Source organism: Ranitomeya variabilis, chromosome 5, assembly GCF_051348905.1.
Source record: "Ranitomeya variabilis isolate aRanVar5 chromosome 5, aRanVar5.hap1, whole genome shotgun sequence".
NCBI lineage: Eukaryota > Metazoa > Chordata > Amphibia > Anura > Dendrobatidae > Ranitomeya > Ranitomeya variabilis.
The window spans coordinates 34,528,333-34,672,511 of NC_135236.1; the positions used below are offsets into that span (position 1 = coordinate 34,528,333).

Here is a 144,179-nt window from a genome sequence, read left to right on the forward strand (position 1 = left end):
ACAATTAAAAACAGATGTGGGTACACACACTCCATAGTCCTGAGAATATAAATAAAGGGAAAACAGCACATTGCAAGATATGTGACACCATATAATGCAATATATAAAGTGTCATATGCTTACTGTCATATAATATTTGGTACATTCAGGGTTAAGCAATGTCATATAACATATACTAAATGAGAAAACAATAAATGAAAAAGGAACAGTTCCCCAATGTAACCCTCATAAATCAATAAGGCATCATGAAATCAACAGCAACCAAGCTGCAGAGAAAAAAAATGGTTATTGAGGGACCCTCATAAGCATGATGTCCAGCATGTAGGTAATGGTGTGCAAACCCAAAACATGGTGGAAAGGAAAGGCAATCACTCACGATAGACAGTTGAAAACACAACTGTTGGTGCAATAATGCCAGTCACCAAAAAAAACAGTAACCTGAGGGAAACTCACACTGGTGTGGATTGGTCCTATATGGGAGCAAATCCTAGTTAACCAGGACTAGGGTGGATGGCCCAGAAGCGGCGCCACACGTATCGCCACAACTTGTACGGCTTTGTGAGGGGAAGTGCACTATAACTTACTGCTTTACTATACATTGCTATATGGTCCTCTATTGGGTTACTCTGCTTTTTATCAGTTTGTTGTTGCATATTTATTAGATTTAATTTAATAAAAGATTCAGTTTTATGAGACTTTAGTGCATTATTTTGGGGTTTTTTTTGTCTGTAGAATATTTGGGTGCTTATAAGTCACAATATTTTATTACATGCTCAGGTCCTTGTTGATCCTAAGGATTCAGAAAAGTTTCTAGTGGAAAAACAAAAAAAATTGCAAAAAAAAGTGCATGTCATTTCTATCAGAACTTCAAAGTCTGCTTCAAACCAGGCAATATACTGTGCATCAAAAGGCTGTCAAAAATGTTTCAGGATAAAAAAAAAACTCTAGAAATGTTTAGGGAAATGAAAAAAATCCCAAAGATGGAGCATTTCATGAAATTATTTCCTCTTGAAGTGCCCACTGCATTTGAACTTCAAAAATTCTGCCAACTCAGAGCCTTAAAGATGCTCACTTTTCCACTCAAGGACTGCAACAGAAGTGAGTTGTGCTGGATAGCTGAACAGAGGAGGGTTATGTGCTGCCATTTCCTGCCCTTTATAGCTGATTTTTAAAAGCTGCTTACCTGTGGATATCTGAAGGTCCCTAAAACATGAGCCAAGATGATTGAATTGGCGGAAACTGTGGACCCAATGACAGCAGGGAACATTGGTCGAGAATTACACTGGTTGTTGGCGATAGTTGTACTAGAGTCAGTCAGGAACTGTAAAGCCCCTTGTAATTCATAGTGAGGTATATCACATGTGTCATACATCTGAAATCCTACTGTCACATTTGGCAGAATATTTGGGTCTCGGTTGAGTTCCTCAACGGTGAACAAGAATGTCTGAAACCGGTGATAATATTCCAAACTGAATCTTCAACAAAGCAGAAGAAAATCACTCAAATGTTAAATTCATCTAGAGGGCAAAATAATATTGCAGGATAAGTTATAAAGACTTTTAGTCCTTTCTAGGCTTAGCTATGATTAATGATTATATCAGAGGAGTGGCAGAAAATTACCAAAGTGGAACGTACTACCGTACAAGACTACCATTGATGCTCCACTCTACCGGATGGAAAATTCTCTAGGTAATTTGGAATATTTTTTCATGGACAGATAATTTATCCACAAATAAAGCTCCATTATGTCTAACAGGACTCTAATAATCCTTAAAAATACTGTATATTGCTAGATATCACACAAATAGTCTGTTGGTTGCTAGAAATGTTCCTCAAGCTGAACTGGTTTAGTAATTTGTTACCACAGAACCTACAAAGTATAATGAATAGCAATTACACAGAAGTACAATTGCAATGAGATCTAGACAGAAAACTAATAAGCAAACATAAACCCCACCTGATGAAGCTGCAGAAGCACGTGTCGGGGTGCGTACCAACAGACCAATCATGGCTACAGGTAGTTATATCCAATGATCTATCTAAATATGACTATGTGCCTTGACCAATGACTAGATATTATCGAATATTCTACTGTGCTATTTTTTACTCTTCCTGACTGACCCTTTATTACAATTCTAGCTACCATGACTTATTTGAATGCTTTTCTATAATCTGGTGGCATTTTTTCAAGGCTGCGTTTGACACTATGACTGTATCTTCTATTTCATACCCGTGCCTGAGTAATGTTGACAATTAGATATTTGAACTTTAGAAGGACATAACTGATGTATATATCTCCTTCATATATGATTGATACCAGCAAGTGATATGCCCCAGTCATTCATTAGGGGTTTATGTCTGCTTTTTAGCTTTCTGTCTATGTCCCATTGCTATTGTACTTCAATGCTAACATGTACCGCAGTACACAAACCCGACAGACAAGAGAACAAAGACAAGGGTAAAAGAAAATTCCACTCACACAAATATACTTTCACAAAAAGCAGAGGTATTCACCAGGGTGTGAAGGACGGGGGAAGAAAATAAGGCAGGTAAGGATGAGGAATTTCCAAGCGTACAAATGAAGCAACAGTCACACAAAAAACTCCTCCAGCTCTCCAGACACCAGCTTCTCACTCTCCAGGACTATCTAGCAAGTGCTATCTCAGACAAGGATCTGGCCAGCAGGCCTAGCTTTTATAGGAAAGAGGAGTGGTTAATGGAGCACAGCTGAAAGCAGGGCTTTCCACATGCCTGATTAACCCCTGTCCTGCTGAAAGAAAACAATAACATTTAATACCCTGGAGTAGTGCTTCTTCTCAGCGGCCAAACAGGAGCCATCAGACGCTGTGGTCTTCTGGTACTCCTCTGTTGTGGTAACTCCGTGGCAAATCCCCAGGACTCTCGCTCCCAGCCAAAAACCTCTGGAATTGAAGAGACCTGGGTTTCTGCACAAGTGCACAAGAGGCCACCACATCATGACATCACAAAGCGGAGGTTGAGATTTTTGTCACATAGACAGAACCCCCGTGACCACCATCAGAGCCAAGAGTCCTGGCCTAGCATGAGAGACCTGAGGATATCAGCACAAGCAATGGGAATCAGATGCAATCTGGACCAAACCGTTAATATTGAACTGATACAGTAAGAGGAGTAAAAGGATTTTTTTTAACCTTTTGTTGGCCCTTTGTGGTTCAAAAATGCTGAATTCCTGAATCCACAATGAAATCCACATTTTGACGAATGCGTATTTTGGAAAATTTCAGTGGAATTTAAATCCACTCCAAATTTATTCACTCATATGTATTGAAAACATTGAAAAGGAAACACCAGTGCCAATTGGGGAACCTTCTCCACCAGATAATTTTATATAAGAATTCCAAAGCATTTCCTATAAATTAACCTATACTGATACTTCTTGGTTCTGACATTGAGCTGGCTTGTTAATATATTTTTATTTAGACTTTAATCTATGAACACTAATTTAAAAAAAAATCTTAAAGGTCACAACGTATAGACCATCTCTATGAGAGGTCATCAATATTTGATAGGTTGGGGTCTGATATTCAACACCCCAATGATCAGCTGGTATTTGCTTCGGCCGTTGTCGGTGCAGGTGCTGAGCTTTGAACCTCGACCCATCTTATTTTGTTGAGACCTTTGTAGAGTTCATCAATATATTCTGTAGCCACACAAACCCTTTAAATGCTATTTAATTATATCTTTAGAAAAGGAAAGCAAGATTGATATTTTTTAGATATAAATATATTATGTTAATAATAATTAACAGCTTAAGCCTTACTTACAATCTACATGTAGTCTTAGTTGGCCGGACATCGAATGTCAGTTTTTGGAAGATCTTTTCAGAGTTAAGCGGTAGTAAGACTCCTAACATAATATCTCCAGGTTGACTTATCCCCTCTTGGTCTGACATAACAGGTAATCTACACATCTGACTCATGGAGTAGATAACTGACATATGGTGGAACAGAAGAGTCTCCATAACTAATATGCACATTTGAGCCATATTTCGGTAGCTTTCGATTCACAGCTGCGGAAAAATAATATCAACTACACAATATACCCTATATCAATTTGTCATACACATATTCAGCATATTAAGAGACATTGTTAACAGACTTATGGGCCAGAATGAGAATTTAGTTAGAGGAATATCATTTTAAAAAGAGATACAATTTTATTTTTTGCTTTAATTTATTTTATTGTATCCAAAATTGTTATCCTGACAAGAATTGTAATTATATGACAGTATTTTAATTCTATCCAAATTTAAAATTTTGATAAATACAAATATTTTCTTTAAATATATTGTATTTGATCATTTAAAATTACACCTTAGTCACACCTAAAAATTCTGAAAAGAGAAAAAATAACAAAAGTAACAAAATACATAGGACGTTTTTATAGATTTTTATAGAGTGTTTTTATCTCTTACCGTAAGTTTCAAAAATTTTTTAAATTATCCAAAATTGTGCGCATTATAGTTTGTCAGAAGAAAAAGCTGTCGAGTCTCTACTTCTTAATTCTGATATTTAACAAAATATATATGTTTGTAAAATTTTTTTATAATTGTATTTCATTATAACAAAACAGAAGTATAAAAGTGATTTAGGAATTATTAACTATTTGTTCATCTTTTTATCTATTAATTTTGTATAATTTTTATAAACATTTACAGTAATATGAAATTTTAAGAAAAAATGTGAAGCTTGTAAAATACTATTTTGTATTAATATGATAAAGAAATGGGAATACTTTATGAAATTGATTTAAATGTTATTCCAGTTATGAAAAATAAAATAAAAACTTTAATTTTGAAATGGATTACATTTTGTGAATTGATAAAAATAATATTTTGAACTAATTATGAAAATGTTAGGTCAGTTTCTGTTAATGTCTATGATATAAGTGGTGAGTAGTGACAGTAGAACTTCTTGTATGATTACAGAATTACAGTATGTTTAAAAAAAAGTTGTATCGCAGTCGCACTAAGAATATATCTTTACTTACAATTCCCACGATCTTCTAGTTCACATTTGTATTAAGATATAAAATATTTTATAGACAGAATGTCTTATATAGAGGAAGACACGTATTTCACAGTAGTCCCGTGAGGGCAAAACAAGTAATTTATTGTGTTCATGATATTATGACTATAATAGTCATTGAGACCTGGATTTCTCAAAGGGTTATTTCTTACTTGAGGCATAGGAAGATAATTATGTGATAGTTATGCAGATGCCATCTCTGTGTTGTAGCATTTTTGTATACACTAAAAGTTGTAAAATCAGAAGATGACTGATGCTTCAAAAAATGTAATAAAAATAGAAAAAAAATCAACATGGTAGATGATCATGAGAGATCAGGTGATCAAAGCCTAAAAAACAGTTATTTTTTGCTGAAGAAAATCTGTAGTAGTTGCTCTGCACAGTTGTTGCATAGTAAAAAAATAAAAAAAAATTCTGTTGCTAAACATGATACAGCCTGATATATCCCACCTTTTTTATTTTGTGGTGTTGAAATTGTTCTGTTGACAATGAGATACAGCACGCCGTATACCACCTTGTCATTTAGTGGCGGTGAAATTCAACTGTCTGCAGAGCTTATCCAAACTAAATAAACAAACAATTTTTTCTTTTACAAATTTGATACAGCAGGCTCGATCTGTGTTTGAAGTTGTTTTGAGCATATATTCGAGTGTATACAGGCCTCATCCGCAGTAAAAAAAAATACTTTCTTCTGTTAGTAATGTTATACAGCAGGCTACATATCAGTTTAAATTTTTTGGGTGCTGATATTGTTCTCCATACAGTGGTACACATGATAAAATAAAAATTGTTTTTCTTACTATTGTGCTACCTAAAGCAGGCTACATTTCATCTTTTCATTCTTTGGAGCAGATATTGTTCTCCATACAAGGGTAAACATGATAAATAATCTAAAATTGTTCTGTTAATACTGTTGTCACATCTGAGGTTGTAATTCTTTTGTGCTCAGATTCTGCTGTATACAAGGCTCATCCACAGTAAAATAAAATTCTGTTACTTCCATGCTACATAATGCAAGTCACATTTTATGTTTGAATTATTTTGGACAGGTATTGTGCTCCAGCCAAGAGTCCACATTTCACAATTTAAATTAATTGTGCTAATAGCATGGTCCATAAACCATGCCATATTTAAGCAATGGACAGGTCTTGGAGCATTATTTCTTGCTTAACGTTTGATCAGTAACTGGTGGATGAGTGATAGGTAGTGATGAGCGAACACTAAAATGCTCAGGTGCTCGTTGCTAGGGTCAAACAGATTGGAATACTAGGGTACTCGACCCGAGCAACGAGCCCAATGTAAGTCTATGGGAGACCCGAGTATTTTTACCGCGATCCCCCCGGGGGTCCTTTTAAGGTCTAAAAACGTCTGAAATTGATGGAAACACTGCTCAAGTGATAGAGGAACATCATGGATGATGATGGAAGCATTCCTGACTCCTAGTTCACAGCTTTAAACTATTTTTTCTGAGATTCATGCCATTTTTCCCGGTGCCACAAAAAACACACTAGAACAAAACCAAAACAGATTTTGCTGGGAAATATGTTAAGGCACATCCTTTACAGGTTAATGACTTGCCTGTAAGGCCAAATAATTAACCTCAGACCAAAAATTTCCTCCCCCACTTAGGCTTAGGCTGGTTTCACACTTGCGTTTTTATCTGCATGGATTTTTTTAAAAAACGCATGTGTGAAAAAACGCTTGTAAACGCGGTAAAACGCATGCGTTTTTTAGACGCATGCGTTTTTATAGAAAAACACAAGAAAACAAGAAAAAACAAAAAAACCCTAACCCTACCCCTAACCCTACCCCTAACCCTAACCATACCCCTAACCCTACCCCTAACCCTACCCCTAACCCTAACCCTAACCTGAAATGCGTGGCACTGAAATACATTTATATACGTATATACGTATATACGTATATAAGTGCCACGTATTTAAGTGCCACGTAAGTGCCACGTATATAAGTGCCACGTATATAAGTGCCACGTATATAAGTACCACGTATATAAGTGCCATGTATTTAAGTGCCACGTATATAAGTGCCACGTATTTAAGTGCCACGTATTTCACGTAAATGCCATGATATTTCAGTGCCACACATTTAACCCTACACTTAACCCTACCCTAAATACGTGGCACTGAAATACGTGGCACTGAAATATCGTGACACTTAAATACGTGGCACTGAAATACGTGGCACTGAAATATCGTGGCACTGAAATACGTGGCACTGAAATATCGTGGCACTTAAATACGTGGCACTGAAATACGTGGCACTGAAATATCGTGGCACTGAAATATCGTGGCACTGAAATACGTGGCACTGAAATACGTGGCACTGAAATATCGTGGCACTGAAATACGTGGCACTGAAATACGTGGCACTGAAATACGTGGCACTATGACTGTCAGAAAATGTTCATTAAATGGTTAGGGGTGAGGTTAGGGGTAGGGTTAGGGTTAGGGTTTGGATCCCTTTATCACCTTGATGGTGGTGGGTGACTTTTCAGTGTGTTTTCTGTTTTTTTCCAATAAAAACGCATGCATTTTTAACGCAAACAAATGCATGTGCTTAAAAACGCATGCGTTTACATAGACAGCAATGCATTTTTTTGCCGCGAAAAAACGCATGCGTTTTTTCGCGGCAAAAAAACGCGCAGGAAAATACTGCAGGTAGCATTTCTGAAAATGAACGCATGCAGAAAAAAACGCATGCGTTTGAAAACGCGACCAAACGCGTACAAAAAAATGCATGCGTTTTCAATGTTAAATATAGGGAAAAAACGCATGCGTTTTTTTGTGCAAAAAACGCTGCAGACAAAAACGCAAGTGTGAAACCACCCTTAGTGCAGCATTTTTGAAGCGTTTTTCAACTTTAACCCCTTCATGACCCAGCCTATTTTGGCCTTAATGACCTTGCCGTTTTTTGAAATTCTGACCAGTGTCCCTTTATGAGGTAATAACTCAGGAACGCTTCAACGGATCCTAGCGATTCTGAGATTGTTTTTTCGTGACATATTGGGCTTCATGTTAGTGGTAAATTTAGGTCGATAATTTCTGAGTTTATTTGTGAAAAAAACGGAAATTTGGCAAAAAAATTGAAAATTTTGCAATTTTCACATTTTGAATTTTTATTCTGTTAAACCAGAGAGTTATGTGACACAAAATAGTTAATAAATAACGTTTCCCACATGTCTACTTTACATCAGCACAATTTTGGAAACAATTTTTTTTTTTGCTAGGAAGTTATAAGGGTTAAAATTTGACCAGTGATTTCTCATTTTTACAACAAAATTTACAAAACCATTTTTTTTAGGGACCACCTCACATTTGAAGTCATTTTGAGGGTTCTATATGGCTGAAAATACCCAAAAGTGACACCATTCTAAAAACTGCACCCCTCAAGGTGCTCAAAACCACATTCAAGAAGTTTATTAACCCTTCAGGTGTTTCACAGCAGCAGAAGCAACATGGAAGTAAAAAATGAACATTTAACTTTTTAGTCACAAAAATGATTTTTTAGCAACAATTTTTTTATTTTCCCAGCGGTAAAAGGAGAAACTGGACCATGAACGTTGTTGTCCAATTTGTCCTGAGTACGCTGATACCTCATATGTGGGGGTAAACCACTGTTTGGGCGCACGGCAGGGCTCGGAAGGGAAGGAGCGCCATTTGACTTTTTGAATGAAAAATTGGCTCCAATCTTTAGCGGACACCATGTCACGTTTGGAGAGCCCCCGTGTGCCTAAACATTGGAGCTCCCCCACAAGTGACCCCATTTTGGAAACTAGACCCCTCAAGGAACTTATCTAGAAGCATAGTGAGCACTTTAAACCCCCAGGTGCTTCACAAATTGATCCGTAAAAATGAAAAAGTACTTTTTTTTCACAAAAAAATTATTTTAGCCTCAATTTTTTCATTTTCACATGGGCAACAGGATAAAATGGATCCTAAATTTTGTTGGGCAATTTCTCCTGAGTACACCAATACCTCACATGTGGGGGTAAACCACTGTTTGGGCACATGGTAAGGCTCGGAAGGGAAGGAGCGCCATTTGACTTTTTGAATGAAAAATTATCTCCATCGTTAGCGGACACCATGTCGCGTTTGGAAAGCCCCTGTGTGCCTAAACATTGGAGCTCCTCCACAAGTGACCCCATTTTGGAAACTAGACCCCCCAAGGAACTCATCTAGAGGCATAGTGAGCACTTTAAACCCCCAGGTGCTTCACAAATTGATCCGCAAAAATGAAAAAGTACTTTTTTTTCACACAAAATTTCTTTTAGCCTCAATTCTTTCATTTTCACATGGGCAACAGGATAAAATGAATCCTAAAATTTGTTGGGCAATTTCTCCTGAGTATGCCGATACCTCATATGTGGGGGTAAACCACTGTTTGGGTGCACGGCAAGGCTCGGAAGGGGAGGCGTCCCATTTGACTTTTTGAATGGAAAATTAGCTCCAATCGTTAGCGGACACCATGTCGCGTTTGGAGAGCCCCTGTGTGCCTAAACATTGGAGCTCCCCTACAAGTGACCCCATTTTGGAAACTAGACCCCCCAAGGAACTTATCTAGATGCATAGTGAGCACTTATAACCCCCAGGTGCTTCACAGAAGTTTATAACGCAGAGCCGTGAAAATAAAAAAATAAATTTTCTTTCCTCAAAAATGATTTTTAGCCCAGAATTTTTTATTTTCCCAAGGGTAATAGGAGAAATTGGACCCCAAATTTTGTTGTCCAGTTTGTCCTGAGTACGGTGATACCCCATATGTGGGGGTAAACCACTGTTTGGGCGCACGGCAGGGCTCGGAAGGGAAGGCACGCCATTTGGCTTTTTGAATGGAAAATTAGCTCCAATCATTAGCGGACACCATGTCGCGTTTGGAGAGCCCCTGTGTGCCTAAACATTGGAGCTCCCGCACAAGTGACCCCATTTTGGAAACTAGACCTCCCAAGGAACTAATCTAGATGTGTGGTGAGCACTTTGAACCCCCAAGTGCTTCACAGAAGTTTATAACGCAGAGCCGTGAAAATAAAAAATGTGTTTCCTTTCCTCAAAAATATTTTTTAGCCCAGAATTTTTTTATTTTTGCAAGAGTAACAGGAGAAATTGGACCCCAAAAGTTGTTGACCAGTTTCTCCTGAGTACGCTGATACCCCATATGTGGGGGTAAACCACTGTTTTGGCACACGTCGGGGTTCGGAAGGGAAGTAGTGACGTTTTGAAATGCAGACTTTGATGGAATGCTCTGCGGGCATCAGGTTGCGTTTGCAGAGCCCCTGATGTGCCTAAACAGTAGGAACTCCCCACAAGTGACTCCATTTTGGAAACTAGACCCCCAAGGGAACTTATCTAGATGTGTGGTGAGCACTTTGAACCCCCAAATGCTTCACAGAAGTTTATAACGCAGAGCCGTGAAAATAATAAATGTGTTTCCTTTCCTCAAAAATATTTTTTTAGCCCAGAATTTTTTATTTTTGCAAGAGTAACAGGAGAAATTGGACCCCAAAAGTTGTTGTCCAGTTTCTCCTGAGTACGCTGATACCCCATATGTGGGGGTAAACCACTGTTTGGGCACATGCCGGGGCTCGGAAGGGAAGTAGTGACGTTTTGGAATGCAGACTTTGATGGAATGGTCTGCGGGCATCATGTTACGTTTGCAGAGCCCCTGATATGCCTAAACAGTAGAAACCCCCCACAAGTGACCCCATTTTGGAAACTAGACCCCCCAAGGAACTTATCTAGATGTGTGGTGAGCACGTTCAACCCCCAAGTGCTTCACAGAAGTTTACAACGCAGAGCCGTGAAAATAAAAAATCATTTTTCTTTCCTCAAAAAAGATGTTTAGCAAGCAATTTTTTATTTTCACAAGGGTAACAGGAGAATTTGGACCCCAATATTTGTTGCCCAGTTTGTTGTGAGTATGCTGATACCCCATATGTGGGGGTAAACCACTGTTTGGGCGCACGTCAGGGCTCGGAAGGGAAGTAGTGACATTTGAAATGCAGACTTTGATGGAATGGTCTGCGGGCGTCACATTGCATTTGCAGAGTCCCTGATGTGCCTAAACAGTAGAAACACCCCACAAGTGACCCCATTTTGGAAACTAGACCCCCCAAGGAACTTATCTAGATGTGTGGTGAGCACGTTCAACCCCCAAGTGCTTCACAGAAGTTTACAACGCAGAGCCGTGAAAATAAAAAATCATTTTTCTTTCCTCAAAAAAGATGTTTTAGCAAGCAATTTTTTATTTTCACAAGGGTAACAGGAGAATTTGGACCCCAATATTTGTTGCCCAGTTTGTTGTGAGTATGCTGATACCCCATATGTGGGGGTAAACCACTGTTTGGGCGCACGTCAGGGCTCGGAAGGGAAGTAGTGACATTTGAAATGCAGACTTTGATGGAATGGTCTGCGGGCGTCACATTGCATTTGCAGAGTCCCTGATGTGCCTAAACAGTAGAAACACCCCACAAGTGACCCCATTTTGGAAACTAGACCCCCGAAGGAACTTACCTAGATGTGTGGTGAGCACTTTCAACCCCCAAGTGCTTCACAGAAGTTTATAACGCAGAGCCGTGAAAATAAAAAATAATTGTTCTTTCCTCAAAAATTATGTTTTAGCAAGTAATTTTTTATTTTTGCAAGGGTAACAGGATAAATTGGACCCCAACAGTTGTTGCCCAGTTTGTCCTGAGTACGCTGGTACCCCAAATGTGGGGGTAAACCACTGTTTGGGCGCACGTCGGGGCTTGGAAGGGAGGGAGCACCATTTGACTTTTTGAATGCAAGATTGGCTGGAATCAATGGTGGCGCCATGTTGCGTTTGGAGACCCCTGATGTGCCTAAACAGTGGAAACCCCTCAATTCTAACTTCAACACTAACCCCAACACACCCCTAATCCTAATCCCAACTGTAGCCATAACCCTAATCACAAACCTAACCCCAACACACCCCTAACCACAACCCTAACCGCAACACACCCGTAACCCTAATTCCAACCCTAATCCTAACCCTAATCCCAACCGTAGCCCTAATCCCAACCCTAACCACAACTGTAACCCCAACACACCCCTAACCCTATCCGTAACCCTAACCACAAGCCTAATCTTAACCCTATTTCAAACCCTAGCCCTAATTCCAACCCTAACTCTAATTCCAACCCTAACCCTAAGGCTATGTGCCCACGTTGCGAATTCGTGTGAGATTTTTCCGCACGATTTTTGAAAAATCTGCAGGTAAAAGGCACTGCGTTTTACCTGCGGATTTACAGCAGATTTCCAGTGTTTTTTTGTGCGGATTTCACCTGCGGATTCCTATTGAGGAACAGGTGTAAAACGCTGCGGAATCCGCACAAAGAATTGACATGCTGCGGAAAATACAACGCAGCGTTTCTGCACGGAATTTTCCGCACCATGGGCACAGCGGATTTGGTTTTCCTTAGGTGTACATGGTACTGTAAACCTGATGGAAAACTGCTTCGAATTCGCAGCGGCCAATCCGCTGCGGATCCGCGGCCAATCCGCTGCGGATCCGCGGCCAATCCGCTGCGGATCCGCGGCCAATCCGCTGCGGATCCGCGGCCAATCCGCTGCGGATCCGCGGCCAATCCCCTGCGGATCCGCTGTCAATCCGCTGCGGATCCGCGGCCGATCCGCTGCGGATCCGCGGCCGATACGCTGCGGATCCGCTGCCAATCCGCTGCGGATCCGCTGCGGATCCCCTGCCGATCCGCTGCGGATCCGCTGCCGATCCGCGGCCCATCCGCTGCGGATCCGCTGCCAATTCGCTGCGGATCCGCGGCCGATCCGCTCTGTGTGCACATGCCATAACCCTACCCCTAACCCTACCCGTAACCCTAACCCTACCCCTAACCCTACCCCTAGTTCTAACCCTAGTTCTAATCCTAACCCTAGTGGAAAAAAAAAAAAAAAAATTCTTTATTTTATTATTGTCCCTATGGGGGTGATAAAGGGGGGGGGGGGTGTTATTTATTATTTTTTTATTTTGATCGCTGTGATAGAACCTACCACAGCGATCAAAATGTACCTGTAAGGAATCTGCCGACTGGCAGATTCGGCGGGCGTACTGAGCATGCGCCCGCCATTTTCCAACATGGCGGCGCCCAGCGAGGAGACGGCCGGACACCGGGAGGATCGGTAAGTATGAAGGGGTGGTGGGGGGGTGGATCGGAGCACGGGGGGGGGGGAACGGAGCACAGGGGGGGTGGGTCTGGGCAAGGAGGGAGCGGACAGGAGATCGGGGGAGCCGGCAGGCGGACGGAGGGGACCGGACCCCATAACGGAGGACGGGGGGGGCGATCGGTGGGCGTGGGGGGGGGCACTTCAGGTTTTCCAGCCATGGCCGATGATATTGCAGCATCGGCCATGGCTGGATTGTAATATTTCACCAGTTTTTTAGGTGAAATATTACAAATCGCTCTGATTGGCAGTTTCACTTTCAACAGCCAATCAGAGCGATCGTAGCCACGGGGGGTGAAGCCACCCCCCCTGGGCTGAAGTACCACTCCCCCTCTCCCTGCAGATCGGGTAAAATAGGAGTTAACCCCTTCACCCGATCTGCAGGGACGCGATCATTCCATGACGCCACATAGGCGTCATGGGTCGGATTGGCACGGGTTTTCATGACGCCTACGTGGCGTCATGGGTCGGGAAGGGGTTAACATTGCTTTCAATCACTACAAATGTATTCACTGGGAAATGTCATTGTAACATTTAACAACCCTAGCTGGCCATGTGGTGTGTGTCACATAGGCAGACCCATCTTGTTTCATTTATGAAGGAGGGACTCTTAAAGTCACAGAGCCTATTATTACTGGTGCATTAGGCGGCATTAATCTTCTTAAAGGGCCATTATTAAACAGTGGGTCTGTTGTTGCCTATGCTGTGAGTGGATGGGCTGCCAAGAATTACAATGCACCACAATACCCCTTTCATAAGATGTCCAGGAGGGCCTTCTGAAAAAATGTTGCATTGAATGCAAAGCCTGCCCTGCTACCAATTCATATGTACCCCATTACGCCTTGGAACCCACATACTGGATGGGCCCATGATAATCCACTTCACAATATTCATTTTGTACACACGTACTCCTTTGTTTTACACATTGGCAGCAAGGCCAGCCCTGCTGCATAGTCATATGCACCCCATTACGCCTTTGATACCACATATTGGATGGGCCCATGAAAATCCACTTGTATTTTTTAATAGTATGATGGTTCCCTCTTTGCAGAATTATTTACAGGAGAATTTGGCAATTTTATTTGACATGTTTTTAACATTAAGGTTAAGATATTGCTTTAAAAAAGGCTAATACTTGCAATACAATGCAATTTTATTGCAAAGTACAAAATTCAAGGAATAGTATGATTGAATAGTATTATAGTACTATACAGTATTTTAATCTGGATTCCAAATCGCTATGTGTATATTCGCCATTTGTTCATTTGATGCAGCCAAAGTTATGGCTCTCAAGGAGAGAAACTAAAAGAATGGACAAAGAAATATTTGTATTGAACTAGTGAGACAAAGTAACAGCATTGCTTTATCAAATTTACATGAAGTGTATTGTCTCAAATGTGAGCAACCAGGCAACACAAAAAGGATCTTTTCAAACGAGCTCTTTAAGGTACACAAATGTTATGAAGTCTTTGCCAACAAGGATGTGGTTTCACCAATGGGGGTACCTTTTTTAAAAATATACTATTTCCATCACAGCCCCCCTTGTTCAAAATTCTGTGGCCTATAACAGTACAGAACACGTTTACCCAGGTCATGTCGTCGGAGATAAGGAAGAGACATTGCAGGAAACAGAGTTAAGAAGTAGGCCCAATGTAGGGGTGCAGGTTTCTGAGACTTGTAATGGAGGGCATGAGCTTGCATACAATTCCCCAATGGGGGGATCCTTTTTTAAATAAGTAAAATAGTGCCATCACAGCCACCTTGACCAAATTTCACCAGCCTATAACGGTACAGAGCACGTTTATCTTGGTCATCTAGTGGTTCTGGATGATGAGGATGAGGATAAGGAGGAGGATAACAGCAAACAGATGAAATCTGGAAGCATACACCCATGTGTTGTTGTGAAGAGGTGCATGAGAATACACCTCCCAAAAGAGAGAATGTATTTGAGGTTATGTTTTGTTGTTTTCACTTGGTGGTGAACAGAAGTCTTTCCCAATCCAGCCCTTGTTCATTTTTATAAGAGTCAGCCTGTCAGCATTTTCAGTTGACAGGCGGATGCGCTTATTTGTTATAATTCCTTCAGCGGCACTAAAAACCTGCTCTGACAGAATGCTAGCAGCAGCAGGACCTCCAAGGCATAGAGAGCCAGTTGATGCCACGTGTCCAGCTTGGATACCCAATAATTAAAAGGCACAGAGGAATCAGGGAGGACATTTGTACGATCTGCAAGGTACTCCCTCACCATCCTCCCAAACATTGAATTTCTTATGACAGCACCCCTTGCCCCTGTGCCGTCAAGATGGGAAGGTCTGAGAAAACTGTCCCAGAACTTTGCCATTGTTCCCCTGCCTGAGCTGGACGGTACTTCTGTCTCTCTCAATTGGACTCCTTGGTTGTAAAACAAAATCTGACATCTGCTGCCAGCGTTCTCACATGGGAATTTTCTAGGTAATTCCGCTACAAGGGCCCTCTGGTACTGAAACATTTTAGTACACCTTTCTACCTCTGGCATAAGAGATTGAAAGTTCTCTTTGTAGCATGGGTCTAGAAGTGTCACCAACAAGTAATGAGTGTCACCCAAAATTGTAATAATGTGAGGGTCACGTGAAACCCGGCGCAACATAAAGTCAGCAATGCGTGCCAATCTGCTAACAGGCAAGACTTCCGTGTCCTCACCAACAGGACAGCTGACCATGCTGTCCTCCTCCTCCTCATCCTCCCTGTACTGAGGCCATCCCAGCTGAACAGACGGTATGACAGCTGTGCTTGTAGTACAGTCTATAGCACATGAAAGTAGCTCCTGTTTTTCCTCCTCCTCCTCATTGCTTACCAATCCACATTGAGAAGACATGAGGCTGGGCTGAGTGTAATCCCCTGTATAGTTCCTTGCTCCATGTCCTCGTGTTCTGCCTGCAATGCATCCTCTTTAATTGTGAGCAGAGAGGTTTTCAGAATGCTGAGAAGCGGGATGGTGATGCTAATTATGGCGTCATCGCCGTTCACCATCTTGGTGTAGTCCTCAAAGTTTTGGAGGATGGTACATATGTCTGACATCCATGTCCACTCCAGACATCTTATGTGTGGAGTCTGAACTGAATATTGACAACCTTGTTGATGTTGGTAGTCAACAACTGCCCTCTTCTGCTCACAATTCCTTTCCAACATATGCAGCATAGAGTTCCAGAGCGTGGGGACATCACACACCAGTCGGTGAGCTGGAAGCTGCAAACGCTGCTGAAGCATGGCAAGTGCGGCTGAAGCCGTAGCTGACTTTTTAAAATGGGCAGACAGATGGCGTACTTTCACTAGCAGATCCAGAAGCTCCGGGTAGCTTTTCAGAAAACCCAAAATGAAGAGCAGACTCACCAAAGCCTTGTCAAATGACAAATGCACTCGCAGGGTGCAGCAGGCCCCCGATAATAAATGCTAAAGCAGCACAGGTGCAAGTTACTGATGAGAGCAACCACCCACTCGCACAAACATTAGAGGGGTTGCCTGCCTAGTAACAAAAATGCACACAGGTAAGGCTTTCATAAGACACTATTCACACAGATAAATGTGATGCACAGTGTCTGGACAACCTATTAATCATGCCCATAGTATTAGCAGGCGGGCCTTCCAGCACTATATATATACATGCAACACACAAGGAACAGCATAAAGGGGCCCTGCCGCACCCTGCAAAAAGATGATAAAAAGTGCAAGAAAGATGAAAAATTAAATAATGTATATAATACATTAGATGAGGTATTAGTTACAATTTTGGCCAAAATGGATAAGCTTGCAACCCAACGTCAAGGGTCCTCATCAACTTGCAAGTCCTACTCTAATATCAAAAATAGCTAACATAGGAAAACTCAAAAAAACACAACATGAAGAGCAGACTCACCAAAGCCTTGTCAAATGACAAATGCACTCACAGGGTGCAGCAGGCCCCGATAATAAATGCTAAAACACCACAGGTGCAAGCTACTGATGAGAGCAACCCCCCACTCGCCCAAACATTAGAGGGGTTGGCTGCCTAGTAGCAAAAAATGTTGGTAGTCAACAACTGCCCTCTTCTGCTCACAAATCCTTTCCAACATATGTGGCGTAGAGTTCCAGAGTGTGGAGACATCACACACCAGTCAGTGAGCTGGAAGCGGCAAACGCTGCTGAAGCACGGCAAGGGTGGCTGAAGCCGTAGCTGACTTTCTAAAATGGGCAGACAGATGGCATACTTTCACTAGCAGATCCAGAAGCTCTGGGTAGCTTTTCAGAAAACGTTGAACCACAATGTTAAGCACATGGGCCAAGCAATGTACATGTGTTAGCTCACCTTGCCTCAGAGTGCCCACCAGGTTCCAGCCATTTGTCACACACGACCATGCCTGGCTGTAGGTTCAGCGGTGTCATCCAAGCATCTGACTGCTCTTTCAGTGCTGTCCACAACTCTTCTGCATTGTGCGGTTTATCATCTATGCAGATTAGCTTCAGCACAGCCTTTTGCCGCTTGGCTGAGGCAGTGCTGCAGTGCTTCCAGCTTATGACTGATGTGTTGATTTCAGAGATGGAGGATGAAGAGGAGGAGGAGATGCAGGAGCTGTAGAATGTGGGGGCAACCCTGATTGATGTAGGGCCAGCAATCCTCAGCATGGGGAGGATGTATTCCATCCCAAGGTCCGACTGTGTCCCAGCTTCCACCATGTTAACCCAGTGTGCCATCAGTGAGATGTACCATCCATGCCCACGTGTCCATGGTTAGGTGGACTTTCCCTGTAACAGCATTGCTGAGTGCATGGGTAATGTTGTGGGACACATGCTGATGTAATGCCGGCATGGCACACCAGGAAAAATAGTGGCAACTGGGGACCGAGTACCTTGGGACGGCCACCACCATCAAGTTGTGGAAAGCTTCCGTCTCAACGAGCCTAAAAGGCAACATTTCTAGTGCAAGCAGAAGAGAAATATTAGCATTTAGGACTGTGGCCTGTGGGACGTTGTCTGGGTATTTCTGCTTGCATTCCAAAGACTGGGGTATAGACAACTGAAGTCTGTGCTGGGACAAGGGCGTGGACAGGCTTGATGATGGTGCTGCTTGACTGTGGGCAAGAACAGTTGCAGGGCGAGAGGCATCTTCACATGCACGGTGGACTGGGGATTGGCTTCTACGCAAAACAGTGGAAGAAGCAGTGGTGTCAACTGCAGACAGTGTTCCTGGATCCTGGGGGTAGGCCCACAAAGTCAGGTGCTTTGCTGCCATGTGCCTGATCATGCTGGTGGTGGTCAGGCTGGTTGTTTTGCTACCCCTGCTGATGCGGGCATGGCAAGTGCTGCAAATGGACTGTTTGGGGTTATCGGCAAAGTCTTTAAAAAATAACCATACTCAGGAAGATCTAACAGTTGAAATGGCAACTTCCCTCATGTTGGTATTATGGGGAACGGATGCACGCCTTCTGTCTGGGCCACCACACTGCTTCTTTCTGCCTGTTTGGGTGGATATGCCTCCTTTCCCATGTGTGCTGCTACCCTCGCTCTCCATGTCCTCCTGCCAGGTTGGGTCAGTCACTATGTCATCCACCACCTTGTCTTTAACATCCGCACCCTGCTCCTCCTCCTGACTTTCTGGCAATTGTGTCTCATCATCATCCACCTCTTGTAACACTTTCCCACCATCGCCGTCGTGTGACCGGTGCTGGTCAAAGCTTTGGGCATCGCTACATGTTATCTCATCTGGCCTGACTTCAAGTTGACTGGCCAAGAGTGCAGAATCTTGATATGAAAAACTGAACAGCTCTTGAGAGAGTCCAAGTGTAGGATCAGTTGGTTCAGGGCACTTGGCATGGTGGGAGGAAGGAGGATCAGGGTGAAGAATATCCGGGCCACACTCACGACTACTCAGACTAAATTTGAACATCTACTTTGTGTTAGGCGCCAGGATTCTCCCTCTGCACAGGAGGGATCCCAAGCGTTGTGTTCTCCTGCAGTTTCCCATTCAGTCTCAACAACAGTGATTGCTGCTGAGCAAAGATATTGATCTCAGCATCTTGCTCAGAGCTGGGCTGTACGCTTGGTTACTGCTGCCTCTCCAGGTTCAGCGATAGTAACTGGCTATTCTCAGCAGCATGTAGTCACTCCTGAGACTAAGTCCTGGTTTCACTCTACAGAGCATGCTCGTGGATTGACATCTCAATGGTGGTCGCCTGTCACATGCTCAGGTCCTGGTCTGGCTCCACATTGGCCAGTGAGCAAGGTTCTGTCTGATTGACAAACTATAGAAGGATCTTTGGTGCGCTCCTTGGTGAGCTAATATCATTTCTGTTTGGTGTGTTTCTAGAACCTTTCGGTAGTGTTAACTCTGCTACATGTGGTAGAGCAGGCTCAGTGCCTTTAGAATTCCATCTTAACTGGCGAGGATCTTGTGTATTTGTATTCAGGGCAGGCACTAAAGCCTTTAGAATACCGGCCCCTGCTGAGTCCTCTATTGGTTCCCTTGCTGCAGAGTAAACAAACTCCTGTGAAGTCAACAGGGTTTGTGTTAGTGTCTATACACTCTGCTGCTGTGTGCCAATAACACAGCTGTGCTGCAGAGCTTTTTCCGTTGCTGTGTGCGATTGGCACAGCCATGTGCTACTCTATTGAGTGACGTTAGCTCAGTGCGAATCTCTTACGCTCGCTGCAAGCCTCACCAATTTGTACGTTTAGTTGCAGTGTACCATCTCTGCACAGTGGACCCCGGGTGGCGAACGCACTTCATTATTATAATTTATTTAGTGTGTTCCACCCACCCCAACACTTTGTCACTCCCACCTCATTGCAGATTGTAAGCTTTTATGGGCAGGGTTGTCATTATCTTTGCATTAATTATTGTATTATCCCTAACCTTGCTATGACTGTTGTATATAAACTGTTGAATTGTAAAGTGCTGCCAAATTTGTTGGCACTATATAAAGATTATTGTTGTTCGATGCAGAGGATTCTCCCGCAAGCCCTGGGGATTCCATAACTTTGTTTCTAGTGCTTTATTTCTCCATCGCTTGGTGTGTAGTAGTTTAGTTCTCCAACCCAAGCTGTTTAGTAGTTTAGTTCTCCAGCCTCCGTTGTCTAGTAGTTTAGTTCTCCATCGTATAGTGTGCAGTGCTTTAGTTAGCAAAATTTAGGTATTTAGTAGTTTGATTCACCAAACCCTATTTTCTAGTAGTTTAGTTCTCCTTATGGGGTGTAGTAGCTTAGTTCTCCATCCCCAAGCACCCTGCAAGCCTTGATGATTCCAAGACTTGTCAAAATAGACCTTCCCTTACTTCGCCCACAGCCACTAGAGTCATCCAGTGACCAGTCAGCAAGATGTAACTCTCCTGTCCCGGCTTGCTCGTCCTGGTGTTATTGTTGAAATGCACACTGGTAGACATGGGAGAAACACTGGGAAAACCCGAGCAACGAGTACACTCGCTCATCACTACTGTCGAAGTAACCTCCTTGTGTTCTTCCTCCTACACTCACTAAGCTACTCAACTGCATGCCTCAGGGTTTACACCAAGTGTGATCTACCACCTCATCCTGTGTTTTTACACTCCTCGCCCTGAGAGTCACCCTCCTCCTATACCTGTCTTGACAACACAGTACAGTCTGCGGTCGACTCAAATATCTGAGTCTCTTCACAAATGGATCACCTTCACCCAATGGGGTTAACATGGGTTTGGTTTACGTTCAGACAAATCTTTGCCGGGCCATGAATCAAAGTGAGAAAATTTGGCCACCGGTGCAGATAATTTCCCCGTCTTGACTGTGAATCTTTAGAGTACACTTCCTATGTCCATGGCATACAATGTATGAAGAGATCTGTAGATATCTGTGGTTCCCAACAGTCAGTTAGGCACTTGAAGAGTTGTGATGTGTGGTGCCACCACTGAGAACTGTACTGTGTGTGATGTTAAGTTGGAGGAAGAGAAGCAGAGGCCACTGAAAAGGCGCATCCACAAGATGCACCAAATCTGACACATAGCTTCGCTCTTCCCACTTACCCTAATGAGGTGGCAGGTGGGCTGCCACCTTTGTATTGTCAGGTGACCTCAAGTCCAGGGGTTCGTAATGGAATGGAGTCTATAAGACGCCCCCATTTCTAACCCCATAGTCAAATAGTTTAAAAAAATAACACCAAAAATAAAGTCCTTTATTTGAACAAATGACACAGACTCCTTTGACTCTATAACTACCAAAATATAGTATACTCACCTTACGCCCAATCCATTGAAGCCCATGTCTCTTGTTAAAAAAATAAATAAAGCAATATCATCCGTGCCTGTCACAGACATGACGATTATAATCAATTTGTTCCTCGTTGCATCTTTTTCTGCTACATTTAGATGACAGGCTGCATTGTTGCACAATGCGGTAATACAGCCTGCCATCCAGCAGAGACACTGAGCTGCATGTTCTTGCACAGTTCAGTGACTCCTGGTGAAATGATAAAGCTGAGTGGAGGTCACATCCAAAGAACTCCTTTTGAGATACCATGACATGTATCCGAAATGCATCTGCCACACCTATATAATCTTTCAGGTGGTGGGTTAGGTTCTTCCATGAATTTTATGTGCCTAAATACATTTTGGAATTTGTATCCACCTGCTCCTGGAATTTACTTCTTTCAATTATACAGCATATGTGACTGACTACTTAATATCTATTCTATTCTGTCGGGCCATGCTGTGATTTTACTGTACGAAGCAGAAGAAATGTCAGGTATTCAAGGACATGGGTGTGTAAAAATCTGACGTTTGACGGCACTGAAATGGTCCGAGTGCCCTGCGATTTTTTTTTTTTTAAATTTAATCATACGCATTGACTTGCATTGGCGAGTCTCATTTGAGATACGAGGACAATCACAGCTTGCTGCGCTTTTTTTCTCAGTTCAATTTCAGCTAAGAAAAAAATCTCTGGTGAGCAGAGAATCATAGATTAACATTGGTCCGAGTGCAATCCAATTTTCTCGCAGATGAGTATGAGGCCTTATGGCTATTTTCCACTTGGTATAGGTGTAGGGTGTTATCTTATCATGGCTTAAATAATGCATTTGTTTTTAATTATCTTCTTTATCTGGTGTCTTAGCTCTTAATAATAAAAATGCATTCCTTTTTTGTTAGCTGCACTTTATTTTGAATTATTTTTTGCCTTTACTATTCAGGTTGTCTAAAGAATGTTCTACCACTCTGAATGCAATACAGTATATTAACAAGATTTGCTGCTGACACCTACTGCAAAATCATTGACCATTGATGTCCTAGATATGCTTGATGGAAGACAAGTCCAGAGCCACTGCAGGATATGGTAACACATTTGGGACAAGTACGCTGCTCACAGTAAAATGAGAAACACGTGATCTCAAGCTGTTGAGTTGAGAAATGGCCATAACACTTGTTCCATGACTAGGGATGAGCATACCGGACACCTCATTTTCCGTTACTGAACACGGACTTCTTACTGTATGTCCAGATTACTGTTCATGTTCAGATGCCTAATAAAGTTTGTTGAAAGCCAATCAACAAGCTTTAAAGCTGTTCACACTAGTGATGAGTGAGTGTACTCGTTGCTCTGGTTTTTCCGAGCACGCTCGGGTGGTCTCCGAGTATTTGTTAGTGTTCGGAGATTTAGTTTATGTTGATGCAGCTGAATGATTTACAGCTGCTAGCCAGCCTGAGTACATGTGGGGGTTGCCTGGTTACTAGGAAATCCCCACATGTAATCAAGCTGGCTACTAGCTGTAAATCATTCAACTGTGGTGATGAATAGTGTTGAGCGATACCTTCCGATACTCAAAGGTATCGGTATCGGATGGTATCGGCCGATATCCAAAAAATATCGGATATCGCCGATACCGATACCCAATACCAATGCAAGTCAATGGGACACAAGTATCGGAAGGTATCCTGGATGGTTCCCAGGGTCTGAAGGAGAGGAAACTCTCCTTCAGGCCCTGGGATCCATGTTCATGTAAAAAATAAAGAATTAAAATAAAAAATATGGATATACTCACCCGTCCGGCGGCCCCTGGACCTTACCGATGTAACCGGCAGCCTCCGTTCCTAAGAATGAGGAGTTTAGGACCTTCGATGATGTTGCGGCTTGTGATTGGTCGCGTGACCGCTCATGTGACCACTCACGCAACCAATCACAAGCCGCGACGTCATCGCAGGTCCTAAACTCCTCATTCTTAGGAACGGAGGCTGCCGGTTACATCGGTAAGGTCCAGGGGCCACCGGACGGGTGAGTATATCCATATTTTTTATTTTAATTCTTTATTTTTTACATGAATATGGATCCCAGGGCCTGAAGGAAAGTCTCCTCTCCTCCAGACCCTGGGAACCATACACTGGGAACTTCCGATTCCGATTTCCGATATCACAAAAATATCAGAACTCGGTATCGGAATTCCGATACAGCAAATATCGACCGATACCCGATACTTGCGGTATCGGAATGCTCAACACTAGTAATGAACACTAAATCTCCGAACGTTAACAAATACTCGGCGACCACCCGAGCAACGAGTATACTCCCTCATCACTAGTGGGCACATCTGGAGGGCTACCACTAGAGCTCAATATTGGGAAAATATTTGATTCCCCTTGGGACTACCCCCAAGCTCCACCCATTGAACCTTCCAGTCCTGTTGCCGACTCTTGGAAAAACTCCACTTCTGCACCACATCCTCACCAATCACACATTAACCTTTTTCCCTGAAGGTGGCTTGCACATTAATGATCACGGTGATTCTGACAGTGTTTTTTCGGGACATACTGTACTTCAAGATAGTGGTAAAACTTGCATTTATTTGTGAATGAAAATGGAAATTTGTGAAAAATTTAGCAACTTTCCAACATTTCATGCTCTTACAACACAGAGATATGTCACACAAAATACTTAATAAGGCGAGTTTCACATGTCCTGATTAGTGATGAGTAGGGTTGAGCGACTTTTATTTTTATAGGATCGGGTCGGGTTTCAGGAAACCCGACTTTCTCAAAAGTCGGGTCAAACGAAATCGGCCGATCCTATAAAAAAGTTGGGGTCGGGGTCGGCCGAAACACGAAACCCAATGCAGTGCAATGGGATACTATGGTTCCCAGGGTCTGAAGGAGAGGAAACTCTCCTTCAGGCCCTGGGATCCATATTAATGTGTAAAATAAAGAATTAAAATAAAAAATATTGATATACTCACCCGTCCGGAGGCCCCTGGACATCACCGCTGGTAACCGGCAGCCTTCTTTGCTTAAAATGAGCGCGTTCAGGGCCTTCCATGACGTCACGGCTTGTGATTGGTCGCGTGGCGGTCACATGGGCGGCCGCGACCAATCACAAGCCGTGACGTCATCTAAGGCCCTGAACGCGCTCATTCTTAGGAAGGAAGGCTGCCGGAAAGAAGCCGAGGGTGAGTATATTCCTATTAGGTATATACTCACCCTCGGACGCGCCCTGCTTCTTTCCGGCAGCCTTCCTTCTTAAGAATGAGCGCGTGAAAGGCCTTATATGACGTCACGGCTTGTGATTGGTCGCGGCCGCCCATGTGACCGCTCACACGACCAATCACAAGCCGTGACATAATTCTCAGGTCCTAAATTCCTAGAACGAGGAATTTAGGACCTGAGAATGACGTCACGGCTTGTGATTGGTCGCGTGGCGGTCACATGAGCGGCACGCGACCAATCAGAAGCCGTGACGTCATGGAAGGCCGTAAATGCGCTCATTTTAAGCAAAGAAGGCTGCCGGTTACCAGCGGCGACGTCCAGGGGCCTCCGGAGAGGTGAGTATATCAATATTTTTTATTTTAATTCTTTATTTTACACTTAAATGTGGATTCCGATACCGATTTCTGATATCGCAAACATATCAGAACTCGGTATCGGAATTCCGATACCAGATTCAGAAGATCGCCGACCTCATGGCCGACCCCACACAGGGGTCGGGTCAGGTTTCATGAAACCCGACTTTGCCAAAAGTCGGCGACTTCTGAAAATGACCGACCCGTTTCGCTCAACCCTAGTGATGAGCAAGTATACTCATTGCTTGGGTGGTCTCCGAATATTTGTGACTGCTTGCAGATTTAGTTTTTGTTGACTCATGATTAACAGCTGTTAGCCAGCCTGAGTACATGTGGGGGTTTCCTGGTTGCTAGAGAATCCCCACATGTAATCAAACTGTCTAACAGTAGCAAATCATGCAGCTGCTGGGAGGAAAGCAAAATCTCCGAGCAGTCACAAATACTCAGAGACCACCCGAGCGTGCTCGGGAAAACCCGAGCAATGAGTATATTCGCTCATCACTAGTCCTGATGTTCCTGGTACCGGAAAAAACAGTACCGGAGATATCAGTGTCGGTGAGTGTACTAAGTGTGGCAACCGTGTGCCGCCCGAGTGTCGCATCAGTACCACACGGAAGGCCACTGGGGAAGTAGCACTACTGTAAGCGCTGTTCCCCTGCGTGTGGTGCTGAAGCTGGCTGTCATCTATTCTCCATTACTCTGCCGATGAGGAGCATGAGCAGGGGAAAATGAATGATACGCAGAGGGCACAAGCTCAGCAACTAGCGCTGACATCACTGAGTCTGTGCTCGCTGCCGGCATGAACTCCTTTGACCTCAGGACCATGAGAGAATGCAAGTGATGAGGTCACTGCAGTTCAAGATCTTTCACAATGACCTCATCACTTGCATTCTCCCACAGTCCTGAGGTCACATGGGTTTATGCCTGCAGCAAGCACAGACTTAATGACATCACCGCTAGTTACTGAGCCTGTGCCCACTGCATATCATTCATTCCGCAGTAGTTTACAGCCATGCCGGTTGCATTAGCACCCCTCCCAGTTGTAAACTGTATATACCCCAGATATTGATTACGGCATGGGACTGATTGTACACCGGACAGATATGGGTATATTGTTGTTATTTTTTTTTTTACAGGAGATGGAGGGCGTTGCTTGGATTACCATTATAATAAAGATGTCAAAACTGTGTGTTGTATGATTTCATTAAAAGTCTTTATTCTTACTGTGTGGTGTTTATTTAACCCTTTACCTATGATAGGAATATTAATGGAGAGGTGACACCTCTCCACTACTAAGCCGGGCTTAATGTCACCTTACAATAGGAAGTTGACATTAACCCCCATTACCCCACTTGCCACTCCTACGGGGCAAGTGGGAAGAACCCGGCAAAGCTCCAGAGTTGGCGCATCTAATAGATGCACCTTTTCTGGGCAGCTGCGGGATGTTGTTTTTCGGCTGGGGGGACCCATATCCATGGGCCCTTACCAGCCTTAGAATAGCAGCCTGAACCTCTTAGTTTTACCAGGTTGGTTTAAAAACATAGGGGGACCCGACATCAGGTTTTTAATTCATTCATTTTATCCTGCTCCCGCTGCTGCCGGCAGAGTAGGAGAGAATAATGACAGTCACGTTCAGCACCAGCACTGTTCTCCGTGTGCATGTGTGTGGCAAGTTTTGCTGCCTGTGTGTCCAGGTGAAAACAGACATGTCTGCGTGTTTTGCACACCGACACACGGTCCGTCAAAACATGCTGACATCTGCATAGATCCATTCATTTGAATGGGTCTACATGCAGGGCCATATTTGCCACTAGCCACTTGAGGGCACGTGCCTAGGGTGGGACGATGCGGGGGGCAACACCTGAGCAAGGTTTTTTTTTTTTAAGTCATGTGTCACCTCCCGACTGACCGCCCCCCCGCCCACCGTGCCCCCCCGTGCCCCCCCGGCTGTTCCCCTGCCACCCATCCTCCTTGAAGTAGGTACTCACCCTGCTCCAGCGATGCCTGGTCTCAGAGTCTGCAGCTCGTCCTGAATGAGCGGTCACATGGTACCACTCATTATGGTCATGAATATGCGCATATTCATGACCTTAATGAGCGGTACCACATGACCGCTCCCTCAGGAAGAAGGTGCTGTGCCGGGAGGGGGAATTATGAGCCATGCATACAGGAGGGGAATATGAGTCATGCATACAGGAGGGGGGTGGTAGAATATGAGCCATGCATACAGGAGGTGGGGGAATTATAAGCCATGCATACAGGGGGGATTATGAGCCATGCATACAGGAGGGCGGATATGAGCCATGCATACAGGAGGTGGGGGGAATTATGAGCCATGCATACAGGAGGGGGGAATTATGAGCCATGCATACAGGAGGGGGAAATATGAGCCATGCATACAGGAGGGGGGAATATGAGCCATGCATATGGGATGGGAGGGAGATGAGCTATGCATACAGGATGGGGGATACGAGCCATGCATACAGGATGGTGGGGAGATATGCCATGCATACAAGATGGGAGGGGTCATTATACAGTATTGAGCATCATGTGGGGTCATTATACAGTATGGAGCATCATGTGTGGCCATTATGCAGTATGGAGCATCATGTGTGGCCATTATACAGTATGGAGCATCATGTGTGGTTATTATACAGTATGGAACTTCATGTGTGGCCATTATACAGTATGGAGCATCATGTGTGGCCATTATACAGTATTGAGCATCATGTGGGGCCATTATACAGTATTGAACATCATGTGGGGTCATTATACAGTATGGAGCATCATGTGTGGCCATTATACAGTATTGAGCATCATGTGTGGCCAATGGCCATTATACAGTATTGAGCATCATGTGTGGCCATTATACAGTATGGAGCATCATGTGTGGCCATTATACAGTATTTAGCATCATGTGTGACCATTATACAGTATGGAGCATCATGTGTGGTCATTATACAGTATGGAACTTCATGTGTGGCCATTATACAGTATGGAGCATCATGTGTGGCCATTATACAGTATTGAGCATCATGTGGGGCCATTATACAGTATTGAGCATCATGTGGGGTCATTATACAGTATGGAGCATCATGTGTGGCCATTATACTGTATTAAGCATCATGTGTGGCCAATGGCCATTATACAGTATTGAGCATCATATGTGACCATTATACAGTATGGAGCATCACGTGTGGCCATTATACAGTATTTAGCATCATGTGTGACCATTATACAGTATGGAGCATCATGTGTGGCCATTATACAGTATGGAGCATCATGTGGGGTAATTATACAGTATGGAGCATCATGTGTGGCCATTATACAGTATTGAGCATCATGTGTGGCCATTATACAGTATGGAGCATCATGTGTGTCCATTATACAGTATGGAGCATCATGTGTGGCCATTATACAGTATGGAGCATCATGTGTGGCCATTATACAGTATGGAGCACTGTGTGGACATATTTATTTTTGTTTATAATTATTGTATATGAAACAGTGTGATCAGCAAGGCTAAATGGGTGTGGTTGGGACGTGGATATGGGTGTGACTAGTTGTGTAAATGGGTGTGGTCAGAAGCATGGCCTAAAATTTGTCGTGGCGCACTACGCATGATGCAAATTTTATACCTCCTTCCCTTCTTCAAAAGTTGGGAGGTATAGTACCGCATTTGCCAGATCACGGCAAGTGCCACAAATCCCATGTGGAATGAATGAGGCTGAATGCAGTGTTGCCGTAAATGATCCGTTACACGGCAGATGCAGAAAAACTGCCAGATCTGCTGCAAAAGGCTGCTTTCACATCAGTGATTCTTGCCAAAGTCACTGCCGATAGTGTCATACTCACCAAAGGGGGAGGCAGCACTAAGAGTGCCTAGGGCAGCAGAAACTCTAAATATGGCCCTGTCTACATGGGTCAGTGTCTCCGGTACATAAGAAAACTGTTATAACACGTACCGGAGACACTGACATGTGAATCCAGCCTCAGTAACATTTCTCACATGTCTACTTTATATCAGCACAATTTTTGAACCCCAATTTTTTTGTTAGGAAGTTATAAGGGTTAAAAGTTGACCAGCTATTTCTCATTTTTACAAAAAAAATTACAAAACCTTTGTTTTTTAAGGACCACATCACATTTGAAGTCCAAAAAAGCTGAAAAGTGACATCATACTAAAATCTACACCCCTCAAGGTGCTCAAAACCACATTCAAGAAGTCTATTAACCCTTCAAGTGCTTCGCAGGAATGTTTGGAATGTGGAAAAAAAATGAACATTTAACTTTTTTTTCGCAAAAAAATTAATTCTGATCCAATTTTTGGCTATTTTGACAAGGGTATCATGAAGAAATGGACATCAAAATTTGTTGTGTAATTTCTCCTGAGCACACAAATACCCCATATGAGTGAGAAAACCACTGTTTGGGCGCACGGCAGAGCTCGGAAGGGAAGGAGCGCCATTTGACTTTTTGAATGCAAAATTTGCTGGAACAATTGGATGACGCCATGTCAAATTTGGAGAGCCCCTGATGTGCCTAACTCACAAAGAAACACCATAATTGACACCATTTTGGAAACTAGACCCCTCAGGAAACTAATCTAGATGTGTTATGAGCACATTGAACCCTCAGGTGCTTCACAGAAGTTTAGAACATTGAGCCGTAAAAATGAAAAAAAAAAAAAACTTTTCCCCACAAATATATTTTTAGCACAAAATATTACATTTTCATATTACAGTTTGTAGTGCAAATTCTCCTGAGTACGTTGATACCCCATATGTAGGGAAATCTTCTTTTGAGGCACACTGCAAAGCTCAGAAGGGAAGAGGCGCCATATTGGAGTTCAGATTTTGCTGGAATGTTTTGAGGGTGCCATGTCACATTGGCAGAGCCCCTGAGGTGCCATAATAGTAGAAACCCCACACATGTGAACTCATTTTAGAAACTACACTCCCCAATTAATTCATCTAGGGGTGCAGTGATCATATTGACACCACATGTGCCTCACAGAGCTTTATACCACTGAGCGGTGAAGAAAGAATAAATTACATTTTTACCACTAAAATGTTGTTTTAGCCCAAGTTTTTAATTTTTTGAAGGGGTAATAGGATTTTTTTTTACAACAAACAGAGGTCCGTATTTTACTGAGTGCAGCAATAGTCCTCATGTAATCGGGAAATATTTTTCAGGCACAGTGCAAAGCTCAGAAGGCAAGGAGCCAGATTTTACTGTTATGGTTTGCAGGTGTATGACCCACTGGGAGAGACCATGAGATGCCAGAACAGCAGAATTCCCCCCATAACTGACCTAGTTTTATAAACTACACTGCTCAATTAATTCATCTAGGGGTGCAGTGAATATATTGACACCACGGGTGTGTCACAGAACTGTTCGCGGACTCCATATAAAGGGCCCCTTTTGGGGAATTTATCAACAGGTATAGTGATGATTTGACTTCAAGGGTGTTTTCCAGAAACAAATTATAAGGAATGTTCTGCAAGAAGTTTCGTCTGAATCACGTATTTCAGAAAAACTGGAAACATCAGTGCAAGCGCTCAGGACAGAGCACAGGATAAATGTGCCCTGAGCCTCACTGTGATCTTTAGGAGGCAGAAGGGAAAAATCAGCAGCAGGTAAATAATTTTTTTATTTATTTTTTACACCGTTCCTCATACGGTATAAGTGATTATGTGACTTTATTATTTGAGTCGGTATGATTACAGATTTATATCAGGTTTTTATGTTTGGTTGCTGTCACAGACTAAAAGACGCTTTTTATTGCAAAAAATAGTTTTGCATTATCATATTTTGAGAGCTATAATTTTTCCATATTTTGGCCCATGGCATCATGTGAGGGCTTGTTTTTCCAGGCACATGACATATTTTTTGATGGCCTTCTATTCAGATTTTTGAGAGGCAGAATAAACAAAAGCCAGCAATTCAGGATTTTCTGTGGGGGGGGGGGGGGTGTTTATGACATTCTGTGGTTGGTAAAATTGATAAGGCAATTTTATTCTTTGGGTGACCGATACCTCATTTATATCTTTTTTTATGTTTTGGCACTCTTACACAATAAAAACTTGGCCCTGCCCCACAATTGGAATAGACTCAGTGCACTGATGTCCAACTACTTGTTAGGTTGGAGGATGAGTACGTGGGAGGGCTAGTCTGTTGTGAATTTGCTTTTTGGCTCCCTCTAGTGGTTACTAGTGATTTGACTCTGGGTATGTCAGTCATCCCTTGTATGCTCACCTGGGCCGTTAGTTCAGGGGTGTTGCTATATAAGCTCCCTGGACCTTCAGTTCAATGCCTGGCAACGTTGTAATCAGAGCTAATCTGTTGTGCTCTTGTCTACTGATCCTGGTTCCTGCTAGATTAAGCTAAGTCTGCTTTCTTGCTTTTTGCTATTTGTTTTTGTTTGCATTTTTGTCCAGCTTGTACTTAATCTGTATCCTGTCCTTGCTGGAAGCTCTAGGGAGCTGGTGTTCTCCCCCAGGGCCGTTAGACGGTTCGGGGGTTCTTGAATTTCCAGCGTGGATGTTTGATAGGGTTTTTGTTGACCATATAAGTTATCTTACTACATTCTGCTATTAGTAAGCGGGCCTCTCTTTGCTAAACCTAGTTCATTTCTATGTTTGTCATTTCCTCTTACCTCACCGTTATTATTTGTGGGGGGCTTGTATCCTACTTTTGGGGTCCTTTCTCTGGAGGCAAGAGAGGTCTTTGTTTTCCTCTTCTAGGGGTAGTTAGTTCTCCGGCTGGCGCGAGACATCTAGCGACCAACGTAGGCATGTTCCCCGGCTACTTCTAGTGTTGGCGTTAGGAGTAGATATATGGTCAACCCAGTTACCACTGCCCTATGAGCTGGATTTTTGTACTTCGCAGACTTACCTATTTCTCTGAGACCCTCGCCATTGGGGTCATAACACTAGTCCACACGAAAGGTGGACCATTGCAGCACATTTCAGAGTATGATGAAATGCATTTGCCAACTGCTGCAGCTTTCTGCAATGTGTAGACTTGCAAGGAGGGCAGGGCTGAGGAGTGGGTGAACGATGATGCTGGGTATGATGAGGTCCTAGACTCCACATGGTGTAAAGGCCATCCTAGTGTCTTACTGCCTCTTCCTTCCTCTCAATATGAACAGGGCCACCTGACTCCCCTCAAAGAAAGGTCGTGACCGCAACACCACCACTAGTGTCACCAAGCATCTCCACTCCGTTTCATGGTAGTGTTCAGCTATCTTTCCCTCAAACCATCGAGATAAAAAGGAGGTACCCACAAACGAGCCATTGTCCTGAATGACCATATTTGAAAATTAAATGGCCTTTGATATGCTGCCATTCCACTTGGTGAAGACAGCCAATTTTAAAGAACTGATGGCTGTGGCTGTCCCACAATATGTTGTTCCCAGCTGCCACTACTTTTCTAGGTGTGCCATCAGTGCACACATGTTGCAGACTAAATTCAATGTGCACTACGCAATGCCATCAGTGGCAAAGTCCATATAACCACTGATGCATGGACCAGTAAGCACGGCCAGGGACGTTACATCTCCCTTACTGCCCTTTGGGTAAATATAGTGGTGGTTGAGACTGAGGCGGAAGGCGGTCTAGTCCAAGTCCTCTTACCATCAAAAATTGATGGACGGTTCTCTGTCCAGGTTGCCTCATACGCCTACTCCACTATCTCCCTCGGTCACAGTAAAGCCCTTTTCACACTGCCATTTTTGGTATACATATGCAGTCCATTTTTTAAGGGCTGCAAATACGAACACATGCATATCCATTGTATTCAATGGCGGTGTGCACATGTCATGTGAGAGTGAGCTAAGTACCAGATTTGGCGCATCTTATCGAAGTAACATTCCTGGGATGGCTGAGGTCTGATGTTGGTAGCCTGGGGTGGGCAATATCTCTTAAACATCCCCAGGCTGCAAATGTTAACCCACTGCTGTCTGTTTAGCCTTTGCTGGTTTGAATTTATTATTGGACCCTACAACAATTTTTTTTCTGGGGTTCCCCATAAATTCACCAGCATATGCTATACAAACAGATGTGAGATGTTCTCAATAACCTGGGAACCTTTCAGAATGCTGCCCACTTTCCTAGATTATTAGCATCAGTCCACAGCCACGGGCTTTCCCTCTGCTGGTTATGAAAATGTAGCTGGAGCACACAGATTTTTTTTTTATCCTTTATTTTACATAGTAAGGTCACAGCAGGTGCTGAATATAACTGCCATTGTCACCTGGCTGCCAGACATTGGCCTACAAAGGTATATTTTACTATGAAACACTGTGGCATTTCAGAGAAAACAGTTTTAAAACCAGGGACAGTAGGGAGAAACCTGACCAGTACTTTGACATCCCCAGCTGTGTTCTTTCGGCTCCTTTCAGACAGTACATAGGAAGAAAAGTATCAATGAAATGGAGCAGGGCAGAGAGAAACCAGCTGGGAATGTCAATGCTTTAAAGTTTTACCCTATAGTCCTCTGTCAACTTTGTAATCTACACTTTGAATTTGTGTAACCTATAAAAATGGACACGACATTTAGAATAGAAGATGTAAATCATTTATTAAATAGCTTATCCCCTTTCTGACATACAGTATCTTATAATAATCTGTCCATGTGCCCTGGGCCTATCTGACCAGAGATGGATAATTACGTCATCGCGATCGCCCGCGCACACAGTTGATGCGTGGGCGGTTGTCGCTGGGTTTTAGCTCATTCCAACAGCTGACACCAGGCACTAAGTGCCAGGAGCGGTGATGTACCGCTACCGGCAAGTTAACCCCTAAATCTGCGATCAAACATGATTGCAGCTTTCTGGGATCAAGCAAAAAGATGACAGCCCCTCTGCCTTTGAATAGGAGACCCTGAGGCGTGGTGTGGGGTCTTGATTATTGCCATTGTGACCTGATGTCATCATGTCGACATCCGGGTCACCAGAGCTAGGAAAGTTGCTTGATCATGCGCAGTTTATGATCAGTAACTTTCTCTGCAGAGCTAGCAGTTTGCACAACATGGGGATGCTGCTGCATCCCCATGCTTTACAAGCGATCAGCCTGCAAAAAATGATAGCCCATAATGGGACAAAGTAAAAAAAAGTTAATATTTTTTTTTAAATAACTGTAAAAGCATTTTTTTAATCTAAAATAATTAAAAAATCAAAAGATATTATATCTATAAATATTTGCATGAAAAAAAAATATAAACAATAAAAGTACACATTTGGTATCACCACGTCCGCAACAACTTGACCTGTAAAACTTTCTTACTAGTTAACCTCTTTAAAGAAAACACCATAAAACAAGGCAAAAACCAATGCTTTATCATCATACCGCTGAAAAAAATGGAATAAAGCATGATCAAAAATTTATATAAATAAACATTGGAGCGCTAAAAATATCATCTTGTCCCACAAATAAAACAGCTGCCATACAGATCTATCAGTGGAAAAATAAAAAATATAGCTCTCAGAGTAAAGCGGTGCAAAAATATTTTTTCTATAAAATCGTTTTTATTCTGTAAAAGCTCCAAAATATAAAAATAATATAAATGATGTACCACTGTAATCATACTGATCCAAAGAATAAAACTAACTAATCAATTTTACAAGCAGAACGGCACACCCCCCCCCCCCCCCCCCCCGAAAACAAGTTCCTGAATTGCTGTTTTTTGTTCATTCTACTTCACAAAAATTGGAATGGAAATCGATTAAAAAATGTCATGTCCCCAAAAATTATATCAATAAAAACGTCAACTCTTCCCGCCAAAAAATGGGCTAAAATATGGAAAAATTATAGCTCTCAAAATGTGGTGATGCAAAACCTATTTTTTTTTGCAATAAAAAGTGTCTTTTAATGTGTGACATCAGCCAAACATAAAAACCAATATAAATCTGGTATCGCTGTAATCGCACTGACCTAAAGAAAAAAAATAAATAAAACCAGCTTTTCATCTGCTGTTGATTTTTTTTCATACTGCCTCCCAAAGATCGCAGTAAGGCTCAGCACATATTTATCCTGCACTCTGCACTGAGCACTTGAATCAGGGTTTCCGTGTAAATCTCTGAAAAACATGATTCAGACGGAACCTCTGGCAGAAGATTCCTTGTAATGAGGCAGATGGAGGCACTGTGGATGCCATATGACCTGTGATCAGCTAGGATCCGTCTTTTTAGAATTTCATAAAAGTGCCATCAGCCACAGTTTTGTACACTTCTGAAAAGAAGGAAATAGCTGAACAGAGGCCAGACAGATTCCAGAGTAACTCTGCTGCCTCTTTATAGTGAATGGATCCCTCAGGGGTTTCATCTGAATTATGTCACTCAGAGATTTAGATGGAAACCCCAAAATAAGTGCTCAGTATAGAGCGCCGGATAAATGTGATCCCAAACATTATGTAAAATGTTCCCAATAAAAGTTTCAACTCAATCCACAAAAAGGAAAGACCCCACTCAGGTCCATCATCTGTCAACAGAAACATAGGGGGCTTCCATGATACTGGTAGTACAAAGGCTCTGGAAAAGCAAAATGGCTGCTCACCTGCCAAAAGAAATTGGGCAAATTCATAGCTCCCAAATCCAAATTCATCCTCCGTTCTGAGCCCAGCAGTGTACCTAAACCACATATCGTGTCCATGTTTGCCATTTCTGAAGTGATGAGAGCCCACCTAACTTATGGGTGCATGCCTCCAGAAGCACGGGCTGGGTATAACATGCTGGTGACTGCTACGTACTGGTCATTATAGCATACTGGTCACTACCATGGCAGTTTCCAATTTTCACTCTGCAACATTCATTACTGCTTGTTTCTGGAAAATACCCATGGAGTCAAAAGAGTCACTACAACTGTAGATAATTTCCCCAAAATTGGGTAACTTATGGAGGGGATTCTGCTCTTCTAGCAATTAGGGGCTCTCTATATGGAGTCCACAAACTGTTCTAGGAACATCTATGCTCCAAGAGGCAACTAGCACTCCATTCCTTCCGAGTCTGTCCGTATGGCTATTTAGTACTGTACAGCCACATATGGGGTATTGCCATGTTCAGGAGAAATTGTGGGACAAATTTTGGTGCCATTTTTACCCACTTTTTGTGTGAAAATGTAAAATCTGGGGCTAAAACAAAATTTTGGTTGGTAGAATGTTATTTTTTTCCATACTGCAAAATGGTATAAAATTCTGTGACACACTGGTGTTGTTAATATGGTCACTGCACCCCTAGATGAATTCATTGAGAGGTGTAGTTTGTAAAATGGGATTCTGCTGTTCTGGAACCTCAGGGGCTCTCCCAGTAGGTCATGGCACCTGCAAATCATAACAGTTATAACTACCGCTACACATACACACAACTTCCTTCTTCTTCTTCATTATAATCCATACTATTATGGTGAGGCTGGGAAGGAATTCTAAATTTCACAGGATATGCAAAATATAACAAAACTGAAACTGTTCCCCAAAAAGGGACAGGTTACAAAACCCATTGCTTTTTCACATTGCAAACTGTCCTTACATTCTTTCATACATTACCTAGCTTACCTGCAAAGTGTAAATACTGTATATTAATTACACACTGTGGAGAAACAAGGGTCAGTGGGGGTTCACATTCGTTGGCCTGGCTGTCTCTAGACAATGAATGCCTGAGCTCCTTTTCCTGTGGGAAGAATACTACTCATAAAACAAAGGATGAGGGTAAAACAATGTGGCAATACTTTATCGAACCACCACCAGACAATAACATATGGTACAGTCCCAGCAAATACACAAGATGGTACAAATTACAGAGTCATCTTTCCGCTGACTCTCTGGAATTAGAACAGCTGCGACTTAGGGGCTTCCAAGGCCGACTACCCCATCCAATGGCACTCTGATTTTTGGTGGGCATCCACAAAGAGGATATAATGACAAGCTTAGGAAGCTGATAATCCATCGAGACATTGAGGGTTCCAACCTGGCTTCTCTAAATATCTCCATGGGGCCAGGTGATGGGAAAGTCCAAACCTGTCTTCCCCAAATGTCTCCATGGGTTCAGTGATGGTCAGTGGAACAGATCTGTATTTTTTCAGCTAAGGCTGTGATCCCTTAAGCTGGCATCCTGTAGAGGTTAGTTGATAGATTAACCTGTGCACCGAAGGTTAATTCTCAAACAGAATCAGGACAGTATGAACCTTGGAGAAGCAGTGCCTTCTTTTAGCTAGTGATTCTGTCCATGTTTGGGCTCCTCCCAAGTACCATCAGATTTCTACCTCTTACTTCTAACTCCATTGATGGCTATGATCAGTGCATAGTGACTCTGGCTTGACTCAAAGAGTTGCAGCTCCTAGGCAGGTAAGCAAGAGTTAAATATTTACTGGGCTAAAGTTACTAATCTCCTGTGGTCACTTGCTGTGGGAGAACCAGTCATGTCTGCTGGACTTCTATACATGCTTTACTATGCAGGTAATGCCAGCTGTAGTTAGTCTATCCTGGTCTGGAGAGGTGGACACATGGCAACACTGAAGAAGATAAGACTTAGAGCAAGACCAACAATATTATAAACAGTGGCCAGGGTTGGTACAAGAATAGAACATCATTTGCAGCAACAGCCAACATTATTGTCTACAATTTATAAATGCAACTACTCAAACAGTTGCAAAACCTTAACTGTTTTGTGTAGTTATTTATTTTTTTAAATTTATCTATGTTGCCTTTCATATAAAATTGCATTGTAGGTTTTGTAACACTAACATGCTATGTTTCGAAGTATCTAGATGACCAGAAATAAACATGTAGCAACAGCCTGCAGCATGGTCATGGTATATACGGTTGATAAATTGGATAACTAACAGGTATTCAAATCTAAATTGTGACGTGCCGTTGTATTTAGGTAGTGTGTACATGGGTATCATCTTGCAAGGGAAAAGAGAAGGTGGCACTCAGGGTTGGATGGTGCTTACTGAACAGGACTTAGTCCACCTTGACAGTAGGAAAAACAGCTGCACTCATAACAAAAATTGATGATTCAGAAGATAGCTGTAAGCAAGCAATGTTTCGATCCAATCCTGAGTCTTTTTCAAGCATTGCTATGTGGTAGGCATCCAGAGGTAAAGTGCTGGGGGAATTCCTTCAAGGAATATGGATCGGTAGGCTCATTGCCAAGGCCTGGGTAGAAGCTCCCCATGGTGTGACACCAGGATTGGATCCAAACGTTGCTTGCTTACGGCTATCTTCTGAATCATCAATTTTTGTTACATTACTAGGGTGGCGACTATTGTAAATAAAACTTTCCACATTTTGCATTCACTTATGAGTGCGGCTGTTTTTCATACTGTGGGCATCATATCGGACCGACCGCAATGGCAAAATATTGTCCATCTGCTATTGCATCACCAAGGGATGGATAGGTGCAAGAGGCAGCGTGCCCCGTACCACATGCTTAACGAACTGCTGTGAGAGATTGACAGCGGCATTTACGTGGTAAACAGCAGCAGAACGAGCGCCTCTCCACTTGAGGCAGATACTGGTAGACGCTGTACCATGGTCATCACCTGCTGGATGTGATGTAATAATAATAATTATAATAATAATTTTTATTTATATAGCACCAACATATTCCGCAGCACTTTACAATTAAGCGGGGGCATGTACAGACAATAAATTCAATACAAGTCAATGTAATCTCACCTTCTGAGCTTGGATCATACACAGAAACGTGACATACATTGGGAAGGGGGTTATAACTAGAGATGGGTGAATATTTCAATATGTGTGTCAATTCGTCGCAATGGTTCGTTAATGTTAGTCTATGGACAAAAAACGCATCCTGCAAGCACTTTTGCAGGATGCGTTTTTTTTACCAAAACGAAGCATTGCGACGGAGGACAAAAAACGCCAGTGTGAAAGTAGCCTTATACTGACAGCAGGACTAGTTGCAGTGGCAGCAGCAGTGCAGTAAAGAACATGATTGACAGGCAGGAGATGCTCTGCTGTGAAGGAGCAGCAGCAGAGCATTGTAGACTATGATAGACAGGCAGGTAGATACTTTGGCTGATCTAATGGTTTGTTGAGTGGTGGCATGATGCATCCACTCATCAGTCCGGCACTCATGCTAAACCCGTGAGAACCGGAGGCTGTTATCTGAGGTGACTTCAGTAAGGTCACTGCAATTCATTGACTATAAACTGCAATAACCTTAGTGACATCATCGCTTGTTGCAGCAGCCAGATTCACACTACTATTAGTGTATTCCAGCTGCTCTTTCTGAGCAGTCACATTTATTATTATTATTATTATAATACATTTTTATAGCGCCATTTATTCCATGGCGCTTTACATGTGAAAAGGTGGGCAAATATAAACAAATACAATTACATGAGCAAAAAACAAGGCATACAGGTACATGAGGAGGGAGGACCCTGTCCGTGAGGGCTCACAGTCTCCAGTGGATGGGTGAAGATACACTAGGAGAGGGTAGAGCTGGTTGTGTGGTGGTTCAGTAGGTTGAGGATCACTGCAGGCTGTAGGCTTGTCGGAAGAGGTGGGTCTTCAGGTTCTTTTTTAAGTTTTCTATGGTAGGCGAGAGTCTGATGTGTTGTGGTAGAGAGTTCAAGAGTATGGGGGAAGCACGGGAGAAGTCTTGGATGCGGTTGTGGGAAGAAGAGATGAGAGGGGAGTAGAGAAGGAGATCTTGAGAGGATAGGAGGTTGCGTGTAGGTAAGTACCGGGAGACACGGTCAAGTTGTATGGAGGAGACAGGTTGTGGATGGCTTTTTATGTCATTGTGAGGGTTTTGAACTGGAGTCTCTGGGTGAGAGGAAGCCAGTGAAGGGCTTGGCGTAGGGGAGAGGCTGGGGAATAGCAGGGAAACAGGTACAAATGTCACCTTTTAGCATTGCATTTGGATGGAGCAGAATCGGGGATTGTTGTGGGATCTCATCGTTATATGTTAACGGCAGACAGGTGAGGACTTTTCTGTGTGTTTGTCTGTGTCTATCTTACTTTTGACTATGGGGTTAGTAATGAGAGTGTCTGATAGATTAATCTGATTATTACACCTCTCCATTACTAACCCATGGGTTTGATGTTAGAAAGCATACAAAAGCTGACATCAACCCCAAAAGCATTACCCTGCTTGCCACTGCACCAGGACTAGCAGGAAGAGCTGAGGCTAAGTGCCAGAATTGACTACAACAAATGAGAAGAAATGGAGGGCACCCTGAAGAAGCCAGGCTTTCTGGCAACATGTGATGGGCATGCTTGTGCCCTCGCCTCCCCTGTCCACCTCACTCTTTTTACCATCCATATCCAGGCAGGATCTATGCATGTGGGTTGGACTTCTCACAGGTCCAGGTAGTATTAGCTCTACCGGCCCTGTTTTATTCTGGGCAATCTGTATGTGGTATATTGGCTGTCATTGATTTCTCTTTTTCCTCGATCCCTGTCAGGTATCATTATCAGATTTTGATCTGCTTTGGGTAACCAAACCGCTGGCTTTGCAGGTTGATACGTTGCATGTACCTGAGTCTTGTACAGATTGTTTTTGAACAATATTTTTGCACAATACTATTCATACAGTGTTGCTGGGCATATTACATCGGTCATATATATTTTTGTGTTGTGCAATTTCTGTGTCAGATATGGCTGAGTAGTGCATGGGATGAGATGTTTGTGACATAGCCAATGAGGATCACGACCTTTAAGGGGTCTGGCGAGGGCATAGCCCTGTTATGGGCTTCAGTGTATCTTTTTTGCTGTTATGCAATTTTAAATGCTTTTAATGTTGCAGTGTATTGTGTTGTGACTTTAATAAAAGACTTTGTTATTCAATTCGGTGATCCCTGTATATTGCATGCTACCTTTTCTTCTTCTTTTGCCATAAGTGCCAGAATTGGCGCATATAAAGGATGTGCCATTTCTGGGGTGGCTGAGGGCTCGTTTTATTGGACTGGAAGGGGGCCAATATCTATGGACCTTTCCCAACCTATTCATATCAGCCTACAGCTGTCTGCATAGCCTTTGCTGGTTATTAAATATTGGGGGCACCCTACATCATTAGCCCAATCAGTGATGCTTCTGCAGTGGGATTAATGGTGCAGGACAAGTTTTCTTTTTTTTGTTTTTGACAAACTAAGAACCTGTTAGGGCTAGCGGAATGCACCGAGTAAATAGAGATGTTTTTATTGATATTGGTGCGTTCGCAGCCCGGGGTCCACCGTGCAGGAGTACCTGCTGCTAGCAAACGGCGGCACTATATGGCGGTATGGACTAACTCAGTTAATTCACCGAGTAGCCGTGAAAGCAAAGCACTGTGCCCTGTTAGACTACACAGAGGCACAGGCTAACTGCCCACACAGAGAGCAGTCAGTGGTCACACATGCACACAAAACTCCTCGCCGGAGGTGCCAGCATTCTAGGGGCTTATTTCAGCCGGGTCCCTGAACACACTCTCACGTGACCACACTGGCGCAAAGCACATAACAAAGAACAATACTAGCGCATGGTCGTGCGGCCATGCGAACCTTAAATAGTTGCAGCACGTACAGAACCTTCCTAAAAGGACCAATGAGAGGCTGCCACAGAGCGTGAGCACCTACAGGACCTTCCTGAAGGAGCCAATGACCTTAGCTGCAGTATCTGATCATGTGACCCTCGATCTCCACTGAGAGATCCTACTCTGGGCATGCTCAGAACGAGAAAAGCAGGACTTAGTCCCAGAAGCATTTGCTCGCTAATGCCCAGCACTGACTTCAATGGCAGAAGCAGGAAAGGCAGCAGTAACTCTTTGTACAGAGTCAGACTGAGCGAGTCGCTGGGACCGACATCTCTGCTGAGCAGGCTCCACTGCGGCAGGAGAAGAATGGGAGACCGCAGCGGAGATGGCCTGAGATTCCCCCCGTTCAGAGGCAGGAACTCAACCCTTAACAGAACCAAATCTCGAAATATGTGAAACTATACATTTCAGGAAAATCGACTCAAACTCAGTTCTCCATGGATAAATATGCTTATGTCTATTGTTTAATTAAGTATGAAGACACATTTTTAATGCATGCAAATATTTACATGAATATGTATTATGTGGCGTTATTATTTACATAGTTTATGCTTTTACATTCCATTTTTTAATACCTATATTGAAAAAATGTACAAAAATTATATGCCTTTTCAGAGACTTAACATATTTAAGAGAAAAAAAACAACATCTGTAAACTAAACTTTTTAGAATTAATTCATTTTTTTCATTTATTATTATTCACTCATTTTGTGAGAAGTCGAATGATTCAATTAACACAAATCCATCAGATTGGAAACTTATTGGAATCCATTTCAATGGATACTTCCTAGGGTGAGGAAAGATTTTAAAATAATAAAATATTTTACTTTCCAACCATCAACCTGTCCTGCCGACAGCAGCTCTGTGAACTTACTGCTCCCTACATGACGAGTTGTAGTCTGCAGCAGAAGACCTGAAGATTACAGAGTCCAGAAGATCAGAAATATGCACCAAAGACACAGTTGAAAAGCTGCAGTGGCAGAATAGGGAAGTAAGGTCTTATATTATTTTTCAATCATTTCCATTCCCCAAATTATTATAATTTGGGGACTTCTCATGGGGGCACTGTTGATTTGTGTCAAGACAGAGTCTTGTCTGAGTCAAAATTTTCAGCCAATTTAAACAAATTGAACTCGAAAATAATTTTTGAACATATAAAGTAGATATAACAATGAAAAACTATCAAAATTACAGAATATGATGCCCCAGAGCATGAAAAACATGAGCTTAAAGAGAATTTTTTACCCCCTAAGACGTATATGATCTATTAATATGGGCATACAGGTTATAGAAATACTACACTTGTCCTACCTGTATGCCTCATGTTAGCAGTCTAGTTGGTGACAAATGTTATATTCTGTCTTTATGTTAATGATTTCTTCCAGGCTCCGTGGCATGGAAGAAATCCCGGCCTACTGTCTTCATTGTAATACTACCAACGTCCTATCAGTGTCAGGTCGGGCGCTGGAAATCTGTGACAGTTTGTCAGACAAGTGGTGAGGAGAAGATTTATTTTTTAGCCATTTTGCTCACTACATTTCAGCAAAATGACCATGTGTCTGAATTTTAGCCGTGTGGAAAAAATGAAAATAAAATGAAAATTCTATAGAAATTGTTTTTGTATTATTTAAGGTGAATTTTATTTGCCTCTAACAGATTCTCTGATCTCTAAAATAATATATAGTTTATTTTATACTTGCATTAATATAAATAAGATAATTATTTTTCAGTCATATGATCTTTCTCTCCTCATGAGATAATTCCTAGAGTTCATATCTGGTCTGAATATTATGATGAAACATTTAGGAAGAAACATACAGATAACCAAAGCCCAACTAGATGCCAAGATAGCAAAAATCTCCATAGCTACAACATATATACCCTGGGCACTGAGTGAGGCTGGGATAAAAGATATCCAGACACTGAGAAAGGCCAACATGCTGAATGTGATAAACTGGGCTTCATTAAAGCTGTCGGGAAGTCTTCGAGCAAGGAAGGCCACTATGAAACTGATGGTCGCCAGAAGAAACAAATAACCCAACATGATCCACAAGGTGTAGGATGAACCCTCATTACATTCTACAATGATGACTCCAGGTTTACTTTGAGTGTTATATTGTGGGAAAGGTGGAAAGGTAGACAGACAAGCGACACACAATATCAGCTGTAAGAGCAAGCATACAAGAATGATGAAGAAGGGCACATGAGGGCTTGTCCATTTTTTTAAATTGCTACCAGGTCTGGTGGCACGGAAAGCAAACACCACCATGATAGTCTTCGATAAGACACTAGAAACACAAAGAGTGAATGCCATGCTGAAAGCGGCTTGACGAAAAATACATTTCTCCAGTTGTGGATATCCAATGAAGACTATGGAGCACAGGAAGCAGAAGGTTAAGGACAGCAGAAGAAGACAACTTACAGAAAAATTGTTGGCCTTAACTATAGGACTTTGTTTGTAGTAAAAGAAAAGTCTCAATATAAAAAGAGGAACAGATGAGGACATGATACTGGTAGCTGCCAAGATCTTTCCTAGATCATCTTCAAATGAAAAGAACTCAATTGACTTTGCACGACATCTGGATTGTTCATCATTTGGCCATTGATCCCAAGGACATTTTAAGCATTGGATTGATCCTGAAAATCAAACAATAAGGTTACTAATTATAGATTAGAGAACCCATGGATGTTCAGGTTTGACGAGCATAGAATAAAACCAAATAGAAGTCAATGTGGACCTGAACTTTGGTGCCTTAAAATGGTTGTAAAATGGTCAGAGTCAGGGTTAGGGGGCTGTAAAAGGAAACTTAATGGGGGTAAGAGCAGAATAATTGCCCTGAAACAAATGTGAATAGGGAAATGACTTAAATGGGTTCCATCACCATAGCAAAGTATAACAAACAAATTTTAACAGTGCCCTCACAGAGAAAGAGGCTGGCTAATTCCAGTCCTCTTAAAATTTCACCCCCAGAGCATCGGGCAGAATACCTCTTCAGAAGCAGCTTACAAATTTTATTCACAGAGTATGGGGAACAGTACCCCTACATTAGCAGCTTACAAATGTCACTTACAAAGCATGAGGCACAGTACCTTCACATTAGCAGCCTAAAAAGTTCACCAACAGAGCATTAAGCAGAGTATACCTACATTATCATTTAGAAATGTTACCCACAGCGCATGTGGCACAGTTCCCCTACATTAGCAGCTTGCAAAATTCACCCAAAGAGCATGGGGCACAGTACCCTCACATTATCAGCGTACAAATTTCACCCACAGAGCCAAAATTTTATCTTCAGTAGCGTACAGTAGAGCAGTCATAGATTAAAACCTTGTACTTTGACTCTGTATGCATATAGCTGTTCACCGTGAAGCTTGCTACCTCCAGACTCGGAAAGCCCCGGGAGTGACTGCCAGAGAGAACATGGTACTGTACACTACGTGACTGTGAGTACCGAACACGCGCTGCACAAGAGAGACCACACACGTGACTGACACTTGAGCTCTGACGTGGGCAGAGGATACTTGTCATGACCCTTGTTACCTAACTTCCCAAGCTAAGATACTTAAGGAGCCACGTTGGACTCGCAAAGGACTGTGGCCAGTGCTTTTGTTAGCCATATCAGTATATGGACAAGGAGCAGTGGGAGGTCCAGGAGACCGACCACTGCCACCAGAAGACGGACGAATGACTACAGTACCATCCTGAGAAAAGCCCTTTGCCCCCTGTTGCCAGCGTTATTGAGTTCGCAGCAGGAGCTGCAGTGTTAGGACTTCCTGATCCGCTTCCTACCAAAGTCTCATTATTTGTTCCGTTGTACTTCACTTTGTCATTCATACTGTTTAACCCTTTACCTCCCTCCGTGGAGTATTCCCCTGTAATTAAACCTGTTAACCCTTGCTCTGCCTCCCACCCATCATTGCATCCCGCATTCTGGCGTTTTCTACAAGCTTAAGGCCTTGCCCCAAAGGTAGAGTAAAATTATTTTTTAGGTGCACTACTCATACAGAGTACCCATAGGCTCTTGGGAACCGCACCCCCACAGAAGCTGCATGGTGTCCCATTCTCCCTCCATGAAGGGATGCCAGCTTACTTACCACCTGGCCCCGCAGAGTGGTTGCTCTGTGTGCTCCTGTTTCCTCCTGCCCTGGTGATGCGGGCGCTCTCCTGCTCTTAAAGAGGCAGCATGTGCATATTGTAAATGCCTGCAGCCAAGAGGCATTTAGCATAATGTTTTCACCTGCAAGATGGCTCCCAGCCAATTGCTGGGAGTCATCCTGTATAAAAGACTTCCTCTCCCTTAAGAAGTCGCCATGCATTGAGTTAGGTCATTAGGTAGTTGGTGTTCTACCAGTGCAGTTGTGAGATCCTCTGGTCCTAGTGTCCTGAACCCAAATCACTGGTCCCGGTGTGGCCAGTGTCCTGAACGTTATCCCATGGTCCCGGTATGGCCAGTTTCAAGAATCTTCTCACCTGGCCTAAGTGTAGCCAGTGCCTTAACTTTATCCCCTGGTCCCGGTGCTGCCAGTTCCTGAAACTTGTCCCCTGGTCTAAGTGCGGCCAGAGCCAGAACGATGTACCCTGGTCCCAGTGGGGCTTGTAGTGTTCATGAAATCCCCTGCTCCCAGAGTGGCCAGAGCCTGAACATTGACCCCCGGCCCCAGTGCAGCCAATCCCTTATCCAGTATCCTATACTAGAGTGTCTGGACACAGCCCTTATCAGTGTCAGTGAACCTGATCCCTGGGGCAGCTGCAGTACTTAGATTTGCCTAGGATAGGTATCTGGTACCAGTCTATCTTCGCCATCAGGAATTCCAGAGAACTCCAGGTAGACGATTAGCTATGCCCCTTCCTGGGCATGCCCAACCCTGTGGCACAGTGGATCCACAAATCCATGTGAACCACAGTTGGATGCAACAGAAGCTGATTACAAATTTCACCAACAGAGCAAAGGGCACATTACCCCCACAGCTCCAAAATGCCTGCTCCAGTACTGTATTTTCCAAATGCCTCCGATGAAAAGATTGTAATATAATGTTGGATCGAGCTGGCGGTCCGCAGCAAAGCTTGCTACTTCCACAGACATGGTTGCCTAAGAATATGAAAATAAGTTTACACACAAATCACTTCCACCGACTCAGTTGAAGATTATAAAAATGTTCGGTTATGCATGGAATTATCGCAGACACGGATGCAGAGTACACATAGTGTTTTTGTAAAACTGTGCACACGCAAAACCTAATTGTCACAAGTGTGTCACGTCCTCCTTTGAGATCTGTGGTTAGAAGATCACTATGTATTGCGAATCACAGACCTTCCATTTAGCCTGTGTGTTTGTGTCTCATAATAAATGTATTTTGGTTTCCTTTTGTGCTGAAGAGGTTATGGACCCTTTTATATTCTGGTAAGAAACTTGCACCTCCATTTCAGTTGCTTCTGATCTGTTCATTACCTCTTCCTACAAAACCTGATGACACCTTATCTTCATTGCCAGTGACAGCTTTGCTTCCTTTCTCCTTGGAGACACAGTGCTGAATTGTAGATCGATGTTAAAACTGGAGATTGTTGAGTGCTGTTTTGGGGTGTATGGTTTCCTCATTGGCCTATTCCCATTTAGTTGGTACATTTCTCTCCTTCCCTGTATACCTTTCTACCTTTGAGAGTTTGCATGTTTGTTGCTTTCTGTAATCCCATTGTTTCTTTGTTTCCAATTTGTAGACCTAGAAATTAAATGAGGCAAACCTCAATCTATTATTACGTGGAGAAGTGTGGACACCTACACTTCCACCATTTTGTTGTAATGCTGTCTCCTGCTAATATGGACCATATCAAATGGTGGTGCCGGATGTTTTGGTGTGCTCCTAAGTTTTGCCACATTTTCGCCATGCTAACCCTGCCTCCTGAGGTGCTGGTAGTGCCCCAGATGCATTGATAACTTCCTCCTCTGCCTCTTCCTTGTTGTTCCAGTGAGCTCCTGCTATCAGGTAGGAAAGCCATTAGTAGTTTTTCTACCAGCATGTGCTTGTATTCACGCATTTTGCAATCCCTATTCAGTAACGGAAGTTATGATGGTATGTTGTCTTTGGAGCGGAGATCCAACAGTGTGGCCACTTAGTAATCTGCACTGGTAACAATACAGGAAACTCTGTGGTCATTCTGCAGCATGTATTGGCTCATATGTGCCAGGCTGCCCAGAGACAACGACAAGCTGTCTTCATTGGGAGATATATCATCTGGGTACTCTGTATCCCTCAAGCCACACTCCATTGATGCCCGTCATGCTGATCTGAGTGCATCTCTGGTGTGAACATGGTTGTTCCTAGGGTTGAGCGAAACTGGTCATCCATTTTCAGAAGTCGCCGACTTTTGGCAAAGTCGGGTTTCATGAAACCCGACCCGACCCCTGTGTGGGGTCGGCCATGAGGTTGGCGATCTTCTGAATCTGGTATCGGAATTCCGATACCGAGTTCCGATATGTTTGCGATATCGGAAATCGGTATCGGAATCCACATTTAAGTGTAAAATAAAGAATTAAAATAAAAAATATTGATATACTCACCTCTCCGACGCAGCCTGGACATCGCCGCTGGTAACCGGCATCTTCCGTTCCTTAGAATGGCGCTTGAAAGACCTTTTGATGACGTCACGGCTTGTGATTGGTCGCGGCGGCCCACATGACCGCTCAGCGACCAATCACAAGCCGTGACGTAATTCTCTCATGTCCTAAATTCCTCATTCTAGGAATTTAGGCCATGAGAATTACGTCACGGCTTGTGATTGGTCGCTGAGCAGTCACGTGGGCCGCCGCGACCAATCAAAAGCCGTGACGTCATCGAAAGGTCCTTCACGCGCTCATTCTTAAGAAGGAAGGCTACCGGAAAGAAGCAGGGCGTGTCCGAGGGTGAGTATATACCTAATAGGAATATACTCACCCTCGGCTTCTTTCCGGCAGCCTTCCTTCTTAAGAATGAGCGCGTGAAGGACCTTTCGATGACGTCACGGCTTTTGATTGGTTGCGGCGGCCCACGTGACCGCTCAGCGACCAATCACAAGCCGTGACGTAATTCTCATGGCCTAAATTCCTAGAATGAGGAATTTAGGACCTGAGAGAATTACGTCACGGCTTGTGATTGGTCGCTGAGCGGTCACGTGGGCCGCCGCGACCAATCACAAGCCGTGATGTCATCGAAAGGTCTTTCAAGCGCCATTCTTAGGAACGGAAGATGCCAATTACTACCAGGGCGCGTCAGAGGGTGAGTATATCAATATTTTTTATTTTAATTCTTTATTTTACACCTAAATATGGATCCCAGGGCCTGAAGGAGAGTTTCCTCTCCTTCAGACCCTGGGAACCATAGTATCCCATTGCACTGCATTGGGTTTCGTGTTTCGGCCGACCCCGACCCGGACTTTTTTATAGGATCGGCCGATTTCACTCGACCTGACTTTTGAGAAAGTCGGGTTTCGTGAAACCCGACCCGATCCTATAAAAATAAAAGTCGCTCAACCCTAGTTGTTCCTCCTCCTTCTCATCCTCTCTAACTGTCTTCTGGTTGTGCAGTTGAGTATGTGGCTGATGTTTGGACTGTAAAACATCCACCAAGCCATATGTGGAAGACAGTCCTGATAATAGTGTGAACTTACTCTGCTCCCCCTCCTGCCCCTCTTCTTCCTGTGCCACAACCTCATCCATCGTGGACTGAAATTTTTTTCCAACAGGCATATAAGTGGTATAGTGATGCTGAGGATGGCATTATCAGCGCTAGCAATATTGGTGGAAAATTCAAAGCAGCGCAACATAGCACACACATTTTGCATGGAAGCCAAGTCATTAGTGGTGAAGTGGTGGTTTTCTGCATTGAGACTCTGCCATGCATACTGCAGCTGAAACTCCACTATTGCCTGCTGCTGCTTGCACAGTCTCTCCAACATATGCAAGGTGGAATACAACCTTGTTGGTACATCGCATATCAGCCAGGCACAGGGAAGGCAGAAGAGATGTCTGCACCACCAAGTTTAGCACATGATCCTGGCAAGAGATGTGCATCCAACCGGCTAGGCTCAGAGCTGCGATGAGATTTCACTCATTCTCATGCACCACCAGGCTGGGCTTGAGGTTTAACAGCACCAACTTCTCAAAATAAGATAAAAAAGGGTCCAGCCTATCATTAAAGAGCTTGAGGAAGGTAAGATTCATTGCTCCTTCCACTTGGTGTTGATGCTGTTTGGCTTCCATTATTGATGTGGTTTTGTGCTTGGGGGGCGGTGTGGTCTGGAGTCATGGGGACTCAGTCTTGCAGCATGGGACATGGCGTGCTGTGAGGCACCAGGCCATCCACACTGCTAGTGCATTATCGCTGTGATGGTGGTTTACTCATGACGCCGCTCCTTTGAAGCAATAAAAGTTAGGACCCTTTGAGAGGTTCACCATGAAGAGGCAGTGAGCTTCATAAAGTCTGATCAGAATGTTAAACTAAGAACCTGATGTTCAGTAATATATATTTTTGCCTGGCGGCATTAGATCAATGTATGATTTTTTGAAGGTGCGGTCCATGCTCCTTTTTCAGCGTAACACCAGCACGGCCAACACTTAGCATAGCTGTGATGGCTCTGTAAGTGCCCACAGTCTACTATCTTGTTGACTGGCTATGCTGCAGCCTTTCAACAGGCTTTATTAGACTGGCGAATCCGATCACGAAACCAAACATATAATAAAAAGTCAGTGTTAGGTCCCTTACCAGCATGAGAATATCAGCCCCCAGCTGTGAGCTTTAGCAAGGCTGGTTGTCACAAATGGAGCGGACCCCAAGCCATTTTTTTAATAAATTATTTATTTAAATAAGTAAAACAACAGTGTGGGGACCCCTCTATTCTTGATAACCAACTTTGCTGAAGCTGACAGCTGAGGGTTGCAGCCCCCAGCTGTGAGTTTTGCCTGGCTGGTTATCAAAAATAGGGGGGAACCCACATCCAGTTTTTCATTCATTTATTTAGTTATATCTCAGGCAGCGGCTGAGGAATACCCCGATCATCTGCTCCTGATGTCATTGTTATTAGCGACACCAGGTGGCGGATGATGGGAGTAATAATCCCAAAAGCCCCCACCTGCTGTCCTCATTATGACATTAGTATAACTCTCATCTTTCTCTTTTGTTTGCGCCGATCACTGGCAAAGCAGGGGAGAATGATGAGAGCGGTCTTCAGCACCCAACAGCGCTTACTGTAGCGTTTCTTCCCTGGCGGCTGTCCATGCGGTACTGATGCGGCACACGGACGGCATCCATGTGCGGTTCGTGTTTATACAGACCCATTAACTAGTATGTGATCTGTGCAGCTGCACAGAAACGGACATGTAGGTCACTAGGACAAACACGGTCCATGAAAAAAACACAGATATGTGCACAGACTCAATCATTTGAATGGATCTACACGTGTCAGTGTCTCTGGTACGTGTGAAAACTGTCACAACGCGTACTGAAGATACTGACATGTGAAAGAGGCCTTAGATGCCTTATGGGTGATGTATTTATGCCGTTGCAGCTAGGATTGGTGTCTTGAACTTTTCTATGAAAGACGGCATCATTTGGACTCTTGGCCTGATTTTTTGCAGGGTCTCTGTGGTGCTTCAGTCAAGGCACCTTCCAATAGGAATGAAAACATTGTTGATCTTGATGAACATGTTTTTTCTCAACTACTCCAAAGACTGTATCCTGTGTGCAACCACATAATGCCTATGTGAGTCTCAGTTGGCCCATTGTTGGAGCAGAGGATCCTTACTAAATCCAGGTATATGACCTATGAGTGCAGTGATTAAAATGGAAATGAACATTTTTATACTGTAGCTCACAAACTTTACATGGACATGAATTTTGACAGCTAAGATTCGTATGTTTGAAAAAGTAGTTGGATTTTAACCAGAACCATTGCATTGACTCCCATTTATTCTATAAAAAGGAAAATGAAACAATCGACACTATTTGCTGAGTATTTGCTTGTTCATTTTCTTTCTTTTTTTTAACACAAAATGCATATTAACACCTTCACGACCAGAGGTATTTTTGTTTTTGCATTTTCTTTTTTTTTTGCTCTTCTTCTTCCCAGAGCCCTAACTTTTTATGTTTTTTGGTCGAGTTGTACTTTTGAACGACATCATTGGTTTTAACATATCACACACTGGAAAGCGGGAAAACAAAATCCAAATGAGATGAATTTGCAAAAGAAGTACAATCCCGGTGTTTTTTTTTTCTTTTACCATGTCTCTCTCTCTCCCTGGAAAACGAACTCCATCCCCAGGTTTTAAAATAAAAACGGATCCAGCAAAAAAACAGATCAGTTTTTCACAGTTTGTGACGGTTCTTTTTTTTTAAAAAAACTCACTGAATCCTTCTTGATGGCAAAAAACTGATGTGTGAAAGTAGCCTAATTGCTAAAACTGACCTGCCATTATGATTCTGCAGGTCATTACGAATTCGTAGACCGCAAACATGTCTAGGCTCTTTTTTATTTATGTGGTGAAAAAAAAATCCTGTAGCGTCTCCATTTTTCATGATCTAGGGTTGGGTGAGGGCTTCTTATTTTTTGCACACTGATCTGATGATTTTATTGATATCATTTCGATGTAGATACAATCTTTTGATCTCCCGTTACTGCATTTTATTGCAATGTAGCAGCGACTAAAAAAAGGTGATTCTGACATTTTGAATTTTTTTCTCATTTCACCATTTAGTGATCAGGTTAATTCTTTTTTATATTGATAGATTGGATGATTCTGAATGCAATGATACCAAATATGTGTATGTTTGATTTTTTTTTCCTTAATGGGGAAAGGGGGTGATTTATATTTTTTTACTTTTTTAATATTTTTAAAAATATTTTTTTTTTACTTTTTGCGTGTTTCACTATTCTCTGTAGGAGACTAGAAGCTGCAGCACTTCGACCGTCTCTGCTACACACAGGCGATGATCAGATCACCTGGGTGTAGCAGAAATTCTCACTTGCTATGAGTGCTGACCACGGGGGTGGGGTCATAGCAATCTGGCAAAGACAACCAAAGAGGTCTGCTTCAGGTTGTCATGCTGAACCATTGATGACCCGTGATCTTGTAACGGGGTCACCTATGAGGTGGATTTACGATACACTTCCGGTAAGCGAGAGTGTCATTATCCATTTTTGGATTTGTGGCACCTCTGGTTCCACTCAGTTTAAAACATTTTTCCTTTTGGACCATCGGGGATTAATGTCAGTTCTTTCCCTCATTGGCAATCTGATGTTACTGCAGTACTACTGGGTCAGCTGATGCAGGTGGTTACCCCTCCTACCATCCTTTAAAAGGTCACCTCTTTCATCAGCTGATGGTTGGAGATTCAGTTCCTTTCTGGAGACCAGCCAAGAAGGAGCAGTGCTCTGGTGTCGGCCACGTCTGGTGTTTGGACTCCAGTTGCTGTTGTTATCTGCAGAGTGGAGCTTAGCAGCAGTGTTGATAAGCTAAATGTGGTGTTTTTGTTACCTTGTCCCTTTGGTGTTTGTATCTTCCCCCTGTGTGTATTATCTGCATAGGTGAGGCTAGTGTTCCTTGCCGGCCAGTGTACTTGCCAGGGCAGTATTAGGTGATTACTAGGTACGAGGTATTGTGACAGCGGCGGGGGGAAGGGCCCGCATAGGGCATTAGGGGAGTGCAGGGTCAGGCTTAGGTTTGAGCTCAGGTGGTGACCTTTCCCAATTCCCCATGGGTAGGGCCTTCATCTCTCCTATACCATCCCTGTTGTATGTGTATTGTGCCATTAGCTGACCAACCATCCTTTGTGTCGAGTCACACCGTGACAGCGAGTTAAATGCCACTGTCAAAAATTGATGGCAGCATTTAACTAGTAAATAGCTTTGGGCGGATCGCGATTCCACCTGCAGCTTGTGCGGGCACATGTCAGCTGTGTAGATCAGTTGTAATGTGCCCGGAATGGTGCGGGCTCTGACATAGATGCACTATTATGCCCGATGTCGGAAAGGGGTTAAAACCAAATAGAAAAAAAATCTTTTTAACACTCTATAAAGTACTGAACATTACATCTCGCTTAAATAGACACAGTATATAATACTTGCCTGTCTGGTTGGATATTTCTCCTTGCAGACATTGGACACATTCAAAGCAGCAGGCCGGTTGTCCTTGTAGAACGGCCTTCCTGAACCCGAGAGGACAATTCTCACTACAGACCGAACGAGGGACCTGGTGATTACAAATATTATTTAACAATCAAATTAATTAATATTTTTAATACGTCTTACCATTACTTTCCTCTTCCTATATCAGGCAAAAGAGACAAACAAAACACTGTCAAGGATTCATACTGCCAATGTACATTTTCTCTGACTATATGATTTTTTACATTTCCAGATCTACTCAAAATCCAGTATTATCACCAACCTGCCTATAATTATTACTCTCTTGCCACCAGCATCTAATGCTAGCTGAAGCCAGGGCAGTCATAAGGGAATTAATTGCCCAACTTCTACACTACACCAGATGAAGAAATAAAGCAACAGTGTCATCCTGTACAGTAACAGGACCCCCACACACACACTGAAAACAGTATCCTCAAAAATAAAATACATCACAGCAGAAATAATATCCTTTAATTAGCCCTAACAGTCATTTCCTAGCTGAAGCTACCGAAGACAGAAGACCTACATTGAAATATGCATAAGTGTAAATCTTGTAAATTATTTAAGCTTGTCCATGGTATGTTCTATTTTATTATTGTGTTTTTTCTGATGAAGAAGCCGGTTCGACCTCGAAATGCAGTGAGAATAAACAGCTTTGTCTAAAGTTAGTGATTTAAGAAGAACAATCACTTAAGAGTAGTTTTTCGTGAAGTGATGTAATAAATAGCAAAGTTGAAGAATCTTTGGAGGGCTTTAAGACCAACAGTTTGTGGCCAATCCAAAATAGCATAAACTTTTCTGGATCACTGTATAGAGTTCCAGATATTGTATCCGAGCTCAAAGAAACATTTCTCCAACTTTAAACTAGGATCATTATTTTACAGTCTCATCCGGCAGAGCAAACATGAAGTCAGTGATAATGTAAGTCTCTAGAGAATATTTTGATGTCATCCAGATCGATTTGGACATATTGATACTGAATATTATGAAATATCTCATTCACAAACCCAGGGAACACAGCTGGTGCTTTACTTTATCTGAAAGGATTCCTTGCGACCATCATGGCTGTTTTCCATTCATTGCCATCTTTGGTTCAGACTAGATTTAAGATCTACACGGGTTGAATTTGATGAATATGGTGGCACCTTTAACCTTGTCAATTAATTCAGAGATGAGAGGCAATGAATAATGGTATTTCAGATTGATTATTCTTCATACCATAATAGTCTATGCACGGTCTCAGAGACCATTCTTTCTTTTTTCATAAAGAAGCAGGCAGATGAAAGCAGAGGACATTTTCAGAAAAGGGGGTTGAAGTAGGGCTTTAAATGTAGAGAGAAATACAAGACAGAAGCATGAAGCCTTAGCTGCCAAAGACAGAAAAGCATTGGGGCATCATAACGGCACCAGATTTAAAAGGTAATGTGAGCATACGTTTGTTTTTATTTCACATCTTATCTTAGTTATACTCTGTGGTCACTTGACATTGAATTTGAAAATAATTTCTCTGCAAATTAATTTTCCAGGAAAAATCTACATGAACAGTGAAATTTGAATTTGCCTGGTCCACTCATTTCTACTCTGAGCACAATTGATATATTTTTAAGGCAAACAGAGCATTTTCCTAATTTGATCACATTTATTTGGAATCGATTCGGAATAGTGCAAATTTCAAGAAGTTACATCCCCTCTATGTAACGCTAATGCTGGTGCCCCTGCATGGTTCCCCTTCCTTCTCAATGCAGGAATGCCGATATACTTACCACCCCAGCCATTTGGCATGTCCTTCAGCATGCTTCCTGCTTCCTGGCTCTCTGTGTCCTTGGTCGCACGTCTAGTGGCTGGGAGGCATCTTGTATAAAAGGCACCCTCTCCAATTGGGAGGGTCCAAAGCAATATTGTATTATTAGTGTGTAGGTGTTCTAGTGAGTTGTTAGGTCCCCTGCTCCTGGTGTGGCCAACCTTCTAAACCTGAACCCCTCATCCATGTGTGGCTAGTGTCCTGAACCCACAGACCCTGCTCCATGTGTGGCCAGTCCTGAATCTGTAGTCCCTGGATCTTGTGTGGCAAATTTTGAACCCTGAATGGTACCTGAATCTGTGTCCAAGACTCATTTATCTGAATGTGTGCCTATGTGAGTATTCTATATATTCGGACTGCTAAATTCAGTGTCCGAATCAGCCCTGTCTGAGACTTTGTGTCAGTATACATTCTGCAGAGGTTCCAGAACCTAGTAATCTGAACCGAGTCTATGTCTGTGAGTCGCCCACCAGGGCAGGGGGTTACTCGGTACCGGGTCCGGTTGCAGTTAAAGGAGTGGTGATGTGGCCCTGAGTGTTGTGAATTCCGTTCTCGAACTCCCTCCTGTGGTCATGAATGGTACTTTGGTGAGTTCTGTCCGTGGACTCCCTCTGGTGGCTGTGAGTGGAGCTGCTGGTTCTGAGATTCCTTCTCCAGCTGCCCTCGTTTGGGGCTAGGCTGATTCTCTATTTAACTCCACTCAGATCGTTACTCCATGCCAGCTGTCAATGTTCTAGTACTGGTTCAGATCTCTCCTGGATCTTTCTGAGGACCTGTCTACTCCAGCACAAGCTAAGTTCCTGCTTGTTCATTTGTTACATATGGTTTTTCTTGCTAAGTTCTAGTCCAGCTTGCTATCATGAAACTACCTGGCTAGCTGGAAGCTCTGGGGGTGCAGAGCGGGCACCACCGCATCGTGAGTCGGTGCGGGGGTATTTTTTGCACACTCTGCGTGGTTTTTGTAGCTTTTTGTGTTGACCGCAAAGATCCCTTTTCTATCCTCAATCTGTTTAGTTAGACTGGCCTCTCTTTGCTAAAACCTATTTCATCCTGTGTTTGTGATTTCCTCTTATCTCACAGTCAATACTTGTGGGGGGGCTGCTTTTACCTTTGGGGAAATTTCTCTGAGGCAAGTAAGGCTTTGTTTCCTTTCTTTAGGGGTAGTTAGCTCTTAGGCTGTGAAGAGGCATCAAGGCAGAGTCAGGCACGCTCCACGGCTGTTTCTAGTTGTGTTGATAGGAGTAGGGTTTGCGGTCAGCAGAGTTACTGTTGTGAATTCCGTTCTCGAACTCCCTCCTGTGGTCATGAATGGTACTTTGGTGAGTTCTGTCCATGGACTCCCTCTGGTGGCTGTGAGGGGAGCTGCTGGTTCTGAGATTCCTTCTCCAGCTGCCCTCGTTTGGGGCTAGGCTGATTCTCTTTTTAACTCCACTCAGATCGTTACTTCATGCCGGCTGTCAATGTTCTAGTACTGGTTCAGATCTCTCCTGGATCTTTCTGAAGCCCTTAAGGATGTTATGGTGGGGTTCCCCACGCCTGCTGGTTTGAATGAATCAATGTCCTTGGCCATACAGATCGATCGGCACTTACGTGAGCGCAAAACTGTGCACCATTTGGCGGTATCCTCTGAGCAGAGGCCTGAGCCTATGCAATGTGATAGGACTTTGACTAGAGCTGAACGGCAAGAACATAGATGTCAGAAGGGGCTGTGTTTTTACTGTGGTGACTCCACTCATGCTATCTCTGATTGTCCTAAGCACACTAAGCGGTTCGCTAGGTCCATCACCATTGGTACTGTACAGCCTAAATTTCTTCTGTCCGTTACTCTGATTTGCTCTTTGTCATCCTATTCTGTTATGGCATTTGTGGATTCAGGCGCTGCCCTGAATTTGATGGACTTGGAGTTTGCCATGGCTGCAGGTCCATAATCCAGTATTGGACTGAAATCAATGTCGGTGTCCAGTTGGGGGTGTCAAGGGGTACATGGGGATGTTTCATTATTGTCAATTTCTTCCTCCACTCCTTCTGAAGTCCCTGAGTTTTTGTCGGATTACCGGGATGTATTTGATGAGCCCAAGTCTAGTACCCTACCTCCTCATAGGGATTGTGATTGTGCTATTAATTTGATTCCTGGTAGCAAGTTCCCTAAGGGACGACTTTTCAATTTGTCTGTGCCAGAACACGCCGCTATGCAGAGTTATATAAAGGAGTCCTTGGAGAAAGGGCATATTCGCCCGTCGTTGTCACCATTGGGAGCAGGGTTCTTTTTTGTGGCCAAGAAGGATGGTTCTCTGAGACCTTGTATAGATTACCGCCTTAATAAAATCACGGTCAAATTTCAGCACCCTTTGCCTCTACTGTCTGATTTATTTGCTCGGATTAAGGGGGCTAGTTGGTTCACCAAGATAGACCTTCGAGGGGCGTATAATCTCATGCGTATTAAACAGGGCGATGAATGGAAAACAGCATTTAATATGCCCAAGGGCTATTTTGAATACCTGGTGATGCCATTCGGCCTTTCTAATGCTCCCTCTGTGTTTCAGTCCTTTATGCATGACATCTTCCGAAAGTATCTAGATAGATTCATGATCGTATATTTGGATGATATTTTGGTCTTTTCGGATGATTGGGAGTCCCATGTGAAGCAGGTCAGAATGGTGTTCCAGGTCCTTCGTGCTAATTCCTTGTTTGTAAAGGGATCTAAGTGTCTCTTTGGAGTTCAGAAGGTTTCCTTTTTGGGCTTCATTTTTTCCCCTTCTACTATCGAGATGGATCCTGTTAAAGTCCAAGCTATTTATGATTGGACTCGGCCTACATCTGTGAAGAGCCTTCAGAAATTTCTGGGCTTTGCCAATTTTTACCGTCGCTTCATCGCTAATTTTTCTAGTGTTGTTAAACCATTGACTGATTTGACCAAGAAGGATGCTGATGTGGTGAATTGGTCCTCTGCGGCCGTTCAGGCTTTTCAGGAGTTGAAACGTCGTTTCTCTTCGGCTCCTGTGTTGTGTCAGCCAGATGTTTCGCTCCCTTTTCAGGTCGAGGTTGATGCTTCTGAAATTGGAGCAGGGGCTGTTTTGTCTCAGAGAAGTTCTGATCGCTCTGTAATGAAGCCATGCGCTTTCTTTTCGAGAAAGTTTTCGACTGCTGAGCGTAATTATGATGTTGGCAATCGGGAGTTGTTGGCTATGAAGTGGGCTTTCGAGGAGTGGTGACATTGGCTTGAAGGAGCCAAGCATCGCGTGGTGGTCTTGACAGATCACAAGAATCTGACTTATCTCGAGTCTGCCAAGCGGTTGAATCCTAGACAGGCTCGTTGGTCGCTGTTTTTCTCCCATTTCAATTTTGTGGTTTCGTACCTTCCGGGTTCTAAGAATGTGAAGGCGGATGCCCTTTCAAGGAGTTTTGTGCCTGATTCTCCTGGGGTTCCTGAGCCGGCTGGTATTCTCAGAGAGGGGGTAGTTCTGTCTGCCATCTCCCCTGATTTGCGGCGGGTGCTGCAGGAGTTCCAGGCTGATAGACCTGACCGTTTTCAAGCGGAGAAACTGTTTGTCCCTGATAGATGGACTAATAGAGTTATCTCTGTGGTTCATTGTTCGGTGTTGGCGGGTCATCCTGGGATTTTTGGTACCAGAGATTTGGTCGCTAGGTCCTTTTGGTGGCCTTCCTTGTCGCGGGATGTGCGTTCTTTTGTGCAGTCTTGTGGGACTTGTGCTCGGGCTAAGCCCTGCTGTTCTCGTGCCAGTGGGTTACTTTTGCCCTTGCCGGTCCCGAAAAGGCCTTGGACGCATGTTTCCATGGATTTTATTTCAGATCTTCCTGTTTCTCAAAGGATGTCGGTCATCTGGGTGGTTTGTGATCGCTTCTCTAAAATGGTCCATTTGGTACCCTTGCCTAAATTGCCTTCTTCCTCTGATTTGGTTCCATTATTTTTCCAACATGTGGTTCATTTGCATGGCATTCCGGAGAACATCGTGTCTGACAGAGGTTCCCAGTTTGTTTCAAAGTTTTGGCGGTCCTTTTGTGCTTAAATGGGCATTGATTTGTCTTTTTCTTCGGCTTTCCATCCTCAGACAAATGGCCAAACCGAACGAACCAATCAGACTTTGGAAACTTATCTGAGATGCTTTGTTTCTGCGGATCAGGATGATTGGGTGACCTTCTTGCCATTAGCTGAGTTCGCCCTTAATAATCGGGCCAGTTCGGCTACTTTGGTTTCTCCTTTTTTTTGTAATTTTGGTTTTCATCCTCGTTTTTCTTCAGGGCAGGTTGAGCCTTCGGACTGTCCTGGTGTGGATTCTGTGGTGGACAGGTTGCAACAAATTTGGACTCATGTGGTGGACAATTTGACCTTGTCCCAAGAGAAGGCTCAACGTTTCGCTAACCCGCCGTCGCCGTGTTGGTCCCCGACTTCGTGTTGGGGATTTGGTTTGGTTATCATCTCGTTATGTTCCTATGAAGGTTTCTTCTCCTAAGTTTAAGCCTCGTTTCATTGGTCCTTATAAGATTTCTGAAATTCTTAATCCTGTATCATTTCGTTTGGCCCTTCCTGCTTCTTTTGCCATCCATAATGTGTTCCGTAGGTCGTTGCTGCAGAGATATGTGGCGCCTCTGGTTCCCTCCGTTGATCCTCCTGCTCCAGTGTTGGTCGAGGGGGAGTTGGAGTATGTGGTGGAGAAGATTTTGGATTCTCGTATTTCGAGACGAAAACTTCAGTACTTGGTCAAATGGAAGGGCTATGGTCAGGAGGATAATTTCTGGGTTGTTGCCTCTGATGTCCATTCTGCCGATTTAGTTCGTGCCTTTCATTTGGCTCGTCCTGATCGGCCTGGGGGCTCTGGTGAGGGTTTGGTGACCCCTCCTCAAGGGGGGGGGGTACTGTTGTGAATTCCGTTCTCGAACTCCCTCCTGTGGTCATGAATGGTACTTTGGTGAGTTCTGTCCGTGGACTCCCTCTGGTGGCTGTGAGTGGAGCTGCTGGTTCTGAGATTCCTTCTCCAGCTGCCCTCGTTTGGGGCTAGGCTGATTCTCTATTTAACTCCACTCAGATCGTTACTCCATGCCAGCTGTCAATGTTCTAGTACTGGTTCAGATCTCTCCTGGATCTTTCTGAGGACCTGTCTACTCCAGCACAAGCTAAGTTCCTGCTTGTTCATTTGTTACATATGGTTTTTCTTGCTAAGTTCTAGTCCAGCTTGCTATCATGAAACTACCTGGCTAGCTGGAAGCTCTGGGGGTGCAGAGCGGGCACCACCGCATCGTGAGTCGGTGCGGGGGTATTTTTTGCACACTCTGCGTGGTTTTTGTAGCTTTTTGTGTTGACCGCAAAGATCCCTTTTCTATCCTCAATCTGTTTAGTTAGACTGGCCTCTCTTTGCTAAAACCTATTTCATCCTGTGTTTGTGATTTCCTCTTATCTCACAGTCAATACTTGTGGGGGGGCTGCTTTTACCTTTGGGGAAATTTCTCTGAGGCAAGTAAGGCTTTGTTTCCTTTCTTTAGGGGTAGTTAGCTCTTAGGCTGTGAAGAGGCATCAAGGCAGAGTCAGGCACGCTCCACGGCTGTTTCTAGTTGTGTTGATAGGAGTAGGGTTTGCGGTCAGCAGAGTTACTGTTGTGAATTCCGTTCTCGAACTCCCTCCTGTGGTCATGAATGGTACTTTGGTGAGTTCTGTCCATGGACTCCCTCTGGTGGCTGTGAGGGGAGCTGCTGGTTCTGAGATTCCTTCTCCAGCTGCCCTCGTTTGGGGCTAGGCTGATTCTCTTTTTAACTCCACTCAGATCGTTACTTCATGCCGGCTGTCAATGTTCTAGTACTGGTTCAGATCTCTCCTGGATCTTTCTGAAGCCCTTAAGGATGTTATGGTGGGGTTCCCCACGCCTGCTGGTTTGAATGAATCAATGTCCTTGGCCATACAGATCGATCGGCACTTACGTGAGCGCAAAACTGTGCACCATTTGGCGGTATCCTCTGAGCAGAGGCCTGAGCCTATGCAATGTGATAGGACTTTGACTAGAGCTGAACGGCAAGAACATAGATGTCAGAAGGGGCTGTGTTTTTACTGTGGTGACTCCACTCATGCTATCTCTGATTGTCCTAAGCACACTAAGCGGTTCGCTAGGTCCATCACCATTGGTACTGTACAGCCTAAATTTCTTCTGTCCGTTACTCTGATTTGCTCTTTGTCATCCTATTCTGTTATGGCATTTGTGGATTCAGGCGCTGCCCTGAATTTGATGGACTTGGAGTTTGCCATGGCTGCAGGTCCATAATCCAGTATTGGATTGGAAATCAATGTCGGTGTCCAGTTGGGGGTGTCAAGGGGTACATGGGGATGTTTCATTATTGTCAATTTCTTCCTCCACTCCTTCTGAAGTCCCTGAGTTTTTGTCGGATTACCGGGATGTATTTGATGAGCCCAAGTCTAGTACCCTACCTCCTCATAGGGATTGTGATTGTGCTATTAATTTGATTCCTGGTAGCAAGTTCCCTAAGGGACGACTTTTCAATTTGTCTGTGCCAGAACACGCCGCTATGCAGAGTTATATAAAGGAGTCCTTGGAGAAAGGGCATATTCGCCCGTCGTTGTCACCATTGGGAGCAGGGTTCTTTTTTGTGGCCAAGAAGGATGGTTCTCTGAGACCTTGTATAGATTACCGCCTTAATAAAATCACGGTCAAATTTCAGCACCCTTTGCCTCTACTGTCTGATTTATTTGCTCGGATTAAGGGGGCTAGTTGGTTCACCAAGATAGACCTTCGAGGGGCGTATAATCTCATGCGTATTAAACAGGGCGATGAATGGAAAACAGCATTTAATATGCCCAAGGGCTATTTTGAATACCTGGTGATGCCATTCGGCCTTTCTAATGCTCCCTCTGTGTTTCAGTCCTTTATGCATGACATCTTCCGAAAGTATCTAGATAGATTCATGATCGTATATTTGGATGATATTTTGGTCTTTTCGGATGATTGGGAGTCCCATGTGAAGCAGGTCAGAATGGTGTTCCAGGTCCTTCGTGCTAATTCCTTGTTTGTAAAGGGATCTAAGTGTCTCTTTGGAGTTCAGAAGGTTTCCTTTTTGGGCTTCATTTTTTCCCCTTCTACTATCGAGATGGATCCTGTTAAAGTCCAAGCTATTTATGATTGGACTCGGCCTACATCTGTGAAGAGCCTTCAGAAATTTCTGGGCTTTGCCAATTTTTACCGTCGCTTCATCGCTAATTTTTCTAGTGTTGTTAAACCATTGACTGATTTGACCAAGAAGGATGCTGATGTGGTGAATTGGTCCTCTGCGGCCGTTCAGGCTTTTCAGGAGTTGAAACGTCGTTTCTCTTCGGCTCCTGTGTTGTGTCAGCCAGATGTTTCGCTCCCTTTTCAGGTCGAGGTTGATGCTTCTGAAATTGGAGCAGGGGCTGTTTTGTCTCAGAGAAGTTCTGATCGCTCTGTAATGAAGCCATGCGCTTTCTTTTCGAGAAAGTTTTCGACTGCTGAGCGTAATTATGATGTTGGCAATCGGGAGTTGTTGGCTATGAAGTGGGCTTTCGAGGAGTGGCGACATTGGCTTGAAGGAGCCAAGCATCGCGTGGTGGTCTTGACAGATCACAAGAATCTGACTTATCTCGAGTCTGCCAAGCGGTTGAATCCTAGACAGGCTCGTTGGTCGCTGTTTTTCTCCCATTTCAATTTTGTGGTTTCGTACCTTCCGGGTTCTAAGAATGTGAAGGCGGATGCCCTTTCAAGGAGTTTTGTGCCTGATTCTCCTGGGGTTCCTGAGCCGGCTGGTATTCTCAGAGAGGGGGTAGTTCTGTCTGCCATCTCCCCTGATTTGCGGCGGGTGCTGCAGGAGTTCCAGGCTGATAGACCTGACCGTTTTCAAGCGGAGAAACTGTTTGTCCCTGATAGATGGACTAATAGAGTTATCTCTGTGGTTCATTGTTCGGTGTTGGCGGGTCATCCTGGGATTTTTGGTACCAGAGATTTGGTCGCTAGGTCCTTTTGGTGGCCTTCCTTGTCGCGGGATGTGCGTTCTTTTGTGCAGTCTTGTGGGACTTGTGCTCGGGCTAAGCCCTGCTGTTCTCGTGCCAGTGGGTTACTTTTGCCCTTGCCGGTCCCGAAAAGGCCTTGGACGCATGTTTCCATGGATTTTATTTCAGATCTTCCTGTTTCTCAAAGGATGTCGGTCATCTGGGTGGTTTGTGATCGCTTCTCTAAAATGGTCCATTTGGTACCCTTGCCTAAATTGCCTTCTTCCTCTGATTTGGTTCCATTATTTTTCCAACATGTGGTTCATTTGCATGGCATTCCGGAGAACATCGTGTCTGACAGAGGTTCCCAGTTTGTTTCAAAGTTTTGGCGGTCCTTTTGTGCTTAAATGGGCATTGATTTGTCTTTTTCTTCGGCTTTCCATCCTCAGACAAATGGCCAAACCGAACGAACCAATCAGACTTTGGAAACTTATCTGAGATGCTTTGTTTCTGTGGATCAGGATGATTGGGTGACCTTCTTGCCATTAGCTGAGTTCGCCCTTAATAATCGGGCCAGTTCGGCTACTTTGGTTTCTCCTTTTTTTTGTAATTTTGGTTTTCATCCTCGTTTTTCTTCAGGGCAGGTTGAGCCTTCGGACTGTCCTGGTGTGGATTCTGTGGTGGACAGGTTGCAACAAATTTGGACTCATGTGGTGGACAATTTGACCTTGTCCCAAGAGAAGGCTCAACGTTTCGCTAACCCGCCGTCGCCGTGTTGGTCCCCGACTTCGTGTTGGGGATTTGGTTTGGTTATCATCTCGTTATGTTCCTATGAAGGTTTCTTCTCCTAAGTTTAAGCCTCGTTTCATTGGTCCTTATAAGATTTCTGAAATTCTTAATCCTGTATCATTTCGTTTGGCCCTTCCTGCTTCTTTTGCCATCCATAATGTGTTCCATAGGTCGTTGCTGCAGAGATATGTGGCGCCTCTGGTTCCCTCCGTTGATCCTCCTGCTCCAGTGTTGGTCGAGGGGGAGTTGGAGTATGTGGTGGAGAAGATTTTGGATTCTCGTATTTCGAGACGAAAACTTCAGTACTTGGTCAAATGGAAGGGCTATGGTCAGGAGGATAATTTCTGGGTTGTTGCCTCTGATGTCCATGCTGCCGATTTAGTTCGTGCCTTTCATTTGGCTCGTCCTGATCGGCCTGGGGGCTCTGGTGAGGGTTTGGTGACCCCTCCTCAAGGGGGGGGGTACTGTTGTGAATTCCGTTCTCGAACTCCCTCCTGTGGTCATGAATGGTACTTTGGTGAGTTCTGTCCGTGGACTCCCTCTGGTGGCTGTGAGTGGAGCTGCTGGTTCTGAGATTCCTTCTCCAGCTGCCCTCGTTTGGGGCTAGGCTGATTCTCTATTTAACTCCACTCAGATCGTTACTCCATGCCAGCTGTCAATGTTCTAGTACTGGTTCAGATCTCTCCTGGATCTTTCTGAGGACCTGTCTACTCCAGCACAAGCTAAGTTCCTGCTTGTTCATTTGTTACATATTTTTTTTCTTGCTAAGTTCTAGTCCAGCTTGCTATCATGAAACTACCTGGCTAGCTGGAAGCTCTGGGGGTGCAGAGCGGGCACCACCGCATCGTGAGTCGGTGCGGGGGTATTTTTTGCACACTCTGCGTGGTTTTTGTAGCTTTTTGTGTTGACCGCAAAGATCCCTTTTCTATCCTCAATCTGTTTAGTTAGACTGGCCTCTCTTTGCTAAAACCTATTTCATCCTGTGTTTGTGATTTCCTCTTATCTCACAGTCAATACTTGTGGGGGGGCTGCTTTTACCTTTGGGGAAATTTCTCTGAGGCAAGTAAGGCTTTGTTTCCTTTCTTTAGGGGTAGTTAGCTCTTAGGCTGTGAAGAGGCGTCTAGCCAGAGTCAGGCACGCTCCACGGCTGTTTCTAGTTGTGTTGATAGGAGTAGGGTTTGCGGTCAGCAGAGTTCCCATTTCCCCAGAGCTCATCCTGATTCTGTGTTTAACTATCAGGTCATTCCTGGTACACCTAACCACCAGGTCCATAACACCTGAGCACTCAAGAAGGGATTTAATAGAGTTTGCATTCATGACGCCACCTGTAGTTCTCTGTCAGAGGGGACCGTTGCTGCTTCAAGGGGTCCTCTGGGATGATGTTACTGCAGCAAGATGGTGATGCTTCCCACAGGTGAAGTGGGGTCCCAGGGCTCCCGATGTGCTGGGCAGTGCTGGGCAGGGATGGTGTATGCCGGCAAATAAAGGGAGGACACAGGGTTGTGGTCTTTACTTGGTTTACTGAAGTGATAGTCAGCCTCAAACCAGGGTACCGGCAACAGGTGTTGATGGAGTCCAGGTAGCCTGATGACAAGAGGAAATCCCTTTGCCAGGTCAGTTTGGGAACCTTCCTGTTAGCGCGAACTTCCGATCCCTTGTTACCTGTGGTTGTCTGACAAGGTACCTTTTCTCTCCTGTCTTGGGACAGTACCTGCAGGGTAGGCAACTTGAGCCATTCTCTTGGGGTCTCTGACCCGATGACTCCAGGCTCTAGAATGCTGCTGTAACTCAGATGTGGTGTGGGCAATTTACGTATAGTCCTATGCCCTACGGTTCTACTGTGGGACTTGCAGTTTCACACAGCCTCGGGCTCCCGGTGCCCGATTTCTATGCTTTAGCTTTAAGGAGGCTCAATCGCAGCCTCCTCTTAGCTCTTAATCACTCCTCTGCTCCTTCCTTGTCACTATTCTGCACCAGACTGACTAACTCCTCCTTCAGACCAGGATGTATATTGAGGGAAGCTCCCCTAAAACTGGGTTTAGAGCTCCCCCTTCTGGCCTGGAGTCAGAATGTGTTGAATGTGAGATTACATGCCAAAAGGTTCCCTCTTGTTTCCAGGCATGACATTACCCCCCCTAGAGGAAGGCAGCGCCACTGTGGTACCTGAACTCCTGGGGTGCCACATCTGCGTACTTGACCCTTGGGGTTGACAGCTGCAGTATCGGGAATTGCTTAGGAGTGGTACCTGGCGGCTACCTGGTGCTCAAGCCTGACTTCACCATCAGGAGCTAGAGTGAACACTGGGTAGCCACTTAGTTACACCCTTCCTATGCAAGACCGGCACAGTGGCACAGTGGGTCCATGCACCACGTGTGCCATCTGCATGTGTATAAGTTTCCCATGGGCTCCACTGATCTCCAGGCCTCTATACACTCGGAGCTGCATTGGGAGTTAAGCTACCAGCAAAAGAGCCAGGAAATTTTTTTTTTATCTGCAGATACTAGATGCCGGATAGGAAGCCATTAAGACTGTTTTGTCATCCCAAGTCACAGACCTTTTGGCTTTGCCTATTCAATCTGAAACTTATGCTTCTGGAGTGGAGTGGAACCCATCCTGTCTGATCCACCTCATTACTATGATGGTGTGAAGCAGTTCCATGAATTCCTAGAGCAGTGCATGTGACAATACGAAGTTTTGCATCATCAGTTTTCTTCTTATTGGGTCAAGCTGGGATTCCTGATGCCCTACCTAGCAGAAGATGCCCTAGCCTTTCCTTTAACCCCTATGGGAGAGAGGGAATCCTGTCACCTTGGACCTGAAGGCTTTCCTGTCAGCCTTCCGAGAAGTCTTCGATGAGCTGATTCTAGAATTTTCTGCAACAAATTCCCTTCCCAGCTTACAGGAGCAGACCAGATAGGTGAGGAAACCATAACATCTGGCTCTGTCCTTCCAGAGACTTTCTGTTCTCCAGGTTGTACAGGCAGCTACCCTTATGGATTCCAGGAAGGTCAACAGTAATTGGCTAGCTAAGCGGCAGCTGGAACTCAGTCGTGAGAAGGGGTTATGGTATCGATGCCTTTGTGTGGAACATCATGATGGTCTTTGTTCTGAGAGTTTAAAAAACTACAAAGCCATGGGCCATTTGGAGGGGCTATCCTTGGCAGACATATTCCCTCTCCACCTATGACTGTGACTGTTTCTGTGGCAAAAGGAGGCTTCGGTTTGGCGGGAAAGTTGTTGCTTAATGCTGTGCAGAGAGTCAAAGTCAAATTCCCATCCGCTAACTCCAAAATCTGGCGAGGGTATTGTTAAGAGAACAATGAGCCCTACCAGAAAATAGTCAAGTCATATCTGAACAACTTGTGCTCCAGATATGAGCATTACATACAGAGAAGATTGCCTTCCATGTACTGTCTGGGTTTTTTTCATCCACTTTCTTTAGGTCATCCGGAGCTGAGAACTCAATTGTCCATTCTAGTCTGAAGATCCCGAGAAGTGTTTACTTGAGGACAGTAACATAGTTTTTAAGGTTGAAGGAAGACTTTAAGTCCATCTAGTTCAACCCATATCCTAACCTAACATGCCCTAACATGTTGATCCAGAGGAAAAAAACATGTGGCGAACAGTAAACTCCATATTGGGGAACAAAATTCCTTCCCGATTCCACATACGGCAATCAGACTAGTTCCCTGGATCAATGCCCTATCAAGGAATCTAGTATATATAACCTGTAACATTATACTTTCCAAGAAAGGCCTCCAGTCCCCTCTTCAATTTTAGTGATGAATCACTCATTACAACATCATACGGCAGAAAGTTCCATAGTCTCACTGCTCTTACAGTAAAGAATCTGCCTCTGTTATTATGCTTAAACCTTCTTTCCTCCAGACGTAGAGGATGCCCCCTTGTCCCTGTCTCAGGTCTATGATTAAAAAGATCATCAGAAAGGTCTTTGTACTGCCCCCTCATATATTTATACATTGTAATAAGATCACCCCTTAGCCTTCATTTTTCCAAACTAAATAATCCCAAGTATAACAACCTATCTTGGTATTTCAGACCCCCCAGTCCTCTAATAACCTTCTCTGCACCCGCTCCAGTTCAGCTATGTCTTTTTTATACACCAGAGGTCACTAATAAATATGTTAAAAAGAAGTGAGTCTAATACTGACCCCTGAGGTACCCCACAGCTAACTGTGACCCAGTCCGAGCATGTTCCATTAATAACCACCCTTTGTTTCCTGTCCCTGAGCCAGCTATTAACCCACTTACACATATTTTCCCCTATCCCCATTGTTCTCATTTTTTGTATCAACCTTTTGTGTGGCACCTTATCAAAAGCTTTTAAAAAGTCCACATTCACTGCATGTCCTTGATCCAGTCTGGAACTTACCTCTTCGTAGAATCTTATCAGATTAGTCTGACAGGAACAGTCCCTAGTAAACCCGTGCTGATATTGGGTCATGAGGTTATTCCTCCTCAGATACTCCAGTATAGCATCCCTTAGAATGCCCTCCAGGATTTTACCCACAGTAGAGGTTAAGCTTACTGGCCTATAATTTCCTAGTTCAGCTTTTGTCCCTTTTTTAATGTTGGCACCACATTTGCTATACGCCAGTCCTGTGGTACAGACCCTGTTATTATGGAGTCTTTAAAGATTAAAAATAATGGTCTATCAATGACTGTACTTAATTCCTGCAGTACTCGGGGGTGGATCCCATCCAGGCCCGGAGATTTGTCAAATTTAGTGATTTTTAGACGCCGACGTACTTCCTGCTGGGTTAAGCAGGTGACAATTAATGGGGAATTTTTGTTATCACTGGTCATGTTGTTTGTCATGGGATTTTCTTGTGTAAATACTGTTGAAAAAAAAGTCTTCGCATATTAGCTTTTTCCTCATCCTCATCCACCATTTCACCAAGACTATTTTTAAGGGGGCCAACACTATCATTTTTTACTTTCTTACAATCTATGTAGTAGAGTCACAAGAATTGTGTCATCCCTAAATGTTCAGTTCACCCATCAGTAGTGTTGAGCGATACTTTCCGATATCGGAAAGTATCGGTATCGGAAAGTATCGGCCGATACCGTCACAGTATCGGAATCCAATCCGATACCGATACCCGATCCCAATGCAAGTCAATGGGACGAAAATATCGGAATTAAAATAAACCCTTTATACACTTGTAGGTTCATTCTACATGAAGGAAAACAACTAAGAATATTGTAGGATGTATTGGGGGACGTGGCGGAGATATTAAAGGGACAGAGGTTTAGCCCAATGTAATAGAATAGCAGGATTTTTTATTTTTTTTTATGAAGTTCGGCGTTAGAAAGAATTTGACTATGTTTTTTTTTTTTTTTTTATGTCAGATATTGATGTTTCACTACTTCCACGCCCTTCACCTTCTTTTTTACTTCTCCCACGCTTTCTTCTTAATTATCCTCATCATCAGCTTCTTTGACATCAACTTCTTCACCTTATTCATCTTCTTCTTCATCTTCTACCTATTATTTTTTGGGTTACATTGTTCATATTCTTTTTATTTTACTATTATCTTCATCATATTCAACTTCTTCATCATATTCTTATTTGTGACAGGCATTCCCGTAGTTGTTATCTATAAAAGTTTGAAGATTACACCTTCCGTTCTGCCTGTCACAAAACAGTTACATTTGTCCGCGTTCAGTTTGGCCTGCAGCATCAGGCTTTATCCAGGGGCACCACGAGGAGGAACGGACTCACCCCCATACACTGCTTAGTCTTCTTCTGCTTATAATTTAGATAATATTTTTTGCTCTGATATTTAGTGTTATGCTTAATGTTCTTCTGCTCTTTGTTCTGCAGCCTCTTGTTCTTCTGCTTCTCGGTCTTCCAGGTCGTCGTCGTCTCCAGGGTCGTCGTCTCCGGGGTCGTCGTCATCGGGGTGGTCTTCAGGGTCGTCGTCTCCGGGGTCGTCGTCATCGGGGTGGTCTTCGGGGTCATCGTCTCCAGGGTCGTCGTCATCACGGTGGTTGTCGTCTCTGGTGTCGTCGTCATCTTAGGGGTGGTCTTCTGGGTCATTGTGTTTAGTCTCTTGAACTTGGAAATGTAGCAGAAGGTACAAGAAGGCTGAGAAAATGCCGAGAACCAGCTGATGGAACTGGAACTCGGATGGCTACCCGAAGGTCCAAGAGCCAATGGAACTACCGAGGACCAGCTGACGTTACTGGAACCCGGTTACTAAGCAGGAGGTACCTGTGCTGAAAGCACTACCAAGGACCACCTGACGTTGGTGGAACTCGGATACCCAGAGGGAGGCACCTAAGCCAAAGGCTCTGCCCGGAATCAGCTGACGGTACTGGAACCAGGATGGGGAGCAGAAGGTACAAGAGCAAAAGACACTGCCGAGAACCAGCTGACGGTGCTGGAACCCGGATGGGTAGCCGAAGGTCCAAGAGCCAATGGAACTACCGAGGACCAGCTGACGTTACTGGAACCCGGTTACTAAGCAGGAGGTACCCGTGCCTGAAAGCACTACCAAGGACCACCTGACGTTGGTGGAACTCGGATACCAAAGGGAGGCACCTAAGCCAAAGGCTCTGCCCGGAACCAGCTGACGGTACTGGAACCAGGATGGGGAGCAGAAGGTACAAGAGCAAGTGTCTGCGTGGCTTTTGCAGGACACGATGCCGGCTGCACAGCAGTGCAGGACCCCAATGTGTCAGTGGGGTCCAGCACCGCCAGCTGTTCCCCTGCTGTGTAGCCGGCAACGTGTCCTGCAAAAGCCACGCAGACACAACAGACACAGGCTGGCTGCGCCTGTGCGGGTGCGCTGTCCGAGATTCAGCCTCGCGGTGTCGTCTAATGTAATCCCACCGCGGGCCTGGGATCCGTGTCCATGCGCAGTGCATATCCTCGCCTCTCACTCCCCTCCCTACGGCTTCTAAAGACTGTGCGGTGTCACGGCCGTGGCATGCTATTAGGGACCAGCTGACACCGAACAGTCTTTAGAAGCCGTAGGGAGGGGAGTGAGAGGCGAGGATATGCACTGCGCATGGACACGGATCCCAGGCCCGCGGTGGGATTACATTAGACGACACCGCGAGGCTGAATCTCGGACAGCGCACCCGCACAGGCGCAGCCAGCCTGACAGCAAATGATGTCAGAAGACGGGCAGCGCAAAATGTGTGCATGGCCAAGGGGTAACCTAACAGCGCAGGCTCCGGGACAGATTCAAACAACGCTGAGGAGGCGTCGCACGGCGACAAGGGGGTAAAAATGACGGCTGTGCTGCGTCACATGACAAAGGAAAGTTCCACCGACCGGACGGTTGAACGCTGTGAGGGGACACATTTCATAAGTGTTAGGTTCAGCATATGCAAGGAGCACCACGAAAAGAGGCACTTTTTCCCTTTGCATCATTACTGCTGCACAAGGTGGCTCCTTCAGTAACAAACGCATGGGGGGGGGGGGACAGGTTCCCTTAAATTTAACTTGTTGTGCCTGCGTGGTGGTCGCAGTACACGTTGCCGTATACACAGCAGGGGAACAGCTGGCGGTGCTGAACCCCACTAACACATAGGCGAGGTGTTTGGCTCTGTGCGTACAGCACTTCTGGACGGCAACTGGCGGTGTTGGAGCCCAGGGACAGGTGGAGGAGGAGGAGGTTGGAGGAGGTAGGAGGGATTGCCACACACACAGCAGGGGAACAGCTGACGTTACTGAACCCCAATAACAGAGGAGGGACTGTTGACTGTGCGTACAGCACTTCTGGACGGCAACTGGCGGTGTTGGAGCCCAGGGACAGGTGGAGGAGGAGGAGGTTGGAGGAGGTTGGAGGAGGTAGGAGGGATTGCCACACACACAGCAGGGGAACAGCTGACGTTACTGAACCCCAATAACAGAGGAGGGACTGTTGACTGTGCGTACAGCACTTCTGGACGGCAACTGGCAGTGTTGGAGCCCAGGGACAGGTGGAGGAGGAGGAGGTTGGAGGAGGTAGGAGGGATTGCCACACACACAGCAGGGGAACAGCTGACGTTACTGAACCCCAATAACAGAGGAGGGACTGTTGACTGTGCGTACAGCACTTCTGGACGGCAACTGGCGGTGTTGGAGCCCAGGGACAGGTGGAGGAGGAGGAGGTTGGAGGAGGTTGGAGGAGGTAGGAGGGATTGCCACACACACAGCAGGGGAACAGCTGACGTTACTGAACCCCAATAACAGAGGAGGGACTGTTGACTGTGCGTACAGCACTTCTGGACGGCAACTGGCGGTGTTGGAGCCCAGGGACAGGTGGAGGAGGAGGAGGTTGGAGGAGGTAGGAGGGATTGCCACACACACAGCAGGGGAACAGCTGACGTTACTGAACCCCAATAACAGAGGAGGGACTGTTGACTGTGCGTACAGCACTTCTGGACGGCAACTGGCAGTGTTGGAGCCCAGGGACAGGTGGAGGAGGAGGAGGTTGGAGGAGGTAGGAGGGATTGCCACACACACAGCAGGGGAACAGCTGACGTTACTGAACCCCAATAAAAGAGGAGGGACTGTTGACTGTGCGTACAGCACTTCTGGACGGCAACTGGCGGTGTTGGAGCCCAGGGACAGGTGGAGGAGGAGGAGGTTGGAGGAGGTTGGAGGAGGTAGGAGGGATTGCCACACACACAGCAGGGGAACAGCTGACGTTACTGAACCCCAATAACAGAGGAGGGACTGTTGACTGTGCGTACAGCACTTCTGGACGGCAACTGGCAGTGTTGGAGCCCAGGGACAGGTGGAGGAGGAGGAGGTTGGAGGAGGTAGGAGGGATTGCCACACACACAGCAGGGGAACAGCTGACGTTACTGAACCCCAATAACAGAGGAGGGACTGTTGACTGTGCGTACAGCACTTCTGGACGGCAACTGGCGGTGTTGGAGCCCAGGGACAGGTGGAGGAGGAGGAGGTTGGAGGAGGTTGGAGGAGGTAGGAGGGATTGCCACACACACAGCAGGGGAACAGCTGACGTTACTGAACCCCAATAACAGAGGAGGGACTGTTGACTGTGCGTACAGCACTTCTGGACGGCAACTGGCGGTGTTGGAGCCCAGGGACAGGTGGAGGAGGAGGAGGTTGGAGGAGGTAGGAGGGATTGCCACACACACAGCAGGGGAACAGCTGACGTTACTGAACCCCAATAACAGAGGAGGGACTGTTGACTGTGCGTACAGCACTTCTGGACGGCAACTGGCGGTGTTGGAGCCCAGGGACAGGTGGAGGAGGAGGAGGTTGGAGGAGGTTGGAGGAGGTAGGAGGGATTGCCACACACACAGCAGGGGAACAGCTGACGTTACTGAACCCCAATAACAGAGGAGGGACTGTTGACTGTGCGTACAGCACTTCTGGACGGCAACTGGCGGTGTTGGAGCCCAGGGACAGGTGGAGGAGGAGGAGGTTGGAGGAGGTTGGAGGAGGTAGGAGGGATTGCCACACACACAGCAGGGGAACAGCTGACGTTACTGAACCCCAATAACAGAGGAGGGACTGTTGACTGTGCGTACAGCACTTCTGGACGGCAACTGGCGGTGTTGGAGCCCAGGGACAGGTGGAGGAGGAGGAGGTTGGAGGAGGTTGGAGGAGGTAGGAGGGATTGCCACACACACAGCAGGGGAACAGCTGACGTTACTGAACCCCAATAACAGAGGAGGGACTGTTGACTGTGCGTACAGCACTTCTGGACGGCAACTGGCGGTGTTGGAGCCCAGGGACAGGTGGAGGAGGAGGAGGTTGGAGGAGGTAGGAGGGATTGCCACACACACAGCAGGGGAACAGCTGACGTTACTGAACCCCAATAACAGAGGAGCGACTGTTGACTGTGCGTACAGCACTTCTGGACGGCAACTAGCGGTGTTGGAGCCCAGGGGCAGGTGGAAAAGCAGAGGAACACAATGTAGGCCGAAGCCTGAGAAAGTCGAAAGGGAACCTTTAACCCCCCCCCCAAGGCGTTTGTAGCTGAAAGAGCCAGCTTGTGCAGCACAAAAGATGCAAAAGGAAAAGGTGGCTCTTTTCATCATGCTCCTTGCAAACACAGAACTAAACACTTATAAAATGTGTCCCCTGAAGCCGTGAAACCGTCCCGGAGGTGGGACTTTCCTTCGTAATATGACGCAGCACAGCCATCATTACTACCCCCCCGCCGCCGTGCCCCGGCTCCTCAGCGTTGTTTGATTCCGTCCCGGAGCCTGCGCTGTTATGTTATCCCGTGGCCAGGCACACTTAGCGCTGCCCATCTTCTGACATCATTTGGTGTCAGGCTGGCTGCGCCTGTGCGGCCGCGCTGGCCGAGAGCCCGCCTCGCAGTGTCTTCTGATGTAATCCCACTGGGGGCCTGGGATCCATGGCCATGCGCAGTGCATATCCTCGCCTCTCACTCCCCTCCCTACGGCTTCTTTTTCAGACTGTGCGGTGTCACGGCCGTGGCATGCTATTAGGGACCAGCTGACACCGAACAGTCTGAAGAAGCCATAGGGAGATGAGTGAGAGGTGGAGGTTCAGATATGCACTGCGCATGTCCATAGATCCCAGGCCCCCAGTGGGATTAAATCAGAAGACACTGCGAGGCGGGCTCTCGGCCAGCGTGGCCGCACAGGCGCAGCCAGCCTGACACCAAATGATGCCAGAAGACGGGCAGCGCTAAGTGTGCCTGGCCACGGGATAACATAACAGCGCAGGCTCCGGGACGGAATCAAACAACGCTGAGGAGCCGGGGCGCGGCGCCGGGGGGGTAGGAATGACGGCTGTGCTGCGTCATATTACGAAGGAAAGTCCCACCTCCGGGACGGTTTTACGGTATCAGTGGACACATTTTATAAGTGTTAAGTTTTGCGTGTGCAAGGAGCAAAACCAAAATAGCTACCTTTTTCCTTGTGCAGCATTACTGCTGCACAAGGTGGCTCTTTCAGTAACAAATGCCTTGGGGGGGGGGGGACAGATTCCCTTACATTTCAGTTGTTGTGTCAGCGTGGCGGTCGCATGACACATTGCCGGCTACACAGCTGGGGATCAGCTGACGTTACTGAAACCCAATAACACTGGGTCGTATGTTTTGACTGTGCAGACGGCACGTCTGAGCCTCAACTGGCGGTGTTGGAGCCCAGGAATTTAAGTTCAGGTGGTAGAAAGATGAACACAACAGGAGACCTGGATAACGTATACAGTGACCTAATTATTTAATCAGGAGGAGGAGTGGCAAATTCCTGCGAGATCCAGGCCTTGTTCATTTTCAGAAAAGTAAGCCGGTCAACGTTATCGGGGGATAGTCGCATGCGACGGTCAGTTAGTACACCACCTGCAGCACTAAAGACACGTTCCGATAATACACTGGCCGCAGGGCAAGACAGCACCTCCAATGCATACTGGCTTAGCTCTGGCCATGTATCCAGCTTTGAGACCCAAAACTTGAAAGGGGAAGAGCCGTCTGGGAGTACAGCAAGAGGGCAAGACATGTAGTCTGTCACCATCTGACGGAACCGTTGCCTCCTGCTGACTGGAGCCGTCTGTGATGGTGTAGACTTTTGTGGGGGGCACACAAAACTGTGCCACAGTTGGGCCATACTGGTCTTGCCTTGGGCAGAGGCACTGCTTCTGCTCCCTCTTTGTGCAGAGCCTCCACCACTGCCTGGACGCACTGAGCTGCTTTGGAATGCAGTAGCAGCACTTCTCTCAGTTGGAATGGAGAAGATGATGGAACTGACCAGTGTGTCTTGGTACTCCCGCATTTTTCGCTCCCGGTTCAACGGTGTGATGAGGCTTTCTACGTTGTCCCGGTAGCGAGGATCGAGGAGGGTGAACACCCAATAATCAGACATGTTGAGAATGTGGTCGATGCGGCGGTCGTTTCTCAGGCACTGCAGCATGTAATCCACCATGTGCTGCAGACTGCCAACTGCCCAAGAAACGCTGTCCCCAGCTGGAGGCGTGATCTCTGCCCGCTCGTCATCACCCCACCCTCGCTGTACACACTGAGTACTGGACAATTGTGTAACTCCCTCCTCTGGACGGATGTCTTCCTCCTCCATTGACTCCTCCTCATCCTCCTCACAAACTGTCCCCTGCCTACGCGTTTGTGAGGAACCACGTGGCGCTGACTGTCCAGAAGATGATGGAAGTGGTGAATCCTCATCCTCCACCTCTTCCACAACATCATCCCTTAGCGCTTGCAGTGATTTTTCAAGCAGGCAGATAAGGGGGACAGTCATGCTGACTAGTGCATCATCTGCACTCGCCATCCGCGTGGAATAATCAAAGGGACGCAAAACCTGGCAGACATCCTTCATAGTGGCCCACTCTGTGGTTGTGAAGTCTGTACGGCGCTGACTGCGACTTTTTTGCGCCTGATACAGCTGGTACTCCATTACAGCTTGCTGCTGCTCACACAACCGCTCCAACATATGTAACGTGGAATTCCACCTGGTAGGTAGGTCACATATGATGCGATGTTCCGGCAGGCGGTGTCGGCGCTGCAGAGCCGCAATGCGCGCTTTTGCCGTGCTGGAACGCCGCAAGTGAGCACACTCTAGGCGGACCTTGTGCAGCAGTGCATCAAGATCCGGATAGTCCCTCAAAAAACTCTGCACGACCAAATTGAGCACATGTGCCAGACATGGGATGTGAGTGAGGTTGCCGAGGCCCAGGGCTGCCACCAGATTTCGGCCATTATCACACACTACCATGCCTGGCTGGAGATTCGCTGGCTCAAACCACACATCGCTCTCCTGCTTGATGGCATTCCAGAGCTCCTGCGCTGTGTGGCTACGATTCCCCAAAAAAATTAATTTCAAGACGGCCTGTTGACGTTTGGCCACGGCTGTGCTCATGTCGGTCGTAACAGGTACACGTTCATCACGGGTCCATGTGGAGGTGGACTGTGACGGCTCCTGCAGCGATGATTCTGAGGAACTGGTGTAAGAGGAGGAGTCAATGCGTACAGAATGGATTCCTGCAATCCTTGGAGTGGGCAGGACACGTCCTGCGCCACTCGCACGGTCTGTACCCGGCTCAACTACATTAACCCAATGGGCAGTGAGGGAAAGGTATCGCCCCTGTCCATGTTGACTGGTCCACGCATCGGTGGTGAGGTGGACCTTGCTACTGACGGCGTTCAGTAGCGCGTGTTTTATGTGTCCCTCCACATGCTTGTGCAGGGCAGGGACGGCTTGCCTGCTGAAGTAAAAGCGGCTGGGCACATTGTACTGTGGGACTGCCAATGACATCAAGTCACGGAAGCTGTCAGTCTCCACCAGCCTGAATGACAGCATTTCCAGTGACAGAAGTTTGGCAATGCCTGCAGTCAGAGCCTGTGCTCGTGGGTGGTTTGACGAGAAAGGCCGCCTTTTCTCCCATGCCTGTACTACCGATGGCTGTAGACTGGGCTGGGAGTGTGTGGATGACTGGGAAAGTGGTGCTGCGGGTGGAATGACAGCGGGTCTCTGGACAACAGGGCCAGAGGTTCTTCCACGGCGATCCTGGGAGGAAGCCGAACCAGCTGCGTGTGAGCTAGAGGAAGAGGCAACACGAGCTGAAGAGGTGGTAGCTGCCGCTGTTGGTTGGCCTAGCTCTTCAGTGTGTTTGTCTAACTCCGCCGGGTGCCTGTTGCGCACATGTTTCCACATGTTGGAGGTATTGAGGTTGGCGACTTTTTGACCTCTTTTGATTTTTTGATGACACACCTTGCATCTGACATAGCAAATGTCATCTGCAACTGGGTCAAAAAAGGACCAGGCACTGCAAGTCTTGGGAGCCCCCCTTTTGACTTTTGGAAGAGACATGCTCCTTACGGGTGCCAAAGCGGAGGCTGCAGGATCCGCAGTCTTCCCCCTCCCTCTCCCTCTTTGGGCCGTACGGGGAATCTCTTCCTCAGAGCTGCTCCCACCACCTTCCTGTCCCTGACGCCAAGATGGGTCAAGGACCTCATCATCTACACTACCCTCTGCCCCCAACTGCTCCTCCTGGGTAGTCTCAGCAGCAGAGCACGCACCAGTAAGTGGCACCTGAGTGTCATCATCAGCTGATGCGGCCTGCGAGGTGGTGACCGGAGCCACTGGCCCACCCGCCTCTTCAGAGGAAGACAGAAAAAGCGGTTGGGCATCACTGCACCCTGCCTCTTCTTCCATTTCTCCAATGCTGCTTGGCTGGCCCCCTGTTTCCAAGCCAAGAGATGATTCAGAGAACAGAAGTAGAGACTGCTCCTGTCCTGGGATCTCTGTCTGCCTGGGCAATTTTGCAGGTGGTGAAGAGACAGATGGCTGCTCTCCAGTGCTCTGTGTCTGAGAGGATGTGGCACTAATGGAAGTTGATGCATTAGCTGCCATCCATCCCACAACGGCTTCAATTTGGTCTTCACGCAGCAGCGGTGTACGGCGCTCGGCGACAAAGCTGCGCATGAACGACTGTTCCCTTGTGAAAGTGGGTGCTGATGACTCACCGGTGCCCGCAGCAGGCACAGAATCCCCACGTCCCCTCCCTGCTCCGCGCCCACGCCCACGCCCACGTGCCTTACTCACTGCCTTCTTCATCTTGGTTGACTGATAAAGATAAGCAGAAAAGTACTAACGGCTTTGTGTGCTTATTCCTGAGCAACTCCTCCTAACAGGTATAAGACACACTAATTTTCTAAAGTGTGGACTAGACTTGAATATGAGCTAATGTGGCCTACACAAATGTAAAGTGGTGTGTAACTGGTGTGTTTGGTGAACTTTATTATTTATTTATTTTTTTGGGGCTGAACTGACAACGGATAGAGCTGCAATCACACGGAGACCGTGCAGACAGCCGTAAACGGCGCTGCAAGGCCCAAAAACCCTCCTCTACTTTATCCTATGTAGTGTTTTTCCACAAATTAGCTGGAGACGGGTGGAAAGACACTAATAGGATTTTTTAAAATAAATTAGCAGCAGACTACACTACTTTGAAAAAAAAGAAAATTGATTTGGCGGTATGACGCAGTGAAAAACCCTGAGCTGCAGACAACCAGGCTACGGCTGCTCACAGACTACAGGGCGAGCTGCAGTCACACGGAGACCGTGCAGACAGCCGTAAACGGCGCTGCAAGGCCCAAAAACCCTCCTCTACTTTATCCTATGTAGTGTTTTTCCACAAATTAGCTGGAGACGGGTGGAAAGACACTAATAGGATTTTTTAAAATAAATTAGCAGCAGACTACACTACTTTGAAAAAAAAGAAAATTGATTTGGCGGTATGACGCAGTGAAAAACCCTGAGCTGCAGACAACCAGGCTACGGCTGCTCACAGACTACAGGGCGAGCTGCAGTCACACGGAGACCGTGCAGACAGCCGTAAACGGCGCTGCAAGGCCCAAAAACCCTCCTCTACTTTATCCTATGTAGTGTTTTTCCACAAATTAGCTGGAGACGGGTGGAAAGACACTAATAGGATTTTTTAAAATAAATTAGCAGCAGACTACACTACTTTGAAAAAAAAGAAAATTGATTTGGCGGTATGACGCAGTGAAAAACCCTGAGCTGGAGACAACCAGGCTATAGCTGCTCACAGATTACAGGGCGAGCTGCAGTCACACGGAGACCGTGCAGACAGCCGTATACGGCGCTGCAAGGCCCAAAAACCCTCCTCTACTTTATCCTATGTAGTGTTTTTCCACAAATTAGCTGGAGACGGGTGGAAAGACACTAATAGGAATTTTTGGAAAAAATGTGCAGCAGCCTGCACTACTTCAAAAAAAAAAAAAAAAAGGACAGTATGAGGCAATGAACCACCCTCCCTGAACTGAATACAACCAGCTATGGATGGCCTATGTGGCTGCACTCAGACTAGAGAGTGGGCTGCACTCACACACACACACACACAGAGAGACCTTGCAGATCGCTGTGAAAACAGCGCTACAAGGCAAAAGGAAGGTGAATAGTAGGTGAACACAGCGGTTGCTAAATTAGCCTTTGGAAAGCACAAAGAAGCAAATCGCTATCTCTAAACTGTCCCTCAGTCAGCAAACAGCGTCCTGTCACTAACTGAATTCACAGCAGAGTGATCGCAAAATGGCGCCAGCGACTTTTAAACTGCATCATGACATCATTTCAGCAGCCAATCACAGCCTTGCCAGTAGTTTCATGCCCTCCATGCTAAACAGGATGTGCCCACACTTGGAATCATTCTCATTGGCTGAATTTCTGCATTTTGAATCTGGGAACTTCCGATTCCGGTATCCGATACGCGGCAAGTATCGGAATCCCGGTATCGGAATTCCGATACCGCTAGTATCGGCCGATACCCGATACTTGCGGTATCGGAATGCTCAACACTACCCATCAGTGTTGCTATCTAATCCACCAGGTCTGCTAGTTGCCAACTTGCTGTTTGCTGTCATCTCTGAAGGAAGGGAAGCAAAGGTTAAGTTGCCACACAGTCCTGACAATTGTTTCAATGATATGACCTCCCAGCCTTGAGGACATGTCATTTTGAAGACCAGGCTGAAGATGGACCACGAGCAAGTATCTTCAGTTTCTATGTGTTCTGATTGAAGAGAACGTCAAGGCGGTAGTGTCTTCCAAGTCTCTGTGATCCACCAATCAGGCAGTAGAACACCTGTTAGTCTTTAAATCCTCCAGGGTGGTAGCTGGTCTCACTGGATTTCACAACGCAAAGTTCCTGGTACTACGCCCACTGCGTCCTACACTGAAGATGGCTTGATTGAGAGAAGCATCTGATGGTGAGAGTTGTAACCTTTATTCTACTGGACAGGAGAAGTCATTTTCCTGAAGAGAAGTCATGGAAGTTTGTGAAGGTTTGTCGGCCTTCAACTTTTTTACAGAGTGTCCTCACAGGCTTGAAAAGATGGCTTAAGGGGGATACTGTAACAATAATGCCAGCACCCCTGCATTTTTCCCCTTCCTCCTCTATGCCTGGACACCTACATGCTCGCTGCCCCAGTAGCGTGGCTTGTCCCTCAACATGCTCCCTACTTCCTGGTTTTCTGCAGAATCGGGGACTGCCTAAGAGTGGTATCTGGTGGCTACCTGCAGCTCAAATCTGATTCCACCATCAGGAGCTCCAATGAACACCAGGCAGCTGCTTAGCTATGCCCCTCCTTGGCAAGCTCGGCCCTGTTGCAAAGTGGGTCCACAAACCACGTGAGCCACCTGCGTGCATAACATTCTAGTCACATGCAAACACAGGAAATGCTGTCCAGTATCAAGCAAATCTGAACATCAGCGTACCAGTGATCAAAAACCATCATAGTATTTTTAAAACTAATTATTTTATGGACATTCATGTATAATTTAGTTTCAATGCAAAGAGTTTTGGCATGAGTTCTGCATGAGCAGAACAGACGCATCCAAGTATGTGTTATCAAGAACTAAATCCATGTGAATTTCTTGTGGATAAATGGATAGTTTAAAAAAAAAACACTTGAACCATCAATAGTGCCTCTTTATAAGATTTATTTTTACATCTGATAGTTTGGTCAGCTGTTTTAGGAAAAGAAAAAAGGATGATATGCGCTATATGCACCAACAGTATGAGTAGGCTGGTGCAAGCTATATGAGTAATTTAGTGTCATGGGAGCCAATGGGAAAACAGGAGATAAGGAACATGGGCCCCTGAACTGCCCCTCAGACTAGAGGGAGCTCTGTCTTTCCTTAACTCGGAGGTACCCTTGATGGTAGGGAGGCTCGAGTCACCGACCTGTCCCTATCTCATGTCCAGCCCTGAGCTAAACCCCAACCCCCACCCCAGGAGGTGAACAGTAATGGAAACCACAGATAAAAAAGGACAGTGAAAAAAGTAAACTGCACCACAAAGCAAACTATCAGAATTACGCAATATGTGTGTGAGAGGAACACAATACCAATAGCGTAATGTGAAATGAACAAAGTATATTTCACCAAACTCCTAAATAAAGACTTGAGTATAAACAGGACAGGTATGCAAGAGACACGTAAATGCCATAGTCAGCCTCCAGGATTGATCTGAGACATAATAAAAGAGAGAAGGCGTTCCCAGCAGCCTCGGCCACTAATCAAAAAGTTAACTCCTGCCAAGCTGAACATCAGTAAACAAACCACCTCCAACGCCCAAACTCAGGCTGAGCAAAAAAGTCCGAAGCCGGCATGACATGTTGTGGAGAGCAGATAATTTCTGGGTGCATACCTGGGCATATGAGTCGTCCCTATATGAGTAGCGTGGAAGGTTTCCTATAGTGGATGGTAATCCGTTCAATGTAAACAATGTTAGTCCAGCAGATCTTCCATCTTGGATCCATGCATGTCAGGTTAGAAAGCTGCAACCACTGTTTTTCAGAACAGCATGGATCCAAGGTGAAAGATTTAGTGGACTAACATTGATACATTGAACAGAACGCCATCAGCTATAGGAGATTTCTTACCCACGTAGTGATGACTCATATCCAGGCCCGGCTCCAGGTTTTTGAGGGCCCCGGGCGAAAGAGTCTCAGTGGGCCCCCCTCTTTAACACATACCACAATTCATGAAGCAGAGATACAGCAGAGAAATATAGCACAGGCCATGTAGCGTATAGCACAGCCCACGTAGTATATAACACAGCCCCATAGTATATAGCACAGCCCACGTAGTACTGTATATAGCACAGACACGTAGTATATTGCCCAGCCACGTAGTATATTGCCCAGCCACGTAGTATATAGCTCAGACGCGTAGTATATAGCACAGCCGCATAGTATATAGCACAGCCGCGTAGTATATAGCACAGCCGCGTAGTATATAGCACAGCCGCATAGTATATAGCACAGCCGCGTAGTATATAGCACAGCCGCGTAGTATATAGCACAGCCGCGTAGTATATAGCACAGCCGCATAGTATATAGCACAGATGCGTAGTATATAGCACAGACGCGTAGTATATTGCCCAGCCATGTAATATATTGCACAGCCACATAGTATATTGCACAGGCACATAATATATTGCACAGCCACTTAATATATTGCCCAGCCACATAGTATATAGCACAGCCACGTAGTATATAACACAGGCAGCCCAGGCACGTACGTAGTATATAATACAGGCAGCCCACGCAGTATATAACACAGCCTGAGCCCACGCAGTATATAACACACACAGCCCACGCAGATGCAGTATATAGCACAGCCTACGCAGTATGTAGCACAGACTGCCAGATCCATCATTACAAACAGGCAGGTCAGGCCGCACAGATGAGGCATCTAGTCATGGCCGCCCACCTCTTTACAGTGTGTTTTTCTCTCTTTGCAGTTGCATGGCCAGTGCTATGTTAATAGCGCCCCCTCTGACATCAGGGTCACAGCAATGCTGGAACTTGGATCTCCCCTGGAGATGATTCAGCTCCTGCAAACCCCCTGGGAGGAGAGATTTAAAGTGAAGGCAAACAATAGTGATTGTTCCAGTGGCCATGCATGGAAGGTGATAGTACCCATCCAAACAGGGGGGACTGCATGCAGCACATTGCACCTCTGCCCAATGCAATCTGCCTCCAGCTGTGCAATAGTTAATAAGGCAAGGAAAAGGGATTACCATAGAGGTCTGTGCTAACAGCCTGCAATGTCCCCTGTGCAGGACACAGGTGCTGGGGCTGCTATTTACGATTCACAGCTCAGATCTGTGTTTGTGTAAGTGGCCTGTAAACAGGTCAGAGGTCATGGGAAAGCCATTATACTGTAAGATGCAGAGGGCAGAAAAGGAATTTTTATGGCACCACATTCCTCCTATTAACTTATGACACCTGACTGCTGCTCCTGCTCCGCTCGTCTTTCTGCTTGCCGCTGTCCCTGTGTCTGCGCTGCCGCTGGACGCCTGGACCTGTCCTGGATGCGTGGATGACAGCAGCTGGATCTCTTCTCTGAGCTCTTAGGAATCTGACGAGCTCTCACATCCGGAAGTGACAGGAGAGAGCGACCGCCGGCCCGGATTCATGGTGATGGCGGCGCCAGTGGTGACTGGTGAGTATTGCAGGCGCAGCTGTGTGAAACTCAGTCCCAGCAGCAGGCCCGGCCTGGAAGTGACTCTGGCTGCGTCGTATCCATGGTGACGGACGGCCCGACTCCCGGAGGTGAGTATTCTGGCTGCAGCTGCGCACCGTAAATGGGCCCCCCCGTCTCGCCAGGGCCCCGGCACTTGCCCGGGTACGCCGGGTGCTGACACCGGCCCTGCTCATATCCCCAGGTAGGTTGTCCATTAACTATTATCTGTTATCCCCTACATTACTCCTATAGCTCGCACCAGTCTACTCATACTGTACCTGCAGTGCAGTGAGCACATATCATCTTTTTCCTTTTCTCATTTGCCACCACAAGTTATGCATATGAGCAGATAAGCTGCATATACTGACTCACTTAAGCACCAAGATCAAATGTCAGCTCTGGTACATACATATTGTTTTAGGGAAAGGATCTTATTTTGTTAGGATAACTACATATGAGTAAGACACATATTAAAGCCTACAAAATGTCACCTGCTGATCTCCCATAGCCCAGTGCAACAGGCTTGAGTTAATGGATAAAGCTGAACCAGAAGGAGCTCCCCCATTATAGCTTCCAACCTTGACCTGTGTTGTGGATCCTTGTAGGTTCTTCTGCCAGTTCACAATGCTGTACAATGCTGGTGGTTCTCCATTAACATCAAAGTAGTTTTCGTTGCCATTGCTTAGAGTAAGACGAACCTTCTTCATGTAGTGTATGAGCTGCAAAAATATTAAAATCAAGAAAAATTGAGTCATAAATGGCTTATACTTTCCATCTAGGTTTTTCACCTATAAATGGTGAAGGGTTCCAAGTTATTCTCTTAGTATGTTCTTGCATTCAGAGGGATAAAGTTATCATTCCTAGGGTTGAGCGAAACGGATCGGACAAATTCAAAAATCGCCGACTTTCGGCAAAGTCGGGTTTCGTGAAACCCGACCCGATCCCACTGTAGGATCGGCCATGCGGTCGGCAATCTTCGCGCCAAAGTCACGTTTCGTATGACGCTTTCAGCACCATTTTTCAGCCAATGAAGGAGGACGCAGAGTGTGGGCAGTGTGAAGACATAGGTCTCGGTCCCCACAATCTTAGAGAAGGGCATGACAGTGATTGGCTTGCTCTCTGCAGCGTCATAGGGGCTATAAAGGGGCGTGCACGCCGACTGCCATCTTACTTCTGCCGATGTTAGCATAAGGAGAGGTTGCTGCAGCTTCATCACAAGAAGGGCTATAGTTAGGGAGGGAAGATTAACCCCGAAACTGCTTGTGCTGTAGCGATTTCCACTGTCCAACACCAACTTTGTTTTGCAGAGACAGTGGAGGCTATATCTTTGTGCATCAGCTCTGTAGCTTATTAGGCTGCCTTATAAGGCTCCTGTAACAACTCTGCTGGCATCACGGCATGGCCTCGGATCTCTCACACTATCTTACCCACTGCTCCAGGTCATGATGTGGTTTCTGTTTCATGCCAGCTCCATGTTCTGTGTCTCTGCTCTCTGCATGCTTCATGGCTGCGTGTATAGGGGGACGGCGCCTGAACTCTCTGATTCTTATAGGAATCAGGTGCATCTGTCTAATCTGTTCCTGACCAAATGCCAGGAGGCCTCCAGTATTTAGTGCAGCTCCACCCAGTGGTCTGGGCCTGTGCAATGTGTTAGCTCAGTTAAGGTACCGTCACATTAAGCGACGCTGCAGCGATAACGACAACGATGCCGATCGCTGCAGCGTCGCTGTTTGATCGCTGGAGAGCTGTCACACAGACCGCTCTCCAGCGATCAACGATGCCGAGGTCCCCTGGTAACCAGGGTAAACATCGGGTAACTAAGCGCAGGGCCGCGCTTAGTAACCCGATGTTTACCCTGGTTACCAGCGTAAAATGTAAAAAAAACAAACAGCACATACTTACATTCACGTCCCCCTGCGTCCACTTCCTGACTGACTGAGCGCCGTACAGTGAGAGCAGAGCGGTGACGTCACCGCTGTGCTGCTTTCACTTTCACTTTGCGGCGCTGAGTCAGAGGAGGAAGCAGACTGCAGGGGACGCAATGTGAGTATGTGCTGTTTGTTTTTTTTACATTTTACGCTGGTAACCAGGGTAAACATCGGGTTACTAAGCGCGGCCCCGCGCTTAGTTACCCGATGTTTACCCTGGTTACCAGTGTAAAATATCGCTGGTATCGTTGCATTTGGTGTCAAACACAACGATACACAGCGATCAAACGACCAAATAAAGTTCTGGACTTTATTCAGCGACCAGCGACATCACAGCAGGATCCTGATCGCTGCTGCGTGTCAAACTAAACGATATCGCTAGCGAGGACGCTGCAACGTCACGGATCGCTAGCGATATCGTTATAAAGTCGTTTAGTGTGACGGTACCTTTAGTGTTTAGCTTCTGAGTTTGCCAGGCCTTGCTCTATGTTACTCCCTCTCTGGAGGCTTTACTTTGTATTCTTGCCTTGATCTTGTTGTCCGCCCTCCAGGAGGCAGAATTTCCTGGCCCCTGTGTCCTTGTCCTTGTTTCTTGTCTTGTTCCATTTCCTTGTCTGAACTTAGTCTTATCTTGGTCTCCTTGTCTGTGGCTTCCTTCCCTGCTGTGTCTTTCCTCGTGTTCTCAGTTTGCTTACACTCCGCACTCTTGCGGCTCTGCCTGCTCTGTACCTTTGTGGCTTTACCTCTGCTCCGCACTCCTACGGTCCTGCTCCTTTCTACTCTGCTTAGCTTCTGTAGCTGCCATAATCCCTTGCAGCAGCTCCTCTCCACATTCCTTGTGGGTCCGCTCTGCTTTGCTGCAGAAACCTCTCGCTGCAGCTCCTCTCCATATTCCTTGCGGTTCTGCTCTGCTTAGCTTTAGTTGCTACACTTTCTCTTGCTGTTCAACCATTCCTATCCGCAGCCTTGCAGTTCTCTTCCTGTGTGAACAGGTCCCAACCTGTTCCTTCATTCTCCTTTCCTTCTGGCTTGTTTCCGTACCTACATCTCCTGTGTGAACAGGCCCCAACCTGTTCCTTCATACCTCATTCCTTTCTGCTTGTTTCCTTTCCTGCACCTCTGGTGTGAACAGGTCCCTACCTGTTCCTTCATAAACCACATCAACCAGTCCTGTGTTCTCTGCCGTGCCTTCCAATCAAGTGTTCCTGCCAGTCCTGCCATTCCTGCCATGCCTTCCAGTCCTGTGTTCCTGCCTTCCTAGCCAGTCCTGTGTTTCCTGTTATGACCCCAATGGCAGAGGGTCTCAGAGGTTATTACCAAGTCTGCACACACAAAAAACCAGCTCATAGGGCAGTGGTAACTAGGCTGACCGTATAACTGATCCTAGCACAACAAATAGCAGTAGCCGGGGAACGTACCTACGTTGGTTCTAGACATCTCGCGCCAGCCGGAGAACTAACTAACCCTAGAAGGGAAACAATAGACCTTTCTTGCCTCCAGAGAAAAGACCCCAAAAGTTGGATACAAGCCCCCAACAAATAATAACGGTGAGGTAAGAAGAAAAGACAAACGTAAGAATGAACTAGGTTTTAGCAAAGAGAGGCCCACTGACTAATAGCAGAATATAGGAAGATGACTTATACGGTCAGCAAAAACCCTATCAAAATTTCCACTCTGAATATTCAAGAACCCCCGAACCGTCTAATGGCACGGGGGGAGAATATCAGCCCCCTAGAGCTTCCAACAATATCATGAATCACATTTAGTACAAGCTGGACAAAAATAAGAGCAATGCAAATAACCAAAAAATAAGGAAGCAGGACTTAGCTTATTTTGCAAAGAACCAGGACAAGCAGACAGGAGCAAACAGAAAGGAACTGATTACAACGATGCCAGGCACCAGACTGAGAATCCAGGGAGTTTAAATAGCAACACCCCTGGACTAACGAACCAGGTGGGTACCAAGCTGGGGAAAGAAAATCAAAGTGTCATGTCGCTAGTGACCACAAGAGGGAGCCAAAAAGTTCAATTCACAACAGTTTCCTGCCAGTCCTGCCAGTCCTGTGTTCCTGCCAGCCCTGTGTTCTCTGCCGTGTCTCTGCCAGCCCTGTGTTCTCTGCCGTGTCTCTGCCAGCCCTGTGTCTCAGCCGTGCCAGCCTACTTGTCTGAGTTTCAGCCGTGCTCTTCTGCCAGTCCTGCCTGATGCCTGCACCAATCCTGGTGTTCCTGTCTCCCAAGTGGGATCAGCAGCCACAGCCAGACACCACCCTGGAGTGGCACCTGGCAGCTGCCTGCTGCACAAGCCTGACCTCACCATCAGAGGCTCCAGTGAAAACCCAGACAGCTGTCATAGTCACGCCCCTTCTAGGGTAGTCTGGTTTGTGGCACAGTGGGGCCACAAACCCTCAGAGCTCACGCCCACCAGTCAGGGCGTGAGCGTGACAGCTCCCTGATAGCTGCATTGCTGTTTGCACCGCTGCTGTGCAAACCAACTGCTTTTTTAAAAGCAAAAATCCTGTTGCTCTTTTCTGCAGTTATCTTGTTTATTTGTCCACACTTTTGTGTGCAGCAGTCCTTTTTATTGCTGCCATACTTGTCCTGAAATCATTGTAGGGAGATAGAAATTGTAGTACAGTCCTTGGATTTTTTCAGATATCTTCCAGCCACTTGCTGCCACTTACATTGCGTTGTGTTACACACTGGGCCTGAGTTGTGGTGCTGTCTCCCCCCCAAAAAAGGGAGATTCAAATTCTCACAAAGTGGATATACATCAGTTCTGTTAGTTTGTCATATATCAGCCAGCCACGTTCTGCCACTTACATTGTGTTGTAAAATACAGTGGGCCTGAGTTTGGGTTCAGTCTCCTCCCAAAAAAAGTGAGATTGAAATTCTCACAAAGTGAATATACGTCAGTTCTCTTAGTATGTGGTGTATCAGCCAGCCACTTGCTGCCACTCACATTGCGTTGTAAAATACACTGGGCCTGAGTTTGGGTTCTGTGTCCCAAAAAAAAGTGAGATTGAAATTCTGACCCTGATGAGACTATGGTGCCTCGTCCCGAACGCTATCGCACCTTAAACGGTGACACAGAGGAAGGTGCACATGACATTGAAGAGGAGGTGATAGATGACCCAGTTGTTGACCCAGATTGGCAGCCATTGGGGGAAGAGGGTGCCGCTGACAGTAGCTCAGAAGCGGAGGAGGATTATCCGCAGCAGCCATCTACATCGCAACAGCTTTCATCTGGCAGGCCCGTCTCAGGCCAAAAACGTTTGTCAACCAAAAAAAAACAGTTTTAGGACAGAGTGGCCATCGGTGAAAGTAGAACAGCGTACAATGGCTGAAAAGGTATTCCATAGTAGGAATAGTGGAGTGTGGCAATTTTTTAATCAAGATACGAATGATCAGTGCAAAGTTATCTGTAGGAAATGCTCAAAGACCTTAAGCAGAGGGAAGAATCCCCAAAATTTAAATATAACGTGCATGTATAGACATTTAACCAGCATGCACTTGCAAACCTGGACTAACTACCAAATGTCCCATACCGTTGGTGCACCTGCTCAGAATGAAGGTAGTCAGCAACGCTACATTGCTTCCCTCACTGTAAGCCCACCGGTTAGGACACCACCAGCAGCAAATGTGGAGGTATCGTTGCAAGGCCAAAGCAGTCAGGGAATCACAAGGTTTTTGGTAGGAAACACTGTATGTAGGCCAACATCAAGAACAGCATCACCAACCCTCTCTCAATCCGCCATGTCCACCACCACCACCAACGCTTGTTCCACCATATGCAGCTCTCCAGTCCAGCTCACCCTACAAGAGGCTCTCGTTAGGAAAAGAAAGTACTCATCCACGTACACAGGGTTTGAACGCCCACATTACAAGAAAAATCTCGTTAGAGATGATGCCCTACCGGTTGGTTGAAAGCGAAGCTTTCAAAGCCCTGATGGCCTACGCAGTACCACACTATGACCTACCCAGTCGACACTTCTTTGCAAGAAAAGCCATCCCAGCCCTCCACCAACATGTCAGAGACCGCATTGTCCATGCACTGAGGCAATCAGTCAGTGGAAAGGTGCACCTCACAACAGATGCATGGACCAGTAGGCATGGCCAGGGATGTTACTTGTCCATCACGGCACACTGGGTTAATGTGGTGGATGCAGGGTCCACAGGGGACAGCCATATTGGGACAGTTCTGCCTAGCCCATGGTCTAGGAAACAGTTGGCTGTAGGCGTTTGCCACCCCTACTCCTCCTCCTCCTCCTCCAGAAGCGAAAGCTCGTCCACAGAGCGCAGTCGCACGACCACTCCATCCGCAGCTGCCAGTGTTGCACGCGAGGTGTCCCATTATGGAACAGCTAGTGGTAAGCATCAGCAGGCTGTGTTGGAAATGAAGTGTTTGGGCAACAACAGACACAAAGCGGAATTACTGGTGGAGTACTTGCAGCAAGAAACTCAGTCACGGCTGGGCAGTGTACATCTTGAGGCAGGCAAGGTAGTCAGTGATAACGGAAGGAATTTTATGGCTGCCATAGCCCTTTCAGAACTGAAACACATACCTTGCCTGGCTCACACCTTGAACCTGGTGGTGCAGTGCTTCCTGAAAAATTATCCCGGGTTACCAGCCCTGCTCCTGAAGGTGCGAAGACTTTGCTCGCACATCCGCTGGTCGCCCGTACACGCCAGCCGTATGCTGAACCATCAGCAATCGCTGAAGCTTCCCCAGCGCCGCCTAATAATCGACGTTGTAACAAGGTGGAACTCCACACTGCACATGCTTCAGAGGCTGTGCGAACAGAGGCGTTGTGTAATGGATTTGTGGTAGGATACACATACACGGGCAGGCAGTTGGATGGCAGACATGGAGTTGTCAGGTGTGCAGTGGTCGAAGCTACAAGACCTCTGTCAAGTCCTTCAGTATTTTGAGGAATGCACACAGCTGGTAAGTGCAGATGACGCCATCATAACCATGAGCATCCCACTAATGTGTCTGCTGATGCAAAGTTTGACGCACATTAAGGAGCAGGCGTCTGCAGCCGAGGAGGAGGGAAGCCTTGATGACAGTCAGCCATTGTCAGCTCAGGGAATGCTCCTGGATGAGGTGGTGGACGAAGAGGAGGAGGAGGATGATGGAGATGAATATTTATGGGAGGAGGATGCTTCTCAGGGGGCAATAGAAACTGGTGGCGTTGCAAGGTCAGTTACAGGGTTTTTGCGGGACACAAGTGATGTTGATTTGCAAGAAAGTGCTCCTCAACCCAGCACAAACAGTGAATTGACACCTGGAACAGTGGCCCACATAGCTGAGTATGCCTTGCGTATCCTAAAAAGGGATCCCCGCATTATCAAAATGATGACCGATGACGACCACTGGTTGGCCTGCCTCCTGGATCCATGATATAAAGGAAAATTACAAAACATCATGCCACATGTCAGTGGCGACGTCACTGGCACAGGGCCCCTCATAGTACGCAAAAGTGTCTCTGCCGGTGGGAGGCGCCCCCGCCGTCATACACACCGCCGTACTTTGAGGGGCCCTGTGCCAGTGCCAATGCGAATGAGTGGGACCCCCCTGCTTGTTCTGGATCACAGCACTTGCAAAGTTTAAATGCTTACCTCTCCCTGCTCCACCGCCGTGACATATTCCGTGTTTCCTGGGCCAACGCAAAACTTGAGCCAGCCCTACCCCCCCACAAATTTAGCCAAATGACCCCCAGTTTTCATTGCCTAACTATTATTATAAAGTAAATTAAGATTGACAAGCTTCAGTAATAAGAATTGATGTTTTTGGCATTAAAATGGGCACTGTAGGTGTTTTCCTGTCCTCCACTCTCTGCCGACTTTGATTCCCCATTGACTTGCATTGGGTTTCGTGTTTCAGTCGGCCCCCGACTTTTCGCAATAATCGGCCGATTTCACCCGACCCGACTTTTGAGAAAGTCAGGTTTCGCGAAACCCGACTCGATCATAAAAAAGTAAAAGTCGCTCAACTCTAATCATTCCTAGTCCACTACTGGTTATCCTACAGAGTCGAGTAGCTGCTCACAAGCTGCGACAAGAGTACTGTAAAGGTTGCTACTGTTTTATGTGTAATAAAAGGGCAGCCATACTGTTTAGTAAGCGCTTGGAACAGCAGAACATTTTTTTTATTTTCTTTGGATTCCAGCATCTGTATATTTGTTGCCTGTACTGTATAACAGCAGGGAAATACTAAAGCTTTGGGCATGTGAAGTCTGTGTCTGTATCATGCTAATCAGTGAGATAAACCACCACGATACATTATAAAAAGAAAAAAAAAAGAAAAAATATCAATATTCTATGTTTTTCAACAGTTTATTTTGTGACCTCATATTTTGTACGAAAATTTACACAATTTATTTCTTGCTATTCTCGATATATTGGCATGATAACATCAACCAAAGATTCACACTGTGGACCTTCTGCATACATATACTAAACCTTCTGAATAACCCCCTTTTTGCCCACTTCTCCTAACCCCTTCATCCCCGGACCATTTTACATTTTTGCGTTTTCATTTTTTGCTCCCCTTCTTCCCAAAGCCATAATTATTTTATATTTCTGTCTATATGGCCGTATGGGGACTAGTTTATTGCGGGACAAGTTTGACTTTTGAATGACATTATTGATTTACAATATAGAGTGCTGAAAAATGGGAAACGGGAAAAAAATTCCAAGTGTGGTAAAATTGCTAAAAAAGATCAATTTCGCAATTTTTTTTTTATTTACCATTTTAACTAAATGCTAAAATTGGTGGACCATTATGATTCTCCAGGTCATTACAGTACGCCGATAACAAACATGTATAGGATCTTTTTTATCTAGGTGGTGAAAAAAAATCCAAAGTTTGTAAGAGAATATAATGTGGAAATTTTTTGAGACCCTTAGCGCCTTTAGCTTTTGTGGGAGAGGGCTTACTATGTCACTAAGCTGACATTTTGCAGTTTTTTAATTGCCTGTTAATGGATTTTATTGCAGTGTTGTGAAGGATAGAAAAATGTAATTCTGGTGTTTTGATTTTTGTTCTTGTTTATTGACTGGATTATCTATACATCATTGGTCATGAAGGGGTTAGTGTTCTCTTTTTTGATCAACTTTGCCCTCCAAATTCTACACTAGATCAGTTGTGTTACCAGGTTTTTCTACTTTTATAAACCCCAGACTTGAACTGAACAAGAAAAGACTAGAAGACATATCAACCCTAATTTGTTGTCTGCAAGTTTTTTTTAAGTCAATTTTCTTTTTTGTTTTGGGGTATGAGCAATTCACGAATTTGAAGCAAAAGTAAAAAATGGTCTCTTTTGGTCTTGAACTGTTTTTGAAACTGTTGACATATCACATTGCACATTTTCCAAAATATAAAAAAAATGCAACAAAATACTAGTTTACTGGAAAATACACTGGGAGGGACTCAACTGGAGTTGCACCAAATTTTGTGACTATTTAAAAGTTCCACTAAGAGAGCAAAGAATAAAAAAAATAAACAGGTGAACACATATTCCATAGACTTTAAAAAGGCAAAAATAGAAAAATGCATTGGGTGCAAACATAAAAGAGGTGCAAATACACAAGAGAAGACAAAAAAACAGGCAAAGGCAATGATGAGTGGAGACCATACTTTTTTTAATCTACACTTTGGTCACTACAGGTTTGAATTATGATGTGGATTACGAGAGAATTTTTTGGGAAACCTAACTTCGTACAAGACTGATTGCATACTAGAATGGTACTTTGTTTTCCAATTGGTGATGAATCCAAATCTCCTATCTCTTAGGTGTCTTAGGTGTCCTTCCGCTATGGTGGTGATCAATTTAGTGCCTGATTGATGGTGCAGTTATAAATGTGAGAGGAAAGCAACAGTTACCTGCCAGTGTTTGATGCTCCAAAGATCTGGACAATTTCCATCAGGGAATGGACCCATACTGCAGCTTCCGAAATCTTGCAGGGCCTTAGCTGCAAATTGAACAGCAGCATGTGTGGTATATGTGAATTTTAAAGTAGCGGTGAATGCGGAGCTGTCCTTGATGTTGTTAAAGTCTTCTTCTCCTGTGCATGTTGTAACAGATGAGTTTACAGGACTTATCGTACTGTTGTCCTTAGGAAATTGACAGCTGAATATCTTCTCCCAATACAACGTTGACCAGTGATTATTCAAAGACTTGGAAGGATGGAATTTATTGAGGAATTCATTGAATCCTGGAATCACTGTATTGTAGATGGTCAATCCAATTGTGCCAGAGAGTAACTGAACATATTTGGCCGATAGCAAAAGTATGGACATTGCCCAACCAGAATTGGCAACAAACATCCTTCCTTTGATGTCTTGTTTCAACATCTCATTCAAAATAAAAATAAAATCAACCCCAGAGGAAAAAACAACGATTACCATTGCCGAAGACATTTTAATAATCTTGGCTATATAAGGAGCATTTCGATCTGGTTGTCCTAAACGAATGTATTCCAGAAAAGCCACACATGCTCCAGATTTAATCAGCTCTTCTCTAATGGGTAAAATTCCCTGTTGACCATAATCATTGTCTGCAGCCAACAATCCAACCCAAGTCCAACCAAAATGCAAAACAAGCTGGGATAGTCCTTTAGATTCTGACTTATCACTGTCTACAGTCCTGAAGAAGGATGGGTACAGTACTCGGTTGCTGAGTATGGTGAGACTGGACAATGGACTGATCTTAAAAGTAAAAAAGAAGAGCAATGAAAAATGTGTTATTTGTGTATCAATTGTATATAAGCTATCATTTACAATGAAAGAGAACAACAATTTAATATCCATTATTTTTAAAGAGTTGCCATCTTTCAAAAACTGTTGTTTTTAGAAGCTATAACGGGTGTAATACAGAAGGGTCCACTAATAAGGCCAAGTGGAAAACCTTTAGGAAGAAAAACTTCAAACTGCAAAATAATGAACATTATGTACTGGATGTATGTACCTGCAAGTGTGTTTTAAAATATGTTGGAAAGACCAGGTGAGAAAAAAAAACTGTCAAGACTTAATTTGCATGACATTAAACACCAAAGGGATACCTCAATATAAAGACATTAAAGGATATTGATTGTCTTTTTGTGTTTTTGAAATAGTAACAACTGCCAAAAAATGTTGAAACTGGGATTGAAAATCTTTCAGAGGGAAACACTGATTTTTACCTCTGGAAAAAAAAAACATATATGCCATATCGTGGTTTTCTCTTCGAGACTATCTACATTACGCAATGACCAACGTGATCTATAAAGTTTCTCCTTGTAGGGTGTGCCAAGTTGGGCAGTGAGGCTCAAAGAGAACATTTCACCAGTTTGAGCATATTAAACTTTATAAAACTTTCATTTTGATTGTCACAGGTCATTGAAAAAAGTTATTGACTCTTCATCTGTAAAATCAGGATGGCCATAATGTCTTGTTACTTTAAGAAAAAAAAATGTAATCTTTTACTGCTGAAAAAATCACTAATAAAATAAAAATGAGCCACTGCACTCATTACTAGGGCCATTTTGGCTGGGACCTGTGCCGATGTTTCTCATTGTTTCTTCTACCCATGACTTTGTGCATCCTCAATGCAAAAATTGTATAATTTTTAGAGAACTACTTTATTTTATAATATGCCATAGCTTCATCTGAGTACATTGGATGTGTTCAAGTACCAGCATCCAGACATTTGTCCCCAAAAACATCACATTTGGAATTTTTTTAAATTAAAAATATTATTAAAGTATAACAGTTGAGTGTATTATTTAAAATACTGTTGAGACTAGTGTATGTGTAAGGAGGTGGCAGTGATCCTCGTGTGCTTCCTCTCTCCTGAACACTGAGCACATGTGTCACGTTCGGCACCCTGACAGTTATTCATGTTCACTAATGCTAATGTGATGTGCGGTTACCTAATGCTCATTAATGTGTGTCATGTGTTGGAATGTGATACATTTGTTATATACTGTGTGTAAGCTTAGGGACAGTATAGGACCATAAGGGGATTAGAATAGAAGGGGCACATTAGAGATAGAGAACAGTATAGCTAAGTGTATTAGTTTAGGCACAGGCAGCAGGAAGTTAAGTAGATGGGAGGGGCACAGAGCAGTGCAGCACAGAGTAGAGAGATATAGGACAGACACTTCCTGGTTCTGTCAGATGCCGAGCAGTCTGCCCAAGGGTAGGATGCATACTGTGAGACAGTTACAGGCCCTGGGGGTAAAGCTGCAGACAGCAGTAAGGGACCCCAGGCTGGAGAATAGTGCAGTCGTGCACCAGCTCAACAGGACAATCCCCAAGAAGGATCTGGGGTCTACGACAGGTGGGAGCAGCTGAGATGATTTTCCCAACACCTTTCCTAATTGGAACCGGATGAGGGGCTGACATGGAGCTGGTGATGCTGAAGGTACAGATGGGACACGAGCTGTTCAAAGATGCTGCCTGGATGGCAGGGGCAAGGAAAGTTCAGACAGGACAGAGTCTGGCTAGAGGTACGGCCATGAAAGCTGAGAGTAACAAGGGAGAAATGACAGATATTAGAGTCTGCTCGGAAGGCAGGGGATGGACAGTAAACATTGCCCTGTGTGCTGCCAATGTGAAGGATGCCTTGCTGTTTAGTAAAGTTCAATGGTTAGAAACAAACTGTGATTTTATGGTGTTTCATGGAACCTGGGAGTCAGAAGCTGGAGTAACAGAGACTGAGGGAATTTCAGCAACAGTAGTGAGTACTCTACTGTACCCTTCTCTCCATGTGCAAGGTGCCAGGGTGCTCACTGACTGTGACTTAGTAGACTCGCTCTCGACTACCACCCCATGCCATCCTGTTACATATGCATCAGATAGGAGACACTGAGACTGCTGTATATACATCACATTAGAGATACTAAGACTAGTGCATTACTTAGGAGACACTGAGGCATCTATATAACCATCTCATAGGATACACAGACTGATGGGTACATCAGATAGGATACACTGAGACTGATGTTTATACATCAAATAGGATACACTGGGCCTGTTGTTTACATCAGAAATGTAGGATACTCTGCTATATACATCACATAGAATACAGTGAGACTGCTGTAAATATAATATAGGCCTAATCTCAAGAACTTACCCAGAGCTGGAAGATGGGGGAACATGATAAGCTGCAACCCATTCAGCACCACACACATGGAAGAGCTAATTTAACCCCTTTCAACTGCCAATACGCCTTTAAACGGTGGCAATTAAGGGGCCTTATTATTCAGTGCCGCATTTTAACGACACTGAGAAATAAGGGTATAGCGCCCCCAGCATCAGAAAATCTATGGGGTCTTGACTAAGTGAAGTAGCTGATACCACGGAGAACATGATTTGAGTCCGTTTTTACTGCCCCCCCAAAAAATGTCAGATTTTCACTAAATGTCCTGTGGTATGATCTAGCAGCATACCATAGGAGAGAGAATTGGGGTCCCTCGAGACCCGCTGGCACCACTGCCATCCCCGGACCCTCGAGCTCCATCCCCTGGCCCTCCATGTCATCTTCCTGGAAGAAAATGGCAGGTGCATGCGCAGTGTGCCCGTTGAGATTTGCCGGCCAGTACCTGGCAAGAATAGAAGATTTTTCCTATTGGTTCATTTTGATAAAGTGATAAAGTCTATCACAGTGATAAAAATAAAAAAATAGTAAATCAAACCCCCCTTTGTGTCACCCATAGCTAGGTAAAAATAAATATAAAATGTATTGTTTTCCATTATTTGCAGTTAGGGTTAAGGCTAGGGTTAGTATTAAGGTTGGGTTTAGAGCCAGGGTTAGGGTTGGGCAATGATTATTGCTGGAGCTAGGTTTAGGAATGGGGTTAGGGTTGTGGTTAGAGCTGTGGTTAAGGTTGTATTTGGGTTAGGGTTGGGTTGGGGTTAGGATTGTTGTGTTGGTGTTATGGTGGTGTTGGGGATAGGGTTGTAGTTAGGATTAGGGTTGTTATTAGGGTTAGAGGTGCTTTGGGGTTAATGTTGGCATTAGGGCTGTGTTAAGGTTGGAGTTAGAATTCGGGAGTTTCCACTGTTTAGATACATAAGTGGTCTCCAATTGCGACATGGCATCATTGATGAAAGACAATTTTGCATTCAAAAACTCAAACGGTTCTCCTTCCCTTCTGAGCCCTGCCATGCACCCAAACAGTGGTTTTCCCCTACATACGGTGTAAATAAAAAAGTTGGGTCCAAAGTACATTTTTTGTGTGAAAAAAGTAAAGTGTTCATTCTTTCCTTCCACATTGCTTTAGTTCTTGTGAAGACTCTGAAGAGTTAATACATTTCTTGAATGTGATTTTGAGAACCTTGAGGGGTGCAGTTTTCAGAATGGTATCACTTTTGAGTATTTTCTGTCATATTGACCTCCCAAACTCATTTCAAGTGAGGTGATCATTAAAAAGAGGTTTTGTAAATTTTGTAGGAAAAATGAGAAAACGCTTATAATCCTTAAAACTTTATAGCGTCCTACTCCTAACAAAAAAAATTATGTTTCCAAAATTGTGCTAATATAAAGTTGACATGTGAGAAATGTTATTTATTACCTAGTTTGTGTGACATATTTCTCTGATTTAAGGGCACAAAAATTAAAAGTTTGAAAATTGCAAACTTTTCTAAATTTTTGCTAAATTTCCATTTTTTTCACAAATAAACGCAAGTCATATTGAAGAAATTGTACCACTACCATGAAGTACAATATGTCTCGAAAAAATTGTCTCAGAATCAGTGGAATCCTTTTAAGCATTCAAGAGCTATAACCTCATAAAGTGACAGTGGTCAAAATTGTAAAAATTGGCCTGGTCATTAAGGTCAAAATTGGCTTGGTCACTAAGGGTTTAGTTGCAATCCAGGAAGGACAGAAGAGGAGAGTGCAAACTCCACCCACACAAAAAGTCCTGATCTGGCACTGGCCAGTGTCGTGTTTAGTATATCCTTGTTTGCGCTACAAAAATGCTTTTCTTGTGTACGCATTTCACGCACTCCCAGTGCCAGTGGCAGTAATCAAAGAGTCTAAAGGGCCAATGTATAAAAAATGAGTTGAGTAGTTGAGTGCTGTGGAAATCCAAGAATCTGCCTGGTTGGCAAATTTGCAGTTCAGGCCTGAAAACTAGCGTACCCTTTTGAATGTGAAGAAGTAATAGCATCTCAAATATGATCAATTTTCAGCAGGTTTGCTATGTACATTGTGATTAAAAAATGACAGAGGCTTTTTAACAAGCAGTCCAAAAATTATCCTTTTTAGAGTAGGGACAAGCTAGCTGTTTTCACAGTGAAGACGAAGTGGCTTGATAACAAAACTTTCATGACATTTACCCTTTTCAGTAGTTGTTTAATGTTTGCGTACCTTCAAGACAAGACTCCTAACTAGAATTGAGCGAATATTTTCCGAATCGGTTGCTGAATCTGAATTTGCCATATTTGTGCCATATTGCTACCCTATTCATGCCGAATTTGTTTGCTGATTTGTTCCCAAGACATTTGTTCCTTTCTACTCCCATTGACGTTCTGCTGTGTTTGGCGAATATTGCAGAAAACGAAATTCGCCACTGATCATAATCGGAACCGAATTTTGAAAAATTCCCTCAGCTCTACTCCTAACATTACTTTATACATTAAAGCTATAAAACAAAATGTACAGGCTTGAGAGCTGGAACTGGTGTGGCTCTACAATAACAGTGCATGAAGCATGATAGTAGAGAATTATGATTCAGGGGCAGGCAAGGAAACGTACGGCAATATAGGGCCAACAACAAATGACATGATGTACAGACCTAACATGCTTGGTAGATGCTGAGCATGGCACTGATCAATGTCTGACCCATTGTCAAAAGCATGGTTTTCCATACAATCATACAATAAGCTAGCCTTTTCAGTGTTACAACCAGCAGCTGAGCAAATTTTTTTTTGGATCGTACACTTGATGCTTGATATCACAGTATGCCAATAGCAAATGATGTCACTTTTTTCATCTGGTGCCATCTGCTGAGCCAGAAGTTCATTGCCTCGAAGCCGATAGGGTATCTGCTGGAGAAAGGACACAATGCAGTTTCGACTAAACTTAGCTGATCAGACTGTGGATTTCTATTTACTGCTTTTCATCAGTTTGCTGCACTGGCAGATACACTATCTGGTTCATCCAGTCATTTATATCGAATTAGTACTGTTGCTGCCATTGTTATAAGTGATTAATTTTGTGAAAAAAATTCACTTTTGCATTAAAATAATTTTTATTTGATAACTGTAAACAATTTTGCCCTTTCTGACAATTTTCCAACCTACCCTGTGAACGGGCCGGACAAGTGGGACAGTGCTGACTATGCAGAGGAGGTTGAAATGGGCCCCCTGGTCAGAAATATGGTTGGAAACAGTTCAATGTGAAAAAGCTTCACTAATCGGGGAACACATATTTTTCTGGTAATAAGTAGTGATGAGCGAGCATGGTCGCCACTTCTTGGTACTCACCCGAGTATCACGGAACTCGGTGTACTCGGCGAGCACCGCGCATTTACGGGATTGTTCGGTGGGAGCTTGGGTCTTCATTACAGTGATTGGTTGGCTGCACAGAGTCATCAGGTCTATAAGAGACCTGGCACCGCCCTGCTCAGCACATTCTGCTCCGGACTCAGCTGCTGCCAAGATTCTTACTTTTATTAGTAAGTGTGGGTCTCCTAGTGTTCAATCCACAAATCCTGATAAACCAACAGTCCTTTTTAGGGCTAATTCGGGGGCATAGTGCTAGGTAGGCAGGGGAGTCTATGTGCACATATGCACATCAGTGCAAGGCCTGCAGGCACTGTATGTGAGTATATAGATCTAAGTGAGTATATAGATTGGCTGAAATCTAAGAGCACTGTTTGTGCTCGAAACGTGTCCAGTGACTATATGGTAGCTTCCATTCAAATGATGTAATTTATCGCTTGCCAGCAGTTTTCCAAATTTTAATATGTTTAAATAAATTTTTGATACTTTTTATTCCTAGAGCTGGATTTTTCTTTCCATGTGCACAAGTATATAGATCTGCCTGCATACATCAAAAGGCTGCATTACAGTCTGCTGCCGCGTATTTTATATATACCTAGCTACAGGTATCCGTGGCTAGGATTTTTTCTTTTTTGCACCTTATACCTGCTAATTTTTTTTACAAAACAATCCATAGCCCCCTTTTTTCTACATTTATTTGCTTGGTCACACTGCAGACTGCAGCCAGGTCATTGTAATACAAGAGCGTGAAAATCTAATAATTTAAAACAGGTTTTTTTTTGTCCCAGGCGTCAGATGTGAGTGCACAGAAATGTCTGGCCTTTTTTTGGTACTATAGTATTTTTTGGAATGTCTTACAACATTTTTTGACACCATTTTGCTGGCCCAATAATATTTAGCTACAGTTCTTATATTTATCACTGTGATTTGTATGCCACACTCATCGCATATCATTACGCTAAATATTTTACAATTTTAGTACTCCAATTTTTTTAGTGTCATAGCCTACTTACTGCAATATCATCGGCCATGGCTGGAAACCCTGATCTGCCACTGCCATCGATCTCCCCAGTCCTCCGTCCTGTCCCGTACTGTGCCCCGCTCCCCTCCGTCCTCCTGTCCGCTCCCCCGTCCTCTTGTCTGCTCCCCAATGCTCCAATCCCACCTCCCATGCTCTGATCCCACCCCCTCATACTTACCGAGCCTCCCGGTGTCCGTCTGTCTTCTCCACGGGCGCCGCCATCTTCCAAAATGGCGGGCGCATGCGCAGTGCGCCCGCCAAATCTGCCGGCCGGCAGATTCGTTCCAGGTACATTTTGATCACTGTGATAAAACCTATCACAGTGATCAAAATTAAAAAAAATAGTAAATGAACCCCCCCTTTATCACCCCCATAGGTAGGGAAAATAATAAAATAAAGAAAATATAGTTACATTTATTTTTCCACTGGGGCTAGGGTTAGAACTGGGGTTAGGGTTAGAACTAGGGTTAGGGTTAGGGCTAGGGTTAGGGTTAAAATTACACATATGGGGTATTGGCGTACTCAGGACAAATTGTACAATAACTTTCGTGGTCCAGTTTCTCCTTTTACCATTGGGAAAATAAAAAAATTGTCGCTAAAAGATCATTTTTATGACTAAAAAGTTAAATGTTTATTTTTTCCTTCCATGTTGCTTCTGCTGCTGTGAAGCACCTGAAGGGTTAATAAACTTCTTGAATGTGGTTTTGATCACCTTGAGGGGTGCAGTTTTTACAATGGTGTCATTTTTGGGTATTTTCAACCATATAGACCCCTCAAACTGACATCAAATGTGAGGTGGTCCCTAAAAAAATGGTTTTGTAAATTTCGCTGTAAAATGAGAAATCTATGGTCAAATTTTAACCCTTATAACTTCCTTAGCATAAAAAAATTTGATTCCAAAATTATGCTGATGTAAAGTAGACATGTGGTAATGTTATTTATTAACTATTTTGTGTCACATAACTCTCTCGTGTAACAGAATAAAAATAAAAATTTGAAAATTGCAAAATTTTCAAAATTTTAGCCAAATTTCCATTTTTTTCACAAATAAACACAAAAATTATCGACCTAAATTTATCACTAACATGAAGCCCAATATGTCTCGAAAAAACTTTCTCAGAATCGCTAGGATCCATTGAAGCATTCCTGAGTTATTACCTCATAAAGAGACACTGGTCAGAATTGCAAAAAATGGCCAGGTCATTAAGGTCAAAATAAGCTGGGTCATGAAGGGGTTAAAACAGTCTATCTCTGTCCGACGCCTGGTCTATCTGTGCTGTACAAATACTTGCTTTTCAGGCATACATTCCTCTTTTGTGGCGTTGTGGTAGCCTACTTCATGATAGTAATTTTCTTTTTGAAAAAAAAGGCCACATATCGAACATTGTGATTTCTCTGTCCGACGCCTCCTCTATCTGTGGGTTAAAAATTGTTGCATGTGAGAGCGCCTTTGAACCGGTTTTGGTGTGTCTTACCATAGTTATTAATAACATTTGTTAAAAACAAAATCAAAACATTACTAACATTCCACTGAATTAAAAGTGTTTTTTTTCCCAGCACACTGATCACATATAAGTTTTCACAAAATTAATCCATTTGTATTGAACTTTTAAAATATTTCAGTAGTCCATATAAAATGGGCAAGGGATGGCGAAATGGACATGATGCTGATGGTGCATGCAAAGGACAAGGCCATGGCCAAGCTGAAAGTGGGCTACACCAAAGATCTTCTTGCTCAACCTTCCTGTCCCAGTTTCTAGGAGACCGCAGCACACCACTATTGAAGCCAGAGCAGTGTGAAACGGTTCCAGTGTGAAATGCTTCCAGTCACTTTACCACCACATCTTCCACATGGTCAAGTCTGAGTAGCCGTGACTCTGGGTGACATATTGCTCACCCTGATCCTCCTTCCTCCCACCATGCCTAGTGCCCTGACACAACTGATCCCACACTTAGACACTCCGAAGAGCTGTTTACTTCTCCCTTTAGAGATCCTAGACTCTTGGCCGGTCATCTTGAAGTGGGGCAAAATGAGATCGCATGTAGCGATACCCAAAGATTTGAGCAGCCACGGTCACATGAAGACGATGGTGGGAAAGTGTCACAAGAGGTGGATGATGATGAGACACAATTGCCAGAAAGTCAGGAGGATGAGCAGGGTGAGGATGTGGAAGACGAGGAGGTGAAAGACATAGTAACTGACCCAACCTGGCAGGAGGACATGCAGAACGAGGACAGCAGCACACATGGGGAAGCAGGCATAGCACCCCAAAAGGCAGGAAGAAGCAGTGTGGCTGCCACAAGTCGGAAAGGCGTGCATATGTTCCACGTAACAACAACATGACTGAAGTTGCCATTCCAACAGTTAGATCTTCCTGAGTCTGGTTGTTTTTTAAAGACTTTGACAATAACCCCAAGCAGGCCATTTGCATCACCTGCCATGCCCGCATCAACAGGGGTAGGAAAACTACCAGCCTGACCACCACCAGCATGATCAGGCACATGGCAGAAAAGCACCCGACTTTGTGGGCCGAACCCCAGGCTCTAGGAACACTGTCTGCAGGTGACACCACTGCATCTTCCACTGTTGTGCGTGCAAGCCAATCCCCTGTCCACAGTGCATGCAAAGATTAATTCTGCCCTGCACCTGCCATTGCCCACACTCAAATAGCACCATCATCACGCATGTTCACATCCTTGTCCCAGCTCAACCTTCAGTTGTACATACTCCAGTCATTGGAACGCAAGCAGAAATACGCAGCCAATGACCCACAGGCCACAGTACTAGGTTCACATGTTTCTCGTCTGCTTACACTGGAAATGTTGCCTTTTAAGCTTGTGGAGATGGAGTCTTTCTGCAACATGATGGTGGTGGCCATCTCAAAGTACTCGGTCCTCAGCCGCCACTATTTCTCCTGCTGTGCCGTCCCAGCATTAAACAAGCACGTGTCCCACAACATTAGCCATGCTCTCAACAATGCAGTTACTGGGAAAATACACCTAACCATGGACACGTGGAGCAGTGCTTGTGGCCAGGGAGGGTACATCTCGCTGACGACACACTGGGTTAACATAGTGGAAGCCGGGACCCAGTCAGACCTTGGGATGGAATACATCCTCCCGACGACAAGGATTACGGGCCCTGTGTCAATCAGGGTTGCCACCACAGTCTACAGCTCCTGCACCTCCTCTTCCTCCTCCTCTTCAGCCTCCATCTCTGAAATGAGCACATCAGTCCCAAGCTGGAAGCACTACAGCATTGCCTAATCCAAGTGGCAACAGGCTTTGCTGAAGCTAATCTGCTTAGGTGACAAAATGCACAATGCTGAAGAGCTGTGGACAGCTCTGAAAGAGCAGGCAGATCTGTGGCTGACACCCTTGAACCTCCGGCTAGGCATGGTTGTGTGTGACAATGGCAGAAACCTGGTGGCTGCTCTGAGGCAAGGCAAACTGACACACGTGCCATTCCTAGCCCATATTCTTAACCTCGTTGTTCAACGGTTTTCAAAAATCTACCCAGAGCTACCAGATCTGTTTGTGAAAGTACGCTGCCTGTGTGCTCATTTTAGAAAGTCAGCTACAGCTTCAGCCACCCTTGTCATGCTTCAGCAGCGATTGCAGCTTCCTGCTCACTGACATCAACAAGGCCATCGCTATTTAGTTTAGACTCCCCACATAAGACCTCAGGAGTGGACATGGATGTCAGACTTAAGTAACATCCTCCAAAACTTTGAGGAGTCCACCAAGACGGTGAGCGGTGATGATGCCATAAAAAGCGTCACCATCCCGCTTCTATGCATTCTGAAACGATTTCTGCTCACAATGAAAGAGGATGCATTGTAGGCAGAGCAGGAGGACATAGATGTTGTGAATTCTGTTGTGGGTTTTGCTCTTAGGCTCCCTCCGGTGGTTATAAGTGGTAGTGCTGCTGTTTGTCCTTCACAACAGTCATCAGCTGCTTCCACTTTGGACGGGGCTATTTTGTCTGGCTCCTTCCTTTATTGAGTGCCAGTTGTCCATTGTTTTCTAGGGATCCACATCTCTGCTTGGTTTCTCCTTCTGGATTGTCCAAATCATCAAAGATAAGTCCTGGCTCTGTTTTTGCAGTCCACCTGCGGTGGACTTAATAGTTCTGTGAATTGCTATGTTTTTTCTTGTCCAGCTTTGTCTGTGTTAAGATTTACTTAGCCAAGTTGGAAGCTCTGGAGTCACAGAGTTACCCTCCATGCCTTTAGTTAGGTGTGGAGATTTTTGTATTCTCTGTGGTGGATTTTGTAGTATTTTTTATACTGACCGCACAGTACTCTTTCCTGTCTTTTCTTTCTAGGTAGCGTGGCCTCCTTTGCTAAATTCTGTTTTCAGTCTGCGTTTGTAATTTCCCTCTCCTCTCACAGTCAATATTTGTGGGGGGCTGCCTTTCCTTTGGGAATTTTCTCTGAGGCAAGATAGTATTCCTGTTTCTTCCTTTAGGTGTAATTAGTCCTCCGGCCGTGACGAGGTGTCTAGGGAGTGACAGGAACATCCCACAGCTACTTCTAGTTGATGTGTTAAGTTCAGGGTCTGCAGTCAGTATAGAGGCCACCTACTCCAGAGCTCGTCCATGCTGCTCCTAGGCCACCAGTTTATAACAGTACAACTGGCCAACAATGAGTTAACCGCATCTCAAAAGAAGGGAAAGAAAGTGCTGAGCCATTTTTTTGTCTGTACTCTGTTGTGTTTTTTTTCCCCTCTTCACTTCTGGGTGGCTCAGGAGTTAGGCGTTGACATGGATGTTCAGGGACTTGCTTCTTGGGTGGATCAACTTGCTGCTAGAGTACAGGGTATTTCTGATTATATCGTGCAGACTCCTGTTTTAGAGCCTAGAATTCCTACCCCCGATCTGTTCTTCGGGGACAGGTCCAAATTTTTGAGCTTTAAAAATAACTGTAAACTGTTAAACTTAAGCCCCGTTCCTCTGGTGATCCCATCCAGCAGGTAAAAATTGTCATTTCTCTGTTGCGTGGTGACCCGCAGGATTGGGCATTTTCCCTGGAATCTGGGAATCCGGCCTTGCTTAATGTAGACACCTTTTTTCAGGCGCTTGGGTTATTGTATGATGAACCTAACTCTGTAGAGCATGCTGAGAAAACACTTTTGGCCCTGTGTCAGGGTCAAGAAGCGGCAGAGTCATATTGCCAGAAATTCAGAAAATGGTCTGTGCTTAATAAGTGGAATGAGGATGCTTTGGCGGCAATTTTCAGAAAGGGTCTTTCTGAATCTGTTAAAGATGTTATGGTGGGGTTCCCCACGCCTGCAGGTCTGAGTGATTCTATGTCTCTGGCCATTCAAATTGATCGGCGCTTGCATGAGCGCAGAGTTGTGCACACTATGGAGTTGTCTTCCGAGCGGAGTCCTGAGCCTATGCAGTGTGATAGGATTGTGTCTAGAGCGGAACGCCAAGGATTCAGACGTCAGAATAGGTTGTGCTTTTACTGCGGCGATTCTGCTCATGTTATTTCTGATTGCCCTAAGCGTGCCAAGAGAATTGCTAATTCCGTTACTATCAGTACTGTACAACCTAAATTTCTGTTATCTGTGACCCTGATCTGCTCAATATCGTCATTCTCTGTCATGGCATTTGTGGATTAAGGCGCCGCTTTAAATTTAATGGACTTAGAATTTGCCAGACGTTGTGGTTTTTCCTTACAGCCTTTGCGGAGTCCTATCCCTTTGAGGGGGATTGATGCTACACCATTGGCTAAAAATAAACCTCAGTTTTGGACACAGTTAACCATGTGCATGGCGCCAGCCCATCTGGAAGATTGTCGCTTCCTGGTGTTACATAATTTGCATGATGCTGTTGTGCTGGGGTTTCCATGGTTACAGGTACATAATCCAGTGTTGGATTGGAAATCTATGTCTGTGACTAGTTGGGGTTGTCAGGGGGTTCACAATGACGTTCCTCTGATGTCGGTTTCCTCCTCCCCCTCTTCTGAAATTCCTGAGTTTCTGTCAGATTTCCAGGATGTTTTTGATGAGCCCAAGTCCAGTTCCCTTCCACCGCATAGGGACTGTGATTGTGCTATTGATTTGATTCCAGGCTGTAAGTTTCCTAAGGGCCGACTTTTCAACCTGTCTGTGCCTGAACATGCTGCCATGCGGAGCTATGTAAGGGAGTCTTTGGAGAAGGGGCATATTCGGCCATCTTCTTCTCCATTAGGAGCAGGTTTTTTTTTGTTGCCAAGAAGGATGGCTCCTTGAGACCCTGTATTGATTATCGCCTCTTGAATAAGATCACGGTCAAATTCCAATACCTTTTGCCTTTGCTTTCTGATTTGTTTGCCAGAATTAAGGGGGCTAGTTGGTTTACTAAGATTGACCTTCGAGGGGCATATAATCTGGTTCGTATTAAGCAGGGTGACGAATGGAAAACTGCGTTTAATACGCCCGAGGGCCATTTTGAGTATCTTGTGATGCCATTCGGACTCTCTAATGCCCCATCTGTGTTTCAGTCCTTCATGCATGATATTTTTCTGAATTATCTTGATAAATTCATGATTGTATATTTGGATGATATTTTGATTTTTTCAGATGATTGGGAGTCTCATGTGAAACAAGTTAGGATGGTATTTCAGGTCCTTCGTAACAATGCCTTGTTTGTGAAGGGGTCTAAGTGCCTCTTTGGTGTACAGAAGGTTTCTTTTTTGGGCTTCATTTTTTCTCCATCATCTATAGAAATGGATCCGGCTAAGGTTCGGGCCATTCATGATTGGATCCAGCCCACATCCGTGAAGAGCCTTCATAAATTTTTGGGCTTTGCTAATTTTTATCGCCGCTTCATTGCCAACTTCTCCAGTGTGGTTAAACCCCTGATCGATTTGACGAGGAAGGGCGCTGATGTAGCTAATTGGTCCTCTGAGGCCGTTTCTGCCTTTCAGGAGCTTAAGCGCCGATTTACTTCTGCCCCTGTGTTGCGTCAGCCGAATGTTTCTCTTCCTTTTCAGGTTGAGGTTGACGCTTCTGAGATTGGGGCAGGGGCTGTTTTGTCTCAGAGGAATTCTGATGGTTCCTTGATGAAACCGTGTGCCTTCTTTTCTCAAAAGTTTTCGCCTGCGGAACGCAATTATGATGTCGGCAATCGTGAGTTGTTGGCTATGAAGTGGGCATTTGAGGAGTGGCGACATTGGCTTGAGGGGGCCAAGCACCGTATTGTGGTCTTGACCGATCATAAGAATCTGATTTACCTTGAGTCTGCCAAACGGCTGAATCCTAGACAGGCCCGATGGTCCCTGTTTTTCTCCCGTTTTGATTTTGCTGTCTCGTATCTTCCAGGTTCTAAGAATGTTAAGGCTGATGCCCTCTCTAGGAGTTTCTTGCCTGATTCCCCTGGGATTCTTGAGCCGGTTGGTATTCTTAAGGAGGGGGTGATTTTTTCTGCCATCTCCCCTGATTTGCGACGGGCTCTTCAGGAGTTTCAGGCTGATAAACCTGATCGCTGTCCAGCGGGGAAACTGTTTGTTCCTGACAGATGGACTAGTAAAGTGATTTCTGAGGTTCACTGTTCTGTGTTGGCTGGCCATCCTGGGATTTTTGGTACCAGAGATTTGGTTAGTAGGTCCTTTTGGTGGCCTTCTTTGTCATGGGATGTGCGTTCTTTTGTGCAGTCCTGTGGGACTTGTGCGCGGGCCAAACCTTGCTGCTCCTGCGCCAGTGGGTTGCTTTTGCCTTTGCCGGTCCCTGAGAGGCCTTGGACGCATATTTCTATGGATTTTATTTCGGATCTTCCTGTTTCCCAGAGGATGTCTGTTATCTGGGTGGTCTGTGACCGGTTTTCTAAGATGGTTCATTTGGTACCTTTGCCTAAGTTGCCTTCCTCTTCTGAGTTGGTTCCGTTGTTTTTTCAGCATGTGGTTCGTTTGCATGGCATTCCGGAGAATATTGTGTCCGATAGAGGTTCCCAGTTTGTTTCTAGGTTTTGGCGGTCCTTTTGTGCTAAGCTGGGCATTGATTTGTCTTTTTCTTCCGCATTTCATCCTCAGACAAACGGCCAAACCGAGCGAACTAACCAGACTTTGGAAACTTATTTGAGATGCTTTGTGTCTGCCGATCAGGATGATTGGGTGGCTTTCTTGCCATTGGCCGAGTTTGCCCTTAATAATCGGGCTAGTTCTGCTACCTTGGTGTCACCATTCTTTTGTAATTCTGGGTTTCATCCTCGTTTTTCTTCAGCGCAGGTTGAGTCTTCTGATTGTCCTGGGGTGGACTCTGTGGTTGACAGGTTGCAGCAGATTTGGGCTCATGTTGTGGACAATTTGGTGTTGTCTCAGGAGGAGGCTCAGCGTTTTGCCAACCGTCGTCAGCATGTGGGTTCCCGGTTTCGGGTTGGGGATTTGGTCTGGTTGTCTTCTCGTCATGTTCCTATGAAGGTTTCTTCCCCGAAGTTCAAGCCTCGGTTTATTGGTCCTTATAGGATTTCTGAGATTATCAATCCAGTGTCTTTTCGTTTGGCCCTTCCAGCCTCTTTTTCCATCCATAATGTTTTTCATAGATCTTTGTTGCGGAAATATGTGGTGCCCGTGGTTCCCTCTGTTAATCCTCCTGCCCCGGTGTTGATTGATGGGGAGTTGGAGTATGTTGTGGAGAAGATCTTGGATTCTCGTTTTTCTAGACGGAGGCTTCAGTATCTTGTCAAGTGGAAGGGTTATGGCCAGGAGGATAATTCTTGGGTTGTTGCCTCCGATGTTCATGCTGACGATTTGGTTCGTGCCTTCCATTTGGCTCGTCCGGATCAGCCTGGGGGCTCTGGTGAGGGTTCGGTGACCCCTCCTCAAGGGGGGGTACTGTTGTGAATTCTGTTGTGGGTTCTGCTCTTAGGCTCCCTCCGGTGGTTATAAGTAGTAGTGCTGCTGTTTGTCCTTCACAACAGTCATCAGCTGCTTCCACTTTGGACGGGGCTATTCAGTCTGGCTCCTTCCTTTATTGAGTGCCAGTTGTCCATTGTTTTCTAGGGATCCACACATCTCTGCTTGGTTTCTCCTTCTGGATTGTCCAAATCATCAAAGATAAGTCCTGGCTCTGTTTTTGCAGTCCACCTGCGGTGGACTTAATAGTTCTGTGAATTGCTATGTTTTTTCTTGTCCAGCTTTGTCTGTGTTAAGATTTACTCAGCCAAGTTGGAAGCTCTGGAGTCACAGAGTTACCCTCCATGCCTTTAGTTAGGTGTGGAGATTTTTGTATTCTCTGTGGTGGATTTTGTAGTATTTTTTATACTGACCGCACAGTACTCTTTCCTGTCTTTTCTTTCTAGGTAGCATGGCCTCCTTTGCTAAATTCTGTTTTCAGTCTGCGTTTGTAATTTCCCTCTCCTCTCACAGTCAATATTTGTGGGGGCTGCCTTTCCTTTGGGAATTTTCTCTGAGGCAAGATAGTATTCCTGTTTCTTCCTTTAGGTGTAATTAGTCCTCCGGCCGTGACGAGGTGTCTAGGGAGTGACAGGAACATCCCACGGCTACTTATAGTTGATGTGTTAAGTTCAGGGTCTGCGGTCAGTATAGAGGCCACCTACTCCAGAGCTCGTCCATGCTGCTCCTAGGCCACCAGTTTATAACAATAGAGCAAGGAACCATACAGTGTGATTACACACAGCCCAGCCTCATATCATCCCAACGTGGATTGTTTAACAATGAGGAAGAGGAGGAGGAGGAAGAACAGGAGCTACTTTCATGTGCTGTAGAAGGTACTACAAGCACAACTGTCATACCATCTGTTCAGCGTGGATGGCCTCAGGACAGGGAGGAGGAGGAGGAAGAGGAGGATGACACCTTGGTCAGTCGTCCTGTTGGTGAAGACATGGAAGGTTTGCCTGTTACCAGTCTAGCATGCATGGCTGACTTTATGTTGTGCTGCATTTCCCGTGACCCTCGTATTGTAAAAATTTTGGGTGACAGTCATTACTTGGTAGTGACACTTTTTGACCCACGCTACAAGGAGTACTTTCAATCTCTTCTTCCAGAGACAGAGAGGTGTACTAAAATGGTGCATTACCAGAGGGCCATTGTTGCAGAATTATTTTAAGAAAATCACAACTGAAAACTCTGGTGGTAGACACAACAGTTCATTGGACAACCAAGGAGTACAGGCGAGAGAGACATAACTCCATTCCAGCAGAGGCAGGGGAACATTAGCAAAGTCCTGGGACAGTTTTCTCAGACCCTTCCATCTCCCTGGCCCTGAGGTGTGGGGTAATGTCACAAGGAATGGAATGTTTTCTAAGATTCTGAGCGAGTACTTTGCTGAGCTTACCAACGTCCTCCGTGATTCTTCTGTGCCTTTTAATTATTGGGTATCCAAGCTGGGTACATGGCATGAACTGTCTCTCTATTCCTTGGAGGTCCTGGCCTGCTCTGCCGCTAGCGTTTTGTCAGAGCAGGCTTTTAATGTCGCTGGTGGAATTGTCACAGATAAGCGCATTTGCCTGTCAACTGAAAATGCTGACAGGCTGACTCTTATAAAAATGAACAAGGGCTGGATTTGGCCAGACTTCTCTACACCACCAAATGACAGTGAAACATAACCTCCAATACAGTGTCTTTTTGGAGGTGTATTCCCATGCATCTCTGCACACCAACACATGGGTATACGCTTCCTGATTTTGGCTATTTGGTGTACTCCTCTTTTTCCTCATCCTCATTATCCACCACCACTAGAACACCAGGGTGAACGTGTTCTATGCTGCCACAGCCAGTCAATTTTTTGGCAAGGGTGTATTTGATCCCCATAATTTTTTTTTTAAATGTACCCCCCATGGGAAAATGTTTTTCAGCCCATGCACTTAGTGTGTGGGCATTACAAGTCTAGGAGACCCGCTCCTTTAAACTGGGAAGACCTTTTTCACAGGCCATACTCCACATCTCTTCCTTCACCACCCCTAGATCACCAGGGTTCTGTGATGAAACAGCCACTACATTGTTTTGCAAGTGTGTTTAGGATGTCAGTTGCAACAATTATTTACACATTAGGTTGATATGTCCCCCATAGGGGAAAAAATATTTTTTGGCCTATACACTTAGTGTATGGGCATTACAAGTCTAGGAGACCCGTGCCTTTAAATTGGGCCTATTTTTTAATGATGCCTTTCTCCAAGTCTCATCATCCACTGCCACTAGATCACTAGGGTTAATGTGTTCCGTGCTGCTCCAGCCACTCTAGTTTTTTGGAAGTTTGTTTATGATGCCTGTAAACAATTTTTTGTTTTTTAAATTGACCTCCCCATGGAGAAATTTTTGTCAGCCTATACACTTAGTGTATGGGCATTCCAAGTATAGGAGACCCGTTGCTTTAAATTGGGCCAATATTTTATTGAGGCCTTTCTCCACGTCTCATCATCCACTGCCAGTAGATCACCAGGGTTAATGTGTTCCATGCTGCTCCAGCCACTCTAGTTTTTTGCAAGTTTGTTTATGATGCCCATAAAAAAAATTTTTATAAAAAAATGTACCCTCCCATGGGGAAATGCTTGGCAGCCCATACACTTAGTGTATGGGCATTCCAAGTATAGGAGACCCGCTGCTTTAAATTGGGCCTGTTTTTAATGAGGCCTTCCTTCACGTCTCATCATCCACCGCACTAGATCACAGGATTAACGTGTTCCGTGCTGCTACAACTACTCTAGTTTTTTGCAAGGTTGTTTATGATGCCTGTTAATTTTTTTTATAAAAAAATTACCCCATGGGGATATGTTTGTCAGTCCATACACTTAGTGTATGAGCATTACAAGTATAGGAGACCTGCTCCTTTAAATTGGGCCTACTTTTTAACTTTTTAACCACGTCTCATCATCCACCGCCAATAGATCACCAGGGTTAACGTGTTCCGTGCTGCTACAGCCACTATAGTGTTTATGATGCCCGTAATCTAAAATATTTACACAGTATGTCGATGTGAACCCCCAGGAGAAAATGTTTGTCAGCCCATACACTTAGGGTACTGTCACACATTGGCACTTTGATCGCTACGATCGCTACGACGGTACGATCCGTGACGTTCCAGCGATATCCATACGATATCGCTGTGTCTGACACGCTACTGCGATCAGGGACCCTGCTGAGAATCGTACGTCGTAGCAGATCGTTTGGAACTTTCTTTCGTCGCTGGATCTCCCGCTGTCATCGCTGGATGGTTGTGTGTGACAGCGATCCAGCGATGCGTTCGCTTGTAACCAGGGTAAACATCGGGTTACTAAGCGCAGGGCCGCGCTTAGTAACCCGATGTTTACCGTGGTTACCAGCGTAAAAGTAAAAAAACAAACAAACAGTACATACTCACATTCCGGTGTCTGTCCCCCGGCGTTCTGCTTCTCTGCACTGTGAGCGCCGGCCGGCCGGAAAGCGAGCACAGCGGTGACGTCACCGCTGTGCTTTCCGGCTGGCAGACACAGTGCAGAGAATCAGAACGCCGGGGGACAGACACCGGAATGTGAGTATGTACTGTTTGTTTTTTTTTTACGTTTACGCTGGTAACCACGGTAAACATCGGGTTACTAAGCGCGGCCCTGCGCTTAGTAACCCGATGTTTACCCTGGTTACCCGGGGACTTCGGCATCGTTGGTCGCTGGAGAGCGGTCTGTGTGACAGCTCCCCAGCGACCACACAACCACTTACCAACGATCACGGCCAGGTCGTATCGCTGGTCGTGATCGTTGGTAAATCGTTTAGTGTGACAGTACCCTTAGTGTATGGGCATTATAAGTCTAGGAGACCCGCTCCTTTGTAATGGGACAGATTTTTACGAGGCCCTCCTCCATGTTTCTTCAAAGGGGGGGTTGGGGTGCATGCAAATTTGGGTCAAGGCGGCCCTTGCATTCAATGCATAAGGAAAGAGTATGGCAGAACCAACTGAAGAATGTGAAGTGGGTTTTCCTGTGGCCATCCAGTATGTGGTTTCAAAGGCTTATCGGGGTGCATATGACTTGACAGCAGGGCAGGCCTTGCATTCAATGCAACATTTTTTCAGGAAGCCGTCCTGTACTTCTCGTGAAAGGGGTTTTGTGGTGCGTTGTAATTCTTGGCAGCCAAGCCACTCACTGCATAGGCAATAACAGCATACGAGAAACACTATTTAAACCCTTAACCCCCAGAGCTTTTTCAATTTTATTTTTTGCTCCCCTTCTTTCCAGAGCCATAACTTTTTTATTTTTCCATCAATATAGCCATGTGAGGGCTTAATTTTGGCGGGACGAGTTGTACTTTTGAATGAAACCATTGATTTTACCATGTCATGTAACAGAAAACGGGAAAAAATTTCCAAGTGCTATGTAATAGCAAAAAAAGTGCAATCCCACACTGGTTTTTTGTTTGGCTTTTTTGCTAGGTTCAATAAATGCTAAAACTGACCTAACATTATGCTTCTCCAGGTTATTACGAGTCCATAGACACCAAACATGTCAAGTTTCATTTTATCTAAGTGGTGAAAACAAAATTCCAAAATTTGCTAAAAAAAAAGTGCCATTTTCCAATACCCGTAGCGTCTCCATTTTTCATGATCTGGGGTTAGGTGAGGGCTTATTTCTTGCGTGCCGAGCTGATATTTTTAATTACACCATTTTTTGTGCAGATACGTTTTTTTTATCGCTCGTTATTACATTTTAATGCAATGACACGGCAACCAAAAAAAAGTAATTTTGGCATTTTGATTTTTTTCTCGCTACGCCGTTTAGCGATCAGGTTAATGCTTTTTTTTATTGATAGGTGGGGCGATTCTGAATGCAGCGATACCAAATATGTGTAGGTTTGATTTTTTTATTGTTTTATTTTGATTGGGGTGAAAGGGGGGTGATTTGAACGTTTATATTTTTTATATTTTTAAACACATTTTTTTTGGCATGCATCAATAGCCTTAATAGGCTCTGCTACATGGAGGAGAAGCACAGATCACCTCTATGTAGCAGAAATGTAGCATTGCTTTGAGCGCCGACCACAGGGTGGTGCTCACAGTAATATGCCATCAACAACCATAGAGGTCTCAAGGAGACCTTAGGTTGTTATGGCAATACACCAATGACCCCCAATCATGTGACGGGAGTCAGCGGTGCGAGCGCTTCCGGCCGCGCAGCCATCGGCACTTGTTAAATGCCGCTGTCAGAGTTTGACAGCAGCATTTAACTAGTTAATGGGCACAAGCAGATCGCCATTACACTCGCGCCCATTGCGGCCACATGTCAGCTGTTGATAACAGCTGACATGTCGCGGCTTTGAGGTGGACTCACCGCCGGAGCCCACTTCAAAGCGGGGGAATCAGCCAGCTGACGTACTATCCCGTCAGCTGGCAGAAAGGGGTTAATACTGGCCCTTTAAGAATTTTAATGCCACCTGATGCCCCTCTAAAAATATGCTTTGTGACTTTAAGAGTCCCTCCTTCATAAATAAAATAAGATGGGTCTCCTTATGTGTCACATACCACATGGCCAGCTAGGGTTGTTAAATGTTACAATGACATTTCCCAGTGAATGTGGAGCGCCCCCCATGGGCTAGGGGTACTTGGAACTGGGTCCTTCCGTTCTCAGGGGGATGTCACGGTGGCTGACCTGGTCCGTGGCCCGTGGGATGTCTGTGTTAAAGGGAAAGGTCTTTAAAGGGATAAAGTTTGTGTTCGTGACGCTACCTGTGGTATTTGGTCAGGGTGACCGACGCTGCTTTAAGGGGTCCTCTGGGGTGATGTTATGGCAGCTAGATGGTATACCTTCCCACAGGTGAAGTGTGTCCCCAGGGCTTCACAGTGTATAGATGGTGAATGATGATTTGAGGCGCAGTGAAGAACGAGGACACAAGGTTGCAATCTCTTTACCTTTTTACTGAAGGTTTCAGCATCCACAGTCCAGAGCACAGACCACAGGGCAGGCAGAGTCCGGACGGTTTGGAGGCAAATCCAGAGTCCCCTTATCCAGGTAGAAATCAGTAGCCTTCCTCTAGCACCATGTGTTGTAGTACCTTACTGCTAAGCTTCTCATAAGGTCCTCACAACTGTTGAAGATGTTCAGATGTTATGTATCTATCTCTGTCCCCCAGATGGATAGGACTGGTGGTTTGAGGCTTTTTACAGGGACTCTATCATGCCCCAGCCTCTCATGGGTGCCACCTTGCCTCCTGGGTATAGGGCGGGCAGGTAATGTGAAATTAGCTGTCCTGCCAGTCTCTGGAGCAAGGCATAAAGGACTGTTGCTCCCTCGGTGTTCCGGCTACCGGGATCTTGCGCTTCTGAAGGAGGCAGCCTGTGTAGGGCAGAACTCCTCTGATATCCACTCCTTTGCTACGACTTCTTCACCCTCTCTACAGTAAAGTTCTCTTTTAGTGTCTCTTTCTGGAAGCTGCCACACTCAGGGCAGGCGCAGCTCCGTGTCTCTCTGTCTCAGCCTCTGACAGGATCCCACCCCTGTCAGGGACCAACTACCTGAGCCAAGCTCAGCCAGCAACTAACTTCCTATCCAGGCAACCAGTTTTACCTAAGTGTGAAGAGTGCCGTAATAAATTGGAGCATAGCTCCCCCTGGTGGCCTAGAGTGCGAAATGTGTTGTATGTTTGTGTTACCTGGATTTGGTTGTCATTCTTTGCCTCCAAATGTAACATCACTCCCCCTAGAGGAAAATGACATTACTGCAATGACTAGGACCCTGGGGCGCTGCAAATGGATTTGTCTTGGTTGAAAACAATGTTAAAGTTGAAAAACGCAAAAAAAAAGTGGCATGTCCACATAGCCCAAGTGGTGGAGGAACATTTTGGTCTGGGGTAAATCATATTGGCTTGTATACAAGTCATTAGCCTGGAAAGGATGTACCTTAACATATTTCCCAGCAAAATCCATTTTGGTTTCGTTTTTGTATGTTTTTTGGTGCACCTGTAAAAATAGCGTGAAACTCTGCAAACATTGTTTACAGCTGTGACCTAGGAGTCAGAAATGCTTCCAGGGGTGATTCCCATGATGTTCCCATGTCATTTGAGCAGTGTTTTCATCATTTTCAGACGTTTTTAGACCCTAAAAGGACCCCTGGGGGGATCGCGGTAAAAATGCTTGGGTCTCCAACAGACTTACATTGGGCTCGTTTTTCTGTCTGAGTACCTGAGTATTCCAATTTGCTCGGCACAAGCAACGAGCACCCGAGCATTTTAATGCTCATTCATCACTACAAGCAATCCTTCTTTGACTGCTGCAATCTTCTGTAATATGTAAAATGGTGGCTGGCATTTAAGGCAATATGCGATAAATTGCTTAAACTTTGCATGTTTTGTGAACTTCTAAGAAATGAGGAAAATTGATACCATGCCTGGAAACAGGGAGGATCCCTTGGACAGGTAACATGTACCTGCAACATGTTCTTACTCCAGGCCAGAAGGGGGAGCTCTAAACCCGATGTCAGGGGAGCTTCCTTAGAGATATATTCTGGCTTGTAGGAGGAGTTAGTTAGATTATGTGAGACAGTGAAGGAAGAAGGAGCAGAGGGAAGTAAGGTGCTGAAGGGGAGCTGCGACTGGGCTCCCTCCATGCTGAAGTGCAGAGACCGGGTACCGGGAGACCGAGGCTGTGTGGGACTTCATGCCCCACAGCAGAAACTGGAGGGCACGAGATTGAAAGTTACGTGCCCACACCTACACCCTGTGGTACAGCAACATACAGAACCCGGAGTCACCGTGAATAGAGACCCCTATAAAACGGCTTGCGTTGCCTACCATGCAGGTACCATCCAGGACAGAGAGTGAGAAAGGACCTTGAGAGAAGCCATAGGCAGCAAGGGACTATTATACAACGCAGAGTAAAAGGCTCCTAATCTGACCTGGCAAAGGGAATTCAACTCGTTTCCAGGCTGCCTGGACTCCACCATCACCTGTTTCTGGTACCCTGGACTGTGGCCGTAAACCACCAGTAAAACAGGTAAAAACACTGCAACCTTGTGTCCTCTGATTATTTCTTGCACAACACCATCTTTACCTACTACATCAGGAACCCTGGGGACCCAGCTTCACCTGTGGGAAGCCATACCATCTTTGCTGCTGTTGGTTACCTCTGACCGAATATCACAGGTGGCGTCATGAACATTCTTATTTGTAAAAACTACTTTAATGACCTTCCCTTTAATTGGGACTCCCAGGGCCACGTACCGGGTCGCTGTCACCGTGACCACCCCTTTAATGTTGATGGGACCCAGTGCCGAGTATCCCTGGGCCCTGGCAGGCGCTCCAACTTGTCGTCACAAACAGGATGCGTGCCCCGGTATCGCTGGGTACTGTGTGCCATAGAATGCATTAAAGTTGTGTGTGGGCCGCCATTGCTGTGCCGCGTGGAATGCGAGGAGAAGAAAGAGGCATGCCTTCATGGTTGGAGCCTGAAAAAGAGTGTGGAAAGGAAGCAGCGCTCTCTGCAGAGAGGTACACAAGTGAAGAAGCAGGAAACCCCGGATGAAGAACCAGAAGGAGCATCGCACCGAGCGCCGGTGGAACCTCTACAGATTCTGTTGACGGGACATCAGACCTGTTTGAGGTTAGCATGGCAGAAGGATATGCTGACCTGGGAGGAGAGACAGTGGTGGCCACAGCCTCAGGCCCCATGATGCCACCAGTCCCAACGGTGGCCGCAGCCCCCATAAACTGGCCGGACTTAGCTACAGCTCCTATAATGCCGTTATCCATACCCTATATACCGGGAGCAGCCTGGCTTCCACAATACTCGGGGGAGTCCCACACGCTGAGTGACTTTAAAGAAAGACTCTGCAGCCTATTTGAAGTGTACCCCCTGACAGAACATCAAAGGTCAGCATCCTAACTGGCCAATTAATTGGTGCAGCACAAAGAGAAGTGAAATCCCGGCTGGATACTGAAAAAAGGACTGTTAAGCAAATATTAGCCAAATTAAAGTACACTTTTGACCCCCGCACTGCTGCAGAAATCAAGATGAGGTTCTTTGGGTGTAAACAAAGGGTGCAGGACAGTATATGTGACTAGGCCCTTAATCTCCAGGAGGCACTGCGGGCCATTAAGCAGGTCGACCCGCAGCCTGCGGGATAGGGACAAATTATTAAAGGAGCAGTTTATTGAGGGATTCCTGTCTGGCATCCACAGGACACAGCTGCGCCTCCTGGTCCTGCAAAACCCTGACCTGAAATTTCACACTTCAAAGACAGGGTCAACTGGGTGCTGCATGAGCCAAATTCCAGATGCACTGCTCCCTGTAGGCATCCAGCAATTACGTACCACCAGGAAGTGGCATCCTTTCATCAGACCCCCGTTAAGGCTATTCGCACAGACCCTGGATGATGACCGCTCAGCAGGACTGCGCCTCCAGGTTCAGGAACTGACCTTAAGCGTCGCTGCCCTAGCCAAAACCGTGCAGTCCCTGCAACAGTCCCCAAAGAAGAAAATCCAGCTGGCTTCCAGTCCAGATGAAGTCCCCTGGGGACAGCAGCAAAGGATAACACCGTTCAGAGGAAGCAACAGCGATTGCTATCATCAGGACGGACAACCCATTTGTCGCCGCTGCAACCAGGCGGGATACATTGCAAGATTCTGGCATTTAAACGAGCAACCCCAGGGACAGAGGGCCAACCCCCAGGAGTAGGATGACCAGGCTTTCAAAGCTGGTGAGCCAAATACGTAGGAGGACGACCGGTCCTCCCAATTGTGATTGACGGCATCCCGATGAATGCCTTACTGAACACCGGCTCTCATATGATGACTATGCCATATATTCTTTACAAACGGTACTGGGCTGACTCAAACATTATCCATGGCCCAGATAGTGATTTGACAATAGTGGCCAGTAGGGTTGAGCGACCTTTGCTTTTTTAGGATCGAGTCGGGTTTCGTGAAACCCGACTGTCTCGAAAGTCGGATCGTGTGAAATCGGCCGATTATTGTGAAAAGTCGGGGGGCCGACCGAAACACGAAACCCAATGCAAGTCAATGGGGATTTTTTTTTTCTCTCTCTCTCTCTCTTCTCTCTCTCTCTCTCTCTCCCCCATCCCTGCAAAATTTTGGTTTCACTGTGGAAATCGCTATATCCCAAATGTTAAGATGGCGGTTTTACCCCCTGTGACGCTGCACAAAGCAAGCCGGAACCCATGTCATCACGCTGCACACACTCCTTCATTGGCTGAAAAAATGGCAGGGAAAGCATCATACGAAACGCGACTTTGGCGCGAAGTTCGCCGACCGTGTGGCCGATCCCACGCTGGGGTCGGGTTTCACAAAACCCGACTTTGCCAAAAGTCGGCGACTTTTGAAAATGACCGATCCGTTTCGCTCAACCCTAGTGGCCAGCAATGGTCAGTCTTTGTCACAAGTGGGGTACAAGGAGGTGACCATTAAGGAAAGGCGGGTAGAATTGAAAGCCCAAGGGCTGGTGATTGTAGATATTTACCAAGGAGAATGTAACCCAATGATGACCTTAGGTACTAATTTCATAGAAAACTGTCTTGCCGAGGCTATTCTCTTGTTACAACAGGTGGCCGAAACTGCTGGTTCTAGTGAGCAGAGTGTCCTGCAAAAAGTAATCAAAGCCCTGATGCAGAGACAACAGGTAGAACTCTCTGGTGGAGAAGTTGGCAGCATCACAGTGAGTGATCGAATTTCTATTGCAATACCCCCCCAGGGGTGAAATGTTAATCTGGTGTCAGGCAGCAATAGGCCTCAGAGGTAAAGACTACCAGGCCCTGGTAGAAACTGTGTATCCGGATTGTAGGCCCACCATCCTGACAGACAGAGAGGTAGTTGATTTCCGCAAGGGGAGGGAACCAGTATGCATCCTTAATTGTGGAGAGAAATAGGTCCATTTATCCAGATATGCTACCCTTGCTAAATTGTTCACTGTTAGTGATAATGCAAGCAACAGAACCCTTGGTCCCGTCTGAACAGGCAGAGGACAATGGCTCTGCAGTACAGTTGGAGGATTGGTGTCAGAAGTTACACATAGGCACTGACCCTACACCTTCACGCTAAAAACATGGGGCTTACCAGGTAGTCCATGAGTATGAGTGGATATTCAACAAACACTCACTAGATCACTAGATTTTGGGCAGGTAAAAGGGGTCCAACATCATATCCCTACTGGAGGTCATCTGCCCATTAAAGAGAGGTACCGGTATGTACCTCCAGCTCACTACCGATGTGCCAAGAGTATGTTATGGGAGATTAAGGAGGTTGGAGTGATCAGAGACAGTTGTAGCCCCTGGGCAGCTCCATTAGTCCTCATCAGAAAGAAAAATGGTACCATGAGGATGTGTGTTGATTACAGTCAGATTAACCATATTACACATAAGGATGCCTACCCATTACACAGAATTGAGGAGTCATTAGGTGCCTTGAAATCTGTTACCTATTTCTCCACCTTAGATCTCACTAGTGGGTATTGGCAGGTTCCCGTGGCAGAGGCGGACAAAGAGAAGACTGCCTTCATGACACCAAATGGCCTCCCCAAATTCAACTTCATGCCGTTCGGGCTGTGCAACGTACCAGGGACGTTCCAGAGGATGATGGAGTGCTGTCTCAGGCAAGAACTTTGAAACCATTCTGTTGTACCTGGATGATGTCATCGTCTTCTCTAAGACCTATGAAGACCACTTGAAGCACCGGGCAAGTGTTTGAAGCCCTGTCCAATTATGGCTTGAAAGTGAAGTCGTCCAAGTGCTACCTGTTAAAGCTCAAAGTGCAGTACATGGTCCATGTGGTAAACACCGAAGGTGTGGCACTAGAGCCTGACAAAGTCACCGTGATCAGGGACTGGCTGAAGTCAAGCAACATCCATGAAGTACAACAGTTCCTCTGGTTGGTAGGCTACTACCAAAGGTTCATAAACGATTTCCCTAAGATAGCTGCACACTTGCAAGACCTGTTAGTGTGCCAATCCAAGAAGACCAAAAACAAGGGTCCTCCATTTGAGTGGAATGACAGGCTGGAAGGGTCCTTCACTCAGTTGAAGTTGGCTCTCTCGGGAGATGAGGTACTGGCCTACCCTGACTATGAACAACCGTTTGTACTCTACACAGATGCCAGCAATGTGGGTTTGGGAGCAGTGCTGTGCCAGGTGCAGAAAGTCAGATAAAGAGTAATTGCCTACGCCAGCAGAAAGCTTCGTCCCCCTGAAAGGAACTCCGACAACCACAGTTCCATCAAGATGGAGTTCTTCGTCATAGTCTGAGTGCTAAAAGCGTGGTTCAAGCAAGACCTGGCTTCAGCAAAATTCACAGTTTTCACTGACAACAATCTGCTGACCCACCTGGAAATGATAAAACTAGGTGCATTAGAGCAGTGATGGATGGCTCGGTTGTCCAATTATGAATTTACCATCAAGTACTGTGCGGGGCACAAAAGCGCAAATGCCGATGCGTTGTCCAGGATGCCCCATTTACCAAAATTTGTAGAAGATCCAGAAGAACTCGAAGAAATTGAGTTACCAGTAGGGTTGAGCGATACCGTCCGATACTTGAAAGTATCGGTATCGGAAAGTATCGGCCGATACCGGCAAAGTATCGGATCTAATCCGATACCGATACCCGATACCAATACAAGTGAATGGGACTCAAGTATCGGACGGTAAATCAGCCCTTTCTGTCCTTCTGTATGGGGTTCTGGAGGGGGGGGAGAGTGTGGGCGGTGCGTGGGCGGAGACTGCGTGTCTCTGTGCGGGCGGGGTCTGTGCGGGCCTGCCAGGGATCTCATTCTATGCGGCCGGCGCTGTATGCCCAGGCTTGATGCGGCGTGCTGGGGCTTGATGCGGCGTGGGAGGGCTCTGCGGCGTGCTGGGGGGGTCTATGCGGCGTGAGGGGGTCTAAGCGGCGTGCTGGGGGGTCTATGCGGCGTGAGGGGCTCTCTGCGGCGTTCTGGGGCGTCTATGCAGCGTGCTGGGGGATCTATGCGGCGTGAGGGGCTCTCTGCGGCGTTCTGGGGCGTCTATGCGGCGTGCTGGGGGGTCTATGTGGCGTGCGGGGGTCTCTGCGGCGTGCTGGGGGGTCTCTGCGGCATGGGGGGGGTCTCTGCGGCGTGGGGGGGGTCTCTGCGGCGTGGGGGGGTCTCTGCGGCGTGCGGGGGTCTCAGTGCGGGCATCGTCCGATGGGACTACAAGTCCCATTGGGCTATGCCTGCTACACTGACAGTGATTGACACATTAGCCAATGATGGGACAGTAGTAGTCCCATCATCCGGCTAATGTGTTGAATGAAAAAAAAAAAAATACTCCATACATACATTCTACATACATAAATACATATAGACATACAGTACATTCATACATTACATACATGACATACATTACATTAAACATAGATTACATACTCACCATTACTTGTCATTTTGATCCCCGAAGCCAGTGTCATCTATAAAAAATGTGAAAAAAACAAACAACCAATATACTCCCTGTCCGCAGAAATCCACGAGTGTCCCACGACGATCTCCCGTGGAGAGCAGCAGCATCAAATAATGCGACCGCTCTCTAGGGGCTCAGAAACACAATGACGGGAGGAAGGTATCCTTCCGCCACTGTATTCCTCCGCCGCTGTAAAAAAAAAAGTCCCTAGTCTCACTTTATGGCATTGCTGTATGAGACATTTTCCCATGCAGCAATTATATAAAGTGACACTTTGAACTCAGGTAACCTCAGTGATGCACTGCAGGAGCCATTGTCTCCTGTCAGTGTGTCACTGAGGGTCCTATAGAGCAGTGACGTCACCCGATGTCACTGTTCTATAGGGGAGATCGTCGTGGGACACTCGTTATTAATTGGACTACGGCGGACAGGTAGTATGCGGTTTATTATTTTACGTTTTTTGCAGGCGCTGAAGTATGGTAAGTATGGTGAAATGAAGAATATTAAAATACTTTTTCCTAATGTGTGCGTGTTTCATTAACCCTTTTCTTACTATTGGATTAATAACGGATAGGCGTCTTATTGACGCCTCTCCGTTATTAACCCGGCTTAATGTCACCTTACAATAGCAAGGTGACATTAACCCCTTATTACCCCATATCCCACCGCTACACGGGAGTGGGAAGAGAGGGGCATCTTACGGATGCGCCATTTTCGGGGCGGCTGCGGACTGGTATTTGTAGCCGGGGGGGGGGGGCCAATATCCATGGCCCCTCTCTAGGCTATGAATATCAGCCCGCAGCTGTCTGCGTAGCCTTTCTGGCTATAAAATATAGGGGGACCCCACGTCATTTTTTTTAATAGCCAGTAAAGGCTACGCAGACAGCTGCGAGCTGATATTCATAGCAGGCTACAAATATTGGCCCCCGGCCGTCGGCTTTCCCCCTCTGGCGCAGAAAATTGCGCGGGAGCCCACGCCGTTTTTTTCCATTTTTTTTTTTTTAAATTCAACGCTCATAAAGGCCTCTTTCACCCTTGCGTCAGTACGGGTCCGTCGCTATGCGTCGAGCCGACGTACCGACGCACGTTGTGAAATTTGTACACGACGTGGGCAGCGGATGCAGTTTTTCAACGCATCCACTGCCCATTCTGAAGTGCGGGGAGGAGGGGGCAGAGTTTCTGCTGCGCATGCGCAGTAGAAAATGGCAGACGCGACGGACAAAAAAACGTTCACTTGAACGTTTTTTCGTGCCGACGGTCCGCCAAAACTCGACGGATCCGTTGCAGAACGGACGCGACGTGTGGCCATTCGTCGCGATCCGTCGCTAATACAAGTCTTTGGGGAAAAAAAATGCATCCTGCGAGCACATTTGCAGGATCCGTTTTTTTCCGCCAGATCCGTTTTTTCAGTCGGATCCGTTGTTTTCCGCCAGATCGGTTTTTTTCCACCGGATCCGTTTTTTTCCGCCAGATCCGTTTTTTTTTTACATTGGATCCATTTTTTTCTGCCAGATCTGTTTTTTTCCACCAGATCCGTTTTTTTCCACCAGATCCGTTTTTTTTCCGCCAGATCCGTTTTTTCCTGCCGGATCCATTTTTTTCCGCCAGATCCGTTTTTTCTCATAGAGTTGTAAAAGCGCCGGATTGCGCCTGATGGCCACACATTTCATCAATTTTTTGCGGGATTCGTTAAAAAAAACTGTTTCCGCCGGACGGAAAACTCATAGGAACGTTTTTTGGCCGTTATTTTTCATGCATGTTTCCATTCAAATCATGCACATTTTCCGTTTATTTATTTTCCAAAAACCTCATCAAAACCTGCATCAAAACTGCATGAAAAACCGCACCAAAAACCTGCATCAAAAACAGCATCAAAAACCGCACCAAAAACCTGCATCAAAAACCGCACCAAAAACCTGCAGCAAAAAAGCACCAAAAACTGCATCAAAAACTGCATCAAAAACCGCACCAAAAAACTGCAGCAAAAAACTGCAGCAAAAAAAGCACCAAAAACTGCATCAAAAAGCTACATCAAAAACAGCACCAAAAACTGCACCAAAAACTGCATCAAAAACAGCACCAAAAAACTGCAGCAAAAAAAGCACCAAAAACTGCATCAAAACCGCATCAAAAAGCTACATCAAAAACAGCACCAAAAACTGCATCAAAAACCGCACCAAAAACCTGCAGCAAAAACTGCATCAAAAACCGCATAAAAACTGCACCAGTTTTTTATGCAGGTTTTGATGCAGTTTTTGGTGCAGTTTTTGATGCGGTTTTTGATGCAGGTTTTGGTGCTGTTTTTGATGTAGCTTTTTGATGCGGTTTTTGATGCAGTTTTTGGTGCTTTTTTTGCTGCAGGTTTTTGGTGCTGTTTTTGATGCAGTTTTTGATGCAGTTTTTGGTGCTTTTTTGCTGCAGGTTTTTGGTGCGGTTTTTGATGCAGTTTTTGGTGCAATTTTTGATGCGGTTTTTGATGCAGTTTTTGGTGCTTTTTGCTGCAGGTTTTTGGTGCGGTTTTTGATGCAGTTTTTGGTGCAGTTTTTGATGCGTTTTTTGATGCAGTTTTTGGTGCTTTTTTGCTGCATGTTTTTGGTGCGGTTTTTGATGCAGTTTTTGGTGCTGTTTTTTATGTAGCTTTTTGTTGAGGTTTTTGATGCAGTTTTTGGTGCTTTTTTTGCTGCAGGTTTTTGATGCCGTTTTTGATGCAGTTTTTGGTACTTTTTTGCTGCAGGTTTTTGGTGCAGTTTTTGATGCGGTTTTTGATGCAGTTTTTGGTGCTGTTTTTGATGTAGCTTTTTGATGCGGTTTTGATGCAGTTTTTGGTGCTTTTTTTGCTGCAGGTTTTTGGTGCTGTTTTTGGTGCTTTTTTTGCTGCAGGTTTTTGATGCCGTTTTTGATGCAGTTTTTGGTGCTTTTTTGCTGCAGGTTTTTGATGCAGTTTTTGGTGCAGTATTTGATGCAGTTTTTGGTGCTTTTTTGCTGCATGTTTTTGGTGCGGTTTTTGATGTAGTTTTTGGTTCAGTTTTTGATGCAGTTTTTGGTGCTTTTTTTGCTGCAGGTTTTTGGTGCGGTTTTTGATGCTGTTTTTGATGCAGGTTTTTGGTGCGGTTTTTCATGCAGTTTAGTTTTGATGCAGGTTTTGATGAGGTTTTTGGAAAATAAATAAACGGAAAATGTGCATGATTTGAATGGAAACATGCATGAAAAATAACGGACAAAAAACGTTCCTATGAGTTTTCCGTCCGGCGGAAAGTTTTTTTTTACGAATCCTGCAAAAAACGGATGAAATGTGTGGCCATCAGGCGCAATCCGGCGCTATTACAACTCTATGAGAAAAAACGGATCTGGCGGAAAAAAATGGATCCGGCAGGAAAAAACGGATCCGGCGGAAAAAAAACGGATCTAGCGGAAAAAAACGGATCCGGTGGAAAAAAACCGATCTGGCAGAAAACAACGGATCCGACTGAAAAAACGGATCTGGCGGAAAAAAACGGATCCTGCAAATGTGCTCACAGGATGCATTTTTTTTCCCCATAGACTTGTATTAGCGACGGATCGTGACGAATGGCCACACGTCGCGTCCGTTCTGCAACGGATCCGTCGAGTTTTGGCGGACCGTCGGCACGAAAAAACGTTCAAGTGAACGTTTTTTTGTCCGTCGCGTCTGCCATTTTCTACTGCGCTTGCGCAGCAGAAACTCTGCCCCCTCCTCCCCGCACTTCAGAATGGGCAGTGGATGCGTTGAAAAACTGCATCCGCTGCCCACGTCGTGTACAAATTTCACAACGTGCGTCGGTACGTCGGCTCGACGCATAGCGACGGACCCGTACTGACGCAAGGGTGAAAGAGGCCTTTATGAGCGTTGAATTTTAAAAAAATAAATGGAAAAAAACGGCGTGGGCTCCCACGCAATTTTCTGCGCCAGAGGGGGAAAGCCGACGGCCGGGGGCCAATATTTGTAGCCTGCTATGAATATCAGCTCGCAGCTGTCTGCGTAGCCTTTACTGGCTATTAAAATAGGGGGACCCCCCAAAAAAATGACGTGGGTCCCCCTATATTTTATAGCCAGAAAGGCTACGCAGACAGCTGCGGGCTGATATTCATAGCCTAGAGAGGGGCCATGGATATTGGCCCCCCCCCGGCTACAAATACCAGTCCGCAGCCGCCCCAAAAATGGCGCATCCGTAAGATGCGCCAATTCCGGCACTTAGCCCCTCTCTTCCCACTCCCGTGTAGCGGTGGGATATGGGGTAATAAGGGGTTAATGTCACCTTGCTATCGTAAGGTGACATTAAGCCGGGTTAATAACGGAGAGGCGTCAATAAGACGCCTATCCGTTATTAATCCAATAGTAAGAAAAGGGTTAATAAAACACGCACACATTAGGAAAAAGTATTTTAATATTCTTCATTTCACCATACTTACCATACTTCAGCGCCTGCAAAAAACGTAAAATAATAAACCGCATACTACCTGTCCGCCGTAGTCCAATTAATAACGAGTGTCCCACGACGATCTCCCCTATAGAACAGTGACATCGGGTGACGTCACTGCTCTATAGGACCCTCAGTGACACACTGACAGGAGACAATGGCTCCTGCAGTGCATCACTGAGGTTACCTGAGTTCAAAGTGTCACTTTATATAATTGCTGCATGGGAAAATGTCTCATACAGCAATGCCATAAAGTGAGACTAGGGACTTTTTTTTTACAGCGGCGGAGGAATACAGTGGCGGAAGGATACCTTCCTCCCGTCATTGTGTTTCTGAGCCCCTAGAGAGCGGTCGCATTATTTGATGCTGCTGCTCTCCACGGGAGATCGTCGTGGGACACTCGTGGATTTCTGCGGACAGGGAGTATATTGGTTGTTTGTTTTTTTCACATTTTTTATAGATGACACTGGCTTAGGGGATCAAAATGACAAGTAATGGTGAGTATGTAATCTATGTTTAATGTAATGTATGTCATGTATGTAATGTATGAATGTACTGTATGTCTATATGTATTTATGTATGTAGAATGTATGTATGGAGTATTTTTTTTTTTTCATTCAACACATTAGCCGGATGATGGGACTACTACTGTCCCATCATTGGCTAATGTGTCAATCACTGTCAGTGTAGCAGGCATAGCCCGATGGGACTTGTAGTCTCATCGGACGATGCCCGCACTGAGACCCCCGCACGCCGCAGAGACCCCCCCCACGCCGCAGAGACCCCCCCACGCCGCAGAGACCCCCCCCACGCCGCAGAGACCCCCAGCACGCCGCAGAGACCCCCGCACGCCGCATAGACCCCCCAGCATGCCGCATAGACCCCCCAGCATGCCGCATAGACCCCCCAGCATGCCGCATAGACCCCCCAGCACGCCGCAGAGAGCCCCACACGCCGCATAGATCCCCCAGCACGCCGCATAGAGGCCCCAGAACGCCGCAGAGAGCCCCTCACGCCGCATAGACCCCCCCTCACGCCGCATAGACCCCAAAAGCACGCTGCAGAGCCCTCCCACGCCGCATCAAGCCCCGGCACGCCGCATCAAGCCTGGGCATACAGCGCCGGCCGCATAGAATGAGATCCCTGGCAGGCCCGCACAGAGACACGCAGTCTCCGCCCACGCACCGCCCACTTTACATTATAGTGATTTTAGCACTGTGGGGACTTCCGATTCCGATACCCGATACCACAAAAATATCGGATCTCGGTATCGGAATTCCGATACCGCAAGGATCGGCCGATACCCGATACTTGCGGTATCGGAATGCTCAACACTAGTTACCAGCCTTCCACCACCCCGAGGCAACCCAGTACTCCCATTATGTGAAGAACAAGCGCAATAACAGGCAAGAAGCCACCCTGAACCCATTGCCCTACCATGGATGTGCAGAGATGCAGGATAGCGATCCAGCTGTCCATCTGGTAAAAGAGCTGCTGACACAAGCCGATTCGCACCCTGGTTCAGATGCTCCACAAGAGTCTCAACAGTTGTGGAAGGAGAAGGGCAAATTGCTTATCTATGACAGTAAGCTGTGTCAGAGAAATATCGACCCACGCACTCACGAACTGGTCTGGCAGGTGGTAGTCCAGAGACAAGATGCGCCAATGGTCTTGGAGGAATACAACGATGGAGCAGGACACTTCGGATGGAAGAAGTTGGAGGTCCTACTTCGTGGGAGATTCTACTGGATTGGCATGATAAGATCCATTGAAAAGTGGTGCCGAGAGTGTGACCCATGAAACCTGTATAGAAAAGACCATAACAGCCAGAGGGCTCCCCTACAGCCCATAGTCACCAAACAGCCACTGGAATTGGTAGCCTTAGACCACATGAAGCTAACCCCAAGGCATTCAGGCTACGTCTATGCTCTGACCATAGTGGACCATTGCTCCAGATTTCTGGCAGTCATGCCTGGCAAGGACCAGACAGGGAAGACGGCAGCCAAGGCATTTCAGCAACACTTTTGTTTACCACATGGTTACCCTGAAAAGGCACTCACTGACCAAGGCCCAACCTTTGAAGCAGAAGTATTCCAAGAGTTCTGTAACCTGTATGGATGCAAAAATATCTGGACAACACCGTACCATCCACAGACAAATGGTATGTGTGAGAAGATGAATCAGGTGGTAATTGACTTACTGAAGACCTTGCCCCTGGGAAAGAAAAACCTGTGGTCAGAGAAGTTGCCAGACTTGGTAGATCTGTACATTCATATCATGGTGAATTCCACCAACTGCACTCCAGCCTACCTAATGAGAGGAAGACCTAACAAATTACCTGTTGACCTTGATATGGGAGTTCTAACACCAGAAACAACATCACCAGATGCAGGTTGGGATTCTGATCGGCAGCAGAAATACCGCCAAGTACAAGAATGTGTGGAAAAAAGTCTGTTCCAGGCAAGACAGAAGCAGGAGAAAAACTATAACCAGCATGCCCTTTCAATTCTCTTGTCACCAGGTGAACAAGTTCTAAAGAGGAAAAGAAGAATGTACAAACTTGATGATCAGTGGGAGGCAGAACCATACACCATCTTACCATCAAACTTTGATAACACCAAGGTGTGTCTCATAAGCAAAGATGGAGGAGAAACATCGACTGAGGAATCAAGAGACCATCTTAAGGTATGCCCTGACCAACTGAAAGACAAGGAGACAGGCCAAGATAGCCATCAACCCACAGAAGAGGAGGAAAAGATAATCCATACCATTCTTGGAGATTTTCCCCAGTCATGGACTCAAGTAAATCAAGCGATAGTGGTGCCTGTTATGACCTTTCCCCAGTTGGAAGTACCAGAAAGAGATGTGGCTCAAAATCAATCTGAAGCAGAAGAGACTCTACACCAGCGGGCTCAAGCAGCAGACTTCATACCAGCAGTGGAGCTAGAGAATCCACCCCCTGCTATCGGTGAATCTGTCATGCCTACAGTGAGCAGAAGTACTGGTAGAAAATCAGGTATACCTGTGCTACATACAATCACCAGTAGCGTAGCCAGAAGAGAGATCACTACACCAGTGGTAGCAAGAATAGTGAATCCTGTCAGGTCACTATCAATTCCTGTACTGCATAGATTTACCCATAGTATCAGAGGTAAGATACCAGCCCATTACAGGGACTAAAATATAAGATGTCAGCAATTGTTGTTACCCAGTTTAAAAATGTTTGATTATTATTGAAGGCTTAAAATAGACAATAGGGCAATGGATGGTGAATTACTTAAAAACGTTCCCTGTAAATAGTTGGCACCTCCTAGGTTCACCTTATTGGTTTTACCACGCCCTGGCAGTGTGAGTAGAACCCTGTTTGCTTCCAAAGGCCAGGAAAAAAAAACTGTTTGGCATTGCTGAAGAAAAGGTCTAGAATGTTTATGCCTTGCAGCCCGCCCAACTCTACGTTGGGGGATTGGAATAGGTCCCCCGCATCATTATAGTTGGTGCGCAAGGACACCCTGGTAAAAAAACGTTTGCACTTTGACTATGCTAAAGTTTTGTATCTGTTTAAAATGTTGAAATGCATTTCATAACTTTGCTCATCTAACCTGTTATTATTTATGTTTTCTTTTCCCAGTCCGGGGGTACTGGATTTAAGGGGAGGGAATGTGGCACCCCAGGGGTTCGGGTACCCCAGTGGCATAGCCTTCCTCTCGGGGAGGGTGGTGCCATGCCTGGAAACGAGGAGGATCCCCTTGACAGGTAACCCGTACATGCAACAAGTTCGGACTCCAGGCCAGGAGGGGAACTCTAAACCTGGTTTCAGGGGAGATTCCCTAGAGATATATTCTGGCTTGGAGGAGGAGTTAATTAGATTGTGTGAGACAGTGAAGGAGGAAGGAGCAGAGGGAAGTGAGGAGCTGGAGGGAAGCTGCGACTGGGCTCCCTCCACGCTGAAACGCAGAGACCAGGCACTGAGAGCCCGAAGCTGTGTGGGACCTCATGCCCCCCAACAGAAACCGAAGGGCGCGAGATTGAAAGTTATTTGCCCACACCTACACCCTGTGGTACAGCAACATACAGAGCCCGGAGTGACCGTGAATAGAGACCCCTATAAAACGGCTAGAGTTGCCTACCATGCGGGTACCGTCTAAGGACAGAGAGTGAGAGAGGACCTTGAAAGAAGCCAGAGGCAGCAAGGGACTATTATACAGCCCAGAGTGGAAGGCTCCCAATCTGACCTGGCAAAGGGAATTCAACTCATTTCCAAGCTGCCTAAACTTCATCTGTTGCTGGTACCCTGGACTGGGGCTGTAAACCACCAGTAAAATAGGTAAAGAGACAGCAATCCTGTTTCCTCTGATTATTTCTGGCACCACTCTATCTTTCCCTACTACATCGGGAGCGCTGGGGACCCATATTCAACTGTGGTAAGCCATACCATCTTTGCTACAGTGCCATCACTCTCCAGAGGACCCCTTTAAGCAGCGTCAGTCACCTTTGACCGAATAGTACAGGTGGCATCACAAACATTCTTATTTCTAAAAACCCCTTTAAAGACCTTCCCATTAATTTGGACTCCCAGGACCATGGACTGGGTCGCTGCCACCGTGCCTACCCCTTTAATGATGACCGGACCCGGTACCGAGTACCCCTAGGCCCTGGCGGGTGCTCCAGATACTCTTGTCCTATAGGACCACCTTGGCTTCTGGTGACTCATTGGAATTTAAAAATGTAGGTAATAATATCTCAACTTCACAACGCATAAATACGGGGTAAGGTGAGGATTTTTTACCATTTTTCCCTCTACAATTCAGCAACATTACATCTGCTTGGCTGTCATTTTGCTGAATTCACTTAAAGCAAATTACAAATGATTTGGATTTTAAACTCATTTGATTTAAATCACAAGGGAATGATTATTTTTTTCTTACCTGTGGATATTTGTATATTCCCAGGACATTTGCCAAAATAATTGAATTTGATGACAGCATGGATCCAATTATTAATGCGATGGAGGAATTCCAATTACAGTGATAATTTGGCACAGCAGTGCTGGATTCAGAAAGAAATTGTAGAGCTCCCTGTAATTCACACTGAGGGACATTACATGTGTCAAATGCCTGGAACCCTAGAGACATATTGGGGTGAATCTTGGAATGTTGATTGATCTCATCTAATGTGAATATCAGAGTCTGAAACTGTTGGTAACAATCCACGCCAAACCTTCAGGAGAAAAGTATAGACAAAACCAAAATTAGAAGCAATACACAAAAAGCTTCACCATGAAAAAGAGAAAAATTAAATAACATTCAAACATGTCAGGCTACCTGGTTTGTTAAAGAAAGTGTCAATATAATACAATGTACATCAGAGTCCATCAGCTAAAATTAGCTTGAGTTTTTTTTTACTTTTCTTTTGGGATGGCCTTCTGACATTTTGCTGGATCGGTATTCGATGCCAGAAAGGGTTAAAAAAATATATTAGCCAAACTGGAGGATTACAAAGGATTCAGAATGAGTTAGAAAACAAAAGAAATAAATTCACTGAGTCCTCTCCTGTCCTTCCATGCAGCCAATCTTTGATCCAGTCATCTTTTTTAGTATAGCACAGTCTCTTTTTTCATCCAGTACTGGGTCTTTCGCAAGCTGAAACCCAAGATCATTACAATGTCATTACATTGTGGGGCATTATCAGCTCAGAGATGCTAAGAACCAATGGAAAACAGTGCATTGGCTAGAAGAAGAGGTTGCACCCAACTGAAACACACCACAGGATCAAAGTGAATCATAGAAGAATAAACGCAGCACTCACCGGCACCGTGGTCAACATCTTCTTTATTGCGGCATAGAATAAAATATCTTCACGGCACGGGGGAGTTTTAGTGAGGTAGGTACATGTGAGACGGGACATGCCGTGAAGATATTTTATTCTATGCCGCAATAAAGAAGATGTTGACCACGGTGCCGGTGAGTGCTGCGTTTATTCTTCTATGATTCAGTATCTGAGACTGTTGTTTCCAACGCTAGCACCGCTGCTTACAGTACGTCTGTGGATTTATTTTATCTCCTAAACATACACCCTGAGATAACCTCCGAAGGAGAGTGGTGCCGCTTCACTTTTCTCTGTGATTTTGTTACAGGATCAAAGTGAGGTCACGCTGTGGAGCATAAATGTAGGACAAGTATAATTTTTCCTTCTAATTTTGTTTTATCTATGTTTATTATACTCTGGGATCATGAAGTAAAATAAGCAAATCTAAGTTTCAGTCTTTATTCAATTGAGTCTGCCAAATTTAAATTTTTGTAGATTTCCTTTTCCTTAACCATGATGTCACCAGCCGTAGCTAGCGCCAGAACCATGGAAGATGCCAGTGAATAAAATAGAAGACCTGAGCAGAGGAATAAAAGATTCTAGTGAAAAAATATAAAAGACTAGAGCAAGGCTTTGTGGTGGGTCAGGTGAAAGACAAGGCTAGGTGAGCATAAACTTCTGTGTTCTTGGACAGAAGGGGTGGAGAACATTTGGTCCACAGGCTGTTTGTTGCCTGTGATAACTTTTATCCAGCTCTCTGGTAGATTCTTGGATGCCATGCAGACACAGTATTCACCACTGAATGCTGTGGTGCATGCAATGAAGGATTGCATTCTAACGATAACAGTCCAAGCATCTGGACCAACTGTTTGGGTGGAGATAGCACGCAATGAGCTCCCATCCCATAGATGAAGATGGGATCGGTAGCCCCAGTGTCTCCTGTAATGTACATGTTCCAGCCACAGTGTTTCCTGTGATGCATATACTCCAGCCGCATTGTCTCCTGTGATGTATATGCTCTAGCCCCAAAGTCTCCTGTGATGTATATGCTCTAGCCCCAAAGTCTCCTATTCTGTATAATCCAATCCCAGTGTCTGTGATGTATATGCTCCAGACCCTTTGTATTCTATTTTGGTAATCCAGCCCCAATGTCTCCTATGTAAAGTAATTTTTCATTTTTGACCATTGTCGCTTTATGAGGTAAGAAATCTGGAACGCTTCAACATACCCCAGTGATTCTGATTTTGTTTTTTCATGACACATGGTTAGTGATAAATTTAGGTCAGAATACTTTGGATGTTATGAAAATATTAAAAATGTGACAAAGAAAATTACACAATTTTCATATTTTGAATGTTTATGCCCTTAATCTAGATAGTTAATATATAACATTTAATACATGGCCACTTTATATCGGCATTTTTGTAACAAATTTTTAGTTAAAATGTTAACATGTTAAAAGGGTTAAAATTTATCAGCACTTTTTCATTTTTCCAACAAAACTTTCAAAATCAATTTTTATAGGGATCACATCACATTTGAAGTGACTTTAACCCTATTCCAAAAATGGGCGTAATAGTAAGCCCATGCCACACTCCCCCTGCTTGGTGTGGGCTCCGGCACTGAGCCCACACCTTTACAGGCACATGACAGCTAATCTATACAGCTGATATGTGCCTACAACAGCCAAGGGTGGAATCGCTATCCACCCACGGCTGATAATCAAAAATGATGCTTTTATTTCATTTTCACAAGAGTGACTGGAGAAAATGGACATGAAAATGTGTTGTGAAATTTCTTCTTACTATTACAATATTCCATTTGTGGTGGAAAAGTATTGTTTGGAATCATGGTTTGAAAGGAAGGAACACCTTTTGACTTTTAGAGCTAAAAATTGCCTAGAATATATTGCTGGCATCATGTCATGTTTGTAGTTCCCCTGACTTGTCTAAGCAGTAGAAACTCTCCACATGTGACGTCATTTTGGAAACTAAACTTTGGAAACTAGAATTTATCTAGAGGTGTAGTGAACATCTTAAACCCACAGGTGCTTCACAAAAATTTATAACGTTGAGCCGGGAAAATAAAAAAATAGATTTTCCCTGTAAAAATGCTACTTAAGCCTCACATTTTTTTCATTTTCACAAGGGTAAAAGCAGAAAATGGACCCCAAAAATCATTGTGCAATTTCTCCTGAGTATGTGATTTGGGTACACAGATAGGCTTGGAAGGGAAGACGTACCATTTGTCTTTTGGAGCACAAAATTGGCTGGAATAGATAGTGGACGCTGTGTCACACTTGCAAAGCCCCTGATGTGCCTAAACAGTGGAAACTCCTACAAGTGACTACATTCCGGAAATCACACCCCTCTAGAAATGTATCTAATGGTATGGTGAGCATCTTGAATCCACAGGTGTTTTGCAAAGTTTTAAAACATTGTACCATAAAAATTTAAATTATTGTTTTCCTCAAAAATGCTTCTTTAGCCATAGAGTTTCATTTTAACAAGTGTAACCTGAGAAAATGAACAACCCAAGTTTTGTATTGTAATTACATGCAAATGGCAATAAAATGTTTAATCCTCCAACAATGCGGTTGGCCATATCTTTAGAGACACTCAATGAGGCGAGATGATGTCGGACATCATGTACTTGATTTTTATAAGACTGGATGATGAAGCTTTTTATTCCAAATGTGTGCCTCCCTCCAGACAATAGAAGAAGAAATGCTAGCACAGGCTTCCAGTATCTGTTGTTTCGGATACTTTGGGGTCATCTGAAGGCAATTGTCTATGCTGTGAAGATACAAGATGTGCAGCATCTGAAACAACAGATACTGGAAGCCTGTGCTAGCATTTCTTCTGCAGTGTTGCTATCAGTGTGTCAAGAGTGGGAGAAGAGGGTTGTATTAACAATCCAACACAATGGGCAGCACTTTGAACACATTTTATAAGTGGTCATAAACTTGTAAATAACTCATGAAAGAATAAAGTTACGTTAAAACCAAGGACACCATTGCTTTTCTTGTAAAATTCTCAATAAGTTTTGATCGCTAAAAAGGAGGATTTGTGGGTTATGATCCGTGCTGCCAGCACATCCAAAAACAGACCAATTGTATAGTTGAACAGTGGTTTATTCTACGCGTTTCGGAGTACACTTGTGGTATTTCCTGAGGAAGGAGTCATGTGTACTCCGAAACACGTAGAATAAACCAGTGTTCAACTATACAATTGGTCTGCTTTTGGATGTGCTAGCGGCGCGGATCATAACCCACAACTCCTCCTTTTCAGCAATATAACTACGATCACATGCCGACCGGTGGATCTGCTGCAACTGTCAATATTTACTTGTGAATATTCTACATCAGGTGAGCAGTTAAATTTACAAGTAAATCCTCTGTAATTTGTGAGATAACACACTATTTGCACTTCTTTCCTACAAGTTATTTTACCAATAAGTTTTGATGTCACAAGACCCTCTTCCCATTGGAAAAAATAAAGTTGGATCCAAAAATGGCCGACTTCAAAATGGCTGCCATGGTCACCACTATCTTGAAAAGTTTTCCCCCTCCCATATACTAATGTGCCACAAACAGGAAATTGATATCACTAACCATTCCCATTTTATTTTGGTGTATCCGTATAAATGGCTCACCCTTTATATGTAATGAACACAATGATTCTAATCTAAGTAATTTTGTTTAGATTTTCCCAAAAGTTCTGGGTTCAAGTGAATCCAAGTTCTGGGCATTTTGATTTATGTGAATCCAGCAAAATGGCAGCCAGTCAGACACCATGTTGATGGATTCTAAATGATTGGAAAAGCCCCTGGCTGTCCAGTGACTAGTCCTCATGTGACATTAAGACATTTTGAAGCTTAGTCAATTCAGAGTGGCCAAAGATGCCAGGATGCAGTGTGAGAAGACACTTGAAGACTACAGTGAAAGGGGATGTATGACTGGAGAGATTTGGGGTTGGCATAAACTGACTGCAATTTTTTTTGCCATCAACATTAATTCTGCCCATGGGTTTGGAGAAACATAATAAGGAACATGTGAATTGCAGCAAATACATTTGATGCAAATTAAATTTCCTTACTTACCTCACGATAAAATGATGAATTAAATTTCAACTGATTCACTCATCAGTTTATAATGCAAAAAGGAGGTGGCAGGCACATCCAATGATAAAAAATCTTCAAGCTTTATACCAAATACATATCATAAAAATCCATACAAGGATGATGTTGTACAGGAACTGCTCTGACGCATTTCTGGGGCCTACTGCGACCTTAGTCATAGAGCGCATTAGGCAATCATGTGACAGTGGCATCGATGGGCGGAATTTGTTATATGCTTCCGGCCCATGCCTGGAGAATGCTTCTTTCAGTGATTGACAGCTGCATTTAACTGATTAACAGCCGCAGGTGGATCTCAAATCCACATGTTGCTATTAACACTAGAAGTCCCAGAGAGGGGTCATTTAACATTTCTACCTTTGGAACCCAGAGAGCTCGAAATTTCTTGGACTTCTAGTGTTAAAGGCATTTGATGGCTGATTAAATCAAAAATTAAGTGCAGGGAAAGATGTGAGCTCAGCATCGGAGCCCACGTCAAAGGTTGGGACATGACCTTTAACTTATTTATAAGTCAAAGGTCATGAGGGGGTTAAAAAGATTCAAGAACAATATAAAAAACATAAACATGAGATAGAAACATGTCATGTGCACTTACGTTGTACAATTGGTCCTGGGTGGTCTCATTGTAAAAGACAATTTTTGGTAAATTTTGTCTTGGTGAATAGGTAAGACAACTCCAATCATGATGTCTCCTGGATTAATGCTTCCTTCTAGTTCTGACACCGGTGGCATACTACAATTCGGAGACATGAAACTAATGGATGGCAGAAAAAAGCAGGCAAGGATGAGGCTCCTCACGATACAAAAGATGTTCATATTCCGCTTGACCACCTTTCAGGAAAGTACAAATATCATGTACAGAATAGAGTCATGGTGTCCTAATAAACTTCCTATTACAGCATCTTTGTAAACACTGAAAGAGAATCTATTAGTAAAATAAAAACTCCACCCACAAATCGCACATACAGTGGGGCAAAAAAGTATTTAGTCAGTCAGCAATAGTGCAAGTTCCACCACTTAAAAAGATGAGAGGCGTCTGTAATTTACATCATAGGTAGACCTCAACTATGGGAGACAAACTGAGAAAAAAAAATACAGAAAATCACATTGTCTGTTTTTTTAACATTTTATTTGCATATTATGGTGGAAAATAAGTATTTGGTCAGAAACAAACAATCAAGATTTCTGGCTCTCACAGACCTGTAACTTCTTCTTTAAGAGTCTCCTCTTTCCTCCACTCATTACCTGTAGTAATGGCACCTGTTTAAACTTGTTATCAGTATAAAAAGACACCTGTGCACACCCTCAAACAGTCTGACTCCAAACTCCACTATGGTGAAGACCAAAGAGCTGTCAAAGGACACCAGAAACAAAATTGTAGCCCTGCACCAGGCTGGGAAGACTGAATCTGCAATAGCCAACCAGCTTGGAGTGAAGAAATCAACAGTGGGAGCAATAATTAGAAAATGGAAGACATTCAAGACCACTGATAATCTCCCTCGATCTGGGGCTCTACGCAAAATCCCACCCCGTGGGGTCAGAATGATCACAAGAACGGTGAGCAAAAATCCCAGAACCATGCGGGGGGACCTAGTGAATGAACTGCAGAGAGCTGGGACCAATGTAACAAGGCCTACCATAAGTAACACACTACGCCACCATGGACTCAGATCCTGCAGTGCCAGACGTGTCCCACTGCTTAAGCCAGTACATGTCCGGGCCCGTCTGAAGTTTGCTAGAGAGCATTTGGATGATCCAGAGGAGTTTTGGGAGAATGTCCTATGGTCTGATGAAACCAAACTGGAACTGTTTGGTAGAAACACAACTTGTCGTGTTTGGAGGAAAAAGAATACTGAGTTGCATCCATCAAACACCATACCTACTGTAAAGCATGGTGGTGGAAACATCATGCTTTGGGGCTGTTTCTCTGCAAAGGGGCCAGGACGACTGATCCGGGTACATGAAAAAATGAATGGGGCCATGTATCGTGAGATTTTGAGTGCAAACCTCCTTCCATCAGCAAGGGCATTGAAGATGAAACGTGGCTGGGTCTTTCAACATGACAATGATCCAAAGCACACCGCCAGGGCAACGAAGGAGTGGCTTCGTAAGACGCATTTCAAGGTCCTGGAGTGGCCTAGCCAGTCTCCAGATCTCAACCCTATAGAAAACCTTTGGAGGGAGTTGAAAGTCCGTGTTGCCAAGCGAAAAGCCAAAAACATCACTGCTCTAGAGGAGATCTGCATGGAGGAATGGGCCAACATACCAACAACAGTGTGTGGCAACCTTGTGAAGACTTACAGAAAACGTTTGACCTCTGTCATTGCCAACAAAGGATATATTACAAAGTATTGAGATGAAATTTTGTTTCTGACCAAATACTTATTTTCCACCATAATATGCAAATAAAATGATAAAAAAACAGACAATGTGATTTTCTGGATTTTTTTTTCTCAGTTTGTCTCCCATAGTTGAGGTCTACCTATGATGTAAATTACAGACGCCTCTCATCTTTTTAAGTGGTGGAACTTGCACTATTGCTGACTGACTAAATACTTTTTTGCCCCACTGTATTTGCCACTGAGGAAGCCACACTTTGAGTGGCGATACATGTGATGTCTCCAATAATCTTTTATATCTAGTCCCAATGCCTCGGTAATCAGTTTTGGGCAGGGGTCAGATTTTAGAGTGTGGTGCGAGAAACTCGCATCAATACCGGAGTGTGCGGTTGCATAGAAATACATGCAGCCACATGCACCTGTCCCAAGTGCAGGCGGCATTGCTGGTGATTGATGCCAGAGACTCACGCGAGTTTCTCACATCACACTCGCAAGTCTGACCCCAGCCCTACTTTTATAAACATTTTGCACTTTTTTTTTTTCAGTTTTGTGGCTAGCGGTCCCATTAAGGATATTTATACTTACCTTGAATTCCTTCATCAGGTGGTCATTCTTTCTGTGTAGTACAGGTTATTATCATGCTGTTTTCTTGGTAATTACAATATTTTGTGGACTATAAGTGGCCATACGACCCAAATTTTGGGATAGGATATAGGAAATATATTTTTTTAAAATAAAATGGTGGTTCAACTTATAGTCTGTTTTAATAGTAGCTTACTGGGGCGGCGGTTGAGTGGGATGACAGGAGGCGGGGTCACTGCTTCAGGAGGCCATAATGGTGGAAGGAGTGGGGTGATGCTGTGGGCCCCAGACTAGGATTTGGTGGCATCCAGGCAGTGCGAGGCTGTAGGCTTTGGGTTCTCAAAATGTCAGCGCAGGTGAGCAGAGCGGCTTTTCCTATTTGATTCCCTGCAGTGGGCATCGGGAAAATGGCCACCGGAGGAAACACATGAGCAGATTGAGATCTCTCGAGACAAAATCTCATCTCAATCTGCGCATGCGCCGCGACCGGTGACTATTTTTCTGAAGCCCACTACATGGGAACCAGTGGCAAAATGGACTCTGCAGACTGGAACCAACATCTAAATGAGAGCCCTGGGCCTACTGCATCACCTCACTCCTGCCACCACTTGTCTCCTGAAACAGCGACCCTGCCTTCTGTGACCCCGCTCCACTGCTGCAGCACCCCCCCGATAGGCAAAATTTTTTGGGGAAAAAGTCCATCTTATAATTCGAAAAATACAATATATTTTATTTGTTGGGATTATGTTCCATTTTGGTTATAACTTTCTCTAATTGATGGCTGTATAAATACATATTTTTTTACAATTTATAAATTCCATTCACCTTTTTTTTTTGTACCAAGTTATGTGAACACCGTCCTAATTGTGGTATTTTTTCTATGTAGGATTATTTAGGTGTCATCCTGTGCTAAAAGTATTTCCTACTGTGACATTTATTGGTATTTTAAGTGGATTTTTCCAATGTTTGTGACCAATTGGACACTATAGAAGTCCTAAGATAGACACATCTTGTGGATTATTGTATCACGTCTTTGCTTTTTAAATGTTTTAATTGTGTACCATTATATGTTCGTGCATGTTAATAAAAAAAATTGTATTTATTTTGGTGATTCCATCCTCTTCTGCATACTTGCTTTTCTACATTTCATAACTGTGGTAGTATCAGTAGAATATTTAGCATAGCATGAAGTTAACAGAGACCAAAAAAAAAATTCTTAAAACATTTTAAAGCCTTTATACAATACAGAGGACCATCAACAATAGGATAAAACGCCAATGCTTTGCCTGTAATTCTAGGTTCTTGGTCACATGATGCTAGAAGTAAGTCCAAAGTATTACAATAAAATGAGGATATATTATAGTAATATCAAAGGTCAAAATTATAACAAAGGAACATCATATAAAAATGCAAATGTAGAAATAATACATGCCTAACATGGCCAAGATCTTAGGCGTCAGATAAATTGACAATGAGAAAGAAAACTAAGTCAGGCATGGAAAGTCAAGGAGAGTGACACAAAACATCTAGAGAATACGGCAGGAACTCTAAACTAAAAACTGGAAAACTGGAGAAACAGCAAAGATGAATCAGGGTTTGTGTTCTACAAAGTTTCCTACAATGTCTGCCTAACATTTAGAAGTATATTAGTGTATATTAGCACATGCATCTTGCTTAATTTCTCCACCATGAGGCCCCATCCATAGTCTCAAAACTTGTACTTGGATTTGCATGTGAATATCTTGGCTCTTCCTAAGAGCAAATAGGATCCTTCCTCAAATCCTTTTATGACACAACAAAATAATATATTATTTTTATCACATTGGACATTATTAATTAACGTTAGACCCATCAAATCCAATGCACTACTTGGGACTTACTAAAGTCACTTCCCTTTTTTGGCCTTGTGGAATTCATTGTCATTTTTTGTGTCAAATTCATTAAATGGCGCAAAAGCAAAAATACACTTCATATTTTTCTTTACCCTTTTCTTTACGACATTTTTGTACCAAAATTCACAAATCTATTAAAAAAAATCGCAAAAATGTGCCAGATTAAAAACTCCTCTATAAACTTTACTCCAGGCATGGGCTGGAGTAAAGACTCGCCAGAAAAAATGCCACATATGGTAACAGTCACATGTCAAGAATCTGCTTAAAACATAAAAAAAGATATAAAAACAAACAACTTAAAAGGTAACACAAATAGGGAAAATATTAAAGTCACTACAAAGAAGCAAACTACTCCAGAAAACTGGAGAAACAGCAATGATGAATCAGGAGGACCTTAGCTTTATTTAAAACATGATATATCAAATAATGAAAAAAACTGAAGCAGAAAAACGTAATGAAAAGAAAAAAATGTGTTAAAAAAGGTATCATAAAATAATGCAGTAATAGATCGGCAAACGGCAACTTTAAAACGTCACCAAATACTCATCATAGGAACGTAGCCTAAGAGGTTAAATCACCCTTAAGAAGTCCTTATAATGGCATCCCTTCCATTCTCTAATTATCAATGAATCCAAAAGCCATGAAAATATAATAAAACAGTGTAAAGTTTCACAATAACAGAATAATAAATAAGAATAGAGAAGCCGTCACACGTATCTACAAAAACAGGACTATGAATAGAGCAATTGACAAATCTCCTTTGTGCTGTCGAGGGTTCTGATTGTGTAATCATGAGGACTTCCCGAGGCTTTAAAATGTCCACATCTAATTCTTCTAATGACTGAGAGTCTGCTGTATCTAGTGTGAACTAATCCGCAGCAGAAATCTCCCCCTGATCAGTTTGTAAGAATGTGTCAGTGATGGTAAAAGGTGTCAA

At 44.9% G+C, this 144,179-nt stretch overlaps 1 protein-coding gene across 1 annotated transcript; it reads right to left on the bottom strand.

Annotated features, from left to right (window-relative positions):
- Positions 1-43,317: 43,317 nt before the first annotated feature.
- Positions 43,318-94,572, bottom strand: LOC143774804 (extracellular calcium-sensing receptor-like). Its single transcript, XM_077262573.1, has 4 exons — positions 94,102-94,572; positions 84,867-85,007; positions 53,708-53,831; positions 43,318-44,250 (listed from the first exon to the last, which is right to left on the bottom strand). Exons 1-4 carry the CDS (start codon positions 94,570-94,572, stop codon positions 43,340-43,342), a joined length of 1,647 nt encoding a protein of 548 aa, XP_077118688.1. The 3' UTR covers positions 43,318-43,339.
- Positions 94,573-144,179: the final 49,607 nt, after the last annotated feature.

Coding starts and splice junctions, on each gene's coding strand:
- LOC143774804 (XM_077262573.1), bottom strand. CDS start 94,572: ATGTTGAAACAAGACATCAAAGGAAGGATGTTTGTTGCCAATTCTGGT. Junction 85,008..94,101: donor GGAGCATCAAACACTGGCAG/GTAACTGTTGCT, acceptor ATATTTTTGCAG/CTCATACACTACATGAAGAA. Junction 44,251..53,707: donor AGAAATATCCAACCAGACAG/GCAAGTATTATA, acceptor TTTGATTTTCAG/GATCAATCCAATGCTTAAAA.